Source organism: Schistocerca gregaria, chromosome 6, assembly GCF_023897955.1.
Source record: "Schistocerca gregaria isolate iqSchGreg1 chromosome 6, iqSchGreg1.2, whole genome shotgun sequence".
Lineage (NCBI taxonomy): Eukaryota > Metazoa > Arthropoda > Insecta > Orthoptera > Acrididae > Schistocerca > Schistocerca gregaria.
Genome location: NC_064925.1, coordinates 399339390 through 399483568, shown reverse-complemented (window position 1 = coordinate 399483568; position 144179 = coordinate 399339390).

Below are 144179 nucleotides of genomic sequence, written 5' to 3'. Positions count from 1 at the left end.
GGCCAATAAGGCAAGGTGTGCAACACACGAGCAGTTTTCCTAGCATTCACGCTGATATTTTGAGAGAAACTTCTTTCCCGCCAGAAAAGCTGTGCTTAGTTATCCTAAGCTATGCAAGTGTTAGCAATATCGTGTTTCTAGCGCGGCACTTCCGTTCTGGCTGATTTGGAAGCAAGCACTGGGCTTTAAGAGACTGAACATCATTGGTATCGATTATACATACAAGCATTTGTTAATACCATCACAATTTTGTTATTACTTTAGAGCTGATTTAATCAAGAAAATCATTAAACTAAATTTGAATGCTAATTTGAATCAATTAAGGAAGGAAAAAAAAAGGAAAAGAAAAAGGAAACAGTCAGATGAAATAATGTCAAGTCAAATAGAAACCTTGCTACCTCTTCAAATACAAGTTAAAGAGAACTTTTGTATGCTTTTAATGTTTCACACGATAGAGCATAGTTTTTCTACGTTTCAAATATAAAAGTAACTTACAATAAAATTCACAACAAACAAGGCACTTTGATTCAAAACAGCAACATCTGAGGTGAATGTTAGAAATAAGAATATGTTCAGGTAAAGCTACCAGCCATACGTCACCGGATAGTTTCGTGACGCCTTACAACACAGGAGTCTATAAGAACTGGGAGTTCTCGCTTGTACAACACACATTAAAATATCGTGTAAAACAAATGCAACTAAATACAAATGGCCAATGGAAATGTATGAGATGGAAAGCATGTATTAATTTCAATACTAAAGAATTTCTTTTGTTCGCACTCAGTTTTAAACCCGACGGCTATAGCTTAAGTGGCACAAGGCAACGGCCCTTTCAAAATTTGCTCAAAGTTATGCCCAGAGAATCATACCATTACATCCAAAATGACAACAGATTTTAAATCCACAACACACGAAGAAAGCACATCAAGAACCATTAAAGAAAATTATTTGCTAGAGCAAAGTGCCAATTGGGCTCCCCATAGAACCAAACCATTACCATCAAATTGACAAGACTAAATCCGCAGACCGGCCAGAGTGCTCGTGCGGTTCTTGTCTGAAGCCGCACGACCGCTACGGTCGCAGGTTCGAATCCTGCCTCGGGCATGGATGTGTGTGATGTCCTTAGGTTAGTTAGGTTTAATTAGTTCTAAGTAATAGGCGACTGATGACCTCAGAAATTAAGTCGCATAGTACTCAGAGCCATCTGAACAATTTTTTTAAATCCGCAGCACACGAGGAAAGTACTTTAAAAATCATCAATAAAAATTATTTGTTAGAGCAAACTGCCAGTTGGGCTCCAGCGACAGGAAACAATTAAACTATTACGATATCCAACTTAATCAGCGAAGACAACTTATAAACATTAGCAGCCTTTACTATTTAAAGGTTCCTCAAGGCCCAATTGTGTAGGCTTACCAATCGTGAGGCTGAGCAGAGTACCAGGTTTCTACAGTCAGTTTCAACACAAGACAAGATAATATCGCGTGGAACTGCGAGATAACCCGGCACTGGAACCACTACAAATGCAGCAGATTAACGGACGGCCTGACATCACGGGTTACCCAAAAATTTTGAGAAGTTTAAGTAGCTTGCAGTTCACCAAGGAGTACATCAACATCAGCTCACCAAATAATCTGAGGATGTGGCGATGCTGAAGTCACACCGGTCACAAACGTGCAGCCGCCGTAATCCACATAATCGCTAGGAACGTACAGTTGACAGCAAGAAGCCAAGGCTTATACCTTTACTGGGAAGATGCCAGCAATCAAAGGCCTCTAACGATACCCTCGCTGGCGTCCCCAGCTGTACCCAGCACGCCTCAACTCTGTAACAGACGGACCGATATCAGCGCCACATAGTCAGCTCAGCAAACATGCAGTACCCTGGCCTGTGTCCTTCCTCCTTCCTTCAAGCCAGCTAAGAAGCAAGTAAGGGCCACCAACTCTGCTCGCTGCACCAAATCACTTCCGCCTCGCTTAAGCAAACATGTTATTTACGGTGCGCCACGAGTGAGGCATGACACGGCATTGTACTACTACAGGAATTTAAGCATTCTGGAGAGAAGTCTCGCAAAAGGACAGAGAATAAAACCTGAGAGTCTTCAAGAAGAATTACATTCGCTGTTTCAAAAAAAAAAAAAAAAAAAAAAAATGAATAACCCAGATGGAAACGAAATAAAATTTCACAGATGGTATGGGATGTTATTCAGTGAACCAGAAGTCGAATAAAATTTACGAAGAACTCGTAGAAATTAACAGGCTTATCAGAATGACGCACCCACTCTCATCTAGATGCATGCACTGATTTTGTTGAGAAAGGCATAACAAAACTGTTCTATCGCCTTGTGAGGCCAACTGGCTCACGACTGTTTTTGAAGGCCTGGATACTGACAGTGGGATGGAATTGGCGTACGACTGGTCCCCAACGTGCTATATCTGGGACAGATCTGGGGATCTTGATAGACAATCCAGTCAAAACGTGAGGAGGCTAGATAATACTGCTTTTCCGTAGGAGTTCCCGCAAATACGTGACTTGATGCCATGCCCTGTGGCTCCCCACATCTTGATGCCGGGAGACTCACCGCCGTGCATCTCCAAACCGTTCTATGAATGCGATCTCTCTCCTGGCCGCAAGCATATTCGTCAACGATGGTCTATTGCAGAATGACTGTTCCAATCTAAACACAATGCGTCGCCATTCTCCAGCAGTCCTTGCTACCCTGTCATGGCACCACTGCAAACGCTGCCGTTTATGTTATGGTGTTAACGCCAGACTATATGCTGCATGGTAATTCTCCAGTCCGGCTGCTTCTGACCTCTGACGGCGGATGCGGGATAACATATAATGTTGAATGGAGTCCATTACTTCTTCTCGAATGAGAGGCAGAGACGTGATGGGATTACGAAGTCCTTGGTGCAGAACGCGGCGATCCTCCCCAGCGATCCTCCCCTGTGGTCCTCCAGGGCGAAGATGTCTGACATTGCGTTCCCGTACAGTCCAACTTAGGGTTTCTTGGGTTGGGCTGTTTGGAGAAGGAGACTAGACAGCGAGGTCATCGGTCTCATCGGATTAGGGAAGGACGGGAGGGGAAGGCGACCGTGCCCTTTCAAAGAAACTGTCCCACAATTAGCCTGAAGCAGTAAACCTAAATCAGGATGTCCGGACACGGGATTAAGCCGTCGTCCTTCCAAATGAGAGACCAGTGCGCTGGCAACTGCGCCATCTTAGGGCTACTGTCACATTCTAATGCTTACGAATTCTCGATATCGCACAATTCAACCAGCCGGCCAAACGGAGATCCACAATGATGACTGTTTCAAATTGTATCAGGTGTAGATAATGTCGTCTCACACCTTAACGTCTGATAGTGTCTATGCCCCGTATGTTTCCCAATACGTTTAATAACAGCTGAGCACGGACGATAACAACTCTACCTATCAGAGAAAACTGCAGCTGGTTTCCATACCCACTGACGATGTGTAGGTTTAGAAAGTTAAATTGACATCCGACCATGTCTTCTCGTTCGTTCCATTTATGTCAGGCAATGTACATCAGCCTCAGGTCACACAACTGATAAATATTCCCGTTGTCGACATGTGGCCGTAACGTAACGGATGCAGATCAATATTTGTCATTGTGTTCATAAAAGATATCATTTGGATACACTTGAAGAGCATCTGAAACATTTACTGGTAGAAACAGCACATGCATCAGTTGTTCGTGAACAAAGCGATTTCCATTACAGAGGTTTTTTCGAAGAATTTTCTCATTTGTTGTTGTGCCTCTTCTCTCGTATTTATATCTGTTTCAATTTTTTTAACTTCACTTATCCGCCACTTCGCAATTGCCTAATAGTAGTTACATTTATCAGTTCTTCCATACTGACTGTTTAGTGCACATTTGACATCGCTAGACACTATCTTACTAATCACGGACTGAGTCTGCAGGCGGGCGTCGGCCGTTATGAATCTAATGCGCATGTAGCGTAACTGCTCTCTCTGTTTCTCTTTTTCTCTCTATTCGTTTAGTCGATTGCGGCTCACTGCGACCCTATGACGTAAGGCACGCCAATTTCTTCTATCCTACACTTTCACTGGTAGAATTTTCTATTTGGAATCCATTATATCTACATGTATACCCATACTCCGCATGTCATCTATCGATGTGTGACGAACAGTGCTTTGTGTACTACTACCACTCCACACCTTTCCTGTTTCAGTTCAATGTAGTTCCTGGGGAGAACAACTGCCCGTAGGCCCCCGTGTGGGCTCGGATCTCTCTAATTTTATCTTAATTATCATTTCGTGAGATATACTGAGGAGAAAGGAATATATTTGTTCACACTTCTACGAACATATGCTCTTCGGGACTATAAGAATAAACGATACCGTGATGCTGCGGGTCTCTTTGACAATATCTGCCGCTGGCATTGCTTGATTACGTTTGTGACGCTGTCGTACTTACTAAACGAAGGTGCAACGTAAAGCGCTGCTCTTCTATGGATCTTCTCTGTTTCGTCTGCCAGTGCTATGTAGTACGGATCCCACAATGCGGAGCAATATTCAAGTACTGGACGAATGAGTGTTTTTAAGCAATCCTTTGCTGATAGAGGATTCGTTCAATAAATCTCAGTTTCACGTCCGCTTTGCCCATAGTTAATTTTATGTGATTATTCTACTTCAAATCGCTCCGTTTGCTTACTTCTATATATTTTATGGAAGTAATTGCTTCCAGTTATTGTTCTGTTATCGTGTAATCACACCATAATGGACCTCCCTTTCTATGTAGACGCTTTATTTTACTTTTGTTTACGTTGAGGGTCAATTGTCATTGCTTGCACCGAGCATCGATCCTCTGCAGATTTTCCTGCATTTCGCTACGATTTCTCTGTGTACAACGGCATCATCCACGAAAGGCCTCATGGAACTTTAAAAGTTATCTGCTACGTCATTCATAAATATAGTGTGAAACTCATTCGAATTCTTTTCGGAAGTCAAGAAACGCGGCATTTGCTTGAGCGCCTTTATATAATGCTTCCTGTTTCTCGAGGACGAGCAGAGTCGGCTGGTTTCCACACGATCGTTGTTATCTAATACTTGTTAGCTCCTTCAATGGAGATTTTTGGGCCGTCCACTATGGTCGAGCGATTCTAGGCGCTTCAGTCCAGAAGCGCGCTGCTGCTAAGGTCACAGGTTTTAATCCTGCCTCGGGCATGGATGTGTGTGCTGTCCTTAGGTTAGTTAGGTTTAAGTAGTCCTAATTCTAGGGGACTGATGACCTCAGAAGTTTTACTACTCTTCTTGAAAGTGGGAATACCCTGAGCGTTTTTTGCTATCGCCGGGAACACTTCTCTCTTTCGGAGACCTGCTCTCCACAGCTGCTAGAAAAGGGTCAAGTTATTTCTGATTCTCTATGTATAATCTGACTGGTATCCCATCAGATCCAGTTTTTTCCCTCTATTGAGTGTTTTAATTTGCTTTTATAACCCATGATCACTTCTATATCAGCAGTTTTGTTGATCGCGACCACTTGAAGTAGGTCCTTCAGTGCGATCTTCCCCTGAGAAGCAGTGTTGACAAAAGGCGTCTAATATTTTATCCTTATCTGTGATGTCCTCTGTTTCAGTGCCAATATGGTCTCATGTTATTGGACAGAAGCCTTCGATCCATTTATTGATAGAACTTAAAACCAAAACTTCTACTGTCAATTCGGTAGACACATATTTATTTTCATAGACGTTGAACGCTTCGGTCATGGCTCCCTTTACGCTAATTTTGGCTTCACTTAGGTTTTATTTGCCTGTATTTAAATATGAAGTGAAGCACTCTTTGTCTCGTAGTAGGTTTTTAACATGGCTGTAGAACCAAGGCGGGTGTTTTCCATCCCTCACAAATTTTCTCGAGAAATATCTGTTTAACGCGTATTGTAGAATGCTCTTGATCTTTGTCCGTTGATACACAACAATGTTTGTGCTGGAGATGAAATTTTAATGCTGTGCTGCCATCAATCCATCCCACTCTTTTCCGCCATCGTCTCCTTCTGCCTTCAATCTTCCCCAGGATTAACGTCTTTTCCAGCGAATCATATCTTCTCACAATGTGCCCACTGTACGTCAGTTTTCATCACAATGTTAATTAAAATCGGGCATGGATGTGTGTGTTGTCTTTAGGTTAGTTAGGTTTAAGTAGTTCTAAGTTCTAGGGGACTTATGACCTCAGCAGTTGAGTCCCATAGTGCTCAGAGCCATTGGAACCATTTTTTTGTTGATTTAAAAAAAAAGAAGTTTCTGAACAGTTATTATCATTGGGAGGGGGAGGGGGGAGGGGGCTGAAATTTAGACTTCTTAAATGGTTACTTTAACGCCTTTCTCAGCATTTTAACAGTGTGAGTGCCATAAAATTGTACTGGTAAAAAATGTAACACCCACGTACCGTAACAATCTTTTATTATATATTTTATTAATTAAGTTAAATATTATTTTGCAGCTTACTATTTGTTACAAAAAGGATATATTTCAGTAAGGCAACCACACGTAAATTAGTACTATAAGAAACTGAAAAAGGGAAAATTGATTTAACTCACAGTTTATAAAAGTGTCCAAAGATTTGAAAGGTTTTCGCTGTAAGTTCCTCCTCTCTCTTTCGTTAGAGTTCCTGTTCATATCGGAATGCCGTCCACGAAGCGACCAGGATTACACGTACTTTGAAGGGTCAAAACGAGTCGGTCGAGGACCATACAACTTCACAAAATGAAGTGAAGCACCAGTATCTGTACCAGAAGGGCTCGACCTTTAGTAATGATCAGATTCATTTGGAAAAATCCTCTTTCACATTCATTAGCCGAATGATGGTAGCTGAAAACGGGAGCAAATATGTGGGATACTTCGTTTTGTTTTCACAAATTCCACCAAAGTTCTCACAACTGTCAAAATCGTACCCAGGAAATGCTTTAATCGTATCTCATTCGTTCAACTGCAAGTGAACTGCAAGTGATATAGAGTCTTTTTCCCCAAAACTAATGCTTTTGATATGTTTGGGTCAAGTGTTTGTGTCAATTATACAACTATACATGCTGAACTGACCACTGCCATTCCCAGTGTCCATCACAGCGCACGTCTACATAAAGCACAGGCTAGTCTCGCACCAAGTAAGCATAGTTTTATATCGCTTCAACCGCAGCAGAACTTCTGTCGTATCACATATTAAAATTTGTGATACTGAATTTTGTTTTCGTCAGAAGGAGTGTCAGCCCGTATCTTTACAAGTCAAGCACTGGATCTTCCAAGGAGTAATACTGTTTTATTTCCTGTGATACTGAAGCGTTCGTTCTCTTTGCGGTGCACGGAACTCTAAGGAGCTTCGCCCAATACCACAATCCAGAGGCGTCCATTCTACAGCATTCAGCCATTTTTATGGTCCAGATCTCGCATCCTACATCACAACTGGAAAGACCATAGCCTTTAATATGCGGATCTTTGTTGTTAATATAATAATACTCCTCAAAACAGTCTCAAGTTTGTACATTGTTCTTCTGCCAAGTAACAAGCATATCTTGCCTTCGTAGCTGTAGTCACCATCAGAAGAAATATAGTAACTGTGATAATTGAACATAGATACGACCTCCGTTGTTTCTCCTCCTATATACCACGAAACGGTAGGTGTAGTAGCCATCATTTTCGTTTTCTCGACATTCAGAATCAGAACAGCATTTGCAGTTTCTTCTTTCACCTTTACTATGAAGATATTTAAATATTGTCCACTTTTTGCCATCAGTATGGTATCAACTGTTGATCTAAGTTGATTTTAATTCCATTTATTTCTTCATCACCCGGCGTTCCTCATAATATTCTCTGCAAACCCATTTGGTTGGTCCACATATGGTGCTCAACACGGTGTGTTGATCACAGTACAAATTCTGTATTCGGTAAATAAGATGATCTGATTCTCCCATGTTTCTGTGTGCTTCCCATAGGTCACTGTTGTCGACACAGTCAAAGGCTGTAGCATATTTCATGAAGAAGAGATACACATCTTTCTGGAATTCTCTTGCCTTCTCCGTAATGCATTGGAAGCTAGCATTTGTTCCCTGGTCCCTACTGATTTACGAAATTCAACTTCTTCTTCAGATAATTCTCGGTCTACATACTGGTGAAGTGTGTTTTGTAAGATTTTTAGCCTGACTTTCCTAGCTTGCCGGATAAGCGTGATAGTTCAGTGGCTTCAACAGTATTTACAAATTCCCTTCTTACATGCATCAGTACTTAAATAACATTTTACTAGCTTTTACTCTGAGAAGTCTCACACAATCAGTTTTACATTGAGAACTTTCTTCATCATACATCCGTGAATTATGGGTTACCACCCTCATATTATTACGTAGTGAACAGTAGCCTTCGATTCAGTCTGAGTGCAGACGTGTTACATTGCGAATCTCTCCCTGGGTCGCTTCTGTTGTACTTTGAAGATTTATTTGATTTTGAATATTAGTTTTTTATATTTTAGAGCTCTTTTTCTTTGTTTTTATACAGATCAGATGATTATCATTTGGTAAGAAGTCGAAACTTGTGAATTACATCATAAAAATATAAGTAATTGAAAATGTAATAGAATACATAATAAAAGGTAGTAGACAGTCAGTCACTTTGTGTATGTCCCTGAGGCAGGATGCCATGCCTGTGCGCACACACACAGTGACCATCTACTACACTGTAATTATTTTATTATCTAATCTATTACATTTTATATATTTATATTTATTTGATATATATACATATAACCCTACAGAGTCTAGGCTTCCTGCCTCAAATACACACACACACACACGTATGTGTGTGTATGTGTGTGAGTGTGTGTGTGTGTGTGTGTGTGTGTGTTGAGTATTTCCTCTCTATGGGCATATGAAACAAGAAGTATGTTTAATGTAATCTTCCATCTACTGTACCCTAAATACAATTACTCCTTTCTACAGATGACACCAGTTTTGTAAGCAGTCTGGAAGTACATACAATAACAAAGAAATGGTATATAATGATTTAAAATGAGTGAAGTCCTGCGAATGGATTTATTCACAAGTTCATACAGGCGCTACATAGAGGTACTACGCCAATGATAATTAAACACTTGGCGACAAAATAATAGCTAAGATTGAGAATTCATAAATTTTAGGTGACTATATTGATAAGGATTTAAAACTGCTAAAACAATTCAGAAGGACCACATTTGTACTTCGGATCATTGCAAATCTTAGGGGCAGGCAAATCTGTACGTTGACATATGACTCTGAGCACTATGGGACTTAACATCTGTGGTCACCAGTCCCCTAGAACTTAGAACTACTTAAACCTAACTAACCTAAGGACAGCACACAACACCCATCCATCACGAGGCAGAGAAAATCCCTGACCCCGCCGGGAATCGAACCCGGGAACCCGGGCGTGGGAAGCGAGAACGCTACCGCACGACCACGAGATGCGGGCAGTACGTTCACATACTTTGGGTATTTTCACCTAGTAACGTCTTATGGAACGGTTATCCTCATTGCTCGAAAACGTGCTGTAGGAATAACATGTGTTGCTCACCGACGATCGCCTTGTAGTCATATGTTTGAGGATTTAAGCATCTAGACTACTGACTGAGAGTACACTTAATTTTTCATGAAGTTTGTTGTAACCCACTATAGCTCAAAGGGACAATTAATATGTATTTACAAAATCAGAATTATTGATTTACTATAGTCTTCAGGACATAATGGGGCACACAAACCTCCCACCCAAATTTTTTGACACTTAGCCAATGGATAAAATGCCTGACAGACAGCAAAGTTAAGTCTGAACAAAAAATGAAAACGTTTCTTCTTAACAACTTCCTTCAATACTTAGAAGAATTTCAGTGGGAATTGCTAATTCACCTCTGTATTTTTTTAAAAAAGTAGGGATATCTACATAGGAATGTGTAGTATGAGAGGAAAATGATTCGTTCCATTTCGATTAATTGACATGTAGAGCATAATTTAGACTAAAGTGAACTGACAGGTATCCCTGCTTAAAGAATATTACCTTTACATTTGTCGAATTAGTTCCGTTAAGAGGGACGTGTTGAGTTGTATCTGCAAGAAAGACCTGAATCCAATCGCAGGTCTGCTCCGATACTCCCTAAGCTCGTATTTGTTTCATTAAACGGCGATGCGAGACGGTATTCAACGTCTTGCTGAAAACATAGAACACGGTATCAACCTGGGCGCCATTGTCTATTGCTCTGTGAATCTCATGGAGAAACAGACCGGGCTGAGTTTCACAGGATCTCTGTTTGCGGAATCCATGTTGATTTTTATAGACGAGATGTTCGTTTTCCAAAAACGTCATAATTCTTGAGTATAAACATGTTTCATTATTCTACAACGGATTGATGTCAACGATATAGGGCTGTAAATGTGTGGATCTGTCTTGTGGTCTTTCTTAAAAACGGAATGACCTGCGCTTTTTCTAGTGGTTGGCTACCTTTCGTTGCTCAAGCGACCTACGATAAATAACTGCTAGAAGGGGAGCACGGTCTTTCGCATAATCTTTATAAAACCTTATACGTACCTGATCTGCTTCTGAAGCCTTTCCACTACTAAGTCTGGGTGATCTGACATTGGCCTCTCATTATACATATTCCTTACTGTCGTTTCTTGCTAACAATATCAGATTTTTCCCAAGAATTACCAGTTTTCACTCAGTTAGTACTAGGTAGAATTACAATATGCACTTGGACGCACTTCCTTGACACTTGTGCAGAAAGGTGAGCAGTATACTGCTGCATCCATTTTCAGTAAGCTACCACAAAAATTCTAAAATCTTCGCTGAAATCTACGGGCTTTCAAACCGAAGCTGTTGAGTTTCCTTGTGGTTCATCCCTTCTACTATGTTAAGGAGTTTCTTGAAAAATTAAGCTAATTCCTGTGTTATACTGTTGACTAAGTTTACATAAAATTATAATTTGTCTTTTTCTGGGTTCATAAATATTTTATATTATCTGGTATTACCTTCATGTTGTAATTTCAAGTACTGACACATTTCGTGACCTTGGATATGTGCTCCTCATTTTGGTCCTATGGCGGTGTAATAAAAAATAAATAAATAAAGTAAAATAAAACTAACGAACCAGTCTCTTCGTGGTACAAATTTTATAGATGAGCTATTCTGCTAATAATGTTTTGCAGTAATTCAGTCATGACATTAAACTGCTCTCCAAGTTTCCCCGCTTCTCATTGTTTGCTCTTTGTGAATATGTCACGTATTGGACGTGATAGGTGTCTTAACAGTACCACAGAACGTGACCTTCCTGTAGTGTGGTTAGTGGCATACCAGTCATCAGTCCGCGAAACGTAGTGATTCCGTTCTCTACATTTAATTTTCAACTATTGGTGTGCATTTATATCCAGAAGTGAAGGTGCGCAACGACTTTCCTCCAATTATTGACAATCCACAACCAGTCTGACTAGCATTCGATCTTTTGAACATCAATCCACTGCACGAATTCGATCTTGATGTAGTTTATCTCCCTGTTCAACAATAGTGCTATGCGAATGTTTAAAAATTGGTTTGTCGAAGGTATATGTAAGTAGATGTTTAGTTTTTGTGTGATTGAACTCTTAAATCTAAATTGGATTGAATATCCTTAACGCACTAGGAGACCGTAACTACACGCTAAGAGAAACGGAGAATTAACGTATCGCATTGCAGGTTGAGAATAAGGGGACTCATTTAAATATGTAAGAGGAATTAGAAATTTATATTAACAACCGTTCAATTCCTGACTGTCTAATTAATTAAGAAACGGTAAGGAACCGGAACTAGTAGTTCGTTGTTGCTGATGGATTGTATCTCGATCGAAATGAATAAGGCAATCACATTCTTGAGTCACTTCGGCAAAATATTATTACATTTTAAAGCCCCTTGTTTTGTACTTGAAATATCTTCACGAAATAATAAAGTGCAGCAACCCTTTGTGAGCAATGTCCTCCATTTCGTAAAGTAACCAATCCATGACATTTTATGCGATAAGTTAATACGTACTTTGACCTTATCATAAAATATATATTTTTAAATGAAACAAACAAGTTATCACCTGATGTGTTTCTATAAAGAATTTCCCCAAATTTTACATTTATTTCTAATAAATGTAGACCTTTTTGTTCTTATATGTTATTCAGTAAATTTCTTGTCAAAATTGCCAATGATCTGGATTGCGGACCATTGCGTGATTTTTAGGTTTTTATGTACGTTATTTATCTCCACGTAAGCCACGCAAAGTACGGCGCTCGGCACACACATCCGTGCTCCAACGCCATCTACCGGGCGCCATGTCATCTGCTGCAACGCAGACAGTTCGGCTTGAGACTAATGTTCTAGTCTTATGCCTATTTGGTTTATTGCTGGGATTCAGCTTTTAACTGATGAAGCTTGAGCTTCACTTGACGATAAAAGACTTGCACGTCAAAGTCGTGTGGTGCAGATGAAGGACTTATTTCAGTAGTGGTACAAGTCTTTTTTTGATCATTCTGAGATACAGAGTCCTAAAGTTAAATGTAGTTATGTATCGGAGGTTCACATTTCGTTACTCTTGACTGTTCTTTTATTGTAATGGTCATTACAAGACACCCATAATACCTACCACGAGAAAAAGGCTTTATTTATCAGATCGTCATATGAAGGAACGATTCGAAAACGCGTCATGACAAGAAACAATAAAGGAATTCAGATAAAAATAGTGAATATTTTTGAGCAACCTTACAGCATTTTTAAAGTCTATTTCATATTTACCCCTAAGTTTCGCAAACGACTTTACTACATAGTAAGCTGTACGAGTATATCGAAATCCTTTTGGTGAAGCTGTAGGTCACTAGAACTCAGAACGTTAGTTTGTATTCCTGCAAACAATTCAAGAATTTTTGTTTTGTTTCTTCTGGAAGACTTGATTTTCACGTGTATGTTTGCGTCTCTTAATTTAATGAACAGTGGATGGTACTGCAGTGTGACTTCCCTCTTTTCTTTACCAGACTTTTCTTCCAATTATCTTCCTATTAAAGAGTTCACACTCAAGGCGTCTGTTGTTTTACCTGGAATTTCAAAGTCTTAACACTGTAGCATTTAAATTAGACACTACGTAAACCAAAATTTAATTAAATTGGAAAATTAAAACTTTTTTCTCGCTCCGCCTGTGTCTTATTATCTCCGGAGTTCAGCGCGTTTCCAGCTTTGAAGTCGCCGGTGGCTACAGACGTACGCTGCCGCTACTTGCGTTACGCCACGACTGAACGGCGAGTGTGTTTGCTACAGTACCTGCAGGAAGCATCAACTGCATCCAAACCGCTATCGACAATTTCCTGTTTCTAATGCAGTCATCCAAATGTGCTTCAAAAATAATTTATATGAGATTCTGAGTTCATGACAGTTAACATCTTTAAGTGTATTTAGGCATTAGAGCTAACTTGCCGTATGTTTCAGATGTGTGTAGATGCAAACTAGCTGACTTACTTACGGTCACCACACGAATGAAAATAATGAAAGTCGAACCAATACCTCGGAAGGAACCTCCACCGCTATTCCGGTAGGTGTAGCGCTCTTCATCATTTCCAGCTTATCGACATCTTTGCAGACGTTATCCAACCAAACATGTCTTGAAATTCCTGCTGGTCATATCCTGTCCAAGTCTCCTTTTAATATTCCCATTATTGCCCATACCAGGTCAAATGCATTTGCTTATTATGTGCTCCTACACTATGTGAAGTATCCGGACACAGTCCGAAAAAATACATTTTTCATATCTGATGCGTTGTGGTGCCGTACACTGCCAGGTACTCCATATCAGCGGCACCAGTAGTCATTTCACGTCGTGAGAGAGCAGAATGGGGCGCTCCGCTAAACTCACGGACTTCGAACGTGATCAGGTGATTGTGTGTCACTTGTGTCATACATCTGTATGTGAGATTTACTCACTCCTAAACACCCGTAAGTCCACTATTTCCCATGTGTAATGAAGTGGAAACGTGAAGGAGCTTACAGGCCGACCTCGTCTTTTGACTGACAGAGACCACCGACAGTTCAGGAGGGTCGTAATGTGCAATAGGCAGACATATATCCAGAACATCACACAGGAATTCCAGACTGCATCACAATCCACTGCAAGTACTGTGACAGTTAGGCGGAAGGCGAGAAAATTTGAATTTCATGGTAGATCGTCTGCTCATATGCCAAAAATCACGCAGCTAAATGCCAAACGACGCCTCGCCTGGTGTAAGGGCCGTAAACATTGGACGCTTCAACAATGAAAAACGTTGTGTGGAGTGAAGAATCACGTAACACAATGTGGCGATCCGAAGGCAGGGTGCAGGTATGGAGAATGCCCGATGAACGTCATCTGCCAGCGTGTGTAGTGCCAACATTAAAATTCGGAGGCGGTGATGTTATGGTGTGGTCGGGTTTTTAATGGGGGAGGGGGGTGGAGGCGGGGACTACAACCCCTTATTGTTCGGCGTGGTACTATCACATCGCACGCCTACACTGAGGATTTAAGCACCTTCTTGCTTCCCACTGTTGAAGAGCAATCCGGGGATGGCGATTGTATCTTTAAACACGATCGAGCACCTGTTCATAATACTATGCTTGCGGCAGAGTGGTTGTACGACAATAACATCCCTGCAATAGACTGGCCTGCACAGAGTCCTGACCTGAAACCTATACAACACCTCTGGCATGTTTTGGAACACCGACTTCGTGGCGGGCCTCACCGACCGACATCGTTGCCTCTGCTCAGTGGAGCGCTCCGTGAAGAATGGGCTGCCATTCCCCAAGAAATCTTCCAGTACCTGATTGAGCGTATGCCTGCGAAAATGGAAGCTGTCATCAAGGCTAAGAGTCGGCCAACACCATACTGAATTCGACCATTACCAATACAGGATGCCACGATCGTGTAGGTTACTTTCAGCCAGTTGTCCGGATACTTTTGATCACATAGTGTATATCAGTTGTTTCACATATTTCCACCATTCTTGGTTTCCTATCTTCCCCATGTACCGCCTTCTTTAACCATCGCACTGCACGCTTGATTTGAATTACCTTGTACCTCACAGCACGGTATACCGGAACAAAGTAAAATTTTATCATATATCACGTGTTCCAATCTCATTAATACATGCAATGGACCGTCTTATATGTATGTGACCTTGTAAATAAATATTTAGTTACCTGTAGTGATTCTGTTTCATTACTGCCACAGTAAGCAACACATGGTATTTATAAATTGTGCGTAGTATTATTAACAAATAATGTTCTCTAATTCTTTATGTTTGGTTTTCTCATATTTGAATGTGTATAATATGACAAAATGTCTCAGTGGACTTTATTTAGTTATTACAATGAGTAACATACCGTGTTTACGAATTTGGTACATGTTACACTTCCATACTGAAAATCAGTTTTTACGTATATAATTTTACCAGTAGAAATTCAACGTGCGTCTGAACTTGAATGTATAAAGTAATATATATAATTCCATAGGTTATTTTGTCTTTGCAGAATATTTTGATGTAGGGTGTTTACAAAATTACTATTATAACAGATATGTGTATAAACGCATAAGAAAGATGAAACCAATGTATATTAGAATCAATTGAAAAACTGTTAACTAACATATCAGTCACCATTTACATTGTCAATGGGCACACTCGGTGCAAATTAGTGCTCTATGTTCATGATAGAGCGCCCTTTTGCAACCCTGGCAACACATTTCTGTCCCTTTTCCGTGGACATAGTGAATATCTCACTTTACTGGTTAGAGGTTCTAGCCTGTCTGGCGCCACAGTATCTATTTCCCATATTTCTTAGAGAGTTCTCTTCACATTCCTTCATAGTGTACGTATATTCAATATAGCTATTAGGTGAGGCACAATTAAGTTCCATGCCAGTTCATGCATAAATTTCCTTCGTGAGTTATTTACTTCAGTGCTGGAAAGGGTAAACAGAACCATGGTGTTTATCACACTTTGAGCCTAAATGCCACAGAAGTCACTCATTGGCCATATTCTTGTCACACGTGCAGTGGTGTAAGTTTTGCACAGCTGATCAAAAGTGTTAGTACCACCTCTGTTTTATTGTATGAAATTATCATTTCATGTTTTTGTGTTCTTTTGTCGATGTCGTTTGAGTAGCGCATGGTAGAAAGCAAGAGTACGACTTTATTCTTCTTTGGGACATATGATAGTAGCATCGTATTCACATCAAAGGCAACTTGCGTTTATCTGACATTTTGAGGCAGTAAAAGTTTTTCTTACAGTTCCCAACATTGTAAAACGAAAGTTTTCAATCATTGTCAGATAAAGAGGAACAGATTGAAACTTGTTGTCAACAGTTAGGTTCGTATTAGTGGCATGAATGGGTTCTGACAACTATCTCATGTAATAAAAGAGAGAGCTTCATTTTTTTTTCTTATTGCCAACTAGCCAATATTTGGAATAGCGTTTCGCATGTAATAAATCTTGAAATCATTCAACATCAAAATATTAATTAATTATTTGTCCAGCTTTGAAGACATGTACAGCGTAGTGCATTGATCGTGACCGGGCCAAATATCTCATGAAATAAAAGCCAAACGAAAAAGCTACAAAGAATGAAACTTGTCTAACTTGAAGGGGGAAACCAGATGGCTCTATGGTTGGCGCGGTTGACTGCGCTGCCATAGGTCAAACGGATATGATATTAATTGCGGTTTTTTAAAAAATAGGAACCCCCATTTTTATTACATATTCGTGTAGTACGTAAAGAAATATGAATGTTTTACTTGGACCACTTTTTTCGCTTTGTGATAGATGGCGCTGTAATAGTCACAAAGCCGGCCCCGGTGGCAGTGCGGTTCTAGGCGCTGCAGTCCGGAACCGCGGGGCTGCTGCGGTCGCAGGTTCGAATCCTGCCTAGGGCATGGATGTGTGTGATGACCTTAGGTTAGTTAGCTTTAAGTAGTTATAAGTTCTAGGGAACTGATGACCTAAGATGTTAAGTTCCATAGAGCTCAGAGCTATTTGAACCATTTGAATAGTCACAAACATATGGCTCACAGTTTTAGACAAACAGTTGGTAACAGGTACGTTTTTTAAATTAAGATACAGAACGTAGGTACGTTTGAACATTTTATTTCGGTTGTTCAAATGTGATGTTATCATTTCTGAGAACGCATTCTGTTACAGCATGATTACCTGTAACTACCACAGTAATGCGATAAATGCTCAAAATGATGTCCGTCAATCTCAATACATTTGGCAATACGTGTAAGGACATTTCTCGAGTAATGTTCGCACATGCATTGACAATGTGCAGACGCATGTTGTCAGGCGTTGTCGGTGGATCGCGATAACAAATATCCTTCAACTTTCTTCATAGAAAGAAATCCAGGGACGTCAGATCCGATGAATGTGCGAGCCATGGTACGGCGCTTCGACGACCAGTCCACCTGTCATGAAATATGCTATTCAGTGCCGCTATGTGCCGGACATGCATCACGTTGGAAGTACATCGCCATTCTCTCATGCAGTGAAACATCTTGTAGTAACATAAGTAAATATTACCTAGGAAATCAGCATAGGTTGCACAATTTAGATTGCCATCGATAAAATGGGGGCCTTTCATAATGCCGCACCATACATTAACCCGCCAAGGCCGTTGATGTTCCACTTGTCGCAGCCATCGTGGTTTTCCCGTTGCCCAACAGTGCATATTATGCCGGTTTACGTTACCGCTGTTGGTGAATAACGTTTCGTCGCTAAATAGAACGCGTGCGAATAAATTTTCATCGTCCCATAATTTTTCTTGTACCCAGTGGTAGAAAAGTACACGACGTTCAAAGCCGTCGCCATGGTGCATAGAAATATGATACGGGTGCAATCGATGTTTACTTTTTGAGATTCCCGATTCTCGCCCAGTTTATCTGCTACTGATGTGCGAATTAGCTGCGACAGAAGGTAAAACACCTACTTGGGCATCATCATTTGCTGTAGGTCGTGGTTGTCGTTTTACATGTGGCTGAACACTTCCTGTTTTCTTAAATAACGCAACTAGCCGGCGAACGGTCCGGACACCTGGATGATGTCGTCCAGGATACCGAGCTGCAGACATAGCACACGCCCCTTGGGCATTTTGATCACAATAGCCATACATCAACACGATATCCACCTTTTCCGCAATAGGTAATCGGTCCATTTTAATACGGGTAATGCATCACGAAGTAAATACCGTCGGCACTGGCGAAATGTTACGTGATACCACGTACTTAAACGTTTGTGACTATTGCAGAGCCATCTATTACAAAGCAAAAAAGTGGTCCAACTAAAACATTCATATTTCTTTACGTACTACACGGATATGTAATAAAAATGGGGGTTCCTATTAAAAAAAACAAAAAAAAAAAAACAATTGATATCCGTTTGACCTACGGCAGCGCTATCTAGCGCGCCAACCATAGCGACATCTGGTTTCCTGGTTTCCCCCTTCAAGCTAGACGAATTTTGTTCTTTGTAGTTTTTTGGTTTGATGCTAATTTTGTGAGATATTTCGCCCCGCCACTCTTAGTGGATCCCCTGCATATTCTGAATGGTTATCTGCCACACAAGATCATTAGTTGCCCGTGTATTGTACAGTATTCGGAAGGGATGTAAAGGGATTTGCAGTTATCAATAAATTTAGTACAGATGTCATGAACGGGTGCATATTTGTCTTCTTATTTCCTTTGTATGCTGGTTGCTTTGTTATCAAATATTAGACAACTATCTAAAAACTGAAATCTCCTTTGTGACATTGTAGCGCGAAACAGGGCTTTACCAAATTTCTTCTAAATTTGTGTGAGCAGCCTTGTTCACGCCGCAGAGAGACTTCAATGGCAGCTGTTATCTGTACGATATTTGTAGTGTTATGGTAACTTTCCGAGTTTCCGATTGAAGAACGTTTTCTAGTGATTTCGTCGTTCGTGTAAGTGACAATGATGTCCAGGATTGTATCTGTCATTAATAATTGCCGTGCTTCGGTTGAACTAGAAATAGGCCTTGCTAGATAATTTGATCCTGGGAGATAAGTAACTAAATTTCTGGATCTAGTTCTTCCTCTTGTAGATGGTGTAGTTGCAGGCCACTTATAGCCATTCTTAGCTAGAAGGATGTTTAAGATGGAAGAACTACCATTTGTGTCACATCGTCACATCGTCCCCTCTCTTCCCGTATATCGCCTAATTCAAGATCTTCATCAGAATCTAGACCTCTAAATGAATCGTCTTCCTGGTCCAAGTCGTCCACAGCGGTATTATGTAAATGGTAATCTGTTATGAGTCGTTTACTCATTGTCACCGAAAAATAAAGTAAAATAACATAGGGCTGCATTGAAAGGAAACAGTTATAAGTTTCACACAACATGTATTTTAATATTGTATACTTACAAAGTGATTATTTTCAGTCTGTATAAATGAGCTACACATAACGCACAATGGGGTAATCAAGACTCCACTGTAGTGGAACAATCTTTAAAGCTTGACACTACCGCAACAACACTGCAAATGTTTGAGGTAACATCGCAAACTTGTAGGCAGTGTTACCAACCTAATATACACTAAGTGTAAATAAATTACAACAAACATACTCTTTGTAATACACAATAGGAATCACGCTGGGGTCCTTAGGATCCCAATGTGGGTTACGAAGGTTTGGTCCAAGTATTCGTCTAAGAAATTTTTTCTAGTGGATGATCATCTTTGTCATCTTTGTCTCCCTCTTTGCTTTTTCTTCGTTGTCTCAGCTACATTTAAAATCCGCGATTAAACTATCATACATATCCTTGTCGTCTTGGAAGAGATATACGGCTGAGTTTAAGACCGTCAATTATGGATAATTCTAGAACACTTTAGCACGTGCTGATTAATTACATTTATTAGATATTCGTTTACTTCCAGAAACTAATTTTCGAACGTTTTCTGGCTTATCTTCAGATGGTACATACAGAAGTTACATTTCCATTTCCATAGCTTGTGTTTGGTACTGATCCTGTTACAAGAGGATAGGAAAAACTTAAGCGTATGGCCATGAGTGGTATAAGGAATATTCTATAGAAAAACGATTTTCTTTGCGTAGGGCGGTAGTATGGACGCTACTTTGGTACTAAGGACAGTGTACTGAACTTTGCATGAGCATTCGCTTAACTTGCAGACTAATAATTTTAACTATTAGGAATAGCATGCTTATAAATTGGTTAGTATCTCCCAGTATGTGTGCCAAGAGCATGCCAATAATGCTCATTTTCCCTGGGCAGCAGGTCAGGTGTTGAAGTGTGGACACGTGGATGCAAAATGGTTACTCCATACTGACAGCCATAGTCAACTTGGTGGTGCAGTTGCTAAAGTATGTGACATGTTTGCAGGAAGACTGTTAGGCATAGAAAAAAAAAACAGAAACACCTAACACATTGAAGAGGTACCAATATCAAAGTATCGATACTTATATCAGTAACACTCTTTATGTACTATGCATACTGGATGGTTATAAAGTCTCTGGTCTCTTACAAAAATAATCGATCCATTTACATACCGTATCACACCATTATAATCCATTTGTGTGATACCGTGGGGCTATTACATTTTTCTCGATAATCAATAAGAATGTACTATGTAAGTACGTGCAGTTGTTGTTAGTGTGTGATTACTTGATTTTCGTATCTGCAGGTGGAACTGGAGTGAACCCAGAAGATTCTAAAGCCAACGTCAACAAGTGCCGAAGGAAACGCTGTCTACAAATCTTGCTTCGGGAGACCTCCTGTACCACAAGGGGTTCTTCAGCGAGAGAAGAAAGCGAAAGAATCTGACCGCATCAGCTCGTATATCAAACAAAAAGTTAGACACACTAAAATCAACGGTTGTGAAAGTTCTGCACTTCACATTTAGGAAAAAAGTGTACCGTAATCAGATGCTTCAAACCTTAGAGCAAAAAAATTTCGTAACTCGGGAAGCTAGATGCTACGATTTTATAGAAACTCCTGGAAGATAGGAGTGCTTCTCCTGTAAGGTTTGCAGGAGAGCTTTTGAGTAGTTTGGAAGATAGGAGAAGACATACCGGCAGAATTGAAGCATTGAAGAAGGGGTCTTGAGTCGTACATGGGTAGCTCTGTTGGTAGAGCACTTGCCCACGAAATTCAAAGGTCCCGAATTCGATTCTCGGTCCGACACACAGTTTTAATCAGGCCGGAAGTTTCAATACATTAGAGAGTCTATATGAAGATTCAACAATAGTTACTATTTCCGGTTCGAAAATGTGAAATTACAGCTTAATAAACGAATGTGTTCGATAAGGATCTAGGCTGTTAATTTATATATCTTATATACCGATGATCTGCTGATGAAATATAGTTAAAAATTAAAGTAGGGTCTTACATATCATTAAATACTCTATTACATTCCGCTTGGTTGTATAGGAATCAGAAGAGATCGTACAAAGAGCCAAAACATAGTATACATCAGTTTAACCATACCTGCAAATAACGCAAAGGTAATGATTTTCAACGAATCTACACTCCTGGAAATTGAAATAAGAACACCGTGAATTCATTGTCCCAGGAAGGGGAAACTTTATTGACACATTCCTGGGGTCAGATACATGATCACACTGACAGAACCACAGGCACATAGCCACAGGCAACAGAGTATGCACAATGTCGGCACTAGTACAGTGTATATCCACCTTTCGCAGCAATGCAGGCTGCTATTCTCCCATGCAGACGATCGTAGAGATGCTGGATGTAGTCCTGTGGAACGGCTTGCCATGCCATTTCCACCTGGCGCCTCAGTTGAACCAGCGTTCGTGCTGGACATGCAGACCGCGTGAGACGACGCTTCATCCAGTCCCAAACATGCTCAATGGGGGACAGATCCGGAGATCTTGCTGGCCAGGGTAGTTGACTTACACCTTCTAGAGCACGTTGGGTGGCACGGCATACATGCGAACGTGCATTGTCCTGTTGGAACAGCAAGTTTCCTTGCCGGTCTAGGAATGGTAGAACGATGGGTTGGATGACGGTTTGGATGTACCGTGCACTATTCAGTGTCCCCTCGACGATCACCAGAGGTGTACGGCCAGTGTAGGAGATCGCTCCCCACACCATGATGCCCGGTGTTGGCCCTGTGTGCCTCGGTCGTATGCAGTCCTGATTGTGGCGCTCACCTGCACGGCGCCAAACACGCATACGACCATCATTGGCACCAAGACAGAAGCGACTCTCATCGCTGAAGACGACACGTCTCCATTCGTCCCTCCATTCACGCCTCCAGCTGGGAAGTGGCGGTGCGGTCCGCTACGGCACTGCGTAGGATCCTACGGTCTTGGCGTGCATCCGTGCGTCGCTGCGGTCCGGTCCCAGGTCGACGGGCACGTGCATCTTCCGCCGACCACTGGCGACAACATCGATGTACTGTGGAGACCTCACGCCCCACGTGTTGAGCAATTCGGCGGTACGTCCACCCGGCCTCCCGCATGCCCACTACACGCCCTCGCTCAAAGTCCGTCAACTGCACATACGGTTCACGTCCACGCTGTCGCGGCATGCTACCAGTGTTAAAGACTGCGATGAAGCTCCGTATGTCACGGCAAACTGGCTGACACTGACGGCGGCGGTGCACAAATGCTGCGTAGCTAGCGCCATTCGACGGCCAACACCGCGGTTCCTGATGTGTCCGCTGTGTCGTGCGTGTGATCATTGCTTGTACAGCCCTCTCGCAGTGTCCGGAGCAAGTATGGTGGGTCTGACACACCGGTGTCAATGTGTTCTTTCTTCCATTTCCAGGAGTGTAGCAAAGGTGCAGTTATATTAGATAAAGCTCTCCCTGTCAATGTGAGCTGTTATCTTGCTGCTACATTATCTTCCAGAGATTGAAGTGGCTAATATTCGTAACTCTGGTATTGTGAAACCTTCATCCATCAAAAAAAATCACACATAAAATACTCACTATTATGGAAAGAGTGTAACTAAAGTCAGTCTAAAATAACTGCGAAAAATGCTCTCGATATTTGCTTCGAATAATTAACTAACTCGACTCTGAACATTTCTGATCATAGTGGCCATACACTTCTAAATTCTGAAAGTAGCGTGTGTTCCCTCACCAAGCCTGCACACAAGAATAGAGAAAAGGCCACAAAATATTGACTCACCCCACTGTGCCGTCGATGCTCCAAATTGAGGTTGATGATGATAATGATGACTTCATAGTACCACGACGTGGGATCTAGTGGTGGTGGTGGTGGTGGTGACTGGAGTTGTGGAGTGGACCAGCAGTAGAAAGTTCTAGTTAAAAAAATTCTTTTCTTCAAGGTATTTTTTTTCAGTCGTCGCTGTTCTGACTCTTCAGATGCAGGCCGCCACGAATTCCTATCCTGTGCCAATTTCTTCATCTCAGAGTAGCACTTTGAACCTACGTGTGCAGCTATTTTCTAGATGTATCGCAGTGTCTGTCTTCCTTTACATTATTACCCTCTAAAGCTCCCTCTAGTACCATGGAAAGTTATTCCTTGATATCTTAGCAGGGGTCCTGTCATCCTCTCCCTTCTTCCTGTTAGTGTTATCCATATATTCCTTCCTCGCATATTTTGTGGAGAACCTCATCATTCCTTATCTTATTGGTCCATCTAATTTTGGACATTCATCAGTAGCATCACATCTCAAATGCTTCGATTATTTCAGTTCCGGTTTTCCCACAGCCCTTGTCTCACTTCTCCAAATGTACATTCTCAGAAATTTATTCCTCAAATTAAGATGTGTGTTTGACATTAATAGACTTCTCTTGGCCTGCAATGCCCTTTTAGAGAGTGTCAGTCTACTTTTCATGTCCACCTTGATCCGTCCGTCACAGGTTATTTTGCTACCTAGGTAGCAGAATTCCTTCACTTCATCTACTTCATGATCACAAATCCTGATGTTGAAATGTTTCTCGCAGCCCCATTACTGTTACTTCTCATTACTTTCTCCTTTCTTCGATTAACTCTCGGTCCATATTCTGTACTCATTAGACTTCATTTCATTAAAAAAGTCCTGTAATTCGTCTTCACTTTCACTTAGGATAGCAATCCCATCAGCGAATCTTAACATGGTGTCCTTTCACGTGAATTTTTAATCCCACTTTTGAATCTTTCTTTTATTTCCCTCATATCTCCTTTGACGTCTATAGTGAACAGCTGATGCGGAAGACTTCATCCCTGTTTTACAACCTTCTTAATCCTTCCACTTCGTTCTTCGTTCTTAGCCTTCCATTCTTACCGTCTCCTCTTGATTCTTGTAAATAGTGTCTTACCTTTACCTTATCCCTATTTTTCTCAATAATTCCAATATCTTGCTCGATTTTGCACTCTCGAGGTTGACACGTTTCATGAACGTCTCTTGATCTTTCTTCATTTTGTTCCATTGCCAACCTCAAAGTCAGAACTGCTTCTCAGGTTCGTTTACCTTTCCTGAATCCAGTCAAATCCTCAAATTTATTTCCTATTCTTCTGTGTATTGCTCTCGTCGACAACTTGGATGTATGACCTGTTAACCTGTGCGGTAATTCTCGCACTTGTCGGCTGTTACATTCTTGCGAATTGTGTTTATGAAGTTTTTCCGAAACTCTGATGGTATATGCCAGTCTGATGCATTCCACACCAATGTGAATAATCGTGTTTTTGGTACTTTCTAACATGATTTTAGAAATTCTCATGGAATGTTATCTACCCCTTGTACCTTATTTTATTTTAAGTCTACCAAATGTCTGCTAAGTAGGATTCTCCTACTCGATCTCCTACCTCTCCCTATCAAGGCCGTTACTGAGATGCAATAGGAGCTTAAATGGGGGTCAGTGGCCTGTGTGGCACCGTAAACTACGGTCACTGGAGAGTTCCGGCATCAACAATTCTCAGCCATGAAAGCAGTGCCCTCTGGTGGCGACGAGTGCTGCTGCCTCCACAACTGTCGAAAGCTGATGTAAGGCAGCGCGTCATCGACGACGGACGACAAGAGGCAGCCCTCACCGCATTGTTTCCCCCCAGGGCGGCAGCTTGTAGTGTAAGAGACAGCCAAAACTAATCGCACCCGCGATGTGAATGAAGAGAATTATGTGCTTGTTCTGAGTGTTGGACAGTAATAAAGGAGCACGCGCGGCCCAGATGGGTAGCGACGGTGTAGCAGGCCAGCTAGTTGGCCCTGACTCGAACCCATCACTCACCAGGAAGTCGACCATCAGCAGGAGGAAGTCATCCAGCAGGTGGCCACACAATACGGAGGTGCCACGGTGACTGCATACCAACTTAACCCAGGCTGAGGCCTCCAGGTAATGGTAGTAGAGTACGTTAGCAGTGGCTGGTTGCTTCATCTTCGATTCAAACGGCCTTCTTCTAGTGGTTGTCTGGTTGTCGGCTGATGTTGACTGCATCCCAGGGCATACATCTGGATACTGCTGAGAACAACGAGAGTAAGAGTCTAATGTGGCTGGTGTATAAGTGAGCCGACAGTGGCAGCACTCTCAGCACTGAAAGTCATGGAGCGAAGCAGTCAGGTAGACTCTGTATCCCTCGATAACCTACAATAATTTCATTCAGTACCGCATCAATGCTTCTTATCAAAAGTACGATCGTACGATGTACAAAGCGAAATTTGTGACTGGAGTGAAGATTTCTTGATAGGAAGGGCATAGCAAATTGTCTCGACTGAAGAGTCATTAATAGCTGTAGATCTTCAGGCTGTGCCCCAGGTAAGTATTTTGAATCCCTAGCTGCTAATGATGCACATAAATGATTTTGCAGAAAAAATTAATAATAACCTCAGACCTTTCGCGACACCGCTGTTATCTATGACGAAGTACTGCCTGAAAGACGAGATGCAAACATTTTTTCAGATCTCAATAACGATTAAGAACAGTGCAAAAATAGGCAACTTCTACTCAAGGTTGATAAACTAAAAGAAACTCAAAGCTGTGAGCTCCACAACAAAAAAAAAAGTATGGGAGATAAGGGACGTTGCGGCAAAAAAGAGTTATTAATTTTTAATTCTTCTTTACTGTAAACTGTTAAATCTGATAGTGGTAGTTAGAAAGTACTTACTTTTATACACAGAAATCACAAATACAATGTCCGATTAGACCATTAGAATGGCCACAATAAAGTACAGAGGAAAGGTCGCCACATTTTACAGTTCACCCCACCAATGAGGTGCATTGCAACGTACCAAAATTTTATTGAAAAGAGCCTACTCGGTTTCAAATATCTGACGTGACAGACGTATCTTAATTGGATCCACAGTATGCACACCCATAGAATGGATCATTATTCGCACTTGACCAATGAGACCACAATTTGCAATTAGTACAGAGTATCTATTCCTCTCACCTTCTATAAACATCACCACAGATCAAACAATAATTTTCTTCTTCTTCTTCGGAAGATGGATGAAACTGCAATTTTCTTTTGCTGCTGTTTGTTGCTTCCTTAGCTCCTTTTTTTCCTTTTCCCTTTTTCGGTGCCACCTTGTAATTTATCTCCTCCGTTTCTTTTCCTAGAGCCTGTGTTCTGTGAATGTTTGTTATGATAGCACACTTCCTCTTAATTCTTCCATGGTTGCTCCCTTTCCTTGGTACAACTGGACGGGAAGGACAAATACGCTCAGGAGAAAAACGTTTCTCTGCTGAAGCACCTGAAACAGAATTAACACAGTTCGCCACATTCTCGGAGTTCACCAGAGGATCTGAAAGTTTTCTTGTGGAACTGGCCCATCGGTTACGAAATATGCAGAAAATTCACTTTCTTGGAATTTTTATGGGTCAAATGGGAATATGCCAGTTGCTGAGAATCCTGATGTTTCCTGGTATTCAAGTGCTGAGAATTCCTTTGTTTATAATGGAAGCCAAATCATTTATCGTTAGTGTCTTTCCAGGATTTCCTTTCAACCAGGCATCGCTTTCCCTGGAGCACATCCTCTTGAAAAAACCATAAACGCTTACATCAACGGACTGTATTTTGTGAGAACAGTGGGGAAGAAATGAGAGAAGCACTAAACCACTATTCTTACATTAATTAATAGTTTCTATATTGAAATGGAATGAATGGTTATTCAGCAGTAGTAGAACAGGATCTCCTTTTGTTGGTCTGGTTTCCCTAATCAAATGGTCGAGATTTGTTACAAAAAGACGGCTTCACCATCCATCCAGATTCTGTGGTAACACCTATGCATCCAATGGGCCCATCATGGATAAAATGGTCTTTAAATTTTTTTCTTCGAAAAATAATCATAGGTGAAATGAATGTCCCTTTTGCACATACACTAGCTGCTACTGTTACCAATTCTCCCCGTTTAGCACAGTTCACAATTGTAACTCGTTTCACACCTTTGTTCGCAAGTATTCTATTTGGCTTCAACACTGTAGCTACTTCCCTTTCATAAATGTTCCAAATTCAGGACGAGGTTGCCGAGAATATACATCTCATAACTTTTGAAGAAACTCTCCATAATTTTTTTCTATTAAATGCTGTCATTCTTCGTAGACTTGTGCTTTCAGATTGTGTGATGAAAAGATCATTACTTCTCTCCAAAAATCGTGAAAGCAAGTCAGACCCAGCTCTTTTCTTTTGTGCCCAAAGTGCTGTAATTTGAAGTTAAAGTATTTTGCACAAAGAACCCCAGTTTTCATACTTCCTCTATGATTAACATGAACATAATTTCATTGGATCTCACGATATAATTTACGAGTATTTTTTCCTGGCTGTCTGGAAAAATTTCACCCACAAGTAATGTTTCCATTTATTTCCTTTCTGTTTTTGATGATGAATCGACTAAGGGTACAGTAAAAAATATTACATTATTTTGCAGTTTCTCTATTAGAATTATCATATTTCCTCCATTTTCCAGAAACAAAGGGGCTGCTCTCTGCAGCACTTCAAAAAGTGTCGAACCTTTTTCTGTTTCACGTTGTTAATGACACATTTTCTTTACCTGAAGGTAAAAATTTAGACTGAATAAACGCAAAATACAAGAACAACCAAAAGAAAGGCATTTCATTATCCAACAGTAATAAAAATTCGACCTAACCAAGAGCGGGCTAAGTTGCAACACGCCCCTATTCGAAACGCCATATACATTGCAAGTAAACACACAAAGACTTTAAACTAAAATAAGCTACTACGTTGTTAAGCTACAAAAGGTAGCTTTTTATCACTTGTGAAATCTAATTTCTGTCACCAAACGTGTTATTACATATATAAAACGTTTTTGAAGTGTAAAATGTTACTCATCAATGACGATTTCGATCAAAGAAAGAGAACAGAAAGAAACATCTCTGGTTCTGATTCTGACCATCACAGTGAGGATACTACGCAGTTGGAAGTTCCTCCACACGATGACAGCACCTGACGGGACACTTCATGTTGCAATTAACCCCTCTTATAACATGCCCTCTCTCTCTATTATTCTAGCACTATAATGAGCAGTGTCATATTATCGATTGCACTAGGTTATCATCAAGCCGTCATACGGCTGTTGTGAAAGACATGAACTATGCGTTGCACGTATACAACTCTGGAGAGAGTAAGAGAGGAGGATAGTCAGAGAGCTCTGGAAATAACTGTGACCACCGTCAGAGAGCGTGCCACTGCAGAGGGCAGTGTGTGGACTCACCGGCTGGAGGCGCGGCGCGGGGAGCCTTTTACGTTGGCAGCAGCGCCACAGCCGTAGATTACGGTGCATGGATTTGCAATGCTACCACCCTGAATGGTGAAGGTTGGAGCTGGTGGTCGACTATGTTGTGTAAGCAAACGGTAGGTTAACTTTGGGAAACTTCAAACGCGTTAAGAAGATCGAAAGTAAGGGTATAAATGATAGGTCACACTAGTAGGAAGTGTTTATGTTCGACAACATAATAGATGACTATTACGGACGTATCCCCTCACTAGTGTAACCTATTCACGAAAGAACTGGCGTGCTTGTCCTAATAATAATTAAAACTAGTCGTAAGACGAGCTATTCCGAACTTTGGATGTTGTTCACAAAAAAAAGGAAAAAAGGTTCAAATGGCTATGAGCACTATGGGACTTAACAGCTGAGGCCATCAGTCCCCTAAGACTTAGAACTACTTAAACCTAACTAACCTAAGGACATCACACACATCCATGCCCGAGGCAGGATTCGAAGCTGCGACCGTAGCAGTCACGAGGTTCCATACTGAAGCCCCTAGAACCGCTCGGCCACTCCAGCCGGCATTTCACTAAAACACCTCGTCGATTTTAAGACCAGGTACAGACGATACTAGAACTGTAGAGAAATTGACCACCCAAAAGGGGAGGGGACATAAACCATTTCTTTTTTTGTTATATGGGTAGAGACTAAATGCAGTATGTATTTGCATACGAAAATCCTGACTGGGCATAAGCCTGTTGATAACATAAGTCCATATTGAACATTCCGCAGTTTATTAACAGAAAACGTTTTTTAAGCTAATTGGTTTAAAAATTTTATCAAAATGTATTTTTTTAAAGCGGCTAAATCAGTTTATTATATTTTTATATTTAATGAAACTGCAGTTTGTTCCACGTAACTTGAAGTGAAACTTAGAAGTTTATCATGCAGCGCGCAAGGTTTGTCGTTGGTGCCCTTTGTAATGTATCACATTAAATTCTTTAAAATGTATGTTCACTGACAGTGATGTGGTAGAGCCTTGTATAACAGCTCAACAGTGTCAAATAAAGTGTTCAATAGTGTTTCTTTGACAACCAGTACGTTCCATTTCCTAAAATCCCCCCGTCTTCAGAACTCATATCACAATTAGAATCAGCCAGCTAATACAAATACCTCCCAATCTGCAAGGATATGAAACGGAACAGTCGTGTAGTCTCAGTTACTGCAATGCAGCTACCACGTTACGATTCACTGATAGAATACTATGGAAATATGATCTGAAAAAGAGACAGCCTTAAAACGCTCGAACGACATATCCTAGAATACTGGTCGAGTGTATGGACGTGTGGGACTCATACAAAGAGGATTAACAGGCATACTGAGCGGATACAAATAATGTAGTGCGATAGGTCACATGTTTTTTCGACCAATGGGAGAATGTCACAAAGGCTCTAAAAGAAGTGAATAGCAGCACGTGAAGATAGATGCAGATTACCCTGTGAATCCCTGCTCTGAAATATTCTAAAACCAACTTTAAGTGATGAACCTAATAATATATTACAGCCCCCTATGTATCACTCCTGTAGGGACTGTGAGGACAAGATCGGACTAATTACGGTACACAATCCATATGTAGATAGAACGAGATAAGGCTCTAGTAACTGATAGAGTGGGGTGTACTCCCTATCCCTATCATGGACTTCACAGTGGTCTACGGGGCGTAGTTGTAGAGGTAGATGTAGATCCCAAGCCCGTATTCATAGCAGGGTGCAGTGGACGGGCATCACTGTTGGCAATGACGACTTCATTTGCCACAGGTTTTTTTTGTCAGGTTAGCTGCTTTAGAAGCTGTGAAGCGTCACGACATAGGCTTTCTGAGTCGCTATCTGGAGTATTGTGCACCATCAGCGTTCTGAATATGCTCTCTTGTTCTTTAGCGCTTTGTCATCTGACTGACGTTCTACTGCCAAATTGATGCAGGAGCAGTTCGTCAACTCCAGTGAAGCTGTAGACAAAAAACGGGAGAGGGTGGCAGAAACAACTGAATCAGGCGTGTTCACCTAGTTGTTACAAATATTACAGTAGAAGCAGGTCCAACTGGTGACATGTGTGCCAATCTTGTATTAAGTGTTGTTTCAGTTATGAAGGAAATGTAACGACGAATAATATGATGGAAAACGAAACTGAAAGAGGGGTAAGCACAATAGGAACGAAAATAGAAAATCGTTCAATGGATTGAAAATAAGAGCCAACCAGTTGCAAAATACATGTTGATCAAACATTGACTATAGTTTCGACAGTTATAAAACTGTAATCTTCAGAATCTATTGTATGCAGAAATATTGTCTAGAACGAAATTTTCACTCTGCAGCGGAGTGTGCGTTCATATGGAAGGTAGGAGACCAAATATTGACGGAAGTAAAACTGTGGGGACGGGGCGTCAGTCGTGCTTGGGTGTCTCAGATAGTAGAGCACTTGCAGGCGAAAGGCAAAGGTCCAGAGTTCGAGTTTCGATCCGGCACACAGTTTTAATCTGCCAGGAAGTTTCACCTATTATCTAGGTGCGATGTGGGAGTCGTTGTCTGCATAATACATGAGTTTTAAGACGAAGTCCTCCAATAGAAAGCTATTACTATCAAACCATTTATATTGAATAATGAACAAGTGGACTGGACAGAATCAAGGAATCCCACATTGAATCCTGATAACATGTGATACTACGTACAATACCTTCTGAAGAAGACAGCTTTAAAACTGGTTGGCTGTTATTTGCAATTCATTGAATCTTTTGCATGCACAGTTGCTAAAACGCAACCATGTATAAAATGTTCAAAACCTGGAAACAGAAAACATTCAGATCGAGTTGAAAACCGGAAAGCAAACGGGACTTCAAACTAACCAAAGCTAACTATAACCAAAAACTTGCTGCATTACGTACAATTGAAGACAGAAAACAAAATTATAATACCTTTAAAATAACAGTCGGAGAATATAGTTAAGAAGAGTGCCGCCAATGCTGTGGAACAGTTACAAGAAACATACTGAGCAAGCTAAACTGTAGGAAATAGCCTAAGAAAGGTTGCCAAGAAATATGAAGAAACCTGAAGCACGATAGAGGCCGTACACCAACGAACTACGATGGTAGAGCATTAAATACTAACATGAATCAGCTAGTACAATCCTGAACCAGAAATTTTAAAAGAGAAGTCTCACGTCCAAGGAATTCATACGTGAACAACAGTGAAATATACCAGTACACAGGAATGTGAGGAGGAAAGCTGAGGCAGCCTGTAGTCTAATGAAATAGGGTGTAGTGTGTGAGAAACAAATCCCAAACTTCAGAAGATTTAATTCAAAAATTTATGCAAAAAATTACTTCACGTGAAACAGAAGTAAATTTGATGAGAGAGTTTATGTGGAGTCTGAGGTAAAGCAGTGGATGTGTTCCAACCTACTTCAGAAGGTGATTAATAAATCGTTGTGTGAAGCAACGACGGTTTCAGGATTTCAGAACGGAGGAGGAATATGCTAAAGGGAGATCAAGGGGTGGTTAGTGGGGGACCATGGGTAACCGCAGACTGTTTTCATGGCAGGGCAAAGTGGGCAGAAGCAAGCATCAGCTGCAGTAGTGCAATGTAAATGCGTATAAATTACATGACTGAATCACCTAGGTACAGTAATAACTGATCACAAGGAGGGCTGGGTTAAAAACTGACCGAGGAAGAGCTATCCATGGAAGACACAATCGAAAAGAGGGAAAAGAAGAAGAGAGGGCAAGAGATCATAACGTCAACCGAGAGGAAAACTGGGCAACACGTTTGTGAATGTGCGCACACACATCATGAACAACGTAACGATTGCTACGACTCTAGGTGTCGACATGGGAGTGACAGTCAGAAGGGTTGGCCCTCCAATGAGATTGACGTCATGCGCATGTGCAGACAGCGTGCAGGAGAGTAGCGAAAGTTAACACAAGCCATTGTGATCTCACCCAAGACACCACGGAACTGAATATTAAGCGGATGGAGTTAGACATACAGCAATAAATGATGCGACCTGTTAGATGCAGAGTCATTCCAAATCAATAAAGGAAGAGGTTAGGAGAGTGTTAATTAGATCATCAAATAACCCTGAAGAAATTACAGAAGCAGAAAGCTTCGATGAAGTAAGAGAGGAGGAGTGAGAGGACGTGGGAAGACAAGGAATGTGACGCAGAAGAGGAAGAAGTTGATACAGTGTTCAGGTTAATAGAGAATTGTGATTGGTGTGAGGAGAAAGGAATTTTTAAAATACAATGAAGGGATCCGATAGAACGTGAAAATGGACGTTATTCGCAACATGTTCAGACTTAGCTGAAGCTATGAATGAGAAGGGTGAGTGGATTATAGAGTCAGTCACGTCTCGGAAAACGCAGCAGTGAACTTATCTAAGCAAAGCATCAAGAAACTGTTAGAATTTCCTTGTACTCTGGGTAGTTCTTTAGTGGATACAGGAGCGAGGAACAGAATTCAGATAATAATTTATTCAACATCTAATATCAGATAGTATAAGTAGTACACAGCTTTGTTACTATAGTTTCAGGGTCGGTTCCTAACAGGAGATTTCAACATAGAAATATATATAGACACAAAAGGTTTATAAATCACTCTCTCTTCAATACTATGTCTATTGAGAAGATGTCGAGCCCTGGTCACTACGAAAGTCTGTAAATGTCAGTCAATTGACAAACACACAAAATGGACTCAGTACATAAATATTAGAACTTAAGTATTCCCCCCGGGGAAGCTCCAGAGAGTGGATGCTTGCATCTCATTGGCAGCGGTATAAACGTTTGTGGCAACGCCTCCGCGTTGCCGTGGCGGCTGTAGGAGTAACTGGGAGCGCACTTACTCGAAAGTGCGGCCGACCGGATAGCGGCCAGTACCGCAAAATCGCTGGATAAAGTGAAATAAACCGTCAAGGAAGGAATTTCAATGATGTACACGCATAGCGAGATGGAAGAATGTTCCTTAAGCTTGGAGTACATTCGCAACATGTTCAGACTTAGCTGAAGGTATGAATGAGAAGGGTGAGTGGATTATAGAGTCAGTCACGTCTCGGAAAACGCAGCAGTGAACTTATCTAAGCAAAGCATCAAGAAACTGTTATAATTTCCTTGTACTCTGTTGTAAACATGTTGTAAAATTTACGACAGCAGGTGGTACCAATTCGTCGTTCCCGCAAATGTGGTATCGGCATCATAGAATGTGAAACAGGTCATTTTGTATTTATCTTGTGTGTGAAATAACACTGGAGACCTTATAATTGCAATTAACTATTGTATAAACTATAAATTACCACGTTCTTTGAATAACATATGGGATCTCGAGATGTACAACTCATTGCTAGAAAAAATGGATCAAATGGCACTGAACGCTCTGGGACTTAATATCTGAGGTCATCAGTCGCGTAGACTTAGGTCTACCTAAACCTAAGTAACCTAAGGACATCACACACATCCATGCCCGAGGCAGGATTCGATCCTGTGACCGTAGGCAGCAGCAGCGCGGTTCCGGACTGAAGCGCATAGAACTGCTCGGACACAACGGCCGGCTTGAATGTTACAGATCATTTGAAATGAACAATGAAATACTAGGTGATGCTGTAACATGGCACTACCCTAACTACCCTAATCTGAGTCTACACTTTGCCTTGCATCGGACGCTATTGATCATGGGATAATATGCCGTTTATTTCAAGATATAGAAGGTAGTATGGAGAACAACAAAGAGCAATATAATTCACCAGCCACAGTATGACGAGCTGTAAAAAGATTTTTAGTGCTAGTGAAGAGAAAGGTATAGAAATTACTCGAGGCCTAAAATTTTATGTCGTACTTCCGAGGACATCACATCATAAAGAATTTTAGTGCTAGTGAAAAGAAAGGTTTAGAAATTATTCGATGTCAAAAATTTTATGTGGTATTTATGAGGACATCACGTCATAATGATCGCTGAGCACAAAGCATTGATATACTTGCAGGAATATAAACTGTTACATGTTAGATTGATCGAGTGGTGGCTCTTTCTGCAGCAATTCGATATCGAATTAGATTCGTAAAAGGGAGAACACAACATAATATCTTATTCACTTTCAGAATACCTATAGACTCAAAACAGTAAGATAATATACTTTGTCCCACAGGAAAATTCAAAATTATGTGTGTTAAGGGGATTCAGAAATATGTGTAAGTAATTATAGCAGTTTCAAGGGAAGGACAAACATTTGACAGGGATATGAGTTTCAATTCAGCAAGAAGACAATAAACTATTGAAACACTACATTATTCGTAGATGAGTCCTCTTTAGGACACGGAACAGAAATATTCTGACGTGAGGGTTTGTTGGTGCAGAAAATTTGTAGATAAGTTAACTGAGTGCACGAATATGAATCGTAGTCGTTTTGGTTTGCAGGAATGTTTTGAAAAAATGAGGGAATCCTCACCTTTAAGAATTAAGAATACGAGGAAGAGCACGATACAGTTATTAACAATTGTAATAGATATCAGAAAGTTAAAGCATTGAATTAAACCGTTCAGGGAAACATTCAGATTACTCTAGCACATGAAGCATTAGAACTAGTAGTTATTAATCGTGGTAGTTCTTCCTAGAACCATAAAAGGCGAGCCGTAGATTTGTGCTGTGTTTGACTTATTCACCAGGTTCATAAAATCGTACTGAATAGACAGGGCTAATGAAAGCACAGTCGTAACCAAAATTGACTGATTTGAAGAACAACTAGTCACAGCTAAAGTTATACCGTCTAACAATGTTCAATGATTGACATCACAAAATGGAAGTTAGAGTCTCGTTATCAAAATATTACATACTCGTACAACAACCTACCACCCGATGAGTAATTCATCTAATTGCTGTGTAGGAGAGATATTACACCTAGCCATAATTATTGTTTGGATGCACACAGTCTGAGGAATGTGTGTCTAGTTGTTTGAAACATTCATCTGCATAGCTCATAAAAATACTGATGAGCCACAATACTTTATGATAAAGGGAGAACTATAAGTCGATTTAGTCTAAAAGAACGTGAATTTACCTTCACAAAGAAGAATTCGAATCAGAGATTTGAGGGTAGCTATCAGAGAAAAATGTGAGCGGAATTCGGCATGGAATACAAAGAGTGTACGATGGGGTAACAGGACATACACAGTTTCAAACTGGAGAATGATTTCTGGTCTGAAATCATAAGAAGTCCAGGGAGAATGTTGGAAATATTTCGAAATTTTCCGATTTGTTTGAAATGCCATTATAGCAGCCACTGGAAAATATACATGAACTAACAAAACCGAATCAGACGAGATTTACGCCACTAGAAATGTCACTGACATAAGGAAATACAATGGAAGAAGTGACTAAGGGCGAGACTATTTATCTGGAGAATTTATTTGGAAAGAAGAGTTTATATGTTATCATGCCATTTTGTTGTAGTCAGTTTGTTCTGCCGGTTTACTTTAATCAATACAGTAATATTTACACCACAGAATGAATTAAGTCCTATGGGATTGGAGCCAGCGTCGCACTTAAAACAGTCAAATGTCGAACGTTAGAGATCATTGGGAAAAACCGAAAGTAATTGTTGAAGATGAAGAACTTCTTAGTGAGCTGAAGAGGTACATGCAACAGAGGGTAGAATGTTGACAAACAACGAGGCGTGGCCTGCCGAAACAGTGAGTAACTGAAATCTGTTACGTCACGCAATGTTTATAAACAATGTAGTAGGCAGTTGCCATGTGTTGTGTAAACCGTTCCATCTTTCGTTGCGATACTTAATATATACACAAGTGAGGGTGTGAGTTTACATGTTTCAGTTCAGCAATGTAATTGTATTATGTATGTATCCATGAAACGATCCGAAATTATAATAATAGTCAACTATTGTAACAATTTGGAAGGTATATTTTCCTCCCATTCATCACCAAACAGCTTATTCCGAGTCTAATATTTAGCAGGAATGTATATTGAATTTTAATTTAGCCAATCATCTTAATTTCTTTCTTTCCTTCCTTCATGTCTTAATCCAAAGGAAGTTATAAGGAAAAAGTTGTATGAATCTGTATACTGTTTTGTCAATGCAATTATGTATAACGTCTTTACGATCTGAAGCTTTGGACCTGTAGGGAATGTTTGATCCATTGCAACTGTGAGGCCGGAAGTGACACGTGAAAGATACAATCTAACTTGAGGTTTAGAAATTTTAATACGGGCAGATATGGCATTTCTGATTATTTGCAGACAACGAGGCACAAATTTCAAGTTATTTAGCAAAACATTTGTTTTACAGAGAGCCACAAATCTTCGTCGTCGTTGAAAGCAAAGAGGTATGAGACAACAGAGGCGTTGAATGGGCACGTAGGACACAGTAACACCATGAGGAGACTAGAAGATCTAAGAACGATCTAGAAAACGATAGCAGCTTTTCGAAACTTTCCCAGAAGAGAAATAATTCGTGCAGCACAACACAGGACAGCCGAAGACGTAGGTAGCTTAAGACACTAAAACAAAAAGTGGCATCAAACTAGAAGTAATCTCGTTAAGAGTAGGCAGACATATTGTCGTTTCTCCTGGCACAATGCCAAGCTGTTTTCTGTGTTGTTTCGGACAGAAGGGAGACTGTGATTTTATCCGTTCTCTGGACTATGTTGTGAGCTGAGATTGAGTACTATTGTTTGTGGATTGAACTGGGGACCATTTTCAAAAGTTAGTTTAATCAGGGAAAGGGTCAGTGCTTATAATATTTGAAAGTGATTACAAAAGATAGTGACAGCTCCACACATAAACACATAATTGTACAGTCGTCATTGTTGAGAGTGCACAACTGTGAGTGTAGTTTCCCCGGCCAGCATAATGCATTCCCGTATCCTACTTTCAAGCAGCTCCAAAATACTACATTCTATGGCCAGGTTATAAGTCAGAGCAGCAGCAGAAATAAATTTTTGTACTTTCTTATTTAGGTTCACTATTGACAAGTTAGCAAACATCATGTTGCGATGGTCCAGAAAAAGTCAAAACCAGATTCAGCGCACCGGGATTAAAGAGCATCCAACTCGTCACATTTGACGCCAGGTGTGACATTTGATTATTGTAGAGATTTCTATACTGGCAAAATCTTTGGCTCGCACTGTGTGAAAACAGAATTTTAAGAGAGTTACATATACGATGTATTAATTAGAGGGAACTATATGTTCCAGAGAGATATTAATTCACAATTTTCATTTATGATTATGGGTGCAGGCCGAATCAACTTTGTGTTTCCTGTTCAACAGACACATGTGTTAACCTCTGCACCACTGTGACAAAGTGGCTAACACAGGTGCAGGGGTAGGCGATATATTAAGCATTTAGAATTGTGTGTTCCAGTTACTTGGGTTTCAAGCCCGGTCTTGGTAAAATTTTTATTTCATTGCTTCGGTCAGGTTTGAACTTAAAAATGCCTGTATAACATACAATTTCATGTGATTAACATAGCACATACGCCTGAAGTACAGGCAGGATTATCCGAATTTTCCTCAATGCTAACTTGTTATTCCAGTGCTGGAAAGATTCTGCAATACCGATATAAGTACGAAGGGGAATATCAGTATGGGCTGAGGCATGAATTGTGGACTAGAATAAGTCGCTACTTCAATAATCAATTATTGTAGAGTAATGAAAATTTGGGGAATATATTAGTCTAGGTTACGTATAATAGTAATCCAAACTGCTAGATCATACGTTAATATTAGCACGAAACTGCAAATGTGAAACGCTGGTACACATAATAACAGGTGTAACTGTCAGAATACTGAATGCAAGTACGCAGACGTGCATGTACTGCGTTGTAAAGTTGTCGGATGTCAGTTTGTGCGGTTAAGTTCCAAGCCCGCTGTACTTGTTCGGTCAACCCAGGAACAGTAAATGCTGCTTGTGGATGAAGCTAGAGTTGTCGTCTGATTATGTTCCACATGTACTCGATTGGAGAAAGATCTGGGAATTGGGCAGGCCAAGGCAACGTCTCGACTCTCTTTAGAGCTTGTTGTGTTACGAGACCGCAATACGGGCGAGAGTTATCCTGTTGGAAGACACTCTCTGGAATTCTGTTGATGAATGGCTGCACAAAAGATCATATAACCAGGCTGAAGTACAATTTTGCAATCATGACGAGTGGGATAGCAACGAGAGTGCTTCCGATTTCATAAGAAATCGCACCCCACGCCAGGAGCAGGTCCAGTGTATCTAGCACGGAGACAAGTTGTGTGTAGGTCCTTAAGTGGCCTCCTCCTAACTTACACTTAGCCATCACTGGCAATGAGACAAAATCAGTGCTGATCAGAAAACACAACCAATCTCCACCCTGCCCTCCAACAATCTCTCGCTTGACACCACTGAAGTTGCAAATGGTGGTGGTTTGGGGTCAGTGGCACGCACGCTACTGAGCGTGTGCGTCGGAGCTGTCCTTGAAGTAACCTGTTCTAACAGTTTGTTATGTCACTACGATGGCACCTACTGATCAAATTGCTACTGCAGAAGCGGTATGGTGCGTCAGAGCCATACGCCGAACGCGATGGTTTTCCCTCTCCATAGTGGCAAGTGGCAAGTCCGGAACTCTGTGGCCTTACGCGTTACGTTCTAGTGACCACCACTGCCAGCAATCATGAACTGTGGCAACATCGCTGCCTAGTCTTTCTGCAATATCACAGAAGGAACAGTCTCATATCCTCATTATTCGACGTAGTTCAAACTCAGTGAGGTGTTGATAACAGCGTCTTTTTCGCCTTAAAGGCATTCTTGACTAACAACTCACCACGTTCAGCCTCATAGGTAACTAACGCTCACAACCGTTACAGCTAGTGTTTAAAGCTACTAGTGCCACGCTTATGCGACAGGTACAAAATTTGAATAGATATAAATATACTACTGGCCATTAAAATTGCTACACCACGAAGATAACGTGCTACAGACGCGAAATTTAACCGTCAGGAAGAACATGCTGTGATATGCAAATGATTATCTTTTCTGAGCATTCACACAAGGTTGGCGCCGGTGACGACACATACAACGTGCTGACATGAGGAAAGTTTCCAACTGATTTCTCATACACAAACAGCAGTTGACCGGCGTTGCCTGGCGAAACATTGCTGTAATGCGTCGTGTACGGAGGAGAAATGCGTACCATCGTGTTTCCGACTTTGATAAAGATCGGATTGTAGCTTATCGCGATTGGGGTTTATCGTATTGCGACATTGCAGCTCGCGTTGATCAAGATGCAATCATTGTTAGAGGAATATGGAATCGGTGCGTTCAGGAGGGTAATACGGAACGCCGTGCTGGATGCCAACGGTCTAGTATCACTAGCAGTCGAGATGACAGGCATCTTATCCGCATGGCTGTAACGGATCGTGCAGCCACGTCTCGATCCCTGAGTCAACAGATGGGGACGTTTGCAAGACGACAACCATCTGCACGAACAGTTCGACGACGTTGGAAGCAGCACGGACTAACAGCTCGGAGACCAAGACTGCGGTTATCCTTGACGCTACATCACAGACAAGAGCACCCGCAATGGTGTACTCAATGACGAAAGTGCACGAATGGCAAAACGTCATTTTTTCGGATGAATCCAGCTTCTGTTTACAGCATCATGATGGTCACATCCGTGTTTGGCGACATCATGGTGAACGCACATTGGAAGCGTGTATTCGTCATCGCCATATTGGCGTATCACCCTGCTTGATGGTATGGGGTGCCATTGGTTACACGTCTCGGTCACCTCTTGTTCGCATTGACGGCACTTTGAACAGTGGACGTTACATTTTAGATGTTAAAACCTGTGGCTCTACCCTTCATTCGATCCCTGCGAAAAACTAATTTCAGCAGGATAATGCACGACCGCATGTTGCAGGTCCTGTATGGGCCTTTTTGGATACAGAAAATGTTCGACTGCTGCCTTGGCCAGCACGTTCTCCAGATCTCTCACCTATTGAAATCATCTGGTGGCCGAGCAACTGAGTCGTCACAATACACCATTCACTACTCTCGATGAACTGTGGTATCGTGTTGAAGCTGCATGGGCAGCTGTACCTGTACACGTCGTCCAAGCTCTGTTTGACTCAATTCCCAGGCGTATCAAGGCCGTTATCACGGCCAGAGTTGGTTATTATAGATTCAAATGCTTCAAATGGCTCTGAGCACTATGCAACTCAGCTGCTGTGGTCATCAGTCCCCTAGAACTTAGAACTACTTAAACCTAACTAACTTAAGGACATCACACACATCCATGCCCGAGGCAGAATTCGAACCTGCGACCGTAGCAGTCGCACGTTTATTATAGGTACTGATTTCTCAGGATCTATGACCCTACTTGCGTGAAAATGTAATCACATGTCAGTTCTAGTATAATATATTTGTCCAATAACTACCCATGTATCATTTGCATTTCTTCTGGTGCAGCAATTTTAATGGTCAGTTGTGTGTCAGATGCAGAAATACGCCTACCAACTTTAGTTTAAGACACAAAACTCATCCTTAACGTTGCGGTTATTTTTTCCATCAAGACTGTGTTAAGAGTAGCGCCCGGGTAAAGCAGTGGCTTGCTCATCTGCCTAGTGACCATCCTTGCTGAATTAGAATCCTAGCCTTGGTACAAATTCTAATTCATTCTTTAACCCTGTATTCTTCATCATAGATAAATGTTAAGACTTAACATGTCCCTGGAACCTATATTTTCATACCAATAACACACGAGGTCTGTTAAAAAAATTCCGTAACTTTGGCCACAATATTTTTCTGCGGTTACCTTTATCGTGCAGTGCATGTTGTTCTTCGAAATAGTCTCCTCCACAAATGATACACCGCTCCCAACACCGTTTCCACTTTCGCAAGCAATCTTGGTACGCCTCATACTGAATTGTGTGAAGCGCCGTCTGTGAATTTTCTTTTTTCTCGTCTATCGTTGCAGATATTTGTCCTTTCAAGGGGGATTTCAATTTTCTAAATAAAAGCAAGTTTCTACGGGGCATGTCTGGAGAATACGGGGTATGAGACATCATAGTGATGTTCGTTTTTTGTGCAAAAGTCACGCGCCAACAAGAACGAATGTGTTGGTGCTTTATCGTGATGCAAGAGTCATCAATTGTCTCACCACATTTCAGGACGTTTCCTTCTCATATTTCTCGTAGTCGTCGCAGTATGTCCCGATAGTACCATCGAGTAACAGTTTGTCCCTGTGGCATGTATTCTTGATGAACTAATCCTTCAAAGTCAAAGAAAACTTTCAACATGATTCTTTGGTCTTGAAGAGCTTGCCCCAAGCCATTGTGAAAATAGAACCTTGGTCTCAGCATCATAATCGTAGACTACATTCCATCACCAATTACGATTCTCTTAAAGATCTAGTTCTCATCTGCGCGATCCAAAAGCTCTTCACGGACTGCAAGGTGAAGAACTTTATAGTATTGATTCGTAAGCCGTAAGATGAAATTGGCTGCAACACGATGCATTCCAGGATGCTGCCTAGGGATATCATGACATGATCTGACTGAAATGTTACATTCCTCTCCTATATTTCGAACAGTCAGTCTTCAACTGGCACTGACAGTTTCATTGGCGTTCCTGATATAAGGGTCGTTGGTAGAGATCGAAACATGTCCTGAACAAGGGTCATCTTTAACCTCCGCCCGGCCCTTTTTAAACTGTGTGAACCATTCGTAACACCGAGTACAGCTTAAGTACTGACCAAAGCCGCGTCGTCAAAATAAGTATGACCTGCTAATATCTTCGCAATACGTAATGTCGACTATTGAGTTAAAGTTCGTACCTATTTTGCCATTTTAGAGAAGAGAAACCTTAAGCGCTTCGGCTTCTGTAGTCTCAGTATCAAATGTTCACTAACTTCAATTTACTTCCTAATAATGGCTCTATGGGACCTAACAGCTATGGTCATCAGTCCCCTAGAACTTAGAACTACTTAAACCTAGGTAACCTAAGGACATCACACACATCCATGCCAGAGGCAGGATTCGAACCTGCGACCGTAGCAGTCGCAAGGTTCCGAACTGCGCGCCTAGAACCGCGAGACCACTTCCGTTACGTCAGTTTTCACGTATTTGTCAAAACTAATCCTGTCGCCCACAATTCAAATTAACGCTGACGTTAACCCCTTTTGTCGGAACATCGAATCGTAACTAATATGTGAAAGTTTATTTCAGTCCCCGAATTAATTCCTTTCAGACACGCGCACGACCGAACAGCAGATCAGAACACAACCGACTTGTTTTAACAACCGAACAACGCAATGACGTTACATTACGACAATGTCCGCCCAATGAACATCTCTTTAACTTTATCTTCTCTACTCTGATTAATTAAATTACTCCTAATTACAATTTATTCAGCTATATAACGAAAACATCTTACAAAAAATGAAATAAATTTTTCCCAAAGTGAAAGATCCGTTATACTGCTCAGCGGGAGACACGGTTTCGAATGTCGGCCTCTATCCATTATCTTACGTAGACGTTGTCAAAGACATAGAACTGTTGTACAATGTATAATTGTTGTTAAGTATTATAATGGGCTCGATATTTTCGATTATTTTCTCGAGGCTGCAGCAGGAAGGCGGGGACCCGCAAGCCTTACAGCCAGAGCTGTCGCTCCTGTGTCAGTAAGATGGTGTGGCGCTTCCCGTACTAACAATCAGCTTTCCCCAGTCAGATCGGGCGAGTTATAATTACAGCGGACTTGGAAGGCAGCTCCATCTCCCTATTACTGGCCTTGGTACGTCTGTGACCGATCTTGGAGAGACTGAAGTTTTCCGAAATACCTTTCCCCATGTAGGACCTCTTTATAGCTCCTTTCCAGTAAATCCCTTTGGTGTCAATTATCCTCGCATCTTATTACCCGTAGTCACAGCACGTCCTATCACTCACACTTCTACTTTGGCAACTTTGTACATTGGTGTGTGGAATTGGAATCCGACCTGTAACGTTTTAATCTCTTCGTGGCTACCGAATGACTTTCACAATAGAATATTCGCGCATAACACGTTGTTACTTAACGGTGCAAGGTGATGCCGTACAGTACTGTCGCGTTACGATTTCAATGATCACTGCCTCCACTACGACATGTGTAACGGTGCGTGACAGGCCATGGCGTGTGGATCACAGCGCGTGACACTGCAAGTTTGACGTGTGCCGGCAACTGTCTCCGGCGGGGAGCGAGGAACACCTTCAGACGAGTTAAGTAATTAATGACTGAGAATTTAAGTGCATGACAAGACCTTTAATGAGAACCTTTTTTAATTATACAGTGTGGTCCATTGATAGTGACCGGGCCAAACATGTCACGAAATAAGCATCAAACGAAAAAACTACAAAGAACAAAACTCGTTTAGTTTGAACGGGGAAACCAGATGGCACTGTGGTTGGCCCGATAGATGGCGCTGCCATAGGTCAAACGGATACCAACTGCGTTTGTTTTAAATAGGACCCCCCCCCCCATTTTTTATTACATATTCGTGTAGCGTGTAAAGAAATATGAAAGTTTCATTTGGACCACTTTTTTCGCTTTGTGACAGATGGCGCTGTAATAGTCACAGACTTATAAGTACATGGTATCACGAAACATTCCGCCAGTGCGGACGGTATTTGCTTCGTGATACATTACCCGTGTTAAAATGGACCGTTTACCAATTGCGGAGAAGGTCGATACCGTATTGATGTATGTGATCAAAATGCCCAGCGGGTATGTGCTATGTATGCTGCTCGGTATCCTGGACGACATCATCCAAGTGTCCGGACCGTTCGCCGGATAGTTACGTTAATTAAGGAAACAGGAAGTGTTCATCCACGTGTGAAACGTCAACTACGACGTGCAACAAATGATGATGCCCAAGTAGGTGTTTTAGCTGCTGTCGTGACTAATCCGCACATCAGCAGCAGACAAATTGCGCGAAATCGGGAATCTCAGAAACGTCGGTTTTGAGAATCTACATCAACATCGATATCACCCGTAACATACTTCTATGCACCAGGAATTGCATGGCGACGACTTTGAACGTCGTGTACAGCTCTACCACTGGGCACAAGAGACAGCGGTAACGAAAATCGGCATAATATGCACTATTGGGCAACGGAAAATCCACGATGGCTACGACAAATGGAACATCAGCGACCTTGGGTAAATGTATGGTGCGGCTTTATGGGAGGAAGTATAACTGGCCCCCATTTATCGATGGCTATCTAAATGGTGCAATGTATGCTATTTTCCTACCTAATGTTCTACCTATGTTACTACAATATGTTTCACTGCATGACAGAATGTCGATGTACTTCCAACATGGTGGATGTCCGGCAGATAGCTCGCGTGCGGTTGAAGCGGCACTGAATAGCATATTTCATGACAGGTGGATTCGTCGTCGAAGCACCATACCGTGGCCCGCACGTTCACCGGATGTGACGTCCCCGGATTTCTTTCTGTGGGGAAAGTTGAAGGATATTTGCGTTCGTGACCCACCGCCAACGCCTGACAACATGCGTCAGCGCATTGTCAATGCATGTGCGAACATTACGGAAGGCGAACTACTCGCTGTTGAGAGGAATGTTTTTCCACATATTGCCAAATGCATATAGGTTGACGGACATCATTTTGGGCATTTATTTCATTAATGTGGTACTTGCAGGTAATCTCGCTGCAACAGCATGCGTTCTCATAAATGATAAGTTCTCAAAGGTACATGTATCACACTGGAACAAGCGAAATAAAATGTTCAAACGTACCTACGTTTTGTATTTTAGTTTAAAAAACTTACCTGTTACCAACTGCTTGTCTAAAATTGTGAGTCATATGATTGTGACTACTACAGCGCCATCTATCACAAAGCGAAAAAAGTGGTCCAACTAAAACATTCATATTTCCTTACGTACTACACGAAATTGTAATAAAAAATTGGGTTCCTATTTACAAAATGCAGTTGATATCTGTTTGGCCTGTAACAGTGCAGTCTAGCGGTCCAACCATAGCGCCTTCTGGCTTCCTCCTTTGCAGTTTTTTTGTTTGACGCTTATTTCGTGAGATATTTGGCCCGGTCACGATCAATGGGTCACCCTCTACATTGTTTTCCAGAGGGCCCTGCACAGAGCCAAGTATTCTTGAAGTGTGACGGACAGGCCAGCTAGTGTGACGTCACAAATTTGTTGCAGGACCCGTATTACAGATGGGGCCAATCCCGGTATGTGCGCTACGATAAATGAGCAGTTCCCGTTTCCACGCGGCTGGGTGCTGTCTGGTATGGTAACGTGCTATTGTCTGTTACCATTGGTCGGGTTCATCAGTGCGTCGTTACGCACACCAGGTGTGGGCTCCTTGAAGATGCAGGTAGCTGTCCGCCTGGAAGTCCAGCCGCCCGTACTTTGCAGCGAAAGGTTGCCTCCTGCTGTCCCGTACGTCGACTCCCCTGCCGGCTGTGCTCCGTCGCAACCGTCGCGACGCCGACATCGTCGCAGCCGGAAGACGCCGACCGTGATAGCTGAACTATTATTATTAAAGTTCACCCTGTCTTCGCTGAGCCGGAAAACGGAAGAAGAAACGAGACTATCGATTTCAAAATGTAGTTTTATTTATGGCTTCATAGAAACTTGGATGTCGTCCCTTAAGCCGAAACGGCATTTGTTTCACTATGTTTGTTTACTAGCATTGATTCCCTCCCCTTTTTAATTGGAGCGTGGCACTATGCTATTTGTTTTATTACTATACTCCTAGTAAGAGATTCGGAAAATTTTTGGAATGTAGGCTGAGACAAAGAATGGTATGGACTGGGGCAAACGGGACACGTGCATGGAGCCCAAGTTTGAGAGGTGGTCAATAAGTAAAGTAATTTTTTTAAGTATATTAATTTTATTCATGATTCGAATAATCGTATTATTCCCAACTTCCTTTGGCTATAAAACTCTAATTTTCAGAATAATCTCCATTCAAACGACAGCCTTACGCCACCTTATTGGCAGGGTTTGTATGCCTTCATGGTGCCAGTCTGCTGAGCCACGTTAGAACCAGCGTCTTGCTGTACCAGTAATTTCCCCATCATCCAACTACTCTTTTCCTCAGTTTGCATCCTTAATTGGGCCTAACAGACTGTTGTCGGACGGTGCTATATATGGGCTGTAAGGTGGGTGCGGAACCCACACGCCACTTTGTGAACGAGTGTGTGAGCACAACAAACAAAGAAGTCCAATTGAGGAGAAAGGTGTTTGATACTGATCCATTGATTACTTCGAATGAGAGTGTCCACAGGTTGCACCATTGGAAGAGTCACGGCTGCGCAGCCAGCCGGCACGCGAGAAATCGGACAGTTTTGCGCGACCTTCTTGCGGTAACGGCAGACGCCTCGACCAATGATACTGTGCTTTAGATCGTAGCCAGATCACCACAGATATTAGGAAATCGCCTATGAATATCTGCGATGATCTGGTATTCCGTCGAAATGAACTCATTGACGTTTTCTGCTTGGAAAACACCTCCTTTACCGATGCTATTTCGAAGGCTACGTATAACACCGCCACCTGTCGGAACCTAGGGAAGCTATAGGGCAGAAGCGGGAATAATCCATAACGTCCCACAACAACTTCCGCATTCTTACAACAGAAATTGGCCTAGAAAAACAACGTGTTGCGTTACTTACTGAACGCCCTTGTACTTCAGCTCTAGAGATAATTGTTAATACTAACTGTGCAGTAATTCAGGTAAACATGGATCTGATCAGGTGCAGCAGAGAATTTGTGTCCTCACGTTGGAAAACAACAATTGAAAGGCGACTTAAATAAGGCGTTTGCGGCTGTAGGGGAAGGAAAGTTGCAAATCAATTCCTCTGTAATAACTGTGTCAACCCCGTAAACGCCTGTGGCTTTACCGTCCATGGCAACGGCAGTTAATCCACTAGCGGAAGTTTCCTTGCCTAAGTTTACAGTTTTCTTCAGAGATATCGCTTGACAATGTGCCCTCATCTCAATAGAATACTAGAGATGTGGGACGAATGTGCGGCTGATCGAGTTAGTTTCAATTCAGTATTAGTTCGCCCTTTTCAAACCCTTCTGCATGGGATGGCGTAATTTTTCGCAGACGAAATGAAGTGTGTTTTTTTTTTTATCGGGGAAATTATCTACGTTGAGAAAGAAAATTTAACGATGATTTTCGTCCATTTGCAGGCATAATATAGGGATGTGTCTTGCCCGACATACGTGTTGACAGAATGCTGGAACGTAATAATATCTTGCATTCGGTGTCGGAGGCACACACTATAGATTACTTGCTAAAGGCATTGATCCTAGAAGTCAACATGAAGTTTGCGTATGCTGGTAGCTTACGAGAAGGGGTACTGTTCGCTCTCTTTAGGCAAGAGACACACCAGTTTATAACAACTGCGAACAATGACACTGTTGCGAGCCATTTCTTCGTTAATGGTGCAGGGTGCAGTCGCTGCCAATAACCGGGGGCCATGTGCCGCAGTGCCTAGCGTCGTCTTGCACACATTATAGAGAAATATTCCATATACAACAAGCATTATGCTACGTCACGGGGAGCGCAGAAAAGGAATTTGTCGAATGTTAGAGATAATACAGAAGACCAGAAAAGGCAAATGAGGATCTGTCAGAAAGGTACCAACCACATTACCGTGGTGGTAAAACCGGTTCTACATCTACATCCATACTCCGCAAGCCAACTATCGGTGTGTGGCGGAGGGTATTTTGAGTACCTCTATCGGTTCTCCCTTATATTCCAATCTCGTATTGTTCGTGGAAAGAAAGTCGGTATGCCTCTGTGTGGGCTCTAACCTCTCTGATTTTATCCTCATGGTCTCTTCGCGAGATATACGTAGGAGGGAGAAATATACTGCTTTACTCCTCGGTGAAGGTATGTTCTCGAAACTTCAACAAAAGCCTATACCGAGCTACTGAGAGTCGCTATTGCAATGTCTTGCACTGGAGTTTATCTATCATCTCCGTAACGCTTTCGCTATTACTAAATGATCCTCTAACGAAGCGCGCTGCTCTCCATTGGATCTTTTCTACCTCTTCTATCAACCCTGTCTGGTACGCATACCACACTGGTGAGCAATATTCAAGGAGTGGGTGAACAAGTGTACTGTAACCTACATCCTTTGTTTTCGGATTGCATTTCCTTAGGATTCTTCCAATGAATCTCAGTCTGGCATCTGCTTTACCGACGATCAACTTTATATGATCATTCCATTTTAAATCACTCCTAATGCGTTCTCCCAGATAATTTATGGAATTTACTGCTTCCAGTTGCTGACCTGCTATATTGTCGCTAAATGATAAAGGATCTTTCTTTCTATATATTCGCAGCACATTACACTTGTCTACATTGAGGTTCAATTGCCATTCCCTACAACCTGCGTCAATTCTTTGCAGCTCCTCCTGCATTTCAGTACAGTTTTGCATTGTTACAACCTCTCAATATACCACAGCAGCATCCGCAAGAAGCGTCAGTGAACTTCCCATGTTATCCACAAGGTCATTTATGTATATTGTGAACAGCAGCGGCCCCACGACACTACCCTGCGGCACACCTGAAATCACTCTTACTTCGGAAGACTTCTCTCCACTGAGAATGACATGCTGCGTTCTGTCATCTAGGAACTCTTCAATCCAATCACACAATTGGTCTGATACTCCATATGCTCTTACTTTCCCGCCAGATCACCGAAGTTAAGTGCTGTCGGGTTTGGCTAGCAATTTCATGGGTCACATCAGCTTCTCCCGAGAGTTGTTGGCAAGCGGGATGCACTCGGTCCTCGTGAGACCAATTTAGGAGCTATTTGATGAGAACTAGCGTAACCAGCCACGAAAACTGACCACGGGCGGGAAAGGGGTGTGCTGACCACATCCCCTTCCTATCAGCATTCGGTGAGCCTAAGGGCTGAAACTGACACCGCGGCCGGTCAGTACCACTGAGCCTCTATGGCCTGTTAGGACAGTGTTCGTTTGTTAAAAAGGTAAAGACATCAGAGGGACAGCCCTGATATTGCGCTTGGTAGTGGGTGCAAGACAGAAGAAATTCCACGACATATCCATAGGATTTGTTGACGTGGGAAAAGCGTTCGTCAATGGGTAAAATGTTGCAATATTTAAAATTTTTGTGAAAATCACAACTATAGGAAAACACGAGTAATGTGCAATATGTACATGATCCAAGAGGAACAATAAGATCTGAAAACCTAGAACAAAGTGTTTGTATTAAAAATTGTTTAAGAGGAGAATGCGGCAACAACCTTGCCGCAGTGGATACAGCGATTCCCGTGAGATCACCGAAGTTAAGCGCCGTCGGGCGTGGTCGGCGCTTGGATGGATGACCATTCAGGCAACCATTCGCTGTTGTCATTTTTCGGGGTGCACTCAGCCTCGTGATGCCAATTGAGGAGCTACTCGACCGAATAGTGGTGGTTTCGCTCAAGAATACCATCATAACGACGGGGAGAGCAGTGTGCTGACCAGATGCCCCTCCTACCCGCATCCTCCATTGAGGATGACGCGGCGGTCGGATGGTTCCGTCAGGCCACTCGTGTCCTGACGACCGAGTGCTTTTAAGAGAAGGATGCAGTCATTCGATTTATATATGGAAGAAGCGATGATGGAAATGAAAGAATGGTTCAAGAGTAGGATGGTAACTCAGGGTCCGAGCATGTTAGCCGTAAGATTTCCTGATGACATTGCTATCATTAAAAGTGGAGTAGAAATACATGACTGTTCAGTGGAATGAGCAGTGTAGTGAGTAAAGAATACGCACTGAGAGTAAATCAGAAAAAGCCGAAAGGAGTGAGAAGTACCAGAAGTAAGCGTAACGCATATTTTATGAAAATTGGTGATCAGGAAGTAGATGAATTCTACGAAATATGGTGCGCTTGAAGTAAAATAACCCGTGACGTTCGGAGCAAGGAGGGTAGGAAAAAGCATACTAGCACAGTTTAGGGAATTGCTGGCGGAGAATAGCGAACTGGTAGCAAACACAGAATTTGAAGAGGAAATTTCTGAGAATGTAGATTTGAAGCGCACCATTGCATGGTACTGAATCATTGACTATGACAAAACCGGAACAGGTGAGAAGGCGTTTGAGACTCGACGCTACAGAAGAATGTTGACAATTAGTTGGACTAATAAGGGAAGGAATGAGGAAGTTTCCATCAGAATGGGTGAGGAGAAGTATAAGGAAGACACTGTCAAGATAAACGGACAGGATGGTAGGACATGTGTTCAAACATCAGGGAATAAGTTCTGAACTAATAGAGGGAGTTGCAGAGAGAAAAATTGTAGATGAAGATAGAGATTGGAATCCATACAATAAATAACTGAGGACGTAGGTTTCACGTGCTACTATAAGACGAAAGGGTTTGCACAGGAAAGAGATTCGTGACGGGATGGATCAATGAGAGTGATGACTAAGAAACGAAGAGGTGCCCGCAGGCGAAATAAGGGAGGCTGAAAATTGGAAAACGTATTGAAAGCCGGAAGAGCCATCCCGAGCTCTCGTTGACTTAGATTAACCCTGTGAGAAATCAAGGTCTAGAAAAGGTGGAAAATATGACGTTAACCGTAGAATTAGAGTAGAAAAAGTGATAATACCTTTCGTTAACGGAGCGCAGATGATTTTAATATTCGCCCTCTTAGCGACAGGCGTGCCTTGTGGCACTCTAGCAGCCGCTTGAGTGGATTAAGAAGCAAAATAATACGCCCTGTAGACTCGCAGGAGATTAATTTTAAGGTTGGTAAGAAATCGCGTACAGGCGCTGTCACGGGAAAATCCTAATTTTGGTGTGCCCCTAGCGACTGATTTCCTGCACTGCCTTTGTGGTGCAGTTGACTTTGTGTCGTACGCTGTCCTAATACGTGACATAGAATTTGTGTTCTGAATCACAGAGGTGTACAGGCGTTTAAGACGGCCGCGATGGACACGTCCTGCCATTCTGAGATGGTCGATGCACTTCAGTGCACAAGTCAGCTGACAGCGAAACTATGTTCAGTGAAATGAGAATCTCGGTAAGAGATAGATCAGTTATTCTGGTGTACCCGATTGCAGGGAATCAATTGGATTATGAGAGGAGCGGTACTCTAGGACTTGAAGGTATTCTTTATTTTCAGATCATACACTTCTTCCTAATTTTCCAGATATTAGTAACATTTAATGACATCAGACAGCACTGTAGAACGCATACTGATGAGTACGTTTTCAGTGCCCACGTTAGCTGAAGTAGCCACTGGAACATCTGGTGTTGCCGATAGAAGATGGGATGTTCTGTTTCTACCTGTGAGGAAGACAGTTACACTAGTCCACCATACGTAGGAAAAACACAGCCGTAATGGGACGAAGCAAATAATTTAGTTCAGTAAATATTTACTAATAAAAGCAGCTTAAATTTTGATTATTAATCAGCGAAGGCTTTCTTCATTAGTAGTCTCCTTCATTCTGCCGACGACCTTGTCAAAGAGGGCGGAGGAGTGGAGAGAGGTTCAGGAAAAATGCACCAAAAGACGGAAGAATCAGCAATGGTCAACACCATGAGGAGGCAGAATACAATGAAAACCACTGCATTAAAGACACATAACGTGTATCCACAGTACATGTGGCCTTTAATTCAAAAAGAGTCATGACGATCTCTCCATTGGCAAAAGATTCTGGAATAGTCCCCCAATCGCATCTCGGGGAGGGAACTGCCAAGGTGGAGGTGACCTTGAGAAAAAGATTGAATAATGAACGAAAGGATAACGGTCTACAAGTCGGGGTGCGGAATGTCAGAAGCTTGAATGTGGTAATGAAGCTAGGAAATCTGCAAAGGGAAGTGCAAAGGCTCTATCTAGATATGCTAGATGTCAGTAAAGTGAAATGGAAAGAAGAGTAGGATCTCTGGTAAGATGAGTATAGAGTGATGTCAATAGCAGCAAAAAATGGTATAACGGGTGTAGGACTTGTTATGAATAGGAAGGTGGGATAGAGCGTGTGTTACTGCGAACAGTTCAGTCAGAGGTAAGGTTTTTCTTATCAGAATCGACAGCACACCAACACCGACAATGATAAATGCAGACGTCGGAAGCTGAAGTCGAAGAGAGAGAGAAAGAATGTGAGAATATTGAAAGGGTAATACACAACGTAAAGGGGCGAGAAAACATATTATTAATGGGGGACTGGAATACAGTTGTAGGGGAACGAATAGAAGAAAAGGTTATAGGGGAATATGTGTTTGGTACTAGGAATGAGATAGAAGAAAGTCTAATTGAGTTCTGTAATAAATTTCAGCACTAATAGCGAAAACTTTGTTCAAGAATCACAAGAGGACGAGGTATACTTGGAAAAGGCTGGGTAATAAGAGAATATTTCAGTTAGATTACATCATGGGCACACAAAGATTCCGAAATCAGATACCGGATTGTAAGGCTTACCCAGGAGCTGATATAGTCTCAGATCACAATGTCGTAGTGATGAAGAGTAAGCTGAGGTTTCACTGATTACTCAGGAAGAACCAATACGCAGAGAAGTGGGAAACAGAGGTACTAAGGAATGACGAGATATGCTTGAAGTTCTGGAAGTATATAGATGTAGCAAAAAGGAATACTTCAGTGGGCAGTATAGTTGAAGAGGAATGGACATCTCTAAAAAGAGCAATCACAGAATTTGGAAAGAAAAAAAGGTAGCTACAAACAAGGCAGATGGGAAGAAACCATGTGATACAGAAGAAATACATCAGTTGATCGACGAACAAAAATGTTCAGGGAAATTCTGGAATAAAGAAATACAAGTCGCTTAGGAATGAAATAAATTTTAAATGCAGGGAGGCTAAGAGGAAATGGCTGCATGAAATATGTGGGGAAATCGAAAAAGAAATGAATGAAATAAGGATATAAAATCAATATTTAGTGAAATAAGAAACAAGGGTAGTAGCAGTAAGAGTTCTCTGGGAATTCCATTGTTAAATGCAAATGAGAGAACAGATAGGTGGCAAGAATATATTGAAGGCCTCTATGTTGGGGAAGATTTGTCTGATGTGATAAAACAAGGAACAAGAATCGATTTAGAAGAGATCGTGGATCCAGTATTAAAATCATAATTTAAGAGAGCTTGGGAGGACTTAAAATCAAATAAGGCAGAAGGGATAGAAACACTCTATCAGAATTTCCACCACCATTTGGGGAACTAGCAAGAAACCGACTATACAAGTTGGTGTGTAAAATGTATGTTAGGCGACATGCCATCTGACTTTCAAAAAAATATCATCCACACAATTCCGAAGACTGCAAGAGCTGACAAGAGCTGAGAAGAATAATGTACAGAAGAATGGAAAAGAAAATTTGAAATGTGTTTGATGACGACCACTTCGGCTTTAGGAAAGATGGAGCTACCGGAGAGGTAATTCTGACGTTGCTTTTGATAATGGAAGCAAGACTAAAGAAGAATTGAAGACACGTTCACAGGATCATTCGACCTGGAAAAAGCATTCGACAATGTAAAATGGTGCAAGGTGATTGAAATTCTGAAAGAAGTAGGGATAAATTATAGGGAGAGACTGGTAGTGTACACTACATACAAGGGCCAAGACGCAATAATACGAGTAAATGATCAAGAAGGAAGTGCTCGGATTAAAAAGGGTGTAAGACAGGTCTTACGCCCCTACTTTTCAATGTGTACATCGAAGAAGCAATGATGGAAATAAAAGAAAGATTGAAGAGTGGAATGAAAATTCAAGGTGGAAGGATACTAATGATACATTGTTATCCTGAGTGAAAGTGAAAAAGAATTACAAGATCTGCTGAGTGGAATTAACAGTCTAATGAGAACAGATTATGGATTGAGAGTAAATCGAAGAAAGACGAAAGTATTTAGAAATCAGAGAAATGAGAACAACGAGAGACTGAACATCAGGATTGATGGTCTCGAAGAAGATGAAGTAAAGAAAAACTACTTCCAAGACAACAAAATAACCAATGACGGAGAGTAAAGAGGACTTCAAAAGCAGATTAGCTGTGGCGAAAAGGGAATCCCTGGCCAACAGAAATCTGATAGCATCAAAAATAGGTCTCAATTTGAGTATGAGATTTCTGTGAATGTGCGTCTGGAGTACAGGTTTGTATGACAGTGAAACATGGACTGTGGGAAAACTAAAACACAAAAGAATCGAAGAATTGGAAATGCAGTGCTGCAGACGAATGCTGAAAATTAGGTGGACTGATAATGTATGGAATGAGCAGGTTCTGCACAGGATTGGAGAGGAAACGAATATGTGGAAAACGCCGACAAAGAAGGGGGCACCGTGATAGGATATCTGTTAAGCCATCAGGAAGTGAGTTCCATGGTACTAGAGGGAGCTGTAGATGGAAAAAACTATAGAGGCAGACAGAGATTGGAATACATGCAGCAAATAATTGAGTACGCAGATTGCAAGTGCTGCTTTGGGATGAAGAGGTTGGCACAGGAGAGGAATTCGTGGCGGGCCGCATCAAACTAGTCAGAAGACAGATTAATAAAACAAAAAGTACAAGATCTTAACTGTCTACATCTATGCAGAAACTCTGTTAGCCACGGTACGGCGTGTAGCGGAGTTTACCCTGTATAACTACTGGTCATTTCCTTTCCTGTTCCACTCGCAAATAGAGCGAGGGATGTACGACTGTCTAAAGGCATCCGTGTATGTCCAAATTTCCCGTATCGTATCTTCGTGCTCCTTACGGGCGACGTATGTCGGCTTCAGTAGAATTGTTCGACAGTCATCTTCCAATTCCTGCTCTCTAAATTTCCGGAGTAGTGTTTCTCGAAAATAATGTCAACTTCACTGCAGGGATTCCCATTGGAGTTCCCGAAACATCTCCGTTGTTCGAACGTGCCGGTAACAAATCTAGCAGAGGAAGGAGGAGTAGGTGATTAGTGTTTAACGTCCAGTCTACAACGAGGGCTTCAGAGACGAAGCACAGGTTCAGGTTAGGGAAGGAATGAGAAGGAAAGCGCTCGAGGGAACCATCCCGGCATTTGACTAAAGCGATTTACGAAAATCACGAGAAACCCTAGCCAGAATGGCCGGACGCGGGTTTAAACCGCTGTCCTTAAGAATGCAACCAGCAGTTAGACTCTGTATTGCCCTAAAGTTTTCCTTTAATCCGACCTAGTACGTATTACAAACACACTATGTCGAACTATCGTCGTACAGTCGGTCTGCTTCACAGATGAACCAAACTTTCCTATAATTTATCCATTAAATCGAAACATCTCAGCAACACTTACGTATGGTTTGAACTTCCCGGTAACAAATCTAGCAGACCACCTCTGAACTACCTCGATGTCCTCCTTCAGTCCGACCTGGTATGAATTCCAAACACTCGTGCAGCATTCAGGAATAGCTCGCGTCATGGTCCTATATGCGGTTTCCTTTATAGATGAACCACACTTTCCTAAAATTCTCTCAATTAACCGAAGTCGACCATTCCTTTTCCCTACTGTAGTCCTCACAAGCTCGCTCTATGTCATATCGCTTTGCAAGGATAGAGCTAGCTGTTTAAATGACTTGACTGTCTCAAGCAGGACACTACTAATTCTATATCCGAACATTACCAGTTTCTTTTTCCTAGTCATCAAAATTAATTTACATTTTTCTACATTTACTACTAGTTGTCAATTATCACATCAGATGGAAATTTTGTCTGTTATCTAGTATCCTCCTACAGTCACTACACTTCAGCTACTACACACCACAGAATCATCATCAAACAAGTACAAGCCGCTGCACGCCCTGTCCGCCGAATCATTTATGTATATGGAGAGCAACAGCGGTCCTATCGCACTTCCATGGGGCACTCCTGGTGATACCCTTGTCTCTGATGAACACTGACCGTCGAGGATACCATACTGGGTTGGACAATTTTAAAACTCATCGAGCCACTCACATATCTGTGATCCTTTTCGATACGCCCGTATCTTCGTTAACAGCCTACAGTAGAGCACTGTTTCACATGCTTTCCTAAAATCTAAAAATGTTGAATCTGCCTGCTGCAAGTCATCCACATTTCGCAGTACATCACATGAGAAGAGGGCAACTGAGTTTCACACGAGCAAATCTTTCTGAAACCCTGCTGGTTAGTGGATATAAGCTTCTCGGGCCAAAGAAAATTTATTACATTCGAACTAAGAATATGGTCAACAATTCTGTATCAAATCGAAGATAGGGATATTAGTTTGCAATTTTGAGTGTCAGTTCTTTTGTCCTTGCCGGCCGGTGTGGCCGTGCGGTTCTAGGCGCTTCAGTCTGTGACCTCGTGCCCGCTACGGTCGCATGCCTCGGGCATGGATGTGTGTGATGTCCTTAGGTTAGTTAGGTTTAAGTAGTTCTAAGTTCTAGGGGACTGATGACCTCAGAAGGTAAGTCCTATAGTGCTCAGAGCCATTTTCTTTTGCCCTTCTTAAATACGTGAATCACCGGACTACAAAGGCCATCGGTCCGTTTTTCCACGACCATAAAACATCCACAGGGAAAAAAAACAATTAACGGAGATGGCAATTGATGATACAGGACAGGAAGGACATAGACAAAGACCGTAAAAGAAGAATTAAAAACACACAGAGTGTTACAGTGGTTGGCTGAAAACAGAAACAAAAAAGAAAAGGAAAAGCCAACCACGAAGAGACACACTAAAAACCCCCAACCTAAAACCGTAGACCAAAGGCCAGACTCAACACAAAAAAGACAAAAATCCTCAGATCGAGCGATAAAAGCCCACCGCATGAATAAAACTCAAAATTAAGCATGCTTTGGCAGCGTCATCCGTTAAAAGTGCAGGGAGCGTATGAGGCAACGAAAACGTCTGCCTCAACGCAGTTCCAAGAGGACAGTCCAACAAAATGTGGACCACAGTCAACGCTGAACCACAGCGACAGAGAGGTGGCTCTTCGTGGCGCAATATATAACCGTGTGTTAGGCAGGTGTGGCTAATGCGTAGCCGGCGGAGTACAACGGAGTCTTTGCGAGAGGCCTGCAAGGAGGAGCGCCACACACCGGTAGTGTCCTAGACGACTTGAAGTTTGTTCAGTGAAGGCAGGGTGTGCCATTCAGCACCCCAGGTATAAAGGACCTTCCAGCGCAAAACAGACTGGAGAGCACACTCCGAAAGGCAAATCTACAGAGCCAGTTCACCGACAGCCTGTTTGGCCATCCTGTTAACCCGTTCATTACCGGGGATGTCTAAATGACCCAGGGTTCCTACAAAAACCACGGAGTGGCAACAGCGGTCAAGAGCATGGATGGACTCCTGGACAGCTATCACCAGACGAGAGCGAGGGAAAGCAAGAAGGTGGACGGAGTATATAGATTCTCTATACAAGGGCGATGTACTTGAGGACAATATTATGGAAATAGAAGAGGACGTAGATGAAGATGAAATGGGACATATGATACTGTGTGAAGAGTTTGACAGAGCACTGAGAGACCTGAGTCGAAACAAGGTCCCGGTTGTATACAACATTCCATTAGAAGTACTGATTGCCATCTGGTGTGCAGGATGTATGACACAGGCGAAATACCCTCACACCTCAAGAAAAGTACAATTATTTCAATACCAAAGAAAGCATGTGTTGACAGATGTGAAAATTATCGACCTATCAGTTTAATAAGTCACGGCTGCAAAATACTAACACGAATTCTTTGCAGACGAATGGAAAACCTAGTACATGCCGACCTCAGGGAAGATCAGTTTGGATTCCATAGAAATGTTGGAATACGCGAGGCAAAACTGACCCTACAACTTATCTTAGAAGACAGATCAAGGAAAGGGAAACCTACGTTTCTTGCATTTATAGACTTATAGAAAGCTTTTAACAATGTTGGCAGGAATACACTCTTTCAAATATGGCAGGTGGCAGGGATCAAAAACAGAGAGCGAAAGATTATTTACAATTTTTACAGAAACCAGATGGCAGTTATGAGAGTCGAGGGGCATGAAAGGGAAGCAGTGGTTGGGAAGGGAGTGAGACAAGGTTGTAGCCTCTCCCCGATGTTATTCAATCTGTATACTGAGCAAGCAGTAAAGGAAACAAAGGAAAATTCAGAGTAGGTATTAAAATCCATGGAGAAGAAATAAAAACTTTGAGGTTTGTCGATGACATTGCAATTATGTCAGAGACAGCAAAAGACTTAGAAGATCAGTTGAATGGAATGAATAGTGTCATGAAAAGGGGTATAAGATGAACACCGTCAAAAGAAAAATAATGATAATGGAATGTAGTCGAATTAAATCGGTTGATGCTGCGTGAATTAGATTAGGAAATGAGACATTTAAAGTAGTAAATGAGTTTTGCTATTTGAGGTGGAAAATAACTAATGATGCTTGAAGTAGAGAGGATATAAAATGTAGACTGGCAAGGGCAAGGAAAGCGTTTCTGAAGAAGACAAATTTGTTAACATCGAGTAAAGATTTAAGTGTCAGGAAGTCGTTTCTGGAAGAACATGTATGGAGTGCAACCATGTACGGAAGTGAAACATGGACCATTAATCATTTACACAAGAAGAGAATATAAAATTTCGGAATCTGTTGCTACAGAAGTATGCTGAAGATTAGATGGGAAGATCATATAACTAATGAGGACCTACTGAATAGAATTGGGGAGACGAAAAATTTGTGTCACAATTTGACTTTTTAAGGGATCGGTTAGTAGGACATGTTCTGAAGCATCAAGGGATCACCAATTTAGTACTGGAGGGCAGCGTGGAGGGTAAAAATCATAGAGGGAGACCAAGAGATGAATACACTAAGCACATTCAGAAGGATGTAGGTTGCAGTACATTTTCGGAGATGAAGCAGTTTGCACACGATAGAGTAACATGGATAGCTGCCACAAACCAATTTCTTGACTGAAGACCACAACAATAACAACAACAATAATGTGTCTGTTTCATTAGTTCTCAAAGATCGACCTTGAGTCGTAAGTGCTCCCAAAAATGATGTGATGAAAGGGAATGCATCACGACAGGGAAAAGACAAATATGATTACCGTCTTTGCTACGTGTAATGTATTTACTTATTCTGTTTTTGCCAGTATAGAGTACATTGTGGGGAAATGCTTTGGTGGATTCCTTTTTATGACAGACAACAGATGCTGGAAAATCTGAACGATATGTTTTACTTTTTTCTTAAAATTTAGTAGTATCAGATAATATTTCTGTGATAATATTAGCACATTTGTGTACCTACCAGTATCCAGGAGCTAATGTTTATTGCTTTCGACATTATATTTGAAGCGTTATGTTTGCTAAGTCATTTCTGTTCATTACTTCTCAATTTGAAATAGGAGTGGCCTTTAATGTTATGAGAGCATTGGAGACAAAACCAAAGATTCTGTTGATGTAATTAATGAAAAATTAAGGAAATCTGTAGAGGAACTGCAAATATAATGATATAGCTTGAGCGTTTTGATTTTGTGTTTAAAATTTTTGTAATGAAAAACTATAAATAATTGATGGAGAAAAAGGAAGAGACATAAAATGACCTGAATCGTACAGGCTGCTCCTAGGACTCACGAGATGGCGATCCTAGTGTTTGCAGAATTGCGACTTTGTTTAAGAAATTACAGTCTTGAAAATAAATTGCTGTGGGGAAGGTGTAACGTACTCCTATGAGACAGTCGTTATCGATCGCGCTAGCTCGGCCTGTTCGTCAGATGGCGGAAGTAGGGCGCGCAGTCTTCAGCAGAGCAGACACGGACCATCTCGTAACAGTCGATGTTCAGACGGACACGTGGGACAGATGGAACTCTGCTGGAAGATTGCTCAGTAATGGGCAAGGGCTGCTGTGGGCAGCTCCATGTGTAATGAGCTGTATTATCTATTCTGCTACTGAAATAGCTTTGACTTACGGCAGCGAGGTCTTCGTTGTGAGAAGCGTGTTCAACCCGCCAGCTTAAAGTTCGTGGCACTGTGCGGAAGTGCGCATTCTATTCCGCCGAGTTAACTCTGCTTTGTCATCGTGCTCTTATATAGCAGTGCCATCCGCAAGACAGATTCGGCACACGGTAGGCCGGTCCTCTGTTTTGATTTTACCACGGGTTCATGATGGGTGAAGAACCAATTTGCTAGTCATTTAAGCCATCCCTCGTGGCTCCATTATTGATGATGATCATCTGCTGCTGGAATCTTGTTGTTGTTGTTGTTGTGGCCCTCAGTCCTGAGACTGGTTTGATGCAGCTATCCATGCTACTCTATCCTGTGCGAGCTTCTTCATCTCCCAGTACCTACTGCAACCTATATCCTTCTGATTCTGCTTGGTGTATTCATCTCTTGGTCTCCCTCTACGAGTTTTACCCTCCACGCTGCCCTAAAATACTAAATTGGTGATCCCTTGACGCCTCAGAACATGTCCTACCAACGCATCCCTTCTTCTAGTCAAGTTGTGCAGCAAACTTCTCCCCAATCCTATTCAATACCTTCTCATTAGTTACGTGATCGACCCATCTAATCTTCAGCATTCTTCTGTAGCACCACATTTCGAAAGCTTCTATTCTCGTCTTGTCTATACTATTTATCATCCATGTTTCACTTCCTTACTTGGATACACTCCATACAAATACTTTCAGAAACGACTTCCTTACATTCAAATCTAGACTCGAAGTTGACAAATTTCTCTTCTTCAGAAACGCTTTCCTTTCCAATGAGAGTCTGCATTTTATATCCTCTCTACTTCGGCCATCATCAGTTATTTTGCTCCCCAAATAACAAAAACTCCTTTACTACTTTAAGTGTCTCATTTCCTAACCTAATTCCCACAACATCACCCGACTTAATTCGACTACATTCCATTATTCACGTTTTGCTTTTGTTGATGATAATCTCACATCCCCCTTTCAAGACACTATCCATTCCGTTCAACTGCTCTTCCAAGTCCTTTGCTGTCTCTGAAAAAAATACAATCTCATCGGTGAACCTCAAAGTTTTTATTTCTTCTCCGTGGATTTTAATACCTCCTCCGACTTTTTCTTTTATTTCCTTCACTGCTGCAATCTTATAGAACTAAAAGTGTGATGATTGCACTCTCCATGAACATCAGCGGTGCCTCTTGCGGTGGTGTCTTTTTTTATAATATGAATAAACTGTGCTACGTTTGGCGTAACTAATTTTGTTCAAAGGTTATTCTCCTTTAATAACTGTTTTATTAAATGTATGTTTTCCTTTTTAACATCAATTTGGTGAAACATATTCTCCCTACGTAGGTCAGGTGCCAAAATTTTGTTATCGTGCTTAAGTCGGTTTCTATTGCACTATAGTTCTTGTCAAGGTTTAAAAAATATTGCTGCTATGTTTCTTGTACCATTTTAGTTAAATTCTTTTAAATTAAGATCTCTTTTAATGATTTATCCTTTCCTTATTTACAACAGAAGTTTCGTTTGTTCATATGGCTGGCCCGGTCAGTGGGGTGGGTTTTACTTAAGGGATTAACAAATCCACACTTGTTGTACTGCGGAGTCAAAAGTTGTCTCCTCTGTTTTAGAAAACTAGCCGTTCTGAAAGCATACTCTATGCTATGTGCCAAGTGGCGGAAGCTTCTGGCATTATGTTCGTATGGCGGATAGATGCGCAAAGTTTCACAGTAATGTAAATGGATCAGAACTTAAATCTGTCATACGCATGAATTTTACTTGATCATTATTTAGGCTGTATCATTTTTAATAAGGAGTGGATTAATTTATGGCCCCGGAGTTACTGTACTAAACCGTGCTCATCATTTTCCTTGACTTCCGGAAGGCGTTCGATACAGTTCCGCATTGCCGTCTGATAAACAAAGTAAGAGCATACGGAATATCAGATCAGTTGTGTGGCTGGATTGAAGAGTTTTTAGCAAACAGATCACAGCATGTTGTTCTCAATCGAGAGATGTCTACAGACGTTAAAGTAACCTCTGCCGTGCCACAGGGGAGTGTTATGGGGCCATTGTTTTTCACAATATATATACATTACCTAGTAGATAGTGTTGGAAGTTCCATGCGGCTTTTCGTGGATGATGCTGCAGTATACAGAGAAGTTGCAGCATTAGAAAATTGCAGCGAAATGCAGGAATATCTGCAGCGGATAGGCACTTGGTGTAGGGAGTGGCAACTGACCCTTAACACAGACAAATGTAATATATTGCGAATACATATAAAGAAGGATCCTTCATTGTATGATTATATGATAGCGGAAGGAACACTGGTAGCAGTTACTTCTCTAAAATATCTGGGATTATGCGTGAGGTACGATTTGAAGTGGAATGTTCATATAAAATTAATTGTTGGTATGGCGGGCACCAGGTTGAGATTCATTGGGAGAGTCCTTTGAAAATGTAGTCTATCAACAAAGGAGGTGGCTTACAAAACACTCATTCGACCCATAATTGAGTATTGCTCATCAGTGTGGGTTCCGTACCAGGTCGGGTTGACAGAGGAGATAGAGAAGATCCAAAGAAGAGAAGCGCGTTTCGTCACAGAGTTATTTGGTAAACGTGATAGCGTTACGGAGATGTTTAGCAAACTCAAGTGGCAGACTCTGCAAGAGAGGCGCTCTGCATCGCTGTGTAGCTTGCTGTCCAGGTTTCGAGAGGGTGCGTTTCAGGATGAGGTATCGAATACACTGCTTCCCCCTACTTATACCTTCCGAGGAGATCGCGAATGTAAAATTAGAGAGATTCGAGCGCGCACTGAGGCTTTCCGGCAGTCGTTCTTCCCGCGAACCATACGCAACTGGAACAGGAAAAGGAGGTAATGCAGTGGCACGTAAATTTCCCCCTGCCACACACCGTTGGGTGGCTTTCGGAGTATAAATGTAGATGTAGATAAGAGTAAACCCGATGGAAGTTCTATGTTATATATTCTTCCGCATTTGCCTGAATCTCACTGGATCAATGGATTTCGGAGGGGGGGGGGGGGGGGGGGGGAAGGGGGAAGCCAAGCTGTGTCCAGTACAGTCGAACACGATTATAAGGATACGTTTTATGCCGTGTTACACGTGTATAAACTGAGTGATAATATGGAACAACAGCTTTACCGACGAATGTAACTTTGAGAGCACTGGCCAACCAGCTTGTCCAACTAATCTGCTATAATGTGAGCAGTTGTAGTTCACACACAAAAAGAGACGAGCAGAGACAAGCTTCGAAGCTTATTTTCTTTTTTAAGAGAATGAAATAATATTCGGCAAAACTCCAGCATTAACACTCGCTTCCTAAGTGACCGGACGGAAAACACCGCTGGTGTGAAACTCAGGTTGCCCTTTTTTCACATTATATATATATATATATATATATATATATATTGGAGAGAAATTTGTGGCTCATCTTGATTAGAAGAAGGGATCGGTTGGTAGGGCATATTCTGAGGCATCAAAGTATCACCAATTTAGTATTGGAGATCAGAGTGGAGGGTAAAAATCGTAGAGGGAGACCAAGAGATGAATACACTAAACAGATTCAGAAGGATATAGGTAGCAGTAAGTACTGGGAGATGAAGAAGCTTGCACAGGATAGAGAAGCACGGAAAACTGCATCAAACCAGTCTCTGGACTGAATACTGCAACAACAACATACTGCTAAATATGGATGAAGGGCAGCAGGCAGATTCCATATTTCTAGATTTCCTTTCTCACGTAAAGTAATAGTTCAATTACAAACAAGAGTACAAATTCTTGACTTGAACCCCTGGTAATTTTTATGAGCGCCTATGTGTGATGCAAAAACATACTGCAGTGATTTCACCGTTTTTTTTAATTCTGAAGCCACTGACGGTACTAATTACAACGAGTCGTCTGGTAACCTCTCAGCTCCTTCCTTACCCGAATCTGAAAAATACGTTTCAATTCTGGAACTGTCATCTGTTACTTTCACAACGCGTCGACCAATAACAGAATCCATGAAGCCACCCACGCGCCGCACTTTGTCCTCTTCTTTTATGACGTGACGTTGTATCCGCCAGCGTTCGACAGTGACATGTGGGAAAGCTGCATGCGTTAGTTCCTGTATGTCTGGAAACGTAACAGTCTTGTGATTTCTGGTGACAAATCCCTTACCTTTGTTATAGATCCGTTCAGTTGGGTTCCTATTGTAATGGTGCAGTGTCAAACGTATAAATGCAGCATGTGTATGGTGTGCTCGAAGCTGTGACAATGATAGTTTTTCTTTATTATGCGAAACTTGTCATTCTGGTTCGTGTGAGACAACATTTGTGGTATAAGACGATGAACACAGTCCTAATAACGAGTATTTTGTTTTTTTATTTTTGTTCAAAAATCTAAACTGTTAAGTTTTCTTAATTTAAGCCGTCTTTATTAAAAATAATTCATAAATTGTCGATAATTAAGAATTTATAATTGAAATTAAAACTGGAATTCTGTGTGCAATACTTAACTAGAAACAAAAAGAAGTGAATCATTCAGAAAAATTGTTGATGAATTTTGCAATTACGAGATGCAGTTATTTCAAATTGATCGAGAAAAAAGGATGACCAAGGCTAAATTTTTTAATCGATTGGTTATCAAAGAGAGGTGGAGTTCACCTCTGTTTGCATATTATATTTTAATTCCTTATTTTCAAGATTTACATTTTATATCGCTTCTGCAGATATCAGTAACGTCCAGTAATGTTCAGGCGGCGCTGCAGAAAGCGTAGCAGGGAGTAAGATTTTATTTCCCATGCTAGCTAAAGTAGCCTCTGAAACATCTGGCGTTTCCGTTGGGATGAGGTGCTGCAGTTAGCTTTGAGGAAGAAGGTTGCATCGGCGTAAGATACGTGTGGAGACCACAGCCATTGTGGCGCGAAGCAAATAATTTTGTTTAATAAACATTTATTAATGACAGCCAGTTTTCCCACTACAGGTCCTTGAAGATGCATATGGGGCATAATCTCTTCTTAGAATAATATTACGACGCAAGGAAGCAGTCATTTCAATTAACAGATAAACAGTGTTTAAGATAATGAAATTGTAAGAGAGCTTCGATGTCCCACGATTGTAAGTAAAAGATAAAGACTGCGCGCCACAGTCGCCTGTCACCGACAGGATGCCTTGTTATGTAATTTTGTTGTAAGCCTATGCTCTTACGAAATCGCTAGTTTTGAGTAAATAATTATGATATTCTTTTATTTATTGCCTGATTGCAGTGTATTCGTAAATAAGCACATCTGAAGGACACCCCGAACATTATTTCAAGTGATGCAAGAGTAATACAAGCTCCCGCTTTCATCGCTTGGACAATACAAATAATTGCAATTTTCAGAGTACCCGATGGCACTGATACTTCTGCGAGGGACATCAACTGCGAGAGCTTTGCGGCAAAACCGTTAGGACGAAATTCTATGCGGCGACTCACCATGGAAAGTTTGTCATAATCTCTGTTAAGTCTCGGATGGAAGAAAATGGACAGTCATATTTCACGCCTCGTATGCCATCTTCTGAGGACTCACTAATCTGAGACTCTTTTGGAGTCCTAAGAACGGAGGGGGGGATCTTATACAATGCTTAAGTCAACTGATTGTGGAATTTAGATGGTTCTCTGGGTGAGTGTGGACTGTACATTTCCACACACTCAGTTATTCTAGTGGAGCCGAACCCGAGGAGTGAGTGGCCACCAGATAAGTTGAAAGTGCACGTGAGAGAAAGTATGCATCAACTGCTTATATTGAGTGAAGAAATATGTTTGACAGCAAAACTTTTACTACATTATCTACAATTTCTAAGAAGACTCTTCTTTCTTTTTACGAATTTGCCTGTCATGTAACAAAGACCAATAAACGTCACATCATACTGGATACCTTATTTTACCAGCAGCTCTGGTCGTAGTGTCTGTTGCGATAACTGAGTGAGCTGCCAGACAACTAATTAATGTGCCTTTGTTAGGTGCCACTGTTTTTCGTCGAGTACTCCATATAAGTAAACATGAGTCTTGAAGGCTTCACCGAGAAGTACTGACACTAGGAAACATGTGCTCTGTCCTTCATAAGTTTCTTCAATCAGTGATACGCGTGGTAAACTATGATAAAAAAGGACCCCGTAAGTTGAGATGTTTCAACAGATAGGTATTGATGTGGACGTTGAGCACATTTTCCTAAGTCTTGCTGGCCTTCAAATGGTAATGTTCGGAAAAAGGGGTACGAAGTCAGGATTGGACTTTACTTTTACCTTTTCAAGAGAAATATTTCGGTTCGAAGAAGGTTGTAGACATTGAATTGGTTTTGAAAATGGCGTATGTCCGTGACTTGTCTGATAAACTCAGTTCATTTAATGTAACCCAACCAGGTAATGAGGCCGACATTCTGAAACTACCAGTGAAAATTTCATTTAGAAATAAATTATTGTTGCGGAAGGAAAGGTTGAAAGATAAACATAACATTTTCCCTGCTCTTTATTCAGATATATAAAACAATTACTTTGTGATGACTCTACGTTTGCGGGTCGTTTAAATGAACTCACTAATTGCTTTCCAAAAAAGTTTCGCAAAGCAGTCGGCAGTCACAACTAACCCAAAACTGTTCATGTATGCAATATCTATCAACATTTACCACTGACGAACAAGATCAATTTATTGATATTTATTCGTACCCCATAGTAAATTGGTGCTCGTTTGCTCAACACTGCTTGAATGTTGCAGTTTGGTGAAGCAGGAGTATCTGAAAGTACATTACAAGGCCCCATGAGTTTTGTACCTTACCGAATATCCTACAATTCTGGTCATTAAAATTGCTACACCACAAAGATGACGTACTACAGACGCGAAATTTAACCGACAGGAAGAAGATGCTGTATATGCAAACAATTAGCTTTTCAGAGCATTCACACAAGGATCGTGCCGGTGACAACACCTAAAACGTGCTGACATGAGGAAAGTATCCAACCGATTTCTCATACACATACAGCTGTTGACCGGTGTTGCCTGGTGACACGTTGTTGTGATGCCTAGTCTAAGGAGGAGAAATGCGTACCATCACGTTTCCGACTTTTATAAAGATCGGACTGTAGCCTATCGCGTTTGCGGTTTATCGTATCGCAATATGGCTGCTCGCGTTGGTCGAGATCCAATGCCTGTTTGCAGAATATGGAATCGGTGGGTTCAGGAGGGTAATACGGAGCGCTATGCTGAATCCCAACGGACTCGTATCTCAAGCAGTCGAGATGACAGGCATCTTATCCGCGTGGCTGCAACGGATCGTGCAGCCACGTCTCGATCCCTGATGAACAGATGTGGACGCTTGCAAGACAGCAACCATCTGCACGAACAGTTCGTCGACGTTTGCAGCAGCATGGCCTATCAGCTCGGAGACCATGGCTGCGGTTACCCTTTACGCTGCACCACAGAGAGGAGCGCCTGAGATGGTGTACTCAACGACGAACCTGGATGCACGAATGGCAAAACGTCATTTTTTTGGATGAATCCAGGTTCTGTTTACAGCATCATGATGGTCGCATCCGTGTTTGACGACATCGCGGTGAACGCATATTGGAAGCGTGTATTCGTCATCGCCATACTGGCGTATCACCCGCGTGATAGTTTGGGGTGCCATTGTTTACACGCTTCGGTCACCTCTTGTTCGCATTGACAGCACTTTGAACAGTGGACGCTATATTTAAAATGTGTTAATTTTTATACCTATCACTCTGAGTCGGATAACATGTGCGAAAGGAATTGCTATTGTTTATTTTGAGATCAAGTAAGCCGTGGACCTAAAAACTTTGAAGGAACCACTGGCTTACAGTATTTAGACCACGTGTTTTTTCAGTTCCCTAGAGCAACGTGTACAACCAATAAAAGCTTTGCTTCAATGGATACGGAATGCATATTATAGCATTAAATTAGGGAAATGCAAATTTTTGAACATATTATTTGGGCCACTTAATTTAATCCGATGGTGTCCAACACGATCCATGGATAACCAGTGCAGTAAAAGACTTTTCTGCACCTCATAATTCGAAATAATTACAGTCGTTCCTCGGTTCGGCATATTACTGTCGTCCTTTTGTGCTGGAATACTCCAATATTGCCAAACCGCTTGCGAAATTGATAAAGAAGAGAGTAATGCCTGAGTGTTCAACATCAATGCTCAAATTAAAAGAAATTCTAACCCAGTCACATGTTTTCACAAACCCCAGTCTCATGAAGTGCCACATATTTCTCAACTGCTGTACTCTGAGCCAAGTACATTACGAATTTGAACGCCCTACTGGATAGGAGTTTAGGCAATTAAATCAAGCCGAGCTTAACTACAGCACAACAGAAAGGGACCTATTAGCCCTAGTGCATGTGGTGAACTACTTTGAATGTTCCTTAAGTGAGAGAACATATGTTGCTGTGATTGATCATGGCATCTCAGTGTGGTTGTCGAACGTGAAGGACCCAAGAAGTAGACGGACTATGATTACTCAGGCAGACCCACCCAAAGGAAAGTTCGGTAAATGCAATCTAGTGAGGCCCTGGCTGTTGAACGAGAGAAGGAACAATAAGACAATAAAGAAAGTAAGCAATTTGCAGCGTCAGCCACTTCATGGTTGTTGCCAAAATCGTTCATTATAAAACACGGAAATTGATTGGAAGGTTATTCTGAAATAACCTACAGAAAAAGTTTTGCAACAGTCACATTATAATTGGAGAGGTAAGAAGGCCACTAAAGTACGAATAACTTCGCAGCTCTGTTCGCCTACACGTAGTGGTATGTCCAGATTTATGAATATGCGCACAAAGGACACAATATGTAAAACCAAAAAATCTCGTTCCAACTGTTCAAGAAGCCACTAAACCATTTCACTTGGTAGGGCCACTCCCAGTTTCAGCTAAAAATAATATTTTTGAACAATTATTGATGACTTTCGCGTTTTTTAATTATTGTGCGCCCGCCAGATATGACAGAAGAAACAGTCGCGAAAACTTTAATGAAACATCTTATTTCTATGTACGGAAGCCCTGTAGCCATCACAAGGGATCTTGGGAATAACTTCTTATCTTCTCTCTTCAAGAAGTGGTAAACTCCCATTCAAAAACAATGGTCAAATAGTGTGTGTCCGTAAGTAAATCCTCAAGAAGATTTGAGATTACGTCAATCAAAGCCTTATTTTCTGGAACAGACTGCTGCCGTATATTGCGTTCTAATACAGTACAAGAAAGTATGGAGCTACTGACTGCCGTCCGTTCACGGTGGTATATGGAAGCAAAATGCGTTCGCCATTCGAAGTACTTATTGGCCCACAGATATTTGTGCAACAGCAGTAAAACGAGCTGTCTCAGTACTTAAGTACTGTCTGGAAACATGTGTAGACAAACAGTGCCGCTTTTCTTAGTAGGCAAGTTAAATGAAGTGAAAAGATTGGGATAATTTCCGACTATCAGCTCATAAAAAGGGGTATTGCTTAGGAATGTAAAAGTAAAAAGCTGCAACACTAAAAGGTTCATACCACTCTCGATAGGATACTACCGAATAATACACATATCACCAGTAAAGGCAGAATTATAGCTGTCATAACGAGGAGTCGTGAACGTCAGAAAACAGACAGCACGGTGCCCCAGATCCACTAAGGTCAGGCGCGCTTCTCAAAAACGCTGTAGTCGGCAGCGTCTCGCTCCACGCTCCTATAACCTACGATTGGCACCTCCATATCAATTTCGTACCCAGGACCGAACAGCTGCCAGGTGTGACAGTAAATAGATTAGAGCAGTTATTCCTACCGGCCAGAAGAGCTACTGACTCTAATTAATTTCATTAAGAACTTGTGTATACATGATTAAAGTCATGTGTTGCGTGAATGCATGGTCTCGCAGCGATATGAATTAATAAAATCTTCTCGAGCATCCAGCGCGTCAGGTGGTTAAAATCTCACAATCTTTCGACCGATCTCTTCTCAGTCATTGTCAAGTGGTAAGTCACTGACGAGGTGCCGTTATATGGCCGCGCTGCTGGCTGTGACGTCACTAGTTCTCCCTGCCTCGACAAATATGGTAATGTTTTTGTCCCGCCTCCTTCGGGCCCACTTCAGTCTCGCGATGGCAGCGTACCAGGAAGTGCTTCGCTGCCAACCGCCGTCGTTATTAATGCTGATTTCAGATATTTTCATTTCTATATATTCTTTTATAACGCTTTTCCAAAATCCCTTCATTCTCGTAATGACAGATGTTTGATCGAACAGAACTCGGTGTTGTTTTTCTAAGTCTTGTTCTACCACAGCTGATTTTTGACGTCAGCTTAGGCGTAAGCACCTCACATGTTTCGTTCGGCGTTGACCCACAGTGTGTACTGTTTGACCGACGTGGTAGCAGCCACGCTGACATGATATCTTGCTCTCCTCAGGCGTTCTGAGTCCTACATCGTCCTTCACGGCCCTCACAAGTTGTCATATTCTTGCTGGGCAAGTGAAAACTGTTGAAATATTGTGTCTCTTCTGGAGCTGGCCAATATTTCCAGACACTGTGCCATAGAAATGCTAAAACGTAAGTTTCTTGCTCTCTTCTTTAGTTTCTATTCTCCTGCGCGTCTCACGAGAAATAGCCTCTGATACCTGGTGGTAATTTTAACAACTTTTCTCGAAAACCTTTCGGAGGTGCCTTAGTTCTAGAGAAAGATTTTCAGCGTCTGAGACCATTTTAGCACGATGGACGGGGGTATTTAGAACGCCACGCTTCTGTGCCGGATGGCAGTGAATGAGAGCGTGTAAACGTCAATACTTGAGTGTAGGTTTTTGTAGACAATGTGCCTGAGTTGCCCATTGCTTGTCTGGCGAAAGAGGACGTCTAAAAACAACATCAATAAGGAAGTCGGTTTGCGCTCAGCACAACCTGCGGACCGGTAATCGCGAGGTTGCAGCCGGTACGACGACGGGGGACGAAAACACTATCATATTTCAAAAATGTTCAAATGTGTGTGAAATATTATGGGATTTAGCTGCTAAGGTCATCAGTCTCAAAGCTTACACACTACATAACCTAAATTATCCTAAGGACAAACAAACACACCCACGCCCGAGGGAGGACTCGAACCTCCGCCGGGACCAGCCGCACAGCCCACGACTGTAGCGCCTAGACGGCTCGGCTAATCCCGCGCGGCTTTTCATAGTTGGCGGGGAAGAGGACACCAGTGACGTCACAGCCAGCAGCTTGGCAGTATAACAGCGAGGCTACGGCGGCACGGCAGCCATTTACCAGTTGACAACTGTGGAGGCTAGATCGACCGAAAACTCATGGCACTTTAAACACCTGACGTGGTTGGCAAATCCTGATGTGTAGAACCTTACTAATGTGGTTGACAGCCTTTTTAGTGGCAAGTAAGTAAAGTATGGTAATTTGTTTTAATGTTTTATATTCGATGAACATGTTTATGTCCGATGCCTGGAATTGATGAGATCATTAATGTAGACTTTCGTTGATATTAAGAATGCCCTTACCTCAGCATCTGTATTAGTGTAGAGTTCAACAGCGCAGAGAATAGCTTTGCCGAAGCAGAGACTCGTAAGTGGATATGTGGGCAGAAGGACATGAAACCTTGAAACACTTGAATAGTGGCTGTACTAAAATGAGATTTCTTGTAAAAATAAACAAAAATTAATTGGTGTAGGTTGTGTTTCTTTAACAGAAACAAACTGCAGTGCGATGGATAATGATACAGCGGCAGATTGTGACTTCTTCTAACCTCCAGAGACAATACTTATGCAATAAAGGAACTTCAGTGTATCCTCTGCCTCCTTCTTCGTCCTGACAGGAACGTAATGGATTACAGTTATTGAACTATATGAAAAAGAACGTAAACTAGTGCTCACACTTTATTCATCACGTCACAACAGATATTCGGATTTAGGTTATGATATGTTCGATATTCTGAAAGTATTTGTATGGAATGTAGCCATGTACGGAAGTGAAACATGGACGATAACTAGTTTGGACAAGAAGAGAATAGAAGCTTTCGAAATGTGGTGCTACAGAAGAATGCTGAAGATAAGGTGGATAGATCACGTAACTAATGAGGATGTATTGATTAGGATTGCGGAGAAGAGAAGTTTGTGGCACAACTTGACCAGAATAAGGGATCGGTTGGTAGGACATGTCCTGAGGTATCATGGGATCACAAATTTAGCATTGGAGGGCAGCGTGGAGGGTAAAAATTGTAGAGGGAGACCAAGAGAAGAATACACTAAGCAGATTCAGAAGGATGTAGGTTGCAGTAGGTACTGGGAGATGAAGAAGCTTGCACAGGACAGAGTAGCATGGAGAGCTGCATCAAACCAGTCTCAGGACTGATGACAACAAGAACAACAACATGTTCGATATGCCTGCAGTCATTGACGATGACATGGCGCAGACGGATAACGAAATTCTGCATGACCCGCTGAAGTACGGAACATCGATGCCATCGACCTCCTGAATGGCTGTTTTCAGCTCAGCATTGGTTTTGGCATTATTTCTGTACACCTCATCTTCAATATATCTCCACAAAAAGGAGTCACATATGCTTAAAATCGGAGAATATAGGGGCCAATCGGGGTCCTTGCCAGTGGCCTCTGGGTAACCCAGAAACAGAACGCGGTCCCCAGAGCGCTCCTCCAAGACATTGAACACTCTCATGCTTCGATGGGGTTGAGATCCGTCTTACGAGACCCACATCGTGTTGAAATCAGGGTCTCTTTGGATAATGGGGATGAACCATCTTCCAAAACCTTTAATATAGGGGCCAATCGGGGTCCTTGCCAGTGGCCTCTGGGTAACCCAGAAACAGAACGCGGTCCCCAGAGCGCTCCTCCAAGACATTGAACACTCTCATGCTTCGATGGGGTTGAGATCCGTCTTACGAGACCCACATCGTGTTGAAATCAGGGTCTCTTTGGATAATGGGGATGAACCATCTTCCAAAACCTTTAAGTACCGTTCGGTAGTCAACGTGCCATCAAGGAGTAATGCACCAATTATTCCCTGACTGGACATTAACGCCTCACAGTCGCCCGTTGAGGGTGAAGAAAGTTCTCAATCGCGAAATGCGGATTCTCAGTCCCCGAAATGCGCCAGTTTTGCTTACTGACTAACCCATCCAAATGAAAGTAGGCCTCGTTGCTAAAACAAGCAACAATACGCATACTAATTCCCATCAAGCCCGGTGACCAACAGGGTAATTTGAACGTCCTAAAGCAAACCGTTCAGAAGTAATGACGATTACATTTCATACAGTTCAATAATTTTCGCCCTGTAGTTTTCTATAGGACTTCAGGATGTTATCAGCATTCTACAGGTATAATAAAATGACCTAGGTTCATGTGCTACCTGGAGTCACACCTTGAGTTATCATTATCCCTTACTAGGGAACCCGAAAGTGTTTCGCAACTGCTAAATACGTAACGAAAATGGGTGAAAGACCTGACTTCCTTCTATCCAATCTCTCTCTCCATCACCGCTTCCTACCTCTCTCTGTCCATCTCTACCACGCACTATCGCAACCTCCTCTTACCTCCTCTCTCTGTCCATACCCTCCTTCGCTCTCTGTATGCCCATTTCCTCCCTCCACCTCTCTGTCTATTGCCTCTTCACCCTAGCACTAACCTTGATGGTTGTTTACTATTCCAGCCAATGAGGGAATTGAAGTGGCTTAAAATAATTGGTTTAATCGGTTGGGATCATTGGTACACGAGGCATGAAAGATCTGTCCTGGTGCTGGATCTGTGAGAATAGTGGCTTCAATGACACCACTCCGCACAGTTTTTATCTGCAAATAGTTAGGATTACAAAGTTTGCGTGATACAGATTTGGTTGTAGTTAGCTAACTCGTGGTCTAGGGGTAGTATCTTTGATTCATAATCAAAACGTCTTCGGCCCCGGGTTCAATCCCCGCCACTACCTAAATTTTGATAAATAATCAGCATTGGCGGCCGAAGACTTCCGGCCTTGTCAAAGAGGGCGGAGGAGCGGATAGAGGTTCTGGGCACTCTCTTGTCCTAGGGGTGGGAAATTGCCCCTAAAGGTGGAAGAATCAGCAATGATCAACGACATGAGGATGCAGAAGGCAATGGAAACCACTGCATTAAAGACACGTAACGTGTATCCACAGGACATGTGTCCTGTAGTTGAAGAAGTGTCATGATGATCTCTCCATTGGCAAAAGATTCCGGAATAGTCCCCCAGTCGGATCTCCGGGAGGGGACTGCCAAGGGGGAGGTTACCACGAGAAAAAGATTGAATAATCAACGAAAGGATAATGTTCTACGAGTCGGGGCGTGGAATTTCAGAAGCTTGAACATGTTAGAGAAACTAGAAAATCTGAAAAGGGAAATGCAAAGGCTCAATCGAGATATAGTAGGGGTCAGTGAAGTGAAGTGGAAGGAAGACAAGGATTTCTGGTCAGATGAGTATCGGTTAATATCAACCGCAGCAGGAAATGGTATAACAGGTGTAGGATTCGTTATGAATTGGAAGGTAGGGCAGAGGGTCTGTTACTGTGAACAGTTCAGTGACCGTGATGTTCTAATCAGAATCGACAGCTGACCAACAACGACAACGACAGTTCAGGTATAGATGCCGACGTCGCAAGTTGAAGATGAGCAGATAAAGAAAGTGTATGAGGATATTGAAAGGGTAATGCAGAATGTAAAGGGGGACAAAAATCTAATAGTCATGGGCGACTGGAATGCAGTTGTAGGAGAAGGAGTAGAAGAAAAGGTTACAGGAGAATGTAGGCTTGGGACAAGGAATGAAAGAGGAGAAAGACTAATTGAGTTCTGTAACAAGTTTCAGCTAGCAATAGCTAATACCTCGTTCAAGAATCACAAGAGGAGGAGGTATACTTGGAAAAGGCCGGGAGATACGGGAAGATTTCAATTAGATTACATCATGGTCAGACAGAGATTCCGAAATCAGATATTGGATTGTAGGGCGTACCCAGGAGCAGATATAGACTCAGATCACAATATAGTAGTGATGAAGAGTAGGCTGAAGTTGAAAACGTTAGTCAGGAAGATTCAATACGTTAAGAAGTGGGATACGGAAGTTCTAAGGAATGACAAGATACGTTTGAAGTTCTCTTGCGCTATAGATACAGCAATAAGGAATAGCGCAGTAGGCAACACAGTTGAATAGGAATGGACGTCTCTAAAAAGGGCCATCACAGAAGTTGGGAAGGAAAACATAGGTACAAAGAAGGTAGCTGCGAAGAAACCATGGGTAACAGAAGAAATACTTCAGTTGATTGATGAAAGGAGGAAGTAATAACATGTTCCAGGAAAATCAGGAATACAGAAATACAAGTAGCTGAGGAATTAAATGAATAGGAAGTGCAGGGAAGCTAAGACGAAATCGCTGCAGGAAAAATGTGAAGACGTCGAAAAAGATATGATTGTCGGAAGGACAGACATTTAAAAGAGCTTTGGAGGACTTACGGTCAAGTAAGGCAGAAGGGATAGATTCCATCAGAATTTCTAAAATCATTAGGGGAAGTGGCAACAAAACGACTATTCACGTTGGTGTGTAGAATATATGAGACCGGCGACATACCATCTGACTTTCGGAAAAGCATCATCCACACAATTCCGAAGACAGCAAGAGCTGACAAGTGCGAGAATTATCGCACAATCAGCTTAACAGCTCATGCATCGAAGCTGCTTACAAGAATAATATACAGAAGAATGGAAAAGAAAATTGAAAATGCGCTAGGTGACGATCAGTTTGGCTTTAGGAAAGGTAAAGGCACGAGAGAGGCAATTCTGACGTTACGACTAATAATGGAAGCAAGGCTAAAGAAAAATCAAGACAAGTCCATAGGATTTGTCGACCTGGAAAAAGCGTTCGACAATATTCTGGAAAAAGTAGGGGTAAGCTATAGGGAGAGACGGGTCATATACAATATGTACAACAACCAAGAGGGAATAATAAGAGTGGACGATCAAGAACGAAGTGCTCGTATTAAGAAGGGAGTAAGACAAGGCTGTAGCCTTTCGCCCCTACTCTTCAATCTGTACATCGAGGAACCAATGATGGAAATGAAAGAAAGGTTCAGGAGTGGAATTAAAATACAAGGTGAAAGGATATCAATGATACGATTCGCTGATGACATTGCTATCCTGAGTGAAAGGGAAGAAGAATTAAATAATCTGCTGAACGGAATGAACAGTGTAATGAGTACACAGAATGGTTTGAGAGTAAATCGGAGAAAGACGAAGGTTATAATGTTACTTAAAAACCGTCTTGATTGCAAATATTTATATTCATATGACCAGTTTCGGTTCATTCAGAACCATCTTCAGATCTGATATTTCAGTTACAGGAGTAACCCGTCCAAATCCAGCAGTTTTCACATGCTACGTCACATGTAGCATGTGAAAACTGCTGGATTTGGACGGGTTACTCCTGTAACTGAAATATCAGATCTGAAGATGGTTCTGAATGAACCGAAACCGGTCATATGAATAAAAATATTTGCAATCAAGACGGTTTTTAAGTAACATTATAATTTCACTGATTGCTGTTGTCCCGTAAGACATTATGTCTGTTTTTGCAAAGACGAAGGTAATGAGAAGTAGTAGAAATGAGAACAGCAAGAACTTAACATGAGGATTGATGGTCACGAAGTCAATGAAGTTAAGGAATTCTGCTACCTAGGCAGTAAAATAACCAATGACGGACGGAGCAAGGAGGACATCAAAAGCAGACTCGCTACGGCAAAAAAGGCATTTCTGGCCAAGAGAAGTCTACTAATATCAAATACCGGCCTTAATTTGAGGAAGAAATTTCTGAGGATGTACGCCTGGTGTACAGCATTGTTTGGTAGTGAAACATGGACTGTGGGAAAACCGGAACAGAAGAGAATCGAAGCATTTGAGATGTGGTGCTATAAAAGAATGTTGAAAATTAGGTGGACTGATAAGGTAAGGAATGAGGAGATTCTACGCAGAATGGGAGAGGAAAGGAATATGTGGAAAACACTGATAAGGAGAAGGTACAGGATGATAGGACATCTGTAGAAGAAGACAATTGGAATACGTCAAGCAAATAATTGAGGACGTAGGTTGCAAGGTTGCAAGTGCTACTCTGAGATGAAGAGGTTTGCACAGGAAAGGAATTCGTGGCCGGCCACATCAAACCAGTCCGTAGACTGATGACAAAAAAAAAAAAAAAAAAAAAAAAAAAAAAAAAAAAAAAAAAAAAAAAAAAAAGAGAAAAGCGATTAGCCCTACACACAACATTCGTGTTTTCCTTTAGAACTGACTGTGGTATGCACATATCTGTGCATAAAATTATTCATTAAAATTGTATATATACACTGAAGAGCCAAAGAAACTAGTACATCAACATAATATCGTGTAGGGCCCCCGCGAATTAACTGAAGTGTCGCAACATAACGTGACACGGACTCGACTAATGTCTGTCACCATAAATCCTGCAGGGTTGTCCATAAATCCGTAAGCGTATGAGGGGGTGGAGATCTCTTCTGAACAGCACGTTGCAAAGCATCCTAGATATGCTCAATAATGTTTATGTGTGGAGAGATTGGTTGCCAGCCGAAGTTTTTAAACTCAGAGAGTGTTCCTGGAGCCAGTCTGTAGCAATTTTGGACGTGTGGTTCTCACGCTGTCATGCAGTAATTGCCCAAGTCCGTCGGAATGCACAGTGGACACGAATGGATGCAGGTGATCAGACAAATGTTTACGTACGTGTTATCTGTCAGAGTCGCATCTAGACGAACCAGAAGTCGTAGTACTGCCAAGGATGGGACACAGCATCTCCGAGGTAGAGATGAATTATGGATTTTCACGTACGGTCGTTTCACGTGTGTATCGCGAATAACAGGAATCCGGTAAAACGTCAAATCTCCGTCATCGCTGTGGCCGGAGAAAGATCCTGCAAGAACGGGACTGACGACGACTCAAGAGAATCATTCAACGTGTCAGAAGTGAACCCTTCCGCAAATTTCTGCAGCTTTCGATCCTGGGTCATCAACAAGTGCCAGCTTGCGAACCGCTCGACGAAACGTCATCGATACAGGCATCCGGGGCCGAAGGCCCATTCGTGTATCCTTGATGACTTCACGACAAAAACCTTTACACCTTTCCTGGGCCCGTCAACACCGACGTTGGACTGTTGATGAGGGGAAACGTTGCCCGGTCGAACGAGTATCGTTCCAGATTGAATCGAGCAGATGGACGTGTACGGTTAGAGAGACAACCTCATGAATCCATGGACCCTGCACGTCAGCAGTGGCGTGTCCCGCCTATTCGTCAAATAGGGGTACCTAGAAAATCTGCTTTCTCGGATCACTAGACAACAATTCAAGCAAATCGTGTTAATGAATTCTTATTACAGTAAGAAAAATGACAATACTTAACTTAGAGAATTTACTATGATGTATCGCAAGCAATGGGCGAGAGGCAAAAGAAGAATATCTCGTCAGTATACACAATTCCTAACACAAGTAAACAATAGAGTTCCTAAGTCACTTTCGTAGACCTCTTAGAACGGCCAGTCTTCAACAGGATCGCGGCCAGGCGGGGCGGTGCTTATGTTCTCTTCGCCTGGAGGCCGCTGCTGTCTCGGTGTTGTCCTAGAGAGATCTCGGTCAGTGTACTATTGACTGACGTCTTCTTTACATCCCTCCCTGTTCAACGGTTCCTGACCATCGTGACGGCGCTTGACTTTTACGTCGGAACGAGCCGGGAATTGTTCAAGCTGGTGAAGGCTCTGTAATGGTGTGGGGCGTGTGCAGTTGGAGTGATGTGGGACCCCCGATACGTCTAGATACGACTCAGACAAGTGACACGTACGTAAGCGTCCTGTATAATCACCTGCATCGATTCATGACCATTGTGCATTCCGACGGACTCGAGCAATTCCAGCAGGACAACGCGACTCCCACACGTCCTAAATTGCTACACAGTGGCTCCAGGAACACTCTTCTGAGTTTAAACACTTCTGCTGGCAACGTAACTCCCCAGACATGAACGTCTGACCATTTTATCTTATTCAAGTCCATCCCATGGCACAATGCTTGTTTCCCAAAGGTGATGTTATGTTCCAAATCGACAGGGCATTGTTCACACAACTTGCATCGTCCAGAATTGGCTTTTTGAGCACCAGATCTTGATATTATAGGGCGTTTTCTGTCTACTCTGGGGAGAATTGGAAGTGATCACTATCCACTTCCGTCATCGTTACCAGATGTTGGCACTATTTTGCTGGAATGATGGGATAAGATCCTCTCGAAAACCATACGGGACATTTACTTATCCATTTATAAATGATTGGGAGCTGTTTTGAATGACAACAGTTTTCCTACACCTTAGTAGGCTTGGTAATTTCTTTTGGGCTTTAACATATTTTTGTCCACCTCCTGTACGTGCATATGTATATTATATTTGTTGTTTTGTAAGGATGCATGAGAGTGTTCAGTGTGTTACGTTTCTGATCACGAGCGTAAGTAGGAGTAAAGTTAGCAACAAGCAGATTATATGGGTATATTCACTTATCACTGAAGCATCCTCTTTTAAGCAGAATGTCACTAAAAGTACCGTCGCACTTTGAGGTGCTTTTAGTTAGGAAAGTTCAGTTCAGGCGTCGTTGAGCACCGGTGTTAAACGTATCTGTGGTGGCCCACAGAACTCTTACTATTGAAAATTTGTTGTGGAATGGAAGTGTTGGGTGTGGTTACCTTGGTCGGCAGTAGTAGATCGCTTTCTGGCCCACATCAATGACTTTCAAAGTAACTAAATATCTTAGGAACTTTTTTAACCTGTCCCTTTCTTTGAAGTCAGGTCAGTGCCATCTCAACATTGTGGTACGAGCTTGTGTAAGGTGCAATATCTTTGGTTTTCTTATTCTAGGATTGAAGACAAGTGTGTAAGTTGAAACGGCACGTTTAATGTCGCAATATTAGCTCAATAATACACGCTTTTACACAGTTTCAATGTGACAACAAAAAACAGTTGCCAGGATATCGCATCTCGTTAACATCAAGATGTGAAATAATCCTAAACACCACAATATAAAGTGTTAATTCTCAGAAGGTTAAATTTTCCGAAACACGACAATACTAATGTTAACTAGAAGTTTCTTTACAAAATTGTTCCCCAACTTACATTATGATGTTGGCCAGTACTACGAAAATCGTCCAGTTCCTGTTCAAATATCGGTGCTATTTTCAGGATGTTTAGTTATGTGACAAATTGAGCAACAGATTACCCAAGGACTATCAAATTTACAGTGGACGCAAGCTGGTGAACCAACAAGCTTGCACCTCTGCACGCGGTATTTACCTTAACCTCCGATGAACTGTCGTCTGCTAGGCCACTCTCTTAAACTGAAGTCCCTATAAACGTAATTACATCTTTGCTAAATTTTCCAGCAGAAACTTTTCTTATGTTTCTCGTTATGCGAGAGAACATGTACTCAGCCCTAGTCTTAGAGCAGGCCGCTGTGGCCCTGTTGTTCTAGGCGCTTCAGTCTGCAACCACGTGACCGCTACGGTCGCAGGTTCGAATCCTGCCTCGGGCATGGATGTGTGTGCTGTCTTTAGGTTAGTTAGATTTAAGTAGTTCTAAGTTCTAGGGGACTGATGACCACAGACGTTAAGTCCCATAGTGCTCAGAACCATTTGAACCTAGTCTTAGAATGTGGCGCTATACACGTGCATGGTTGGAGTAGCATGCATATTATAATGCCCTCTCAGTTCTCACAAGAACAGTTAACTAATTGGTTAGTTCGTTTCTCCACAGTTGGAGCTAAGCAACTCTAAAGCTAATTTCTAATTGGATAACAGCCGTTGTGAACGCAGTGTTCACACAAATTACTCCGCTGCATCGTGCAGATCGTTATGCTTTCCGTTCTGCACTTAACGCCTTTTCAGAGAAGAGTCCCCGAAAATTTTCGACTTGTCTTACTCATAGCCGAAGTGTCTCCCCACCTGGGTTCTTCCGTTCTTCAGGTCACAGCATTTTTTGACCAATAGGAGCGTTCCTCTTATATTGTGGAAGCTCTCTCTACCAATTGCAAGATCCCTACCATTAAATTGCGTCGAAACTACGGTTCTTTTCTCCTTCCTAGTGCGTTTTCGCCAATCGAACGTTTTGTGTCCGTTGCAGACGCCTAAATTGGCATTCGCTGGACAACTGATCGAAAATGTGTCACTGGTTTTCTTCGTATCAATTTGGCATTGCGAAACACAGATTTTGAAACCCTTCTTTCCTGACTTCCCTCAGATGGGCCATTATACTTCCTCTCCCCATCTGAATCACCTGGTCGTTCATTGACTGCCTGGGACTCCCCTTTAAGTGGTTTCCATTGTACCCCCTGTAGCGCGGCCTTGCCTCTGCTCACTCCTCAGAAATACCAAACTAGAACCCCTCTCACTGCTTGTTGCACCTTTTGCTCATAGACATGCATTACATAGGAACAGTGTGATAATTACTGTCGATTGAGTGTCATCCCCATATTGCATTATTTACTGATAGGCAAATTGCTCATAGCTGCCGAATTAAGTTAGGTATCACATTTACCTTCCCGCAGCGGCGTATAAAGCTCTTTTGTAAGGTGGGAATCTGACATTCATTTATTCTGTCACCTTAGCGCTGTTTCCACCTTTATTGGTGTTTCCATTTGAAGTATTTCCCTCATCCTCTATTCCAAAATTAATATAATTATCGGTTCTCTATGCTATCACTTATTTCAATTTTTTTTTTTTTTTTTTTTTTTTTTTTTGTGGTGCATAAACAGTGCCTCAGTACGAAGTACATTACTACAGACATTGCTTCTCTACGATCTAATGTGGCTCTCATCGATATACTTTTGTTCTTTTAACAGCTGGATACTATTTGATTTACAGTCGATTCCATGTACAATAATAAAAAATGTACAAATAAGTACAGACACAAAAAATATGATGTCTAAGGGTGCACAGCCCTCAAAAGAGCAAGTTGTATACACCTTTCATTTTATCAAAAATGCAACGCTATGTGTTTCATATCATAATGACAAGTTCACCACAGAACGTCCTGTTATCTGCCGTTTACGTATTTTAGATGACGAAGAATCGTACTTCTAGCACTTTTATAGAAATTGAAATACTTCTTCGTGGTACCAGAGCAGATTTCATTTACCACCCTCAACATCCTATTTTTATAGGAAAGTAGACCACATTTTTTCATGTTGCACTTTTAGTAATCATACTCATATTCCAGTTTTCATTACAGAAATAAAGTAATTATGTATAGTAATTATATTTGTCGTTGGATGTAAATTGAAGGACCAGAGAGAATGACAAACAGAGAGAGTGAGTGAATGACTTGTCTATTACTAGTTGTTAACGTACTGAGGTAACAATTTCAATTGCATGCTATGTGGTATCAACATTGTGGAGTTACCTCTACGCATGTATAGAAGTACAGGAGTTGTCATTATATGTGATGTTTATAACAGTAATGAATTTGCCCGTTATTCGAAATTATTTTACCCCTTTACAGGCGCCATTCGCCGGAATCTTACACATTTTTGTAAGGAATTTAATAAGATGTGCAAGACAGGAACTCTTATACCATGTCTCCTTTGCAGGAGACAGGCGATTGCTTCTTAGCGCCACATTAGCCTCCACTAAAAGTATTCTGCTCCAAAGACAGAACGGGAGTGGTCTGGACGCTAGACATGGCCCCTAAACCTGTATCTTGTGTAGCCCTTATTTACAGCAACCGAGCTATCTGTCTGAGGGCTTTAGCACAGCAAGTAAGTCCGCGAATCAATACGGCTTTACTGCCAGTGAATCCCGATTACCAAGCGCACAATTGAAGCGCGTAATACGAGGCTCGTTTGCCAGAAACTAGCAACGGCGCGGGCACACAGTCTATAGCGATAAATAACGTGAAAGTAGACGATGTACGTCCGTTATGGCGCAGTTTGCGTCGTTGGCCGGTTTCTGTTTGTCCTAATTAGTTATCTTTGACATGACTGATTAGCCCGGTAATGTCCACTGAACCAACTTGCAAAGTCGTCATCGCTGCTTTCACTCCCCCCTCCCCCCTAATCCATTTACGCAGACCTGTTCTGTCCCGAAGTTATGGATGTGACCGCCAGCTGCAATGTAAGTTTAATACATTTTTCTTATTCCACTTATAAGTAATGGCATTCAAAGATCTATGTACTAAATGATTTGGAGATGGCAGTTTAATTTACTGACACTAGTTACGAATTTTCCACAAGAAGATCACGGCATTGATAATAATATTATCAGGTAACTGTAACTCAAGAAATATGACATCAAAAACACTGAGCTGCGTGAAAACGAAAGTGCAAGATCAAATTCGCTGAAAGTACAGGTGAAATATGTTCACCAATATGTGTGAAATATTTTAGATGTACGAGTGCGTGCTGGAAAGTAATGCCACCGAAGTTTTGTACTCTTCTCTATATTAATAGACATGCTATATTCCATGGATATTATTGGATACAGTTTCATCCTTCGCTAATGCTCATTCGAATCCTCTGCTGCTAATGGGCTCTGCGTTTTAGCGTGTAGCGGGCAATGTGGAACGCAGCTGTGTCATGCGTCATTGGGACCCTCAGAAAATTGGTAACACGAATTCAAAGAATTCTTCCATTCTCTCTCTCATCATGATAATGCCATACCACACACAGAATGAGCGGGGCAGAAATGAGAGGAGCAGCTGCTCTAGCATTTAAGTAGTTGAAATGGTTCAAATAGCTCTGAGCACTATGGGACTCAACTGCTGCGGTCATCAGTCCCCTAGAACTTAGAACTACTTAAATCTAACTAACTTAAAGACATCACACACATCCATGCCGGAGGCAGGATTCGAACCTGCGACCGTAGCAGTCGCACGGATCTGGACTGCGCGCCTAGAACCGCGAGACCACCGCGACAGGCATTTAAGTAATCATAGAGGGATTACCTACATATTGCAACGTGGTTGATGACAATGAACTATAGCTCTCTAGCACGGTCCGCCTACGAGTGTGCTCCCGGAAACCATTGGCCTTTCTTCCTTAACTGACTTAAGAGAATATAAGGTACTGACTCCTACTACAACCAGTGTGCTTTCGGTGTCGGTGTTGGTAGTCTAATACCCTTGGTTTCAAGTGGAGGCACAGTGTACAACAAATTTGAAATTATGGTAAGGCCTTATGGGACCAAATTGCTGAGGTCATCGGTCCCTAAGCTTACACACTCTTTAATCTAACTTAAACTAACTTACGCTAAGGACGACACACACACCCATGCCAGAGGAGGACTCGAACCTGCGACGGGGGTAGCCGCGCCGACCGTGACAAGACGCCTCAGAACACGCGGTTACCCCGCCCGAATACTGTACAGCAGAACGTAGGTGCATTAAGTAATGGTAATACACTGTGGTACAGAAATTGTGAGCCTGATGTGACTACTTGTATGTGCACAACTCGTAGGGCGTGCGATAGTGACTATTATGTCAGTTAGCAAGACTGTGAAGTCATTACATGATAGGCGCACAACTTTGATGACTAAGAGTTGAAACTATGGCTATTAAAAGAGTGGATATGTTTTGTAAACAGCGGTCCTTTTCTGCAAACAGTGGTTTTGAACTGTGCTGTGATTTTGTTTTATTGAACCAATGCTTTACTTAAACGTACTGAAAGCTGTTATACTGCTATATGTGAGTGATTAATCGTATGTATAACTGAACTGCTGATAATTCACACAAAAGCATAGGTAGTTGGGTAGTTGTTAGCAGTGGATGTGTTGGTGATTGGATGTAATTAGTAGTTAGAGAGCAAGGAGTATTCAGCGGCTAAGCTGCATACGAGGGGAAGGCCCCAGACACGACCAGCCGATTCGGCTCACATTTGGTGCGTAGTTTGTGCTCAGCCTAAATTGAAAGACTAAGATATTTTGGCGCAATTCGTCCCCCCCCCCCCCCCCCTCCTCCCTAGTTTTTGAGAAAAATCACCACTTTATTTCATGACGCACAGTCACCATGATAGGGTTTGTAAACGCAATTTTTCCTAGAAGTCGGGGGAAGAAACTTTTAAAACTGCTCTTTATCTAACCATAACCCCTAACACTGTTCACCAAGCTCTACGCTAACGTAACGGCCAATATATCCTGCTCGGGATTCCCAAATGCGCTCTGCATTTCTTTTATATTTTTTTATTTATCTAAACTGATGGGAATAGGAAGGTACAATGAATAAATCAGCAATGATATGACGTTCACCACCTATCTACTATTTAACATAATCGGTTAAAGATCAAATGTAAAGGAGCAAGTATGAAATTTTTATTTCTTTAGAAATTCAAGTTATTTGAGAAATTTATTCCTAATTGAATTGCTTACCTTATTAACTCCTCCATTTCTACAAGTTTCGATATGTAACAACAACTAATGAAAAAAAAACAGCAGAATTCATTTGGGAATCGAACATAGGTTCTATGCCCCCCGCCAAATGCTTGGTCGCCTCACAACGGTTGCGGTGCTGTTGATGAACAGCGTTTACCTGATGAGCACGTAAGCGCCTGCAGTAGCACTTTCAGTCCTAGATCTGAGGAAAAATGTGTGTTTGTCGACCATACATATGACGATGAAAAGTGCTCAGTATTCAATTATCTATCGATCCCCTTAACATTGAAACCATTGATTGTGATAAACTTTAGGTGTATTCCCCACTCCGCCCTCCCCCATTACCCACTCCCCCCCTCTCCTAAGAAAATAAGTGATGAGCCATCACATTTTTCATTTTATGTTGTACAAAAACAGCCGGCCAAACATGACTTCAATCGATTGACCGTGTCTCAGGTCTTTCCCTTGTTAGCGTCTATACAACACAAGTTCAGCATTTTCTACTATAAGAACTTCCTAGTGTGACGGCACCTATACGCCGAGTGGTTTATGGTGTTATTTTTTTGTGTTTTGTTTCCCTTTCAGGACCAGATTATTAATTCTATGGTGTGATAAAGTTGTATTAATGATGATATTTTGTGTTATTATCTGAGCCCTGCTGCAGTTTATCGAGCTAAAAGTAATTTATTTTGCCATTTTTCCAGGGTGATCTATTTTAGTGTATAGGTACTTAACATGTTGAACAACTTGCTATTAAAATTGAGCCCACGTCTGCATAAACGCCGACCCGAATCCCAGTCAACCTAAATGCCACCCAGTAACACTGAGTCTGTACATAACAGCCTCGCTCTCACTTCCTGTCCTAAGAATTTGTAAAGACGGATCAATATATTCCCATCACTAATATTTAGTAAGGAGGAATTAACACACCACGTGTTTTCTGTGACAGTCATGTTAAGAGATTTATCTTAGATGACCCTTGAAACCTTCCCGTCTCTTCTATACATCTTTTGTTAGTGATAACCTTCCCTTTTACAATAACTTATGCAACCTTGCCTTAGGATTTCTCTCTCTTGCTTAATAATAACAAATGAAATTTATTCTGTTACTCAATCTTAGCATACAAATTTAATAGCTGCTTTTTAAAAGTGATTTTCGGATTATTTCAACGAAACATAGATTGTGTCGTCTTCGTGTGACCCTCAGTCGTTATCTGCAATAGCCCAAAACTGTTCCTTACCTTTTTTACTGTTACTGGATCGCCATCTCATTGGTACATCGAACTGCGACATGAATATACTTACTCTGTTTTACTATACTCGATTAGCTGCTGGTGGGCTATCGTAATACGTGGCTGTATTTATTACCGAAGCTGACCTTATTCTTTAATAGCAAAGCTGACGTTATTCTATAATTAATTTGACTGTAGTTACGTAATTCATAGTTAAACTTTTTCTTGACAACAATACAATTTTGCAAAGCTTTACGTTGATGGCTTTTAGGATGGATTATAGTTAGAAATGCAATATTGCTGGCAATGTTAATTACATTCTGAATGCACTTAAAATATTTACTGTTGGTAATGAAATTATTTTACAAACGTTCAAATGGGACTAACTTTTTACAATAATCTTACAATAATAGTAGTTCCTCTTATGATAATAGTTGGTTGATGTCTCTATACATCCGTTTATAATCTGTTTGCCAACAATGCTTTCTGGTGCATACAATCCCTGCCACCATTACAAAATGTATCAATGCGCGTTCTTTCCCGCTCTTTTCTTAAAATGTATCCATACGCGGTCTCTCTCGCCCTTTTAAGATTCTATCAATTTGCGGTCTCTCTTGTCAACAATACTTTGGTGCAGACATTCTCTGCTTCCACCATTATTTCCAACATGACAAACATTAACTTTTTCTACATAATCATATTAATAAAATATAAACATCTTTCATAAATTCTGATTTGACAACAGACAATAGAAATATACACGTCTTACACCCTGACCACTAGTGCAATTAGCAGTGGTAGTAGATAAGACAAACGATATTTTAAATTTGGTTTCCATTTTGTTCCACGTGGGTAACCCTTTGAGTACTGCAGCGGAATTTGCGGCTGGCTGTGTCAACCTGCCCTTGGGGCCGCTTAATCCGTGGACCTGCAGTGGCAGTCACTTCTGCGGACTACCCTGTGTGCCCTAGATCTCCACTCGCTCGTCCTCGCCCTGGCCTGAGAATTTCTGGAATCCATGCAGTCGTGACAGTCTCGCAGTTAGTGTGATCACAGGCGTTACAAGAAAACGTAGGATTTCTAGATACTTATTCCATAGCTTTGAATCTGGAGATGAATTGCCCGACAGACCTAACGTACACTGTAACTGCTTACACTGCTAACATGTAACTCCTCATCAAAGGCTTTCTTTAATTTGCAATTAGTTCTTGAGAATCGTCATAAGGTCTCTGTATACATCTGTGTGTTATGTGGCATATTGATACTTAATTATGAGATTTTTGTACGCAACTTACGATCTAAACGCTGTAGAATCCATAGGGACCAAACGTTGCCGTTCTTCTGTACTAGCGCAATAATTCAGCTACAAACAACCTTCGAGGGAAGCGTCTGGATTCCAAGAGACACTTTTGAAGCTAATTAACACAATAAATTATACCCAAGGAAACTTCAAAATCAAAAATTCAAAATTTCTGAATTCTCTTTGTACAGGACGAAATTGTTTTTGTACAGTAGAAATAAACAATGATTTATAACTTTTGTTTAAGAATTACGCACGGAAATACTCAAGTTTCTAAACTATCTAACTAAACATCACCTTTAATTCCTAATGACCTTTTGTGCTTCAGAAATGGACAAGTGTGTGGAACTGACCAACGTGTGCCGGGACGCCCTTTCCAAGCGTAGGCCTGGCAATTTTTCACAGTGGCAGTGTAGGGCAGCAATCCGTTACCGTATATTACTAGAAAATTGTAGCCTGGGTTGCGGTAAAAGTTATTTATTTAAACTGCGACTAGTAAAAGATACTTATTTAAACGGCGACTTGTTTCGGGCGAAGCCCGTTTTCAAACAACCATGTCAAAAAGGAATGTTACAAACACATTATAGCTCTTAATTAAACCATAGAATATCTATAGCTATAATGTGGTTGTCACAGACTCGCTTTACGTGTTGGTTTGCAAATGGGGTTTTGCCCGAAACTATTCGCCGCTTTGTAAGGTGTCAGGCAAATCCAACACCTTCCATGAAAACCCTGACATGATAAGGAAATCCAGTAGTATGTCACATAGCTCCGAATAAATCGCGACATTAAATTAACCAAAGTAATATGAGTAACGAGTGAGCAAATGGAATACCACAGACTAACACAAGAATGCCTAAATGCATGTCATACCTTCCCACCGTGAGACAGACGCAGTTCCGACGGGAGAAACGAGAACAGAAGCCGAGAGCAGAACCGTGTTAAACTAGAAGGCCCTACGATAAGGGACAGACGGGACACCCATTTCGCCAGCCTACCGCTAAGACCACAACCACCTGCAAGTTTTAGCGTGAGACTTTTTCGCGCCTCTCTTACGTCAAGGACCACCCCCCAGCCCATGTTAAAAGCTAGAGCCCTCCAGAATAATAGTATAGATCTTACGACAACGCTAAAAGGACCACACCAGGTACAAGTTTTAGCGTGAGACTTTTTCACTTCTCTGTTACGTTGCAAACTTTAAAAACATTGCCCCACCGCGAAGAGTATAACGTTTCTCATTGGATAGACAGAATTTTTGTAGGCGGAGCTTAAGAATAACATTGAGACCCTGATTGGTCAGATGAAAACAGAGCCAGATAGTTTTTTAAACCAACTTCGGTAAATTGTAGTAAGGAGAAGTTAGGAGAGAGTTAGTTTCCAGACGGCGAGCTGGATGGCTGCTGCGCCGGCCGCTGCCGCCCTGACGCTACCTAAACACCGACAAGGTAATGAACGCACGCGATGCCGCATTTTTGAGCGCATAAGGCTTCACTCAGAACTGCAGAAGTCTCATCTGCTACACCTCCTTTTTGCGTAATACTAGTGTCGATCGTTAATTAGAACTCATGGTGTTCACATTTGCCACTTCAAGTAAGGATCTGAAACGCAATGATTTTTCTGTCATATAGTTATTGAGAAGCCACATCAGCTACTGTAATTTACGACAGGTTAGATAAGTAATTAAAGATAATTGAGTGTCACTGGAGACCATTTTGATAGTTTTCTCTCTTGTGAAACTTAATTTAAACCTAGATTATAGACGTGATCTGGCATAGGTCATCCTTCGATCCATTGTAGAACTTGGAAATGCACTCAGGGAATATTCGTTCACATTTTTGTTGAACACAGTTGGCTTTTACCACCTTGTATTAAAACATTTCCTTTTATCAATACTGCAATTTATAAACAATGTTTTGTGAGTAGAATAAAATTTCCAATGGTAAACGTAACTGCTTTTTCGACGTAAATTACCAGCTAACTAAGAATAGGAAAGCCTTGAACCCCTTCCACTAAATTTAGTTAGTATTAAGATTCTTTTCCAGGGAGTGCAGTGGAGCTGTCGCTGAGATATTTAGTATTTGGTTATACCATCGCTAGTCTCACTGAACTCTTCTGAATTCTACATGTCATGTGTGTTATGGTGTGTCCTTTCCAGCATGGTTATACCATCGCTAGTCTCACTGAACTCTTCTGAATTCTACATGTCATGTGTGTTATGGTGTGTCCTTTCCAGCAAAAGATCCCAGGTTCAAACTAGTCAATTCCCTAAAAAAACACGCTCAAAGCGTCGTTGCGCGAAAGTGGTAGGGAGACAAGATATAGAACAATCAGACACCACCATGAAAATTTAGAGCTTAAATAAATATCTTTTACCGCAACCCAGGCTTCAATTTTTTCTAGATTTTTTTGTTTAATTACTGACATTTGCACAAAGATTAACTTCTACCAAGAAGTTATGGAAGAACCCATAAATGCGTGAAAAATTTTTATTTTTGCACCTTCTGTACGAACATTTGAAGCATCCAGTCTGTGTTTGTCAACACAGACTCTGATGTTTCACATATTCGTACATAAGGTGTTTGTCAGTAAAGTAATTCATCTGGAAGGGTTCTCCAAGCTCAGATAATTCGGCGACGTCTTTTTTTTTTGCCACAGTTATATTTCAAAATGGTTCAAATGGCTCTGAGCATATGGGACTTAGCATCTGAGGTCACCAGTCCCCTAGAACGTAGAACTACTTAAACCTAACTAACCTAAGGACATCACACACATCCATGCCCGAGACAGGATTCCAACCTGCTACTGTAGCTGTCGCGCGGTTCCAAACTGAAGCGCCAAAAACCTCTCGGCCACAGCGACCGGAACAGTTATATTTCACATCTTTCTTTTCATCTGGGCTTTCGAGTGGCAATGGCGAAATTAAAAAAAAAATTAATTTTTGTAATTATTTTTATTTTTTTAAATTTTTAAATATTTTTTTTTCACAAGTAAGGGCTTTATTTCATACTCCAGCTACAGTAAGTTGGCTAAAAGTTCTTCTTTGTGCGGTATGTTTCAAAACATGGGACAACACAAAAAGGTGCATTGCATGTTTTGCATTCATATTTCGTTTCTCGATGCACATTCTGTTTCGAGGAGACAGCACATCTACGCCATAGTGCGTGTTTGTTTGACTGGTAACTTGGACTGACATGTGGAAAAATTTTGTACATGGCTGCACGTTCAGAGTCCGTGAATAGTTACAATTGGAAGAAAGCAGCCCTCGGTCACTGTTTTTAACGAATTAACCGGCTTTCGACACAGCAAGGAATGTCTTCCTCAGAATTTAAATCAAAGAATGGTCCATAACATGAACACAGAATTATGACTACAAACGTTTGATACAGAGTATAAGTACAGAATCATCGGGAAAGATTGGCAGTACTTATATGTCATTTATAAAATAATAAAAATGCCAAATGGCATTAGCAACGAAGAAATTTAAGATAAACTTAAATTCTGAGGAAGACACTCCGAGCAGTGTCGAAACCCGGTTAATTCGTTAAAAATAGTGACCGTGGGCTCTTTTCTTTCAATTATAACATGTGGAAAGTGTCTCCCAGTAAAGCGAATAGGATTATCGTCATCAGAGCGTCTTGCTTTCCTATCAGTTCTCCGTTCCGTAGCAAATTTTCTCACAAGTTCTCGTACCAGACATAAATGAAAATCTGCTAATGATATTTTGCTACGTCACCGATATGTGAAGAGTGTAAGCCTTCAAGACACAAAGGTCCGCCGGGCATGGAGGCCGAACGGTTCTAGGCGCTGCAGCCTGGAACCGCGCGACCGCTACGGTTGGAGGTTCGAATCCTGCCTCGGACATGGATGTGTGTGATGTTCTTAGGTTAGTTAGGTTTAAGTAGTTCTAAATCTAGGGGACTGCTGACCTCAGATGTTAAGACCCATAGTGCTCAGAGCCATTTATTTAACACAAAGGTCCACAACATGAAAAAAATTAGCACCATTTAACAGATTTACGCCCAGAAGTAACAGAGCTTAACAGCACATCGGAGTAGTCTACTGCTCCCATATTTGCTTTCTAATCAACAACACATTGCGGCTTCATTACTTTTTCGCCAGTCGTTCTGTTTTCCTTTCCCGTGTCACTCATTTCTGTAGTGTTGTAGGTAGTCAGCATGAGCACTTCTTTCTTGTCGCACCACCTAATGGCAAACATTGCGTCAGTTGACATAAACTCAACTTCTCCTTGTTTCAGTTTCTTTTGTAGCTTCGGTAAGTCGCGCCTGTTCAAATGGCTCTGAGCACTATGGGACTTAACATGTATGGTCATCAGTCCCCTAGAACTTAGAACAATTTAAACCTAACTAACCTAAGGACATCACACAAGACCCAGTCATCACGAGGCAGTGAAAATGCGCCTGTTCTTACGTACAGTACCGCATGCTGCTGATCTCTGATTGTGATGCCAGAGGAAAAAGGCTGGACTTGGACAGCAATTGTTTACATACAGGGTATGTCCACTTTCAAGGTATGGCTTCATTAGTGTTGCCACAATATCACCAGATTTCCCCAAATTATGGACTTCAATTTCTGTTGTTGTCCCTGTGTATACAATGAAATCCCAGACGTCTCCAGTTTTACAGTCGCAAAACCCGAATGTTTTGATTCTAAATCTGCTTCGTTTCGAAGGAATGTGTTGTTTAAAAGATAAGCGACCTTTGAACAATAACAGGCTTTCATCGACTCAGATTTTTCTATATGGATTAAATGCACTGCGGAACGCCACACGAACTGTCTCAATTATTTTCCTAATTGTAAACAAACTGCCATCTCCACGATTGGCCGAGTTGTCACTAAAATGCAATATTCTCAAAAGTAGCATAAAACGGTCACGGGACATAACTTCGCCAAAAATAGGAGAACTCGGAAGTACCAATATTCCTTTATTCTCAACTTTTTAACACGAGCGATGAGAAGCCAAATACCAATGAAGCTATACATTTCCTTAAAACCCGTATCTTTCCAGGTGAATAGTTGGGAACGAACTGATTCCGCCGCATTTGCTTGCTATGGTGAAAGTAAAAAATCGGTTCGTTTCAAGTGCCATAAATTTGAACAGAGTTTCTGATAGAAACTGCATGAAAAAGGAGAGAACGCTTGAATCAGGCGCTAGTTCGCAATTATTTCCTGAAGATTAGCCATCAAACGCATGAAGTGCTGGACTGAAATCACGTTTTTGGCAGTCAAATTTCTCATTCTCATTATGGCGTGACCTTTTACGGATCGATTCGTCTTCATTTTCAGAATCTGAAGAAGAACTGCCCTGGCGAGTTCTGCTAGGTGAAGTACGTGGAGGTGTATTACTACAAGACTCTTCTGATGAATCTTCATCGTCACTGCATTGATTGAAGATGCCACACTCACTGTCACTGTCACTCCTTGTAAGTATCTCCAGTATCTCTTCGTCAATGCAACGCCACCGGCCGACCGCGGTAGCCGAGCGATTGTAGGCGCTTCAGTTCGGAACCGCGCTACTGCTACATCGCAGGTTCGAAACCTGCTTCGGGCGTGGATATGTGTGATGTCCTTAGGTTAGTTAGGTTTAAGTAGTTCTTAGGTTTAAGTTCTAGGGGACTGATGACCTCAGATGTTAAGTCCCATAGTGCTCAGAGCCATTTGAAGCATTTTTTTTTCAACGACGCCGATGTACCATTTGTCTGTGGAACTCAAAAGTGACAGCACTCCAGTGATGATACTGCAGATAGCTAAACGACACCACAGAAGCAGAATGCAGATCACATGAATCAGCTAGCACGAATGTCGAACAGCAACTGCGAAATCCGTAGCTATGTTTCCCAGATAGCAGGGACAGCAGCACAGAACAATAAATAGGGTACATCCATCCCAAGGGGTGCACGGGACAAAAGAACTTGCGACGGGCCGGTATGCAGTCCTGAGCGGCTATTGACGTCCGCAGGCACAGTTACTTTGAGCCGCAGGCCCACAGGCAGTGGAACCAGCTGCGGTATACGCCGTCATTAGGACTCAAACACCGGCCAGTCCGCGCGGCGAATGCCGTCTGCTGGGCCCGCGGGAAAGCCCACTTCAGAGGCAAACAACGTCCGCAGGCCCCGCGGCAAGGTGGAGCGCCGCGGCATATCACGTCTGCAGTACTCAAAGAGCAAACCAGTAATAGTCGTAGTCATTGTCAGTAACTGGCTAAGTATTTAGATCGCCAAACCTGTAATTAGAAATTATCACTAGAAAGTGTTAATGCCAAAAGGACCGTCACTTAGAAATTTCGTGATCTCCTATTCCTAGTACTGAGTGGTCCAGCACTGCAGCTCTTCTAGATTAAAATGAATCTGCTACGGTCCTATCGTAGCTGAAAATGCCGCACTTCAATCAAAAAATTTTCTTTTTCACAACGAACTCTGTATAGAGCTCAGCAATGAATTTGACGATTATAGTCAAAAGACCATATTTCATTGAACCACAATGAATAAATATACTGAGCATGGAAACCCTTTAACTGGATACAACTGAGTGCCGTTTCGGCGATCCTTAAATTTCCTTGAGCAATGCCTTTACCACCAACCCATGTAGCCCGACTAATAACTTATATCGATGCCCCAATTCTACGATGTTCGGAATTGTTTGATGTGACCTGCAACGAATATCTCTCCGGTCCCCAACTGCTCATCTCAGAGTAGTCCTTGCAACTTATTTCATCAATTATTTGCTGGATGTATTACAGTCTCTGTCTTCGTCTACAGTTTGTACAGTTTTACTCTCTAGAGCTGCCTCTAGTACCATGGAAGTTATTTCCTGCTGTCTTTAACAGAAGTCCTTCATCTTGGTCCAGTGTTTCGTATATTCCTTTCCTCACCGATTTGCGGAGAACTTCTTCGTTCCACCTAATTTTCAAGTCTCTTTTGTAGCACCACATCTGAAATACTTCGAGTGTCTTTTGTTACTGTTTTTCTACAGCCATGCCGTGCTCCTAACGTATATTGTCAGAAATTTATTTCTCATATTAAGACCCATGTTTGATACTAGTAGAATTTTCTTGGCCAGGAATGCCCTTTTTGCCAGTGCTAGTCTGCTTTTGAAATCCTCCTTGCTTTGTCCATCATATATTATTTTCCTGCCCATGTAGCAGATTTCCATAAGAGATCTACTTCGTGATCACCAGTCCTCATAGTAGTTTTGTCACTGGTCTCTTTCTGCTACTTCCCAATACTTACGTCTTTCTTCGATTTACTCTCCATGCATATTCTATACTCAATTGACTGATCATCCCATTCAGCATCTCCTGTAATTCTTCTTCATTTTCGCTGAGGATAGCAACGTCATCGACGAATCTTATCACTTACAGTATTTCACCTTTATTTTAATTTCAATCTTGAAACGTTATTTTATTTCCGTCATTGCCTCATCGAAGTATCGATTGAAGAGAAGGGGCGAAAGACTACATCCCTGGCTTGTACTCTATTTAATTCGAGGACTTCGTGTTTGCTGCTCCAGTGTTACTGTACCATCTTCGTTCTTGTACATATTGCGTATTGCACATCTTGCCTTAAAGGTGACCCGTGAATTTCTCAGAATTTCGAACATCTTGCACTATTTGACACTGTAGAACACTTTTTTCAGGTCGACAAATCTTACGAAAAGGTCGTGATTTGTCTTCAGTCTTGCTTTCATTATCAGCTAAAAGTCAGACCCGCCTTTCTCGTGCCTTTTCCTTTCCTAAAGCGAAACAGATCGTCATCTAATGCCTCCTCAACTTTCTGCTTCATTCTTCAGTTTATTATTCTTGACAGTAACTTGGATGAATTTGTAGTTAAGCTAATTTTGCTATAATTCTAGCTTTTGTCAGCTATTGTAATTTTCGGAATTGTGTGGATGATGTTTTTCCGATGGTAGATCGACAGACTCATAAATCCCACACACCAATGTGAACAGCCTTTTGTTACCACTTTCGAAATGATTTTCTGCCTTATTTGATCTTAAATCTAAGAAAGCTATTTTAAATTCTAGCTCCAGTGCTGGATCCCCTATCTCCTCTATATCGACTCTTGTCTCCTCTTCTGTCACATCGTCAGACAAGTCTTCCCCCTTTCAGAGGCCTTCAGTGTACTCTTTCCACCTATTTGCTCTCTCCTCTGCATTTAACAGTGATGTTTCGGTTTTAGTCTTAATGTCTATATGAGGAGTCAGTCTTTCCTACAATCATTTCTTTTTCAGTTTCTTAAACTTTTGCATATAGCCATTACGCCTTAGCTCCGCTGGACTTCCTATTTTTTTCATTCCTAAGTTACTTTTGTCCCAGTATTCCTGTAGTCCTTTAAACATTTTTGTACTTTGTTCTTTCGTCGATCAAGTAAAGTAATTGTTCTCTTAGCCATACTTCCTTTGCAGTTACCTTCTTTGTACCTATGTTTTTCTTTCTACCATCCGCGATTTCCCTTTGCGAGGATGTCCATTCATCTTCAATTTACCTTATTGAACTCTTCCTCCGGCAGTATCTATAGCGTTGGATAAGTTCAAGCGTATCTCGTCATTCGTTAGTATTAGCGTATCCCAGTTCTTCCTGTCCAGTCTCTTAAACTCAGCCTGTTCCTCATCACTACTAAACTGTGGTTTGAGTTTATATCTACTCCTGAGTTGCTTTACTACCGGTATTTGAATTCGGAATTTCTGTCTGATAGTCATGTACTCTAACTGAAATATTCCTTCATCTCCCGGCTTTTTCGATGTATACTTCCTCTTACGGTTCTTGAACAGAGTATTCGCTATTACTCGCTGAAATTTATTGCAGAACGCAATTAGTGCTTCTTCTGTGTCATTCCTAGCACGAAGCCCATATTGTCTAGTAGCCATTTCTTCTACTCTTTCCCCTATATCCGCACTGCAGTCCCTCATAATTATTAGATTTTCCTCTCCCTCTACGTACTGAATTACCCCTTCAGTATCCCCATGTACTTTATCTATCTACCTGCCTTCCGCTTGTGACGCTGGCATGTGTACCTGAACTATGGAATCGTTACTTTTCCATATCCTTACGTTCCTGAAATCCAAACTGATCATCCGTTATTCTGTATGTTACTGTAGCCAGCAACGTGGATGCTTCAGCGTGACGGTGACTGGCGAAAATCTCACATGTAATATCCTTGCTATCTTCAGGATTGTCTAGTTGATACTTTTCGGAAAAATCGGGTGGTATGCCTTCAGATTTTACTCACCAGGTTGTATGGTTGATTGGTTGCGACTTACTACAAAGAATTTTAAAATTTCGAGAATTTGATTTCTACCCCTTCTGCTTTATATGATCGCAAGTCTTCCAAACTTTCACTAAAATGTTCGTGAACCTATGTTTCACATATCCAATCCCATTTCATACCCAGTCACGTCATAAGTCCTGCCAGCAAAGGATGCTGCAGAGCTCCTGTGAAGCCAAGTAGAAGAGAGCTACAGATAGAACTGAGAGTATATGGACGGTTCGTGTACCGAGCGTGCAGATCTTACTTCATAAATAAATTGAAAAATTGTGGAGAAAGGATGGGATAAAATACGGGGAAATAAAGGTTATCCATAGCTTGGGAACACACAAGACAGCTTTTCAGCAGCTAATAAGGGAGTGAGGGTTACAGAGTCTCAGTTTAGACAAACGGCAAGCGTTAAAGGAATCGAGAGAGAATATCTAAATGTAATTAAAGTTCAGCATGGGCCTTGCCGCAGTGGATACACCGGTTCCCGTCAGATCACCGAAGCGCAGTGGGTCGTGGCCGGCATTTGGATGCGTGGCCATTCGGGCCGGCATGCGCTGTTGCCATTTTTCGGTGTGCACTCAGCCTCATGATGACAATTGAGGAGCTACTCGATCGAACAGTAGCGGCCCCGGTCAAAGAAAACCATCACGATGACCAGGAGGGCGGTGTGTTGACCACACGCCCCTCCAGATCCTCACTGTAGATGGTACGGTGGTCTAAAGGTCCCAATGGGCCACCTGTGGCCTGAAAGAGTGCGTAATTAAAGTTCAGCGAGAAGAATTAAAACCAGTTAGATTAGTGATGGCATTTTCATTCAGTCACAGACGACAAGGCACTTGTAAACTCAAGTGAACGCATTAAACAGCGTCTTTGATAAGATATGATAAGATGAAAATTAGCAAAAGTAAAACCAAGTAACGGAAAGCAGCCAAAAAAAAAAAAATTAAGTCACATTTGGGCAATTAGGATCTGAAACACTAGCGGTAACACATAAGTTTTGCTATTTCGACAGTAAGATAATTTGTCATGGCAGAAATGGAGAAGATGTAAAATATAAAATCGTAATAACAAGCATAGCGTGTTTGAAAAATATCAGTATTTCTACATCTAATACAAATTTAAACCGTATGAAGTCTTTTATGAAAGTATTTGCGTACAACGTACTCTTGTATGCAACAGGATTAAAATACAAACTTTTGAAATGGGGTCCTCTAGAAGACCTCAAGTAAATCGGGGTTCGTCAGATAAGTTACGAATATGTACCGAATTAAATTGTGGAAGAAACGTATTTTCGACACAAACTAAAAGAAATGCTCAGTTCAAAAAATGTGTGAGACCCTTATGGGACTTAACTGCTAAGGTCATCAGTCCCTAAGCTTACACACTACCTAACCTGAATTATCCTAAGGACAAACACACACACACATGCCCGAGGGAGGATTTGAACCTCGGCCAAGACCAGCCACACAGTCCATGACTGCAGCGCCTTAGACTGCTCGGCGACATGTTCAGTTCAGCAACGTATAGTTAATATGGTAATCGAGGGTTTGACTACAGTACGAAGGCGGAAACTGATGTATGTTGAAGTTTTTATTCAGAGATATATAGCACGGCTAGGCTCATCAGACCATCTTCAGATATAGGACCGCAATTGCAACGTATTAGACATTGAGGTGATGAAAGTCATGAGTTACGTTTTAATATCGTATCGGAGCTCTTTTCTCGGAGTTTTGCAGCAACTCGTTGTGGCATGGTCCCAACAAGTTGTTAGAACTTCTCTGCTGGAATAATGAGCCAAGTTGCCTCTATAGCCGTTCATAATTGCGAAAGTGTTGCCAATGCTGAATTTTGTGCACGAACTGACCTCTCTATTACGCCCCATTAATGATCTATATGATTCATGTCGGACGATCTGGGTGAACAAATCATTCGATCGAACTTCCCAAAATGTTCTTCAAACACATCGCGAACAATTCTGACCCGCTCAAATGGCGCACTGACATCTATCACCATACCATCGTTGTTTGGGAACGTGAAGTCCATGAAAGGCTGCAGATGGCCTCCAAGCACAAGAACATAACTATATATAGTCAGTTATGGGTTCAGATGGACCAGAGAACCCAGTCTATTCCTCGAAAACATATCCCACACCGTTATGACTCCACTAACAGTTGCACAACGCTTTGTTGACAACTTAGGCCCATGGCTTTCTAGGTTCTGCATCGCAATCGAACACTACCGTCAGCTCTTAGTAGCTGAAATCGGGACTCATCTGACCGGGCGCCGGTTTTCCACTCTTCTAAGGTCCAACCGATATGGCCACGAGCCCAGGGAGGGCGCTGCAAGCACTGTCGTGCTGTTTTCAAATACACACGCGTCGGTCGTTGCTACCATATCCTATTAATGCCAAATTTCGCTGTACTGTTCTAACGGATATGTTCATCTTCCATCTCAGATTGATTCCTACGGTTACTTTACGCAGTGTTGCTCGTCTGTATGCACTGACATCTCTACGCAAATGCCTCTGCTGTCTGTCGTTACGTGAAGGCCATCATCCACTGCATTGTCCGTGGTGAGAGATAGTGCCTGAAATGTGGTATCCTTGGCAAACTCTTGAGACTATGAATCTCGGATTACTAAATTCCCTAACGATTTCCATAACGGATTGTCCCGTGTATCTAGCGCCATGTACCACTCCTCGTTCACGTAAGTACAAATAACAACTCCACCATCGCACTGCCCTTCTATACCTGGTCCGAGTGATACTACCGCCATGTGTATATGTGCATACCGCTATCCCGTGACTTCCGTCAAGTCTGTGTAATGCTCCAGTTCCCCGCCGTGTGTCTAACTCCGGACCTCCACAAGCGCGCCTCCAGCTCACCCCTTCCCTGCTGATGCGCTGAGCCGTGCTGCTTCGTGCGCGATCTTTGCTGCGATCTCACCTGATGCACGACTGGCATCACCACGTCTGAGGGAGCTGTCTTCTTTCTACTCTCTCGTGGTATCTTCTCGACGATCTTTCGCGCATGACGTCATATGACAGAATGTATGAAAATGAACGAAATCACATAACATAGTTTTCGACTTGGGAAAAAAAAAACGAAGCATCCAAAGGGAAGAAGGAAATGAAATGAGATTTCACGGGTTGAGAGATGTTATTTCAGTGATTACAAAACCGATTCAAATGACAAAGAACTTTGCAGTATAAGCCCAATTACCAATATGACGATCCCGTGTGGCCTGGATGCATGCTCTAATTCGGCTGACAAGTGTTTCATGGAGCCGTTTCATCCTCTCATTAGACAAGCTGCCGTCCAGCTGTTGTCACGGGTCGGTGATATCCTGAATATTGGCACTGGATTGGAGCTGATGTCCAAGCTTCCTCACACACGTTCTCCAGTAGACAGATCTGAGGCCGCTCTCTGTCACGTGTTCGTGACGCTGTATCATGGGGGTAGCAATACAGGCTGCGTCAAAAAAATGTACACACACCTTGAACTGTCGTAGACAATTTATTTCCCGTTCTACAAGAATAAATACTGTTGAGAAACTCATGTTATGTTTCTTCAACAGGTGGCACCAGTGCCAAGGAAGTAACTGCAACATGGCGGACGTGCGTTTGAGGTTTGAAGCGTGGGAGCAGATAATTAAGTGGTACTGGAAGTTTGAGACTGTAGCTGCGGTTCGAAGACAGTGGAGAAGAGAGTATGATACAGAACCACCTTCAAGATTAAAAATTACGCGTCTACGGGTCAAATTCGAAATTAATGGAACAGTGTGTGGTGACGAGCACAAAGATCGATCAGGGCGACCTCGTACAGCGACAAGTGATGATTCCACAACTGCGGTCTTGGAACTGTTTCAGGGTTCGCCTCAAAAATCTTCAAGACAAGCGGCACGTGGGAGTTGTGTAAATTCTAGTAGTATGCTACGCATTCTGAGGAAAGGTAAGTGTCGCGTGTACATTCCAAGGCTAGTGCAACAGCTAAGTGACGATGATCCAGATAGAAAGTAAAAACTTTGCGGATGGGCTCAGGAGATGGTGAAACGTGAACCGGGATTTATGGGTAGCATAATTTGGTAGGATTAAGCCCAATTCGAACCCAAAGGAACTGTCAATAGGCACAATTGTGTGTGCTGGGCTGAAGACAATCCTCACATTACAGTTCAAAAGACTGTGAATTTGCCTGCTGTAAATGTGTGGTGTGGTTTGTCTGCAAGGGAACTCATTGGGCCTTTCCGCTTTGAAGGTATTGTTACTGGAGATACGTACCTGACAGTGCTTGCTTACTCCGCATTCACTGCCATTCGTACATTATACGGTAATGATGAGTGTTATTTCCAACAAGATGGGGCCCCGCCACACTATCATAGGCACATACGAGCATACCTGGATCACAATGTGCCAGGCCCGTGGATAGGACGCAGGGGACCAATCGAGTTTCCTGCACGCACTTGAGACCTCACGCCGCTGGATTTCTTCTCATGGAGCACAGTAAAAGATGAGTTGTACACACGTGAACCACGTAAGCTGGACACATTTTGCAATGAGATTCAGGCGGAGTGCGCAGAAATCTCATTGGACACTTTGGTACGATGTACGGTATCAGTGGTGACTCGTACTCAGAAATGTATTGATGCTGAAGGCCACCAGTTTCAACATTAATCACATTTGCAAAGTACACTCCTGGAAATTGAAATAAGAACACCGTGAATTCATTGTCCCAGCAAGGGGAAACTTTATTGACACATTCCTGGGGTCAGATACATCACATGATCACACTGACAGAACCACAGGCACATAGACACAGGCAACAGAGCATGCTCAATGTCGGCACTAGTACAGTGTATATACACCTTTCGCAGCAATGCAGGCTGCTATTCTCCTATGGAGACGATCGTAGAGATGCTGGATGTAGTCCTGTGGAACAGCTTGCCATGCCATTTCCACCTGGCGCCTCAGTTGGACCAGCGTTCGTGCTGGACGTGCAAACCGCGTGAGACGACGCTTCATCCAGCCCCAAACATGCTCAATGGGGGACAGATCCGGAGATCTTGCTGGCCAGGGTAGTTGACTTACACCTTCTAGAGCACGTTGGGTGGCACGGGATACATGCGGACGTGCATTGTCCTGTTGGTACAGCAAGTTCCCTTGCCGGTCTAGGAATGGTAGAACGATGGGTTCGATGACGGTTTGGATGTACCGTGCACTATTCAGTGTCCCCTCGACGATCACCAGAGGTGTACGGCCAGTGTAGGAGATCGCTCCCCACACCATGATGCCGGGTGTTGGCCTTGTGTGCCCTGGTCGTATGCAATCCTGATTGTGGCGCTCACCTCCACGGCGCCAAACACGCATACGACCATCATTGGCACCAAGGCAGAAGCGACTCTCATCGCTGACGACGACACGTCTCCATTCGTCCCTCCATTCACGCCTGTCGCGACACCACTGGAGGCGGGCTGCACGATGTTGGGGCGTGAGCGGAAGACGGCCTAACGGTGTGCGGGACCGTAGCCCAGCATCATGGAGACGGTTGCGAATGGTCCTCGCCGATACCCCAGGAGCAACAGTGTCCCTAATTTGCTGGGAAGTGGCGGTGCGGTCCCCTACGGCACTGCGTAGGATCCTACGGTCTTGGCGTGCATCCGTGCGTCGCTGCGGTCCGGCCCCGGGTCGACGGGCACGTGCACCTTCCGCCGACCACTGGCGACAACATCGATGTACTGTGGAGACCTCACGCCCCACGTGTTGAGCAATTCGGCGGTACGTCCACCCGGCCTCCCGCCTGCGCACTATACACCCTCGCTCAAAGTCCGTCAACTGCACATACGGTTCACGTCCACGCTGTCGCGGCATGCTACCAGTGTTAAAGACTGCGATGGAGCTCCGTATGCCACGGAAAACTGGCTGACACTGACGGCGGCGGTGCACAAATTCTGCTCAGCTAGCGCCATTCGACGGCCAACACCGCGGTTCCTGGTGTGTCCGCTGTGCCGTGCGTGTGATCATTGCTTGTACAGCCCTCTCGCAGTGTCCGGAGCAGGTATGGTGGGTCTGACACACCGGTGTCAATGTGTTATTTTTTCCATTTCCAGGAGTGTACATTTATTTTTCCAATTGGACTTTAAGCTTTCCATTTACAGAAATTTAACACTGTAGAACGGGAAATAAATTTTCTAAGACGCTTCAAAGTGTTTGTACATTTTTTTGACGTACCCTGTATATTCGTGTCCTTCACAGCCATAATTCAATATCTGACGCTAGTATGCACCTATCATGTCTGTTAACAATAATATACATTAACAATACCGTTGTACTCTTGTGTCCGTTCATCCTGGCACAGAGGTTTGCAACGTCACACCTTTACACAGGCACCAACGTCGTGCGCGTTACGAAGCGGCATTGACATCGGATCATGTCTTTCTCTCCGTCACACTTATTACCAGGTAGTGTACTTATTCATGTAATTTTGTAACTTGCAAAATAGTAGGGTAGCTGGACGACTAGATAAAATTAATAAAGTTTCGTATTGGTGCCACATTCTGAAATCCACTGCCTAATGAAGGCAGCCGGGTGCATTTTTCCCAATACAGTGGTTCGTAACACTCGCAGCTCCTTGTCTCACAAATTGTTTGGAATGACGGTCTCCCGGTTGTGCGAATTTCACGCAGCATCTGGTTGGATCACCTCTTTTTTTTCACGAATATTTTTCAATATTTCATTTACACTTCTCCTTATTTTGTCTCAGCTTGTGTCCACTTCATTTATTCCAGCTTCTTAGATTTCTTTATTTATTCAGACACTTACATTCCAAGCCTCTTGTGGGCTGGTTGTAACCCAAGATTAGCGATAGTGACCTCATTTCGAATCTCTAACTTTCCATTAGTGACGAATGGAAACGAATCAATTTTGTTCAATGAGTTCAGTACGTAAACGAATGTATGATTTTTCATCCACCATTACGCTACCGCTACCGCTAACACTCGCCACAGTTTACTGGAGCTCAAACAACTAGTTCTGTAATTGTCTTGCTATACCATCTAATCAGGGCTTAATCTCCATATAACTTCTTCTATTTACATATATTGTTCTGTTTGGCTAATTCTGCAGTAACCCCCCCCCCCCCCCCCCCCCCTCTCGCCGTCGCCCGAATCTCTAAAGAACTGAACTCCTATTTATAAAAAGGCTTCAAACATGTAAAACGTTTGTGACTGAAGAAACTGTAGCCTCCCATGCATCTCAATGCTTATGACGTCGTATCTTCTGAGATGGGTGTGGTGCAGTGATATAAATTTACAGCTACATTCAGTGGCATATGTTGGAGGTCTCCAAGTGCTCGCATTCTTAAAAATTTGATGAATATAGTCTTGATAATTTGAACATCAGGAATTACGATTCCTCAAGACATAAGCAAAGTTTCTAACCTGTGTAGTTAACTTTGTATGTTGATCCTGCAATATAGGTTGATACTTCTTAAGGGAGGACGTATGAGAAAACATAAATATGAGACAAATTTTGCACTTCTTGTCGTTGGATTAGGCTACAAGCTGGATCTTTAAAAAATTTTATCAAATATTTTCATAAGAACATCGATTTTAAAACACATCTAATTACATGAGGAACATTTTCTCAAAGTTTGCTTTAAATATCACATTCAAAATGTGGTATGTTATTCTTAGTAATTAGATAAACGAATCTGTGTACCAATATCTTAATATCAGTCTTAGAAGCCTCGCAATATATTTAATGTATTTGCATGATGTTTAGCAAATTTTATTTCACCAAAATTTAAATAAATTTCACAGTAATGTACTTTTAACAGTTTTATACCGCATGAAGTTGTGTTATAGTGTATAGAAAGTCTGTAGTAAATTTCCCCTTTTATCTGCAATGATTCAGCACAAAAAGTTCCTTATACAAATGTAAGTTGCCGGAAATGCGAAAAAAAGAATTTCTTTGCATTTATGCCAAAAACAAGTATCTTAATGAAGCCCATAATCATATATTTGGTCATTTTGGTCGCCATGTAGCTCATTTCTCCTAGTCTTATCACTCCGCCATGACCTTCGGCAATATTCCTCTTGACATTTCAGAACTACCAAATACAAACGTAATCAAACTTCTTGAACAAGTTTTCTGTGAAGCAATCTGCATCAAATCCTAGTTTCATAAGGCTCGTGATTCTTCCAGTGTTATCGGCAGTGGACACCAGACAAGCATCATATGACGAAATTTTAACGATAATAGATGAGTAAGAATTTGTCTTCGGGCATCCCTTCTGAATGAAGTTATTAAGGCTTTCGTTTGGGTTATGTGTTCCAATATGTGCGTAATTATTTAATAAATCGTAGTTGCGGCATAGTAAATTTTGACAGAATGTGGTTTTATGTCATTTGTAGCGCGAATTAAATTCTAAGTATTAGAGACGATATTTCTAAGTTGCTACAGAACTATCCGATGGCGAAAAAGATTAAACATTTCTTGACTAATTTTACGCACATCTCCCCTTAATGAGTAGATTATGACAGGATTTTAGACTTGTAATTTCAGACAATAATTATATAAAGTACTAAAAACCAATTTGTATTTCCATTAATAAGGCATCCTGCAACGACGTATAAAAACTGTTACATTTTTGTGAAATAATATATACTGCAACAGTCATTTATGAGAGATATTTTATTAGCACGACGCGTTTCAGCAGCATTCTCTCATCGTCAGGTGCATTTACGACTACTTTTACATTCTAATTAATACGAACTTAGGTTAATTTCCTTCTCACTTCACTACAGTGTAAAAGTATCTGCCAAGTGCACTTGATGATTGCAGTATGCTACAGAAACGTGACGTGCAAGTAAAATATTAGTAGCAGATAACTGTAGCATAACATATTGTTTCATAAAAATCTTACAGTAGAATGAGAAGTTCAGCACCTCACGCCACAGGATGGACCAGACAAACTGGAGCAGCAAATTTAGAGTTTACTGAAGAAGGAAAAGTTCCTTATTCCTCATGCTACACCACCGTGGAACAAGTTGTTATCGTCTGTTGCGGGCGTGAATCAGAGGTCGCTGCGCCAACCTGATAGTATCTGCTTGTACGTGTGTGTGTGTGTGAGTGTGTGCGTGTATGTGTGTGTGTGTGTGTGTGTGTGTGTGTGCCTATTTTCCGAAGTGCCGCGCCGGCGGAGGGCAAACATTTGCACGCCTCTCCCGGCCTCCGCCAAACAGTGCGGTGTGCGGTGCGGCGCGGTGCCGAGGCGTCGGCGTCGGCGTCGGCGTTGGTCGCCTCCACCAGGCGTCGCCCGGCTGACACATGGCGTCGCGGCCGTCCGTTCTGGCGGCGGCGGCGATGACGTGTTCATTAACGTCGCCCGCTGGACCGGCCGGCGCTGTCCCGCCGTGGAGCGGCAATCGATATGTTATTCGGGCGTCCCCCATTACTCATGTAAGTGGCGTGCGCCCTAACTCTGTTTGCGCTGCGCCACATACATCACGCGTGGGTTAGGGGCGGGAGAGGGGGACCACAGGGTGTGCGTCTGGCCCACAGACGCCGCCGCTGGAATCTCTGATTGGACGCCTGTCCGATTCGCAGCTGTCGCGCTGCCCTCGTGTCTGGGGAGTGGTGGGGGTTATCCGTCTCACACTGCCATGTCTTGCCACAGGCATCGTTTCTCCGTGCCCGGACGCTCTGCGTATGCGGCGCTGTGATTCGGTTTACTGCCAAAAGTTAAGGTGTCACAATTCACTGTCAGATGTTACGGTGTAACAATGCGCTGGTGTTTAATAATGAACGAGTAAAACTGAAACTGGATCCGATTCATTATTTATAAAGTGCTTCTGTAAAGCTCAATATCAATTTGTAAGCTCTCAAATTGTCATATTTCACCACACTACACTTTTCTGTGTTGTCTTCCGCTTCTCTTGCCATTACTGTCACAGAGTGACTGTACAGACGGATACGTTCCGTGTCCTGATTTCACGCAAGACCAAAATTTCTTAAACGTTTCTATCTAGTTCAAAATGATTCAAATGGCTCTGACCACTATGGGACTTAACATCTGCGTCATCAGTCTCCTATTACTTAGAGCTACTTAAATCTAACTAACCTAAGGTCATCACACACATCCAAGCCCGATGCAGGATTCGAACCTGCGGCCACTAGGTTCCAGATTGAAGCGCCTAGAACCGCAACGGCTACACTGGCCGGCTTCTATCAAATCTGTAGACTTTTACTTACGTATTCGTTGAACACTGTATAGATGACTCTCCTTACGCTAATTTTGACTTCGTTTACGTTTTGTTTACACGTAAGGTTTTGGTAACGTTTAATTTTCCTACGAAACACTCCTTGCTTTCGCAGCATCTTTCTCAAAAGTTCGAATGTGTGTGAAATCTTATGGAACTTAACTGCTAAGGTCATCAGTCCCTAAGCTTACACACTACTTAACCTACATTATCCTAAGGACAAACACACACACCCATGCCCGAGGAAGGACACGAATCTCCCACGGGATGGCATCTTTCTACAATGGCTGTAGAACCAAGGCGGTTGATTTCCATATCTCAGAATTTTGCTAGGTACGTACCTTTCTAAAGCGTACTGCATAATTCCCACCATAGAGAATGAGTGTTCTCCACTGTTCTGACTTACTGGTGCCCTCTCACAAGGAACCCCTTACGTGCAAGAACGCAAGTTCAGTCCTTAGTAAGGCTAATTTGAAAGTGTTGGATTAACAATTACGACAGGAAACATGTTAGCTACTAATGACTCACCATGTGCATCAGAAATGTGACAGAAATGAGAGTGCCACTGACATGCAGAAATCAGCCTTCTGTGGGAAGTATGTATTACAATTCACAAAATGGACATCATCGACATTCAAGAAATGTTCAAAAACAAGACGCTAAGCTGCACAATGAACACCAAATTAAAAATGTCGCCCCACAGTCATCATAAAGGGTCGCATCATAAAGATCGAAGGAGATTTCATTGGAAGCTACAAACCATGCAGGACGTTCAGCTACATATTCACTGAAAGAATTCATATTGAATCATATTAGTGTTAGGGAGTGATGAGAATTGATGGAGCGTAATGATGTGCAACCAAATAAGAGTCTATCGTGATTCTGTGAAACATGTACATTTGCAGTAACGTAACTGAATGTAGCATGCATCACATCTGTTGGAATGAGAATCGCATGAGAACGTGCATTTTATCTCGTTGCTTATGTTCTTTGCCTTGTACGGAACTTTTCTGACTGTGAGAATGTAAACTATCAATAAAACAAACCAAAACTGCATGCATTTACGGAACACAAAAAGTTAATCTGGTGCAACACTATTGATCTGAAACGGACTCTGTAATACGAGGTGCATTCAAGTTCTAAGGCCTCAGATTTTTTTCCTTTGGACTGGAAAGCGATAGAAACATGCGCATTGTTTTAAAATGAGGCCGCGTTCATTGTCAATACATCCCAGAGATGGCAGCACCGTACAGCAGACGGAATTTTACCGCCAGCGGCGAGAATGAGAACTGTTTTCAATACTTTAAATGGCGACGTTTTCCTTACTTGAACAGCGTGCAATCATTCGTTTTCTGAATTTGCGTGGTATGAAACCAACTGAAATTCATCGACAGTTGAAGGGGACATGTGGTGATGGAGTTATGGATGTGTCGAAAGTGCGTTCGTGGTTGCGACAGTTTAATGAAGGCAGAACATCGTGTGACAACAAACCGAAACAACATCGGGCTCACACAAACCGGTCTGACGACATGATCGAGAAAGTGGAGAGAATTGTTTTGGGGGATCGCCGAATGACTGTTGAACAGATCGCCTCCAGAGTTGGCATTTCTTTGGGTTCTGTGCACACAATCCTGCATGACGACCTGAAAATGCGAAAAGTGTCATCCAGGTGGGTGCCACGAATGCTGACGGTCGACCACATGGCTGCCCGTGTGGCATGTTGCCAAGCAATCTTGACTCGCAACGACAGCATGAATGGGACTTTCTTTTCGTCGGTTGTGACAATAGATGGGACGTGGACGCCATTTTTCAATCCAGAGACAAAGCGCCAGTCGGCTCAATGGAAGCACACAGATTCACCGCCACCAGACAAATTTCGGGTAACCGCCAGTGCTGAAAAAATGACGGTGTCCATGTTCTGGGACAGCGAGGGCGTAATCCTTACCCATTGCGTTCCAGAGGGCACTACGGTAACAGGTGCATCCTACGAAAATGTTTTGAAGAACAAATTCCTTCCTGCACTGCAACCAAAACGTCTGGGAAGGGCTGCACGTGTGCTGTTTCACCAAGACAACGCACCCGCACATCGAGCTAACGCTTCGCAACAGTTTCTTCGTGATGACAACTTTGAAGTGATTCCTCATGCTCCCTACTCACCTGACCTGGCTCCTAGTGACCTTAGGCTTTTTCCAACAATGAAAGACACTCTCCGTGGCCGCACATTCACCAGCCGTGCTGCTATTGTCTCAGCGATTTTCCAGTGGTCAAAACAGACTCCTAAAGAAGCCTTCGCCGCTGCCATGGAATCATCGCGTCAACATTGTGAAAAATGTGTACGTCTGCAGGGCGATTACGTCGAGAAGTAACGCCAGTTTCATCGATTTCGGGTGAGTAGTTAATTAGAAAAAAAAATCGGAGGCCTTAGAACTTCAATGCACCTCGTATAAGAAAAACTGATCAATTTGAAAATAATGAACACGTGCTTAATAAATGCTAAACTTGAAATAATACAATTTCTTACCTTTGTTTGTACAATGGTAACGCTCTTTGCGCTGCTCTCTGTGAGTACTTTAAACTGTACAGTTAGCGTAGAGCTATTGTGCAACATTGTTTCTTAGCATTCATTTTAACTAAATCGAATATGGCTGAGACAATAACTTCTTGATAATAATTGGTACTCAAAAACGACAGGTATTGACTTGCAGTAAGCAACAATGTGGCTCTACCTTCAAAACCCATATTTTGATTCTTTGAAAGTTAATAATACTCTCAATTAACACACGATAAACTGATTATACATTAACAATTAGCTTTGCAAAACCATTGGATGTGAGTGTTATACATCGTCTCAATCATCGCTTATGAATACGTGCAATGCATTGTTATTTTGCAAATAAAACATCATTACTGCCCATAGCGTGTAAGTATTTATGCAGCACGCACCAGATACAACACGTTTTTACATTTGAGTTTCCTCCACACATCTCCCTTCCTAAAGTTACCCTAACACATTACGTATAACAGTTTGAACCAGCGATCGCTTATGAGCAGCGACGCTCTTACACAATCGACACTACAATTAACTATCTCTGGTTCAACATAAAATTTTCTTACAAAATTTTACTCTCTGTATATACCATTCAGCTGGCTATCCTTTAAGGTGTACCTGTAGATAGTGTGATGATATGTTTTGTAGGCATGGAGAAAGCAAACATACAGAGGCTAAATTTGTTTAGTGGTGCACACAGCATCGAGGAGGGATAATTGGCGCTAAAGGTAAAAGATATCTATACGCAGACCATTTATCAAGCAAAAGCAAGTTCTATTAACCACCTATTAGCCAAAAGCAGTGCTCATACCATAGCTGTAGTTCTCTCCGCCCATTTCGCCATTCTTGCTTGCTGTGACATAAATATTCCCTATTGCTCTTGCAAGATCACGCATAAGAGAAAGAATTGCAGAGGGCACAGCACCTCTGACATCTCGCAGCACAGAAAATAACTTTCCATCCAATTTACCATACATGCTAACACTCAGCATAATTGTATTCAAATGGCTCTATGCACTATGGGAATTAATATCTGAGGTCATCAGTCCCCTAGACTTAAAACTACTTAAACCTAACTAACCTTAGGACATCACACACATCCACGCCCGAGGCACTATTCGAACCTGCGAACGTAACAGCCGCGTGGTTCTGGACTAAAGCGCCTAGAACCGCTCGCGCACCGCGGCTGGCTGTATACAAATGCGTGAAATCATTGCTGTTAGTTGATGTTGGCAGAACTCTTGGTACCTTGCATGGTGGCTTAATTATATAAAATGCTAATATTTTTAATTTTTAGCATTTGTTTGTCCGATTACGCAGTCTCGTAACCGGTTGCCCATAATAATATTAGTACGGAATCTGACTGCATAGAATAACAACAAAGAATGAAAGGAAATTTCCGTTAACACAATTAATTAATTAAGTCCCCAGTAACTATAAAAGCTACGAAACAAGAAAGCGTAAGTGTAGCTGTTCTGTGTGTGGAAGTGTGATTCAACGTACATATCTGGCAAGGTTCTTCATCAATACGACAAGATGCTTTACACGTCATTTACAATGAAGTAATTAAAAAAAAACAGAAATACTATGATTGCACATAGAAACCCGAATTACACTCTAATACATGAACAACAAGCAGATTCTTTGTTGACTGAACCTGTGGCCAAGAGGCATTGTTATTTAGGAAATTTGAAATACAAAATTTTTTTCAATTACCTCATATATATTGATGGAAAATACACTCTGATCATTACAACATCCCCAATCGAACAGCATCGGCTGTCTAGCCCATCAGAACAACTGCACATGGCATGCTCACAACTAGTACTGCAACTACGTCTACCTCAGAACTACAACTGCCCACCGCAACTTCTGAACAAGCACTGATCACGCCTATCTCAGAACTACGACTACCCACAGCAACTTCTGAGCTGCAACTGCCAGGTGGCTGAATAATACCTTTGGCGCAATCTCTGGCGCTGTGACTCAGTGTAGCCACCTTTCAACCTCTCATTTCCAGGGTTCCTTTCACATGCATTTCCTCTTAAAATCCTGACTAGTCTGAATTCAAAACCAATTCCTTATCGAACGATGAGACAAGTTTGTTAACCTCACCCACAAATTTTCGGGCCAATTCCGTAGTTTGTTATGAATCATCAAGTTACCGCTTTGTTTGAAACTTCTGTATCTTACGTCTTCCAAACCTGCAGTACTGTTCTTTGAAATTATGAAACCATCCACTGCTTCCCTTAAAATCACTGTAATCTACATGCTACGCGCAATTCGATGTGTATAATTTAGTAGGTCTCTATCGTACAAATCCTACAAGTTGAATTGAGTATTCATGATATGTGCAACGCCAGTTTTTGTAGCAGGTGCGCCTTGTTCTTCCGTGAGTATTCTTGTTGTATCTAGGAAGCCTGCCTATTCGATTCGCTAGACAAACAGTCAAACAACTCGTATCAATGAGTTTTAGTACAATAAGAAAATTACAATACCTAAATTTGGGTACACAGATGTGTCACAAACAAAGGGCGACATACAAAATAATCATCTTCTTCAGAATAGACAATTACAAGTCTGTGCTACATAGAGATACATAACGAAGTGACTAACGTTGACGCTGCTATCGAAGTGCCTAATCTTGAAGCTGCTACTGAAGTGGGCCGTCAGCAGTCGGGCGGAGCGCTTATGTCCTTTTCACGTTGGGGCCGCTGCTGTCGCGTTGTCGTCCTGGAAGAGAGGCCCGTCAGCGTGCGATTGGCTGATTTCTCACAGATTTCTCCCTTCTTCAGTGCCGGCGCTGACTTGTGCCGTAAAAATTCTTAGTTTTTCTTATGCGCTAGCGGCCATATTGCTGCAGACTTACCCGAAATCTGTTCATAATTGTCTTTTTACTATGCAGCGGATGCTCTTCCATGCACGTAATAACATTTAATACCCGCTCTTTGGAAAAATAATCAAAGATGCAATTGGGTAGAAGTGAATTTCAGTAGAGAGAATATACCACTGTACACAGCATGATTTTAAGTTCTGGTAACTCAAGCTAGTTCTACAAAAGAAGGTACACATAAAATTTAAACAGTAATACCCATATACCATAAACTAAATCAGCAGGTAGTAAATCTGAATTTACATTAATACTAGTACAAAATAACGTAAGTATAGCCAACACATCTAATATTCATAAATTATAAACAGGGCTAAAACTTTTCATCAGCAACTAGACAAGCTGCCCAGGATAACTGAGACATAAATAGTTTTAGCAATGTACGTTATCCAAGTTGGCGGCAGAAAACACTATATAAAACAGGGGTTAACACAAACATAAAAAAATATAACAGAAATACTTTAAAGAACTTGAGACACAGAGGATAGCTCCGAATAACTGTTGGTACTGTGTGCACACTATATGGTGCTCACAAAACAAGTCCAACAAGCGCCGCTGACTACCTCTCATTAATCTCATTTTGCCTGTGAATTCTGTAGACAAAAATAACTGATAAAATTCCAAGATCATCTTCGACCAAAACTGAGTGACATACTTGTTAAGCATGTAATTCTTATCCAACTTCGGAAAGTGATCACATCATCTACGTGCCACATGACTGACAGCAGTTATTCTTAGATGGTCATCCTACGTTAATCGGTGGTGAGTGTCGTGTCTGATAAGAAACCAGTTGAATCCGAGGCCGCAAAAGACCAGTGATGTTAACGGCATTCGACGGCCCACGTGTTGTCTACCATGCAACCACCATATTGACTGCTTATGGCAACAGGGGACGAAACTGGGGGTATCCAATGGTGAGCACAATACGAGGCTACGGAGTGTAGTTAAGCTGCGTAGTCGGTGAGTCACAACATTACTACAGTGATAGTGTTGTTGATACGAAGCAGAACAATGGCAACATTGAACAAAAGAAACATTGCATTACATCTACAACAACAGCTACAGAAGTTGACATTTCGTAGGAAAGGAACTAAAGGGATTCGGCAGATTGAGAAAGAAGCGGCAGATTTATTATTCATTATGTTGAGCCAGGGGAATGTGAGGTATCGCATATACTCGACTATACGGGCAATGCACATGAGGAGTACAATGATCACGATAAGCGCCTAACAAGTGAAAGTGATGTTGAAACGTGTGTCATGCAGCTCATTATCCTTGTCTGAACCATTTTTTATGCTGTGTGAAGCTACTTCGCGGGTCTATAGTTCGATTTTGTAATGTCACTATAACAATGTCTCTTCTTAGCTCTATAGAAGGCAGCTATTTTCGCTTACAGATATTTACGCCTCGCAGTTGAAAGCTGTCCAACTGCTGCCAGGTGTCAGGAATTTCCTTAATATGACTCGACCGTACGATTGTCTCGGTAGTAAAGAATAAATGTTTTAGAACTACATGCATAATGCGGCAATTTTTCACGGGTATCAGTTTTTATAACGTTACATATCTTGAACTGTGTGTCGTATAATGATGTATTTGTGTAGGTACATTTAGCGGCATAAGTGGATATTGTCTGCAAAATACGTTGCGAATACAGTTAGAAGCTGAGGAGTAATCCTCTGAATCGTCATGCACGATGCGGCATTTATTTCACGTATCTCAATCTTTATGACGTCATACAATAATTTCGTCGGTACATTCAGCGGCATGTGTGGATACTACAGGTAAAATCTGTTGAGAACTGCGATAGTAAAACCGAGAAAAATTAATTTAAAGGCCATTCACAATGCGGCTGTCTATTACACAACGCGTGACGTCGTATTTCCTACCTCCTGATCATATAGGTTCTGAAATTGCCCATTTGCACATTGTTAAAAGTGTATGTTTGTTATCATGACGTAGTTTTATATTAGAAAACACCATTTTGACTGTCATGATGATCTGAAAATGGTCCCGATCCGAAACTAGTTGTCAATCACAAAAAATCTATAAAATAAAATAAAATAAAAAAATATTTGAAACTTAAGCAACAGAAGGTGTTGCCCTGTAATTACGAGCAAGTCGTAACGGGCTACATGCAACCTTCTTAAGTTTTCCAATGGTCGAAAACGAACTCACGTGCCAAACAGGTAACATTGCTTCACTGAACAAACAAAGATCTAGCGACAGACTTTTACAGATTAATTAAAACTGATTATAGTAGACTCGCCTTAAATATTGCAGTGACAAATATCTTGATTTTCTAGAAATGAAATATGATGTGAAGATTTGAAAGGACCGAATTAACAAGGCAATATTCAATGCTTCATCCCTCATACCTTCGTCCATAGCCGTGGTACGTATAATTAGCAATCATGTAGTGATTCTCGAAGTTTTCGCGGCTTACTGAATACTTTACGAGGTTTCGGGATTGACGCCGTGTCATTTTGAGTTCTTGCACAATATTGCAACTGGCAACCGTTCAGCTATCTTCAGGTGCTCGCCACTGGAGACTGCTCGTTCACGGTGTCGGCTTTATAGCAAAAGTTGGCGCTAAGACGCATAAGCATTGGCAGCAGTCACAGGAGTATCCTCTATCGACGTCCACGCCCTCTGTTCGATCTGTTGGGTACATGTTCACGCCTGAAGGTGTAACCACACGTCCTCCCGCTGCCCAGACGAAATTACAGACAGCAACGTGTCGCAAGCCTTGTCCAGTTGAAAGCCCTCGCCACGACTTATAAGATCTTGTGCCACAAGTATTTTCACAGCTTCATTAATTACCGAATCCCAAAAGGATGTCGCCGGAGGCAAGTTTTTTGTGTCGGAATAATCCATAGAGTATCCCGTGATAATACAATGCTCTGCTACGGCCGAAAGGCGAGTACAGTGTTCATGTTCAATGCACACTTCATGTACTGTGCTTGTCGTCTGACCTATGTAAGCTCTGCCACACTGGAAAGGTAATTTGTAAATTCCGGACTTCCACAGTCCCAGATCATACTTTACCGAACCGCGAAGGGCACGAATCTCCGCCAGTGGGCGGAAGATTACTGTAACTGAGTGCGATATCGAGAGCAACTATTATCTTTGAACACCGACCGCAGCTGTTCTAGCTCCCACAAATAACATGCACGCGGTACACCACCATTGCTAAGGATGCCGGTATTTTGTGAAGGGTGTTGGGAACTCGACGCTTGCAGACAGATATCCGTATGTGTGAGCTTACGTTAAACCGAATGACCTGACGACCCATCCACTTTCCTACAAACAAAGACGTCCAAAAACGGTAAGCAACGATCCTTCTCTATGGATGTTCTTCTGGACTAAATTCAGATGCTGCAAGAAACATGGCAGGTTTTGTTCACCATGGGGACACACTACAATGCCAGAAGACTCTCGGTTTAAGTTTTGCCGAAACAGTTGACCTTTCCTCAAAGTCTTCCATAAAGATGTTTTCTGCCAGAGAAGATAGACCACTACTCATGGCAACACTGTCCTATCGCTCAAAATATTCTTTCTTAAAAAAAAGTACGTGGGAGACCCGTTATCCAGGGGTAGCGTCTTTGATTTGTACTCAGTGCTCTCGGTCTTGGGTTCGAAACTTGCCTCAGCTTAATTTTTGATTAAAAGTAAGTATTGGCGGCTGAAGACCTCCTGCGAGAAATTACTTTCCGCCAACGACTTTGTCAAAGAGGACGCAAAAGCGGATTGAGGTTCAGGGTATTCTCTTGTCCTTGGGGTGGGAAACTGCCCCCTAAAGACGGAAGAATAAGCAATGATCAACGACATGATGATGCAGAAGGCTATGGAAACTGCTGCATTTAAGACCCATAACGTGTATCCACAGGGCATGTCGCAGGTAACTGAAAATGGTTCATGATAATCTCTCAATTAGCAAAATATTACGGAATAGTCCCCCATTTGGATCTCCGGGAGGGGACTTCCAAGGGGAAGGTGACCATGAGAAAAAGACTGAATAATCATCGAAAGGGTAAGTGTCCAAGGGTCAAGGCCTGGAGTGTCAGAAGTTTGAACATTGTAGGGAAGCTAGAAAATCTCAAAAGAGAAACGCAGACGCTCAATCACGATACAATAGGGATCCATGAAGTGAAATGGAAATAAGATAAGCATTTCTGTTCCACTGAGTATAGAGTAATATCAACAGCAGCAGATAAAGGTACAACGGGAGTGTGATTCGTTCTGAATAGGAAGGTAGGTCAAAGAATATATTATCAATCGAAAACATAAAGCGGAAAATGAGTCTGTGATCATATATTTTGCACTTTATTTCACAGGCCGGTCTTCATCATACAAACTTTGACACTTCACCGGTTTCGGTTACTGCCATCTTCATCAAAAACAGTGTGCAACCAACTAGGTTCAGTTTGCTGACGCTAAATCTGTAAAAGATCTGGTGCTACATAGGAAAGATAAAAAGTGTTAACATGATCAACAGCTATGTATACCAGACATACGTACCACTGGTACGTATGGCTTTATGCATGGCAGTTCATATCATAAAACATCTAAAACTATTAAAAGATGACATCAAAGACAAGCGGTCTCATGTCGACCATATGGTAGACACAGGATACCAATTAAGCAGAATGATTGATCTGGATGCTTTCACTGCAGGAAACATCTTAAGTTATGTGTTCAATGTCTCGCTAAAAGAGAACGACGTGTAAACCATCTACAAAGTACTACAAGCGGTCTCATGTCGACCATATGGTAGACACAAGATACCAATTAAGCAGAATGATTGATCTGGATGCTTTCACTGCAGGAAACATCTTAAGTTATGTGTTCAATGTCTCGCTAAAAGAGAACGACGTGTAAACCATCTACAAAGTACTACCGTTACCGTCACAAGTGAACGAAAAGAGAATTTTTTTACCTATATTGCCCCAGAGAAATATATACTGTTAGTTTACGATACGAAACTTAAGTTTACGAAATTAAATAAAGAGCAGTTTCAGTGTAAGGCAGTAGATCAGACTCTGACAGTATGCAAGCAGATATTTGTATTTTTGATTACGTATGATAATGAGAAGTGTGAGGCTAAAATGCTGCAACCAGTGCAAGAAGTTCCGAAGGATAGTATGCAGAAACTAATAGTGTTAAATGAAAGTCTGGGAACATCATAAAGTAATAATGAATGGCTGTATGTAGCCCTGGTAGACGACTGCATTGCCGTCATCTCTCATGACGGAAGTCTCACAAATATATTGTGTGTGTGTGTGTGTGAAATCTTATCGAACTTAACTGCTAAGGTCATCAGTCGCTATGCTTACACACTACATAACGTAAATTATCCTAATGTCAAACACAAACACCCATGCCCGAGGGAGGACGCGAACCTCCGCCGGGATACAATAATTTCGTCGGTACATTCAGCGGCATGTGTGGATACTACAGGTAAAATCTGTTGAGAACTGCGATAGTAAAACCGAGAAAAATTAATTTAAAGGCCATTCACAATGCGGCTGTCTATTACACAACGCGTGACGTCGTATTTCCTACCTCCTGATCATATAGGTTCTGAAATTGCCCATTTGCACATTGTTAAAAGTGTATGTTTGTTATCATGACGTAGTTTTATATTAGAAAACACCATTTTGACTGTCATGATGATCTGAAAATGGTCCCGATCCGAAACTAGTTGTCAATCACAAAAAATCTATAAAATAAAATAAAATAAAAAAATATTTGAAACTTAAGCAACAGAAGGTGTTGCCCTGTAATTACGAGCAAGTCGTAACGGGCTACATGCAACCTTCTTAAGTTTTCCAATGGTCGAAAACGAACTCACGTGCCAAACAGGTAACATTGCTTCACTGAACAAACAAAGATCTAGCGACAGACTTTTACAGATTAATTAAAACTGATTATAGTAGACTCGCCTTAAATATTGCAGTGACAAATATCTTGATTTTCTAGAAATGAAATATGATGTGAAGATTTGAAAGGACCGAATTAACAAGGCAATATTCAATGCTTCATCCCTCATACCTTCGTCCATAGCCGTGGTACGTATAATTAGCAATCATGTAGTGATTCTCGAAGTTTTCGCGGCTTACTGAATACTTTACGAGGTTTCGGGATTGACGCCGTGTCATTTTGAGTTCTTGCACAATATTGCAACTGGCAACCGTTCAGCTATCTTCAGGTGCTCGCCACTGGAGACTGCTCGTTCACGGTGTCGGCTTTATAGCAAAAGTTGGCGCTAAGACGCATAAGCATTGGCAGCAGTCACAGGAGTATCCTCTATCGACGTCCACGCCCTCTGTTCGATCTGTTGGGTACATGTTCACGCCTGAAGGTGTAACCACACGTCCTCCCGCTGCCCAGACGAAATTACAGACAGCAACGTGTCGCAAGCCTTGTCCAGTTGAAAGCCCTCGCCACGACTTATAAGATCTTGTGCCACAAGTATTTTCACAGCTTCATTAATTACCGAATCCCAAAAGGATGTCGCCGGAGGCAAGTTTTTTGTGTCGGAATAATCCATAGAGTATCCCGTGATAATACAATGCTCTGCTACGGCCGAAAGGCGAGTACAGTGTTCATGTTCAATGCACACTTCATGTACTGTGCTTGTCGTCTGACCTATGTAAGCTCTGCCACACTGGAAAGGTAATTTGTAAATTCCGGACTTCCACAGTCCCAGATCATACTTTACCGAACCGCGAAGGGCACGAATCTCCGCCAGTGGGCGGAAGATTACTGTAACTGAGTGCGATATCGAGAGCAACTATTATCTTTGAACACCGACCGCAGCTGTTCTAGCTCCCACAAATAACATGCACGCGGTACACCACCATTGCTAAGGATGCCGGTATTTTGTGAAGGGTGTTGGGAACTCGACGCTTGCAGACAGATATCCGTATGTGTGAGCTTACGTTAAACCGAATGACCTGACGACCCATCCACTTTCCTACAAACAAAGACGTCCAAAAACGGTAAGCAACGATCCTTCTCTATGGATGTTCTTCTGGACTAAATTCAGATGCTGCAAGAAACATGGCAGGTTTTGTTCACCATGGGGACACACTACAATGCCAGAAGACTCTCGGTTTAAGTTTTGCCGAAACAGTTGACCTTTCCTCAAAGTCTTCCATAAAGATGTTTTCTGCCAGAGAAGATAGACCACTACTCATGGCAACACTGTCCTATCGCTCAAAATATTCTTTCTTAAAAAAAAGTACGTGGGAGACCCGTTATCCAGGGGTAGCGTCTTTGATTTGTACTCAGTGCTCTCGGTCTTGGGTTCGAAACTTGCCTCAGCTTAATTTTTGATTAAAAGTAAGTATTGGCGGCTGAAGACCTCCTGCGAGAAATTACTTTCCGCCAACGACTTTGTCAAAGAGGACGCAAAAGCGGATTGAGGTTCAGGGTATTCTCTTGTCCTTGGGGTGGGAAACTGCCCCCTAAAGACGGAAGAATAAGCAATGATCAACGACATGATGATGCAGAAGGCTATGGAAACTGCTGCATTTAAGACCCATAACGTGTATCCACAGGGCATGTCGCAGGTAACTGAAAATGGTTCATGATAATCTCTCAATTAGCAAAATATTACGGAATAGTCCCCCATTTGGATCTCCGGGAGGGGACTTCCAAGGGGAAGGTGACCATGAGAAAAAGACTGAATAATCATCGAAAGGGTAAGTGTCCAAGGGTCAAGGCCTGGAGTGTCAGAAGTTTGAACATTGTAGGGAAGCTAGAAAATCTCAAAAGAGAAACGCAGACGCTCAATCACGATACAATAGGGATCCATGAAGTGAAATGGAAATAAGATAAGCATTTCTGTTCCACTGAGTATAGAGTAATATCAACAGCAGCAGATAAAGGTACAACGGGAGTGTGATTCGTTCTGAATAGGAAGGTAGGTCAAAGAATATATTATCAATCGAAAACATAAAGCGGAAAATGAGTCTGTGATCATATATTTTGCACTTTATTTCACAGGCCGGTCTTCATCATACAAACTTTGACACTTCACCGGTTTCGGTTACTGCCATCTTCATCAAAAACAGTGTGCAACCAACTAGGTTCAGTTTGCTGACGCTAAATCTGTAAAAGATCTGGTGCTACATAGGAAAGATAAAAAGTGTTAACATGATCAACAGCTATGTATACCAGACATACGTACCACTGGTACGTATGGCTTTATGCATGGCAGTTCATATCATAAAACATCTAAAACTATTAAAAGATGACATCAAAGACAAGCGGTCTCATGTCGACCATATGGTAGACACAGGATACCAATTAAGCAGAATGATTGATCTGGATGCTTTCACTGCAGGAAACATCTTAAGTTATGTGTTCAATGTCTCGCTAAAAGAGAACGACGTGTAAACCATCTACAAAGTACTACAAGCGGTCTCATGTCGACCATATGGTAGACACAAGATACCAATTAAGCAGAATGATTGATCTGGATGCTTTCACTGCAGGAAACATCTTAAGTTATGTGTTCAATGTCTCGCTAAAAGAGAACGACGTGTAAACCATCTACAAAGTACTACCGTTACCGTCACAAGTGAACGAAAAGAGAATTTTTTTACCTATATTGCCCCAGAGAAATATATACTGTTAGTTTACGATACGAAACTTAAGTTTACGAAATTAAATAAAGAGCAGTTTCAGTGTAAGGCAGTAGATCAGACTCTGACAGTATGCAAGCAGATATTTGTATTTTTGATTACGTATGATAATGAGAAGTGTGAGGCTAAAATGCTGCAACCAGTGCAAGAAGTTCCGAAGGATAGTATGCAGAAACTAATAGTGTTAAATGAAAGTCTGGGAACATCATAAAGTAATAATGAATGGCTGTATGTAGCCCTGGTAGACGACTGCATTGCCGTCATCTCTCATGACGGAAGTCTCACAAATATATTGTGTGTGTGTGTGTGTGTGTGTGTGTGTGTGAAATCTTATCGAACTTAACTGCTAAGGTCATCAGTCGCTATGCTTACACACTACATAACGTAAATTATCCTAATGTCAAACACAAACACCCATGCCCGAGGGAGGACGCGAACCTCCGCCGGGATCAGCCCCACAGCCATGACTGCAGCGCCGAAGACCGCTCGGCTAACCCCGCGCGGCACAAATATCTTGCTCCGAGACACACGTAAACGTTGTGGGTATACGGCTCAGACGGTGATACAATCTGAACATATAACACGAACAAATGTCCCCAATTGTGATATTGTGCTGAACCTAATCATGGAAGTGGATTGCTGCGTAGTGAATAATAAGAGGAAGAATATAAGTGAAATTAAATAGGAACTGCTTGATACGTGGTACATACTGCAATTAAGAAAAACGTAGAAGGGAGGACCCACCAATATAATTTTCATCTCACACAAACAGTTTATTTGACAATATATAAACTGTGTTTTACAGCTAATCGAAGCATTTAACAATAAAATTTTCTTTAAAAAATGAACGGATTTACCAAATTATTTCCTCCTTAAACTTTAAGCTGAATAAGCTTGTAATATTTGCAAAAGAAATCTGAAGTGTTGTACTGCAAAACAACAAACAATATGGCAATGATTACAAGCCGACCGTACCTGCAGCCTGCCCGTTATCAGGGGAAACAGCGATGTTTACTACCACGCTGGACAGTGTCTTATTAAATGCCCTTCAGCAATACACGAAAACTATATTATAAGCACGATTGATGACAAGAATGATTCAATTGCTGAAAACAAATGACAACTTTTAATATGAAAGCTTTATGTCGAAAGGTCCGTGGCTAAGATGTGCACCCGTGTTTAAAGGTTAAACAGCTTAGAAAACAATATGCCAATGATAAGACTTACTTCAAAGCAGCCAACCTTTTAATTTCAGTCGGCAACCAAGGTCCGATAGAATCCCAATCCATCCCTTCTGACAATTGACTAAAGCCCTTGTGACAGTTGGCTGTTAATATTTTCAAAAGTTAAAATGATTGTGAGTTAATAAGGCCACTCTGAAGAAACGTCACAAAACATCACTTGTGAACACTTATTCCAAGACAGTTCACTGGACGGGACAACAAGATCCTTCTAAAATACACCAATAACGACCGAGTTTTTCAAACACGGAAACGAAGAGCTTAGTACAACAGGTTGTTCAGATTATAGCTAATGACTGATAAATGCAGTTACAGTAAAAGAATTGAACCGGTAAACAACTGAATTTAAGCACAAGGTAGCTCCTTCGTTTAACGGCAACCTGTGTCTTAGTACAATTGTTTCGTCTGTATTTACGACCATGAGCTGAATAATTAGAACATTAATTATAGGGTATTAACCAGAAAGGACAGGCCATATAGTATCGGGACAAATTTTCAAATGGCAACTAGTGTGTTAGTACAATACTACTGCCTATATCTACGACCGAAGTGCCGACCGAGTAAAATTCTGAGGGTTGGACATAAACGAAAAAATAAGGAGGGCATGTAGACAATAAAACCATTCACCATGAGGTTTACTGAATGTTACTCCCCTTCACTAGCAAGCAATTCCATGGATCCACTGAGTGTCACAGCGGTTACTGAGTGGTGCCGATGCAAGTCGGGTGGAAGAGGGCAGCCAGGCCACGAGCGGTCGTCGGACACCAATGGTGCCAACCAACCGACGGGATGTCGTCCTGCTGCTTGTAATCGACGCTCACACCCGTGAAGTCGGTAAAGTACTCCGGTACCTTCGCTCTGCGTAGGGCCTCCTTGCGCAGCTCGTGGCTTCGGCCGCTCAGACCTCGTGTCCACCTCTTGGTGCGGAACTGCTGTCAATCTGTAAACTTCGTACCTCTCTCTAGGGTCAGCGAACCCTGTATATACATCGGCAAGCATAGACCTTCAAAGGACACATCCCACAGATAGCTCTCTCCCTCATAGATACTGGCAACGGGGCTGCAAGAGGGGTAGCCAGTGGCGAGAGACGGAACAGTCTCCTAACGCAATGGCGCCACGGCTCACTGCCAACACTACCTGCCATTAGGTGGTTAAATGACCTAACAGCTGCGAGACATAAGTTCGATGAGCTACGAAATGAGACTGAATACCAGGAGAGGTGTGCCTTCAGCAAATTCTCGTTATTTCTCTTTTTGGAGTTTCAAGGGCTCTAGTGTAGTAATTATATTAATTATATGTTGTGTATGCAGGTATTGCAAATGTTACCTAGACTGTTTTAAATTTATCTAGAAAACAGTGAATAATGATTGTTGTAGAAAAATATGTGTTAAAAACGCTACTGTAAATCAGTGCCGAGAGAGGGATGAAGGCAAGCATAGTCCTACGAGAAGCACATTTAGAGACGGTGTAGCAATAATTTTTGACAAATCTCTAGTGCGTGCTAGACACGCTAGAAGTGAAGTTAGAAGCGTTAAGAAGTGTTAAGAGGAAAACGGGCAAACGCTGAAGAATGATAACACTGGTTGAAAGTATGAAAAACTAGTGTAAAACTATATTCTTTTTCAAGAACTAAAATTGTAATTATGCTATGAAGTACACGTCAATGTTTCAAGTGTAAATAACTGTAAAGTTGATTCTAAAATCTTATTGCGGAAATGAGAACTGATAGAATAATACGAGATGTATCATATTGTAAAATAAGATATATCTCTATTCCAAGTATTAGAATATGCAACACTGATACTAAATGTGAAATGCTGTACGTAAAATTTTGTCTTACAGGAAAAGTTATATGTATATATATGTATTTCTGTTATGGACAGTTGTGAAGTAATCATGTGGTCTTCGGAACACAACTGTAAACAAAAATGTGTGTGTTCCTTCATTAACGTAATAAAATTTGTAGCCTCTGAGGTCGGTGCTTACGAATTTTTCCCTAAAAGCGATGGGGAGAGGGGGGGGGGGGGAGAAGGGGCGGAAGGATTCACATATTAGAAAAATAGAATGCTTGAAGGGAAACAGAAGGAATAAGTTTTTTAGAAAGTGCTCAGTGTACAAAAGAGATGCCACCGAAAGGGCGCTGGTTTGTTCGTTGGCCGAAAATGTTACCTAGACTCACGAGGTGTCACGTGAGCTCGCATGCACATCTGTGAGGCGCGGCAGTGTGTTGCCAGAGACCAGATACAGTCACTCGAGACCCACAGGCTGGAGGCCGGAAGCGCCTGTGTGGAAGGGGTGGCGTGGCCTACCGCACAGTAGAAAGGTGGAGGCGGCGGCGATAGAAGAGGAGAGTTCAATGCAGACAGCGGTCCAGGAGGGTCGCCTGTGTAGGTCACGCTCGGGCCCTGAACTCGTAGTATTTGCTCTGGCTCTGCTCGCGCTCATACACAGCGGAGTACCTGCCTCAATGCTATTTGTCAGTCAGGATTAGTGTACTTTCATTAAAGTCGTTATCAAGTTCTTTCTTGGACAAACAATTTCAGATTGTAGTTATTCAAGTCTTGTCTTTGTTCTATATTTCCCTGTCGAGTTCCATAACTCTTTTGAACTTGCGTTAGTCATCTCCACGTTAGCTGACTGGATGGACCTTTTCCAGTCTCCAATGTGTGTCTAGACCACTCGCTGGACGCATTATCAATGATACGTCAACTGATTAAAATTTAGTTTTTCGAAAATATTTTATGGAACAAAGTTAACATTAACAAAGGACATGCCATAGAAAATAGTGAATGGGAGATAACGCTGGTATGTTTCATGTGAAAAACCTTTACTTGTGCAAGGTAACTAAAGAGTTCACGCTGACAGTCATACTAATACCAGCAAGAAATAGTATAACTCAAGCAATGTCCACACCTTCATACCATACAAGGTGCAACAAAAGTCCCTTTACAGACTATGGGGCTGCTTCCATACAACGAAACAAGGAAAAGATATCTAGTAAATATAAGTTCTAAAATGCATGCCGTAAGAGCTATGAGCACTTGTTCATCTTCAGTGTTGTGCAAAACCTCTCTTCTGCTGCAAGATCTTTGCTTTCCATATTTTGGGAGAAAATCAGCTGGACCAAAGTAAGAAAAGATGCGCGGCAAACATGGGTCCTAAAATGCATATCTTATGAGCTGTAGGCACTTGTTCATTAGAAATGACGTGTTTCACAGGACTGAAAGTAACCAAGTGTTGATGGCTCTTAAAGTATGCGCGTTAGACCCCTTGTTTACTGGATTTCTTCTTTTGTTTTGCTCCATACTATCAACTCTCAAAATATGCAAAACAATGAGCTTGCAGGTATGTTTGATAGTATCGAAGTGTACAAGCGCTAGTAGGTCCTACGGAATGTACTTTAGAGCACAAATTTACTCGACGTTTTTCTTGCCTTAATTTAAGGGACCAGTCCTCAAAGTCTGTAAAGGGGATTCAGTCACACCCCATATAACATAAGTTTTGTGTCCTGCCAGAAACTGAATGAAGAAACTTAAAATTTACGAAGTTGAACAAGGAGATTCTATCATAGGAATAGAGTGACTAGTCATCGCAGCAGACATATTCTGATGGCCCTAAGAAATTAAAATAAGTACGAAAAGCAAAAAAGAGCACAGTAAGAAACTAATGTCAATTACGGCATGCAAGAGTCTAAGCAGCACCCAAAAAAAGCGCTGCGATCCAGAGTCCGTGGTTTACAGTGCTTAAACAGTTGAAAGCACTTTATTTATCGGTTTACTGCGTTTACTTTAATTGTACATAATAATTTCGGTCTCATACCGAGAAACGCGATATCCATTTATTGAAAACAGATAGCTGCAGCGCAGTTTACACAGCAGTGAACGATACGTGCTGACGTTGCTCGAGTACGAACAATACGGTTTCGTGAGAATAGATGCTGTAATCCTATTTCGCTGTTGTTAGAAGTAAAGTAATACGTGCACAGTATCGACGCGTGACGGTGACAGCAATAGTCGTTCTATATCGGCCAAACCTACAGTATGAGTCTATTTGTAGGCAGCATGACGGCTACATACGAATCTGTTCTTTACTGTAGCAACAGAGCATTAAAACTGTTGGGATCCGCCAGCAGCCACAAATCCCGTTTCACTGTGAAGCGGCGACACAATACAGCTCTTTGCTTTTACGACAGATCAGCGAATAGAATTCAAATTGGCGAGCAACATCATGAATGAAATTTCCAAATTTCGTCTGAAAACAGAGTTTCGCATTGAGATATACATTAATTGAATGTCTATTTCAGCGATGGCGTCGTAACAGAGGGCTTATTGAGCCAGAAATGTAAGTATTTCCTCGTTTCCTTTCTGATATTTCTGCGAATGCGATTCGAAATGTTGAGCTAAAGTGAAGCAAAGAGCAGGATCCGATTCATTAAAAAAGTGTTATGGAAATTGCTTATTCATTCAAAGCTGTGATGTACATTCGCATGAAGGAACAAAACTGATTTAGGTTGAAAAAGAATTACTTACGAGCTGGGATACACATGTATGAATTCAAAGATGTGGTATACATTGGAATGATCAAACGAAGTTTTTTGAATGAGAAAACAGATGTTTACGTGAATAAATCCCCCATAGTGCCGAAAGCAACAGAACTAAACAGAAGTATTTGTAAATAATCTGAGGTAGCAAAAGTCATGGGATACAATCTACATCTACATCCATACTCCGCAAGCCACCTGACGGTGTGTGGCGATGGCGATAGCGTCGGACTCCCTGTTTCCTCACTTAGTGCAGTAACTCGACGTTGCATGGAAAAAAATGGTTAATATGGCTCGGAGCACTATGGGACTTAACATCTGTTGTCATCATTCCCTTAGAACTTAGAACTACTTAAACGTAACTAACATAACGACAGCACACAACACCCAGCCATCACGAGGCATAGAAAATACCTGACCCCGCCGGGAATCGAACCCGGGAACCCGGGCGTGGGAAGCAAGAACGCTACCGCACGACCACGAGATGGGGGAGTGGCATGGATTCAACATGTCTTTGGAAATCCGCGCATAAATACTGAGGCACGCTGCCTCTACAGCCGTCCGTAATTTCGAAAGTGTTAGGGGTGAAGTGTTCAGTGCATGACCTGATGTCTCGATTATGTCCCATTAATATTATATGGGACTAATGTTGGGCGATCTGTGTGGCCGGACAAATCGCTCGAATTGTCCTTAACAGTCTTCAAAGCAGTTGCGAACAATTGTTTTCCACTGACATGGTACATCGTCGCCGATAAAAATTACATCGTTGTTTTGTATGAATGGCTGCAAATGGTTTCAAAGTAGCCAATCATCAAGAGCACCCAGTCTCTTCATGTAAACATAAGCTGCACCGTTATGGGGCAACTAACAGTTTGCACAGTACCTTGTTCAGAAATTGGTCCATGCTTGCGTGGCATCTGCGGTACGCTCTAACCCTACCATTAGCTTTTGCGAACTGATATAGGGGCACAGCTGACCAGTCCTCGCTTTTCCAGTTTTCCAGGGTTCAACCGATATGATCATGAGCCCAGAAGAGGCGCAGTAGGCGATGTAGAACTGTTACCAAAGACACACGGGTGGGTCGTTTACTGCCATAGCCCAATGACACCAAATTTAGTCACATTGTACTGACGGATATGTTCATCGTAAATCCAACCTTGGTCTCTGCTGTTATTTCACGCAGTGCTGCTTGTTTGTTAGCAGTGACAACTCTACGCAAATGCCGTTGCTCTCGGTCGTTAAGTGAAGGCCGTCGGCCACTGCATTAGCAGTGATGAGAGGTAATTCCTTAAATGCGGTACGGTCGGCATACTCTTCACACTGTGGATCGCAGAATATTGGTTTCGCTAACCGTTTCCGAAATGGAATGTCCCATGGGTGAAGTATGTTAATTCCCGTCTTGCGGTCATAACCACCTCTTCACATGTACAAGTATCACCTGAGTACAAAAGACAGCTCTTTTTATACTTTCTGTACTCGATATTACCACCATCTCTACATGTGCATATCGATGTCCCATGACTTTTGCCACCTCGGTGTATACCGTCATAAGTACATCTGCATCTATATGGTTATTCAGCAATTCACACTTAAGTACCTGGCCGACGGTTCATCGAACCATTTTCATACTACTTCCCCACCATTCCACTCTAGAATGGCCTGTGGGAAAATGCAACACCTAAACCTTTCCGTTCTACCTTCGATTTCTCTTAATTTATTATGATGATCATTTCTCCCTACGTAGGTGGGTGTCAACTAAATATTTTGCATTCCGAAGAGATAGTTGCCATAGTGGATACACCGGTTCCCGTGAGATCACCGAAGTCAAGCGCTGTCGGGCGTGGTTGGCACTTGGATGGGTGACCATCCAGGGCCGCCATGTGCTGTTGCCATTTTTCGGGGCGTACTCAGCCTCGTGATGAAGATTGAGGAATAGTCGGCTCGCAGCCGTTATAGCGTGCGGAGCTGCTGCGCGCGCCGTCCCACGCTCTGCTCTCGGCGGTTTTTACTTCCGCGTCGCGGTTTTTGTGTCAATCTAGTCGTATTAACGTACACCATGGCGCACTCGTGCCGCCGTACAACGATCAAAGTAACGTTTCAGGCCGACCATCCATGACCCAGAGCTTTCGAAGTCGAAAAGTTCATACGTGGGTATCTACGTTTGAACCCCAATGACGCAATCGGCATACATTTCTCCATCACTGGAAGTGTTGTCTACATCAAGAAGTCGACGGAGGAAATTTGCAATGACATAATTCACCGTCATGCCACTGGACTGAAATTTAAACATTCTGATTGGTGCTGTGACAGTCGCCCATGTTGGATTCGGTCTCCGAACATTGTAGGTGTTTGAGCTCCCGTTCAAGGTGCCTCAGGATGTGGTCATTGCCGCTTTCCAACCATATGGCACCGTATTGGGTCACGTCGCGGAGAAGTGGCAAACATTTACGACCTACACCGTATTAAATGGCGTCCGGCAAATAAAACTTGAGCTGGCGAAACACGTCCCATCGTACCTGCTGAATGGCGGTGTGAGGGCCATCGTCATGTACGATGGACAGCCACGAACGTGCGCAGGATGTGGCCAGGAGGGAGATGTACGTTCCGAATGTTTACACCGCCGTTTAATACAGACGCCGTTACGCGAAGAAACCCAGGCTTCGACGGTCACGTCCTTACCCATCACGTACGCCAAGGCTGTACAGGACCCCGTCGTACCAATCTCGATTGCGCCACCCGCCGCAGCACAACGCGCCGACGACACCAGTACGGCGTCGCCTCCAGTGCTCGCTTCAGGACTGTCCGGGTTGCAGACCGAAACCGATGCTCCTGTTGGAACCATGGACGTCGACCTCGGTGTCGTGCCGACGTCTGCCTTTGTCCAGACAGGTTCGGCTTCAGATGACGGGCGACCACATTCTGATTCAGAAGGCCACATCAGAACACAGCGCTCGCCTCGCAAACACAGGAAACGACGGCCCCGCGAGATGTCGACCTGATGTCTGACGGTGATCTCCCACATTGCGTCCTGTCACGCGCTGTAGCAGCAACAGGCGCCCTTCCTGTGACGCCTCCTCTCCCAGCCAAGGACGTGTCCTCGCCTTGGCCCCCCGCTTTAGTTATCACCACTGCGGGACCACCGGTGGGTCTCCACCTGCCGGCTACTTCTAACGCACGTTCTGCAGCTACTGTGGATGGTCGTACACAGCAATATCGTATCGCCACGATGAATCTTGCCACCATTCGTGCCCCCCACAAACTGGACATGTTCCGAGACACTATTTACTCTGCGGGTGTTGATGTAGCACTGTTACAAGAGGTGTTTGTGGCTACTTCCTAGATCCCACCGGATACAACGCCAATGTTTCCCCCGCATCTGCCACCGGTAGCGGCGTCGCCAACCTGCTACGCGACGTACTCCCTGCAGAGGACGTCATCTACCTCCCCAGTGCGCAAGGTATGGCCCTGACACTGTTCGGCGTGCGTAATGTTAATATCTACGCTCCGTCCAGCACTGGCCGCCGTCATGACCGACCAACTTTTTTTGCCGAAAGCGTCACACCCCTCTTCACCGGTCCGCAGGACGATTTGGTACTCGGTGGGGATTGTAACTCGACACAAGAGCCCGCGTACCAACTCCCGCGATATTCCCCTTGTGCATCTCTCTCAGTGGTCATCGACCGTCTACGACTTGTTGACACATGGAAGAAGCTCCACGGAATTAAACAGGGCTATACATTCTACACCTCTCACATGTCAAGCAGCATAGATTACTTCTACGTTACCCGCTCCCTTGCTAATGGCACACGTCTGGTCCATGGCCTTTCAGACCATGATGCGTACCTCTGTGACGTCACCCTCGCCCGACAGCAAGTGTGGTCCGTGGAAACTCAATGTCGCTCACCTGACCTCCTCAGACTGTTGCCGTATGGTCGAAGAAGAGTGGGCACGCTGCCACCATGGTCGAGAAGCCTATGACTCTACCTTATCATGGTGGCTCTCCTGTGCAAAGCCGACCCTCAGGAAGACTATGATGAGTTATGGGAAGGAATTAATACCCTGCACTTCTACTACACCATTCCACGTGACTGTACGACGATGCCTTTCTCACCAGCCCGGCAGTGGATGGTCCATCGCACGAAGGCGCAGTTCTTGATCATTAGGCGTAACTTGGAAGGCACTGTAGTCCGTTCTCGTGCTTCTAATCGAATCCCTCAAGAACGTCCGTCGATGTATCACCTCCTTCAGCAAAGACAACGATGACGACGAGTTGTGGTCCAAGTCCTCACTGACGTGGAAGGGCGCCGGCACGACACCCAACAAAGTATCGGTCGTGCTCTCCATACTCATTTTGGCAGGCTATACGCAGCCGTACCGCATTCTGCAGCACTGATCACAGAAGTCGCTCAGTTTACTACGAACGCTCTTCCGGAGGATGCAGTGCATGACCTCCAAGACGACGTAAACACAGATCAAGTGGTAGATGCTATCAAGGCGGGTTCCGATAACAGATCTCCTGGACCTGACGGTATACCCATCGAATTTTATAAAAGTTTTCACTTTTGTTGGCTTCCACGTGTACGGCAATCGCACAAGAGCTGATGTCGCCGATGACAGTGGTCCCGAGCGCCTTTCTAGAAGGCATTATTATCCCCGTACATAAACCGCGCGGGTTATCGAGGGTCCTGAACTATCGACCAATTACTTTGCTCAACAGCGACATGAAAATATTCACACGGCTACTGGCATCACGACTCAAGAAGATGGCACGTTACGTCACATCCTGCGACCAGACTTCCCTAGGAGGTGACAACAGCATCCGTACGGCCCTTTGCCGTTACAGAGAGAGACATGGTAGCATTAGCGCATTATCAGCGTCTCCCTGGCGCCTTGGCTTCACTGGACATTAGCCAGACTTTCGACCGTGTTGACCATTTCGATTTACGGACAGTTCTTCAGCATATGGGTTTTCCTGGCGGTATTGTCACAGTGGTTATGCGCCTGTTGAGTAGTGCAACCTCTAAAATCATGTACAATGGTCGCCTTACACCGTCCGTGGTCATCACACGATCAGTACGACAAGGCTGCCCCCTTTCCACGATTTTGTATGCTTTCGCCTTGGAACCCCTGCTCCGGGGCATGAGCCAACGTTTGGTATGGCTGTGTACGGCCACCGTTTTTGTTGTACAGCCCACGCAGGCGACATAGTACTATATCTGTGCAGTGAAGATGAAGTACGAGCAGCACTGACATGGGTGGCGACTTACGGCGAAGCGTCGGGGAGCTGCCTCAACGTGTCAAAATCCAAGGTCCTTCTCATTGGTGAGGGCTTGCCGGAGAGTTGCGTTGCCTCCCTTAATGTCGCCGCCACCATACGATGTTTTGGACTTGATTTCACAGCAGACCTGCGCCGCTCAGCGACTATCAATGGAAAACGCTTGCTACAGACAATCAGAGAAAATCTCGCAGATCACTGGCTACGAGCTCTCGACGTTATACAACGCGCGCAATACGTGAACATGTATCATGCTTCCCGTATACCACACGTGGCTAAAGCACTACCGGTCCCAAATCTCCTGGCCTGACGACTGTTGATGGCTTCCTCAGCTCGGGGATGTTATTCAAGGTGCAGTATGAATCCCCTGCACTGCCACGAGATCGTGGCGGGGTGGGACTCATCCACGTGCCGACTCGTGTCAAGGCACTCTACGTCAGCTCCCAACTAAAACTTTGGCACCGTTGCCCGCAGACCCTTACTAGCCTCCTGCTTCACAACTTTGCACCGGTCTCCTTGTCCGCCCCAGTACCGGTATCGACCATTCCAACCCCCTTTTATTACATCCAACGATTTTTCCTGGAGTTCAGTTATATATACCGGTCCTTACCACTTACACGTTTGTACCTCAGGAAAACAGTCTCCGAATTGTTACAACAGTGCCGCCCTTCCAACCCCATCGAACGTAAGTATCCACAGTACGTGTGGCGACACATATGGAAGGCGATCCATGCGCGTTTTCTTGAATCAGACGTTGAATCAGCGTGGTACATCACCGTGAGTGGCAAACAACCGAGATCGTCTGCACCGCATCCATCTCGCCGATTCATCCCTCTGCACCCACTGTGGAGTGGATGACACGGGTGTCCACCGGTTCCACTGTGGCACAGCGCTCGACGTCTGGACACTTGCGCGACAACTTTTGGCGTTTCTTACTCGCCAGACACCGACTCATATCGACGTCCACATGCTTTTGTACCACGATAAGACTTTCTACCCCTCCGCCAAAACTCACTGTGCGAATTGGATCTGTGGACACACGCTCCGCTACCTTTTTACTTCTGGTGACAAGTCTACGTTAGGATATTGGACTTAACGAACGACACTGCGTCCTGATACGCAACTCCCGCTATAAACAATATTTTTCCAATTCCTTACGGAGAACATTCGATGACCCACCTAGTAGCTGGAACGTCCAAGCCTGAGAAGCTGAAAACTGTATAAACCGAGCCGAATTGAATAGATCTGCTACCCAGAACCCACGCCTACGCCATGAGAAGACACGTTTGGACGAGCTGGCATGCTGTAGGCGGATACACTTTAGGAGCTCCTGTAAGAACTGGACTCTAACTACAAGTCGCACGACGACTTTACGTATAAAAAAAAGAAAAAAAAAACTTTTCCTTATTTATTCCTCATAATTTGTTCTTAAAGGAAAAAGAAATTTGAGTTTGGGTTAAAAAAAATTGTTCCAACATATTGCTTCTTCGCCAACATGACGAAGGAGATTCATTTTTGTTTACTGGAAGGAGAAGCCGGTATAATTGGAGTCTGTTATCCTTTAAAGAAAAAAAAAACTTTTCCTTATTTATTCCTCATAATTTGTTTCTTAAAGGGAAAAAAATTGATTCGTCCCAAAAGATTGCTTCTTCGCCTAAAAAATATATAAAAAAATGGTTAAGGCGCTCAGTCCGGAACCGCGTGACTGATACGGTTTAAAAAAAAAAAAAAAAACGGAGCTACTCGACCGAATAGTAGCGGCTTCGGTCAAGAATACCATCATAACGACCGGGATTGCGGTGTGCTGACCCCACGCTCCTCCTACCCGCATCCTCCACTGAGGATGACACGGAGGTCGGATGGTCTCGATGGGCCACTTGTGGCCTGCAGACGGAGAGAAAGTTGGTGATTGAAATTTCGTAGATAGATCTCGCCGCAAAGAATACCGTTATTGTTTCAGTAACTGCCACCCCTACTCGCGTATCATATCAGTGACACTCCCACCCCTATTGTGTGACAAAACGAAACGAACTGCCTTTCTTTGCACTTTTTCGATGTCCGCCGACGATCCTGCCTGGTAAGGATCCCAAATCGCGCAGCAGTATTCCAGCAGAGGACGGACAAGTGTAATTTAGGCTGTGTCTTTAGTAGGTTGGTCGCATCTTCTAAGTGATCTGCCTACAAAGCGCAGTCTTTTTTCGCTTTCCCCACTATATTATCTATGTCGTCTTTCCAATTTAAGCTGATTGTAATTGTCATTCCAAGGTAGTTAGTCGAACTGACAGCCCTTAGATTAGTGCGATTTGCCGTATACCCAAAATTTATCTGATTTATTTTAGTACCCACGTGGATGACGTAGCAATTTTCTTTGTTTAGTGCCAACTGCCATTTTTCGTACCATACATAATTTCTCTCTAGATCATTTTGTAATTGGAATTCATCGTCTGATGATTTTACTAGACAGTAAATTACAGCGTCATCTTCAAACAATCTAAGGAGGCTGCTCAGTTTATCACCTAGATCATTTATGTAAATCAGGAACAGCAGAGGGCCTATGACACTACCCTGCGGAATCCCAGATATCACTTCTGTTCTACTCGATGATTTACCGTCTGTCACTACGAACTGTGACCTCTCTAAGAAGAAATCACGAATCCAGTCACACAACTGAAACGATACTCCATATGCGCTCAATTTGATTAACAGTTGCTTGTCAGGAACGGTATCAAAAGCCTTCTGCAAATCTAGTAATATCGAATCGATATGAGGGCCCTTGTCGACAGCAATCATTACTTCATGAGAATAAAGAGCTAGCTGTGTTTCACAAAAACGTTATTTTCTCAATTCGTGTTGATTGTGTATCAATAAGTCATTTTCTTCAAGCTGGTTCATAATGTTCGAGTACAGCATATGCTACAAAATCCTACTGCAAATTGAGATGAGCGATATGGGTCTGTAATTCAATGGGTTACTCCTATTTCATTTCTTGAATATTGGTGTGACCTGTGCTACTTTCCATTCTTTAGGAACAGACCTTCCGTCAAGTGAGCGGTTGTATACGATTGCTATGAAAGGCGCTGTGTGTCTCCATACTCTGAAAGGAACCTGATTGGTATACCATCTGGACCAGAAGACTAGCCGTTCTTAAGTGATTTGTTTCGTAACACCTAAGGTATCTAGTTTTACGTCACTCACGCTAACAGCTGTACTGGTTTCAAAATCTGGAATATATACTTCTTCTTCATTAGTGAAGGAATTACGGAAAACTGTATTTAGTAACTCCGCTTTAGTGGCACCATCATCGGTAACATTTCCGTCGCTACTGCGCAGTGACGGTATTGACTGTTTTTTTTTTTTTTTTTTTTTTTTTTTTTTTTTTTTTTTTTTTTTTTTTTTGCCACTGGTGTACTTTACATATGACCAGAATCTCTTTGGGTTTTCTACCATATTTTGAGACAATGTTACATTGTGGAAACTATTAAAAGCATCTCGCATTGACGTCCGCAATAAGTTTCGAGCTTCCGTGAGAGTTTGCCAATCTTGGGGATTTTGCCTTCTTCTGATTTTGGCATGCTTTTTTCGGAACAAAGTTCACGGAATGCGAATGAATGTAATTATTTGAAAGTTGGGTGGTCGTAGAATGGGTGAACTCTCAAAAATGTGAGTTTGAAAGCATTATTTGCTGGCGTCAAGAGTCGGGAATGGGGTGTCATAAACACTAACGTCACAAGCGTTGTGTGTGTGTGTGTGTGTGTGTGTGTGTGTGTGTGAAATCTTATGGGACTTAACTGCTAAGGTCATCAGTCCCTAATCTTACACACTACTTAACCTAAATTATCCTAAAGACAAACACACACTCATGCAGGAGGGAGGACTCGATCCTCCGAACCAGCCGCACAGCCGGCCGGTGCGTCCGAGCGGTTCTAGGCACTACAGTTTCGAACCGCGCGACCGCTCCGGTCAAAGGTTCGAATCCTGCCTTGGGCATGGATGTGTGTGATGTCTTTAAGTTAGTAAGGTTTAACTAGTTCTAAGTTCTAGGTGACTGATGACCTCAGAAGTTAAGTCCTATAGTGCTCACAGCCATTTTGAACCAGGCGCACAGTTCATGACTGCATCGCATCAGACCGCTCGGAAAATCCCGCACGGCTCACGATCGTTGTAATTTTGACTATGCGTACTACGATCACGGCTTTCCTCTAAAGTAACGACCAGCCATCGAGCTTAAGTATATAAGGGAAACAGGCTCATGGGTCACCCCAGTCCCGTGGTCAAGAAAAGCAAAATACTTGGGTGTGACCCTTGATAGGCGATTGACATGGCAACCTCATATAGAAGATATTCGAGAGAAAGCCAGCAGAAGAATGGTACAGCTTCACCCTTTATTAAATCCAGCGTTAACACTACCATCAAAACTGGGGGTGATAATGTACCTTACACTGGTCTTAGACTACGCTGCTGTCGTGTGGGGCAATGCTGCTCCAACCACATACAACGGCTACAAAGAATTCAGAATCGTGCTCTCAAAAGAACACTCCATCTGCCATACCGGTTCCCAACGAACAATCTTCACCAACTCGCAGGGGTACCCTATTTGAAAGACCTATTCAGAACCACTGCAAAAACTTTTACGAAAACACACAACAGTCAGATAACGAACTTGTACGAGAATTTCGACACAGGGTGCGCTACCTGGCCTCCACCAGAGGGCCCGATGGCCTATGCAAATAACAAGACTACACTTCTTGTGTATATATTTTTTATATAATTTTAATAATTTTAACAATTTTAATAATTTTATTTTCAATTTTAATTTTCTTTTATCTCAATTTTATTTTATTTTAATTTTATTTTAATCTTATTATATTGTATTTCCTATTATTTATTTACTATTATTATTATTTTATACAGAAAAGGTGAATGAATCAGTGTGAGAATGTGTTAACTGTAATATGTATGTGTGAGTACAACGTTTATATTGTGCGAATGTGTGAGCGAAAGGCAAAAAAAAGAGAGAGAATGAGAGTAGAGAGAGAGAGAGACAGAGAGAGAGACAGAGAGAGAGAGGGAGAGAGAGAAAGAAAGAAAAATAATAATAAAAAAATAAAAAATTAAAAATTTACAGTACATCTAATGTATTTTTAAATCATTTAGAAGGAGAAAAAACATGACAACCAAAAAGCTATTGTTTTAATGTCGATTTTTATTGCTGAAGGCGTAGCCGCATGGCTTGAACTTCTATTTTCAGACCTGTCAATCCTTGATGCCCCAATATATTCTGCAGCGCGGGTCACCAAATTTTAGCCATGCATGATGTAGAGGGAATTTGACCATGGGGCACACAACGTATATGGGGGCTTAGGCTGTGTGTGGGCGAGTGGTCCTCTGGTGGAGATGGAGTTTGGTGCAGCAGATGTAGGGTGCCAGTGGAGACATATAATTTACTGAATTCGCAAGTTTAGACAGCAGAAGATACAGCGTCCACAGGAGGTGGGAGGCACGATCGTTCGGTGCCGGGGTTGGCAGGCGGGGACGCGTCGGCTTCAGCGCTAACGTCAAATCGGCCTGTGGCACTTGTTGGGCCGGGAGCTGCCTCAAGAGGCGGGACGCTAGCCCTAGTAACGCGCCGCACGTTTGCGCAAAATCCAGCCGAGAGGTAGTCAGCTGAGTTGCTGGGTTCGAATCATAAGCCGGTGACTGCAGGGCGGTGGCTGGAGCTGGTGTAAGGAGAATAATGGGCAAGTGACACTACGTTAGTAGTGTGTGGATAGTTGAGAAATTGGGTTATGACAGGAGACTGGTAGGGTATTGCGTGCTGTTGCAATGACGTCTGTGTACGGATGGCTCAGCGATCTGAGCATCTCCCTCGTAACGCCGGCACGGTAGCTGAGCATGTTCGGTCAAAAAAAAAAAAAAAAAAAAAAAAAAAGTAAGCGGAAGACCTGGTTTCTAATCACAGTCTGGCACAAATTTTCAACGTTCCACATTAATTTCAATGAGTGCCCGCTTACAGCCAGTATCTGTATTTCCTTTGTGTCCAATTTACGTATAGATCTCTTCTTCGGTTTTAGGGGACAACTTTGGTGACACTGTGTGACCTGAATAACTAAGTTCAATGGTGAGAATTTGGTAACGACGCAACGTAGCGAATTTTTTCTTAACCTTTTTGGTCCAGCACAACCTACCCTGCAACTAAAAGGCTTACAAGCTTTGTAGACTATTGATGACCCCCATGTGTAAAGGTCATGATCATGAAATGATATAAAATATCTTTATAATACAATCATCGTGTCTCCACTTAATGAAAAGGAAGTGAAATTGAAATATTACCATGTATTCTTCATATAGGTCTTACGAAACAGGGGAACGACAACTGGAATGAGCAATTGAGGCTAAACACTTGGTGGGTCGAGCTAAAGTGCACTTTATATCCTCTTTTTGTTCGCTTGATATAATTTTTGAAGACGAACAGTTCGCTGACTCTTGCCGACAAGGCCCAGCGTCCATTAATACTCGGCAACCCTGTGACGAAGTGATTTCACCGAATTTGCACGATATACTAACCAAATGTGGTGCATACTATCTACGCCAGTATATTGGTTGACTGAACTTAAGAAAATCTTAAAAATGAGTGTCCTCAAATTGAGATATTTTAGAAGCCAAGCAGGAATCGGTAAGTAATTTTAATTTTACAGGCCCTGTCGCTTTCATTCGGAGTAGACGGCTGGATTGTAAGCTACATACAAGGCTTACGCCGCCTACCAGGTGAACAACCAGTACAAGAGAACACTAATCACATTGAGACGCCTCAGCAAATATTTTACCTCTGACAACAGTTCCTCCCCGTGACGTAATCTATCACCCCTAGACGTTTGACGCAGGTACTTTTATACCTAATGTTTAGAACAGAGTGTTTGAACTTGCGCAGTCCTCATTTTTTGATCGTTCCTCTGTTCTTGCCAAATTGTCTTAAAACTTTCGCCGTGTTCTCTCTTGCGTTCTTCCAATAATTTATTTATGTGTGCTATTGATTGAGTGTATGGTTTTGTATGTTCTGAACTGTTCACGATTACAATCATAAGTACTACGAATCAGGATATTAACTTAGGATTGTGATTACGTGCAGTATCTTTCGTTGTCTAGTGTTCATAAAGAAAGAAATAAATGTATAGAACGACAGGGGGAAACACCACCTGCTGTTAGCCCGGGGTGACCATTCTTTGTTCTCCGAGGTTGCAGCGATTTGAAAAACAATAGGTTCCAGTCGAAGCATTCTGGGTGATGCCGAAGTTCAACGGGCGATTGTTTAGGTTGTAAATTTAGTCCGCGTGGAGACCAGACGTTGTCGATTTGTGTCTGCGGGTTTCGCCGAAGTCCCTGAACAAATTTGCTTGTTTACCTTAGCAATGCCGCCGACTGTTAAAAAGCGAAGCTTTCAAATCATGATGGACCTGCAAAAGAAATTCCCTTTTTTTACAGACGTGTGCAACACCTTTAGAAGTGCGGTGCAAAAAGTGTAATGGGGTGTTTTCAGTTGCTCACGGCGGTAAACACGAAATACAGGGTCATTTAACATCTGACAAACGTAAAAGGGCGCAGACTGCTGCAGGTACATCAACACTCTCAGCTTATTTTCGTCAGGGAAACTTCGCTGACTACGAAGAACTTGAAGGAGCTGAAGGTTTGCATGCTTTCCACACGGTAAGTCACAGCCAGAGTTTTAGATCGATGGAATGCTCTTCTAAATTGATTCAAAAAGTGTTTCAAAAGAAGTTTCGCTGTGGGAAAACTAAGCGCGAAGCAATAATAAAGAATGTGTTTGCGCCTTTGTTATTTTGATAACCTACATGCAGATGTTAAAGACGTTCCATTTATTTGTATCTGTACAGACTGTTCAAACCACGAAGACCTAAAAATATTTCCAATACTAGTGGGGTACTTGCATCCAAAGGCTGGAATTAATGTGAAAATGTTAGATATCCTGAATTTACCTGGTGAAACTGCAGTTATTATATATGATTCTTTAATGCATATTCTCGAAAAACGTGGGCTTCAACAGAAAGTCATGGGAATTTGTGCAAATACTGCCAATACAAATTTCGGCGGGGTTCAACCTGAAGGACAATGTAATGTTTTCTTCAGTCTTCAAGACGGCTTAGCGAAACAAATAGTTGGCTTGGGGTGCCCAGTGCATGTTGCATACAACGTTATACAGACATTAGCAGATTTGTTACCCGTGGACGTCGAATACACTGTTACGAAGATTTATTCGTACTTTTATAAATACATAGTGCTTGTAGAAGCTCTCCAACATTTTTGAAGAAGTAGAAATGCAATACTAAAAAAATCAAGGGATATAGTAAAACACGATGGCTTGCACTTTAGCGTGTAGTAGGGAGAGTCCCGCAAATATATGCACCATTGAAATCTTACTTCGTATCGCAAGAAAAATGCCCACCTCTGCTACACGCAATCTTTTCTAAAGAATGTTCGGAGCTTTCGTTAAAAATTGTTCAAGTACAAGACGCTTTATTTAATGACTGTGAAGACGATGCAAGGAGATAAAATTTCCTTTACGGACGTTTCACATTTGTCTATTGATCTCAAAAAGAAGCACACAAAGCGTTTAGAAAACGATTATTTTCATCTCAGCATACGGAATGAGTTAAGAAGTCTTCTGGAGGGTGGTCAAATCGACAAAAAATATTTTATGGGATTTATACGTAACATCTATGACAGCTGCATCAAGTACCTACAGAAGTATATGCATCAGAACAATGAATTCAAACTATATGACGGAACTGAGTTAAGAAATAGTCAGAAATGTGCTGACAATGATTAATTGTGTACATGCCAACGACAGCAACCACAGCAGCCGAAGATAGATTGTTTGACGAGGTAAAATACATTTCAGATTACGTCAGTCACTATAATCTGAAGAGACGGGAAGATCTGAAGATCAGCACGCAGGAACAGACATTAGAGGTGTTCAACAAACTTAATGAAGAGCACACACCACATACAAACTGCCTGGCCATCGTCAAACATCTACTCGGCTTACCAGGGACAAACGCACCTTCAGATCGAGTATTTTACTTGATGAAAGCTATATGGACATAGGAAAAAACTTCAGTTAAAGTTGAAACACTTCGTGCAATGCTAACAGTAAAATTCAATATGGGAAATTGCGAAAATTTTTATGATACTGTAAATCAAAGCCAAGTTTTAGTAAAAAAATTTCACTCATGTTAGAAATATGATTTTAAAAATAAACGAAAAATTAATAAATTATGTTTCATTTCTAATTTTAGCACAGCCATGATACATGGTCACTTACCCTCAATTCCCATACAAATGCACGAAACGTCCTACCTTGACATTGGCCGTTTTTTTTATAAAAAAGACTATTCAGAACTTTCCTGAGTCAAAAATTTAATATAGGCGCTTGCGAAAATACTTATGTAAATGAGATAAAAATTTAGAGTTAAAAATAGAAGGTCACTTTCGTTAAACATGTTATTTTAAAAGTAGTTGAGTTCTATGATCGCCTACGTTTCTTTCCTACTTACAGAATAACCGACACACTGAGCCACGTGTTCAGAGTCCCCATCCACACGTTCAAATTGTCCCGCGTTGCGATTTCAAAAAGTTGGCCGCCTTAGTAATACTTCCAGCATATATTTTACCTCAAGAAATTGCTTTCTTAATGACTCGAATGGAAGAAGGAAGATTAGGTGCGTTGTATCATACTTTTGATACAACCACAGAAGAAGATTTTACTCACCGCCACCCTCAACTATTTACAGTCTGCTGAGGGCAACGCTATGAGAGGAAAACAACAATGATACACAAACTATGATTAGTGACAACACACAAACATCTACTGACCAATACTCACTTTTGTACAATCCGGCTCCAGTAGCAGATCCTGATGATCAACTGCTATTCCAGAAGCTAACGGTCGGTAAAACTACTATTCACGTTGGTGTGTAGAATGTATGAGTCTGGCGACATGCCACCTGACTTTCAGAAAAATATCATCCACACAATTCTGAAGACTGCAAAATCTGACAAGTGAGAGAATTATGGCATAGTCAGCTTAACAGCTCATGCATCTAAGTTGCTGACAACAATAATATATATAAGAATGGAAAAGAAAACTGAAGATGTGTTACATGACCACCAGTATGTCTTTATGAAAGGTAAAGGCACCAGAAAGACAGTTTCGACGTTGCGGTTGATATTGGAAGCAAGGCTTAAGAAAAATCAGAATACGTTCAAAGGATTTGTCGACCTAGGTAGAGTTGGGATATGCTATAAGGAGAAACGGATAATATTTAATATGTAAAAAAACCAAGAGGGAATAATAAGAATGGACGAGCAAGAAAGAAGTGCTCGGATTAAAAAGGGTGTAAGGCAGGGATGTGCTCTTTCGTCCCTACTGTTCACCTGTACATCGAAGAAGCAGTAATGGAAATAAAACAAAGGTTCAAGAGTGGATTTAAAAGTCAAGGTGAAATCATATTAATGATACGATTTGCTGATGCCATTGCTTCCTGAGTGAAAGTGAAGAAGAATGGCATGATCTTCTGAGTGGAATGGACAGTCTAATGAGTACAGAATATGAATTGAGAGTAAATCGAAGGAAGACGAACAAACGAGAAGTAGCAGATATGGGAACAGCGAGAAACATCAGCACTGATGTTCACGAAGTACAACTTCATGATTACTCCGCAATTCACATTTAAGTGCTTGGCAGAGGGGTCATCGAACCACAATCATACTAGATGAAGTTAAGGAATTCTACTACCTAGACAGCAAAATAACCACTGGTGGACAGAATTTCAGGGGACGTCAAAAGCAGACTAGCAAATGGCAGAAAGGACATTCCTGGGCAAGAGAAGATTTCTAGTGTCAAACATTGGCTTTAATTTGCGGATGAAATTTCTG